At 36.4% G+C, this 123013-nt stretch overlaps 1 protein-coding gene and 1 pseudogene across 1 annotated transcript; one reads left to right on the top strand and one right to left on the bottom strand.

The window, feature by feature from the left end:
• Nucleotides 1-3034: 3034 nt before the first annotated feature.
• On the bottom strand, nucleotides 3035-120553 carry KPNA3 (karyopherin subunit alpha 3). The gene is made up of 17 exons (XM_017679834.3): nucleotides 120329-120553; nucleotides 55445-55489; nucleotides 35782-35871; nucleotides 35569-35598; nucleotides 35430-35482; nucleotides 35200-35295; nucleotides 26143-26228; nucleotides 24993-25079; nucleotides 24461-24630; nucleotides 23241-23285; nucleotides 11414-11545; nucleotides 10361-10489; nucleotides 8554-8658; nucleotides 8385-8456; nucleotides 8066-8228; nucleotides 6115-6209; nucleotides 3035-5543 (listed from the first exon to the last, which is right to left on the bottom strand). The coding sequence occupies exons 1-17, from the start codon at nucleotides 120395-120397 to the stop codon at nucleotides 5445-5447; spliced, it is 1566 nt and encodes a 521-aa protein (XP_017535323.1). The 5' UTR covers nucleotides 120398-120553; the 3' UTR covers nucleotides 3035-5444.
• On the top strand, nucleotides 70278-75725 carry LOC108409332 (nck-associated protein 1 pseudogene; annotated as a pseudogene).
• Nucleotides 120554-123013: the final 2460 nt, after the last annotated feature.

Raw genomic sequence — 123013 nt, 5'->3', positions numbered from 1 at the left:
ATGGGATAGGGGTGCTCAAGAAATATTTGCATGTTTCTAAAGGTTTAGTTAAATTCTTGTTTATAAAAGGCTTCAAAGAAGTGGTAAGGATATAAATAATGGAATCTGATCTTACTATGAGGAAAACACCAGAAATCAATGACATTTATAAATTCTTATATTTAGTTTTGAAAGTGTAAATGCCCAACTCCTGGATCAAAGAGAGCTAGTTGAAGGCAAAGGGAGCTGAGGCTGCTACTTGAACACACATCCAATGACACATCTAAAAACAACTGAAATAATCTCCACAATAATAGAATTAAGTGTCCAGATAATGGAACGCTTCCATTCCACTGCACCCAGAAACTGGTCACATCACATTCTATTCTTGGGGTCTTTAGAATGCATGAAGCTGAAAGGAGCCAGGTCGAGGAGTGATGTTATTATGAGGAAGGCTGAAACGCACAGGCTATTCAGGCTGAGAGAGCTGGTAAGAACTGATCTCTCTCTTCTGCTACCTGGGAATTACAAAAAGTACTCAGAATCAAGAATAGTTTATAAGTTCTTTAAAAGCACTGACTTTTGCTCTGCAGTGAGACCTAGTATCAACTAAAGCTACTGAATAAAGGAGAATAGCTCACTTGGAGTGCTTCATCCTTTGCTTCTCAAACTCTTGTCTCCTACTACTGCAGGAATGTTTCCATAAAATCTGCCTCAAATATCTGATTTTACCTTTAAAACACTATGCAAAATGTGTCCTTTACTCTGTAACTTAGGCATCTATTACCATAAAACTGTTTTACTTACCATCAAGTAAAACTGCTGTCCCATGAAGACGTGCCTTGTTTATCCTGTGGCTTCACACATTGCTTGACATTTTGGCCCCATGTATCTTGCGGTACCATAGCTTGAAATAAGAGAATTACTCAAGAGAATAGATAGCAATTTGTTAGGAATATTGTAGAAGAAATTTCCTGCAGGGGAATATATTCTTTATAGCAGGGCTCAGTCATAGTTCCCCTGCTTTTAATTTTTAATACACTTGTAAGTTTCCTGATGGAACTCTCACAATGTTTCAAAGATGTGTTTTTCAAACTATGCTGTTATTTTCTGGTCCAACCCCAGCTTTCCCAGAGAACTTAAAAGACCTTCCATTAAAAATGTCAAAAAAAACACTGCTACAGTAGGGCAGTGTTGAGATTATGGGCAGTCAACATATTTGATTGTTATACACACCTTGTTTTTTAGCCACAGGATAAACTTTAGAGGGTAACTAGTTACTCCATATTCCTTTCTATCTAAAAAGATAGATCTGGCCATCTATCTTTTTACAATAGATGGGGTTCAGAACTAGCAGGAGTTCACACAGATGGGTGATTTGGGAAATGCTCTTAGGTCTGGCTCTGATTTCTACTAAACTGAGAATAAAGAAAAGGCCTATTTCTGTCTCTTTATCTAAAGCACCTGATGAAAGCAGGGACTGTTTTATACAACAACAAGGCATGATGTAGGCTGTCTCATTTGAGTGAAGTTTTCTACAGGAATTGATTTAGGCCAATGGTTCACACCAGAGGCAATTTTGGATCCCAGAGGACATTTGGCAATGCCTGGAGACGTTTTTGGTTGTCAGGACTAGGGACTTGGGGGGGGGGGTGGAGAGGTGCTTCAGATAGGTAGTGGGTAGAGCCTAAGGGAGCTGCTAAACATCCTACAGTGTGCCAGAAAACACCCGACAACAGAGTCATCTAGTGCACAGTATCAGTAAGAAACTCTAATGTCAGCCCGAGATAGCTGAAGGATTTCACAGCAAATAGAGAAGCTAAGGGTGTGAGGAGGTTGCACTCTCACAATCCCTTTTCTCACACTTTCTCCTGATATAGCACTGTGGCCCACCCCAACCCACACACAGTGGTATGTTTAGATAGAGCTCTACCTATATACAGTACTTTTTGAGATTCATTCTACTGCTGCTCTTCAGTTATCTAATGAAGTACAACACTTAAAGGAAGAGTTCCTTTTAAAGTTTATAGAAAAATGAGTGGTACAGTACAGAGAGCACTCCTTGGGTTATCTGTCTTAAGATCTACAGCTTTATGTTCAGAAACTATACTCCCCTACTCCAAATAACTTTTATTAAAATCCCTCAGATCAACTACAGTTAAAAAAATTCATAACCACTGCTGTAAGACAATGGACATTCATCAATTTTCACTTGCAATAATTTAATAATCCCTTGAAAAGGACAACCCTTCTGAAGGAAATTATGGCAAGATCATATAGCACTATCACATTTATTTACTTATACAGCAACTTTCTTCAAAAAATAATTTGAAGTGGTATTATACAAAAGTAAAAATATTTGTATATTAAAAAGTTTAGCTGTTCTTTTGTTCTTTTAATTAATTGAATATTTCTTTTAGAACCACAACCTCTACCTAGCAGGTTAAAACTCCCAGGTTTACTTCAATTACTATTTTCCATAGTTAATTGTTAAATAGAGTTTTTTTTCCCCATGAATGTCAGAATCACACTATTTTCTCAAATGGCCTTTAAGTAAGTGATGGTATTTAAACCTGAGATGTACAGACAATGTCACGTGATAATGAAGGCAGAGATTGGAGTAATGCAGTTACACGCTGAGGAACACCAAGGATTACCAGGAAGGATCCTCACCTAAGGCCTGCGGAGAGAGCAGGTCCCAGCTATCACCTTGATTAAAAACTTCTAACCTCCAGAACTGTTTAACAGTAAGTTTGTTTTGTTTTAAACCATCTGGTTTGCGGTACTTTGCTATGACAGCTTACGAACCTAAAAAAAGTTCTGGTAGTTATTTATCACAAAATATTCTTTAAAATCTAGCAGTGTTATTTATTGGTCATCCTGGTTGTTTAAAGTGGAAAGGAGGTATTAAAATACCATGAAAGAGTAATTTATGATTCACCTCCACAGTGGCTGATGTTTGAAAAATTATTCCAAATTTAAATTTAACCAAGCAGAAAACAAAACTAGGAAATTAAGATACTTTTAGAAATAAGTTCTTCCATGTTCTATCGTATTTGATAGCAGCTCTTTTTATTGGTTAAAAACCTAAGCCCATATACAAAATTAGGAACACATTTAGATGCCTCTTTTGAGAACGTTTTAGTATTTTTTAAACTGAGTTAAAAAAAAATAAAAACAATGCAATTTTCAACACTGTTTTGAAAACTTAAAAGTGCAGCAATATAGTTTCCTTTATCTATGAAATGGTGCAATCCCAATTCCAAACTGATAAGGTCACAACAAACTGAATCAAGCAAATGCATACGTAATGTCTGCACAACTTGATGCTAACGTTCACTTAATGTTAGTTTGCGCTTAAAACACAAGAGGAAATAGGAAACAGCACAGTAAAGGCCCAATTTAATCTCAGTGTGTGCAGTTTAAAATGTTAACTGGGAGTAAGTATGGAGAGTCCAGAAGAAACTATACTGGAAGGGGTACAATCCACAACATCATGAAGATTTGGACTTTTAAGGGTTCTACAGAAGTTTGTGACCTTAATAGCTTTGACTTTGTTATTCCTACTTTTAATGAACAACACACAGTTTCAAAAATTTAGATTACAGTGTCTAAACAGGATGCAGTTACCATATGAAGCTTTAACTCAAAATTTGGATAAAGAAAAAAGGCACAATGAACTTCAACTCAATTTTATGTGCACAAGAGTTGAAAAATCTGAGCCACCTTAAAGAGAAATTGATTCTAAAATTTATAAAACCTATAAATAATCAGAGGCCAAACCACTGTATTAAAACAGATTCTCTAGCAAGTAAAAATCTTGCAGTTTAAACATACACTTGTATCCACATTAGATACAAGACAAAACTCACTCTTTAAAGTGGCTCCACCTTGGCAGATACATATAGTTGTAATGAATGCACACCTGCTATGTGTCATTTATCAATGAAAACACCGCAGCTGATTCACAAAGCTCTGATGGCATCTGTTTCATCTTCATCACAGTAAATACACCCCCCATCAGTTAACTAAATTAGCTCAGATTTTCTATCCCTTCACATCAATGCATTGGGAAATTATACCCAGTAAACAACAGAAACAAAAACATTTTCGTGACAGCACAAATTATTCAGTTTACAAATGTTCAAATCCATATTCTTTCATTAATAACTGGGTCAACTTACCAAAAGCAATTACTTTATATAGTAATACCAGATTTTGCAGAATTACTTAAAGATCACTGCAAATCAAGTTTATGTCAAATAACTGCAGATTATTCCCCATACAGACCCTTGTCTGAATCTTAATATGTGAACATGCTTTTAGAGTAGGATCTGAACTAGCTTTTCCCAACACCCAACGAATGAAGTTTTATGACACTTAAGTACTTGGTGATTCGTTGCCAACCACATTATCAAAAGCACTGGTTACTAAGTAAAAAATCTTTTAGGACTAAATTACAGTAAACATGAAAGCTCCACAGTCTAAACCCAATATAAATTAACCATATCCAATTAGCAATTTAAAACGAAAAATATTAACTCCTGAAAGCTGAAAGCAAGATTTTTTTTTAAAACATCATGAATGGGTATATTAGGCTTTTGTTTTTTGTGTTTTTCTTTATAGTCAGGGACTCCTGCTTTCAATTTAAACAGAAGTTTAAGTCTGTAGGTTGCAGCTCAGGTAAAATACCATGCACAGCATTTGATTACTTCAAAACAGCAGGAACACACAGGCTGAAGTGAGTGGTCAAATAGGGTTTGCTGTTCTCAAAAATTAGGTATAATAGCGAAAGCATTACCATCCATAGCTAAAGTTCTTCCTTCAATCCTGGCTTCTGAGGCAGATAATAAACACATCAATTACTGGTAGATGAAGTACAGTTTTTTTTTTTTAAACTTATCTGTTTAATCAATAACCAAGTTTCTTTTTTTAATTTTTGGGTGTCAGTTTCACCAGTGAAAATCATTTGGCTTGTTTTAGTATCTATTCTTCCACATAAAGAACATGAAAATATGTTTGTGGAGGACAGTGATGGAGGCTCCGATCATACTGCACCTCTTGAAAGTCTTCCAACGTTGTATATGCATCATACCAAAGTGTCTTGATCCAGAGCACACCATTTTCCAAAGGAATATCGAGTGGGCAGCTGACATGCCCCCACTGTGGAACATTCTACTGGAGACTGCAATTGTCAGCAGGGAATAGGGAAAAATAGGGTAGTCGAGATTGTTAAGGAGAATTCTAAAACAGTTTAGGAAATCATGCATATGCATTTACAGTCCATGTGATAGTGACTTTTGGCAACTGCAAAGTGACTGAGACATGGCTTGCTTTTAGAAGCATCAAAATGAAGAGGCATGTGTATTTTGGAGCCTTTTGTTTTTGTTCTTCTTCTAGTTATTTGGTAGCCATTTGGTGGTACTTCATATTCAAAGTGGGAAAGATGCTGCACTCAACAGAACTTAAAAATTAAATTCTTTTGTTTGAAGGTTAGCTGTTGGGTCAAAATTGTAAGTACCTCCTTGTGTTGCTTCAGGAATGAGGCTAGGATCTTCATCAATCTATAAAAGGTGAGATAAAAGTACTTACTATATTGAGACTATATATTATGCTGAAGTAGAAATTATTTACTTTTTAGGAAAGAATTTCATATGAATATTTTAATCACATTCACATTTTTAAGTAGTAAGTCAATAATAATAATTTTAAAAATTTAACAATTAAAAGTTGAACACAAATTTAAAAACTGCCTTGTTCTAAAGTTCCTCTATCTGTAGATATACTTTACCTATATGAGCATACATAATTTATATAACTACTATTTCTTCCCATTTAACATATTACAAATGCAATAAGAACTGTTTTTACAATTTTACCTTATAATGAAGTTTCAGACATGGTAGTTAAGAAAACTGATCGAGGGAAAATAATCATTAATCTTTTTAAATTCAGGGTTTTAAAAATAACTGGAAAAATGCCACCTCATGGGTATATGATAAAAATAGTGTAAACTTAAATCATATTAATGATAACAGGAAAATTCTTAGCAAACTTACATTGTTTATATATGTATATATACATATACATTATGTAATATACGTGCAGATACACCATACTTTAATATATACTTACATCATCACCAGAGAAATACTGATCTATGATTTCAAATGCTAATTTATATATGTCTTCATTTTCATGTTGCTGTAAAACTTCAATTTTCTCCAAACCTGATATAAATAAAATAATCAAAACAGTTAAATAGATACTACCCACAACTGTGCTCATTTTAATCATGGAAAATCCTAAAAAACTTAGAACACTCCACCCTCCCACTGCTTCCCAAAGATTGATAGTTTGTCTAAAAAACAGATGAAAACTTGAGCTGCTCTAGTTGGAGGACCAGCATCCCACTAATTTTTTTTTCTTGAAGCCCTTGAGGTACTCTGGTCCCTAAGGCCAGCAGTTTAAAAACGACCTAAACACTCCATTTGACAGATGAGAAAGCTGTGGCACAGAGATGTAAAGGGATGTATTTCAGGTTGTGTGGCAAATTAATGACAGGACTAGAACTTAGATCTTCCCAGACTGCTTTAATATAATCATATTGTTTCACATAATAACTTTCATCATTCTGTTATTACTTTTACATAACTGTAAAAATAAGTTTTCAGAAACTTAATGATTAACTGATAAAATAGAAGATAAACCTTTAATTTTGAAGTAATTTCTTTAGAACAATGAATAGGGTGCTCATGTCCTGTTAGCCATAGTAAACTTAGGAAATAATTTTTCAGAACAGTAACTACAGAATCCTTTCATTTATATTCCCAGTATTACTCCATGCATTAGATACACTAGTCTATAAATTTATATCTATTTAGGTAGGTTATTTTTAAATAGTTGCATTTTTTTCTTTATACAGTAATATACAAATGGAAAAAATGTGAAAAATAGGTATCAAAGATAATGGATGTAAAGTGCTTTATAAAACTGAAAAATACTAAATAAATATGTGTCCTAATTGTAAGTATTACTCCCATAGACAGAAGCAACTATATTAAGAGCTTAAGAATAACAAATCTGTATCTTTAACTTTCTACGTTAAATTGTTCTGAACCAGACTATAAAGCTAATCTTAAATTATCTTAACAAGGAAAACATCTTGAAACCAGAATGAGCAGTGAATTAACAGTATGAAGATGTAGATTTTAATTATGCTTCTATCACTAACTAGTTCTATAACCATAGACGAGACTACTTTAACTGCTCTAGGATAATTTCTTGTTATTACAAATGCTTCCATTCTGAATAGCCTATGATGCTACTGTATTTGTTTTCTTTAAGCTGGGTAGTATAATCGTATACATATTAGTTAATAAAATGTATAATACAAATATGACATTAGGATAATTTAAGTTTTGGGTAATTTAGTATATATTGAACAGGACCCATTAAATACAGAATTTTAAAATATATGCTTCACATCATTATCAGTAGAGAAATAATGATATAATATTTCAAATCATAGTTCTCAAAATTTCAAAGTAACTTCTGTAGTAGTAACTTCTGCATGCAGTTCTGGCAATGAAAAGATTGAAACACAGTATCTAGATGATTCCAAAATCATTAACTTTTTCCAGCAATCTGGATTTCACAAAGTAAGAATCCAGAAAGGTCCCAGAATCCCACGATAATAGGTTTAACAAAATAAAAAGTGTTTTACTGTCAAGGAGTTTGAGAAATGTTGAATTAAATAAAACTTATTAGTTTTTCTACTGTAGTGGTTCTCAGAGCTTTTAATTTGCTCTCATACACCATGAATTCAAGAGGAATATTTATATCAACTAAAAAGCCATGTGAATCTCTAGGAAGTTTAGGTTATTAAGTGACCTTCACAACAAGTTTTTCCTAAATAGGGACTAATGTCTTCTGAAAAATCTTGTTATGCTAATAAAGAACAGCAACATGTTCTAACAGTTTTCTTTCCAATTAATTGTCTTTAAAGGAACTAATGTTTCTGAGTTCCTTTCTTCTGACAAGAAAGTGCTCAACTTTATTCTTCCATCAATCAATTCACTCTTACCTCCACATTCCTCTATTATTTCAGCTATTGTGCTTGCTTCATCACCAGCCATTATCAGAATGTTTTTCAGACCATCTAGAACGACCTGTACAACTTGAGAATCTTTTACTGACAGTAAATTACAGAATGGTGGTATTACATTCTGCTGTACAAGGTATTCAACCTAGACAACACAAGAGAAGAAATATTTTTACTTATATAATTCTCTTTTCTCCAGAAAGAACACAGGATGGGGCTCATAAACAATCAGCAACTCTTAAACATAAGAAAGTAGTAGGCTTTCCAATTTTAACAGTCATAACAGTTTTTGCAAACTCACTTGATCTTTCCTGCCACTTATCGTTAAGTTGCTAATTGCCCAAGCGGCTTCTTTTTGTGTTCCAAAGTCCCCCTGAAGGTTAAAAAGGAAATGATAAAACGAACTCTTTATTCCAAAACTCTTGGTTATAATATAGTAATGTACATGATGAACTCATAATATGACTAACCTTGGCAAGCTGATGAATTATCATAGGGATTAATCCAGCATCTATTACAGCTTGGACTTGTTGCTGGTTGCCAGCTGTTATGTTGGAAAGGAACCACACTGCTTCCTATAATTGAACAAAATACAGGGTACCTTTATATGAAAAATTGTATCTTTAACGCTTTTATATTTTTATTTTAATGTAGTTTATATACACAATTAACAAAATCAACTGAGTTGTATTAAGGGGAATGCATCTAAAAAGTGATTGCATTATATAGTATGTCTCATTTTAAATAAATTAAAAGAAAATTTTATCCATAATATTTGGGCCCCATTAACGTAGCACTTATATGTTCAATAAAATATATGCCTTCTATGTGCTAGGCACTATTGTAGACAATGGTGATATTGCAGTGAACAAATTAGACAAAAAATTCTTTACTCGTGGAGCTACATTTTTGGTGCATGAGCTCCCTTTAAAAAATAGAAATAAATAAAAGGCTAAATTTCCTTATACTTTGTTAAAACTCCTTCTAAAAAAGGTGAATTGCTTTATTGTAAATATATTTACTCATGCAGTATATTTAGAAATAGAAATTAGAAATTAAGCATCTAACTAGTCTAGGATGGCTCTATATAACAAACTTTATCATAACCTTAATGGATTTATAAGTCACAAACAAGTTTATTGTAATTTTTGTGTCAAATGTGTCTCTTCTCCTCTTTAAAAGAGTATATTGTAAATTAATTTTGCCATCCAACTGTGGTTAAAATGTTAACAATTAGTGAATTGGTGTTGAGACTATATGGGTGTGTTCATTATACTAGTCTTACAAATTTCTTGTAAGTTTGAAAATTTTCAAACTAAAATGTTGAGCGAATAAAACTTGAGATGCAAACTTCTACCTCCAGGGTCCCATGATGGTCCCCAAATACAAATACCTCAAATGCTCAAGGAAAAAAACTTCTGAAGCAACTAACTGATTGCTAAAGCTGAGTAGTTATCTATATGAACCATTTTTCTTTTCCCCATGATACCTTCATTTAGAGCATATTGGATCACTGGCCAGAACTTCTCCTCACCCATTTCTGTCTGGCCTCCTCATGTCTTAGCCACTTCCAGTTATGTAATACATTTAGCTGTAAAACCACCTATATTATTTAAATTTCTACAGTAAAAACAACTGGCATTAAGTCCAAAAGACTCCTGGCTTCTTTCCCTTCATTGGAACAAATGTATCTACAAAATGTGATTTTTGACAACATACTTATCTGTATGAATTCAATTATTAAATTACAGTCAAGCAACTATATAAATATAGCTGTGACATAGAAGAAATTATTACTTTTGCTAGTTTTGGGGATTTCTGCTGGCATTTCAGGCAGAAAACCTCTTATATACCCAAAGAAAGTTTGTATCTCAAGCTTGAAATCTTAAAAAAAGCAATTTTTATGACCCTTTTATTTAGGCACCATACCTTTAGGTCCACTCTATTTTTGTAGGGAGATTAAATTATGATCTCTCTAACTCATTTATAAAAGATAGCAGCCATCCAGTGAGAGAGTGTGTATGCATGCTCACTTAGTGGCTAATTTACTGATTGTTGTGGCTGCTCAATCGATTTAAATAAAAACATTAGTTAGTATATAAGTAATTTTTATTCTGTGATAATCAGGACAATACTTATAGCAAGCAATTAAGAACTATAACAATTGCAGTAGTTTTTAACAATATCACAATCAAATAGCAAAAGAAACAAGGGACAGTTAAAAATGAGATATACAAAGATGAAGAAATGCAATGATGAGGATATTATAAACCTTACCTTATTTATCTTCTCTTTTGGATGTGATAAGAGATTTGGGAAGTGTGACAGGACATCACAGTTGAGAACAACCTGGGTTTGCTCATCAGTACCCGTCACTATGTTGCCAACTGCTCTGAGTGCTGCTGTCTGGGTGGGGATAAAATGTTTTCTATAAATTTATTTGTTTATGATGACACTGATACTATATTTTCTAAATCCTGAGAAAAATATAAAAATGCAAGGGGTGAATGATTACTGCATTTTACACAAAGCATTACATAGAACTGAGAAGCACTGTTGAATTTTAAACAAGTCTTGTGAAAATGGAACTATATGGATAAATTATGTGGAAAATCATTTGAAAAAATTCAAAACATAAAAGGAAATTGAAATAAAAATGTGAAGGTACATTTTTAACAGTTATTTTTATCTGTTTCTAAGTTGACACCACAGGAAGATGATAATAAAGGCCTGTAATGGGCACACATTTCCACCTAGAGAGTCACTTTGGCAGAAATGGGATGAATAGATCTATCAGTCATCTACCTCTAATTAGAATAAGGAGAAATTGGAGAGAGGGGAGGAAATGCTGTTAGGATGCTACTGCAATTATCTACAGGAAAGAAAATGAGTCTTGAACTAAGTCAGTGGCTCTAAGATATATCAGGAACAGACAAATTTGAAAGCTATATAATAAGAATTGACTGGATTTTGTAATGGAGGGGAAATAAGAGGAGGAAGCAAGGTTTCTAGCTTAGAATATGCGGTCCACTGAAAGGGGATCTAGGAAAAGAAGATTTGTGTGAGATGATACATTTCATTTTTGTCTGTTTGAAATGACAATGGAATGCTTCAAGGAGTTCTTGGGGGACATATACAAGGGCTCAAGGGCAACTGGCTGAGTTAGAAATGCAACAAAGACTCTGGGTGAGATAAAGATTTAGAAATCCTAAAATATCAGGTTCAGTAAAACAGCAGGAGAAATATGGAAGGTATGTGAATATAAAAAGAACTGAAGCTTGGTTGTTCAAATTAATGGGTTACAGCAAACATAATTTTATATATACTTACTTGAACTTTCACTTCCTGATGGCTCAGAAGGGGCACAAGAAATGGCACAACCCCTGAATCAATAACCATCTGTATCTGCTCATTACCTCCATCTGTCAGGTATGACAGAGCCCAAACAGTATCTACAAGAATCTATACAAGTAAAAAACAATTACTAGTTTACGTATTTCAATGCTTAAAATAGATAACACACTTCTGGGATGGTGACATAAAAAGTAATTAAATCTTATGTTTTAGATTGGTGGCAAAATATTTGCTTACCTGATAAATCTATTAAGTAGTAGGTTAACTCTGTTTCTCAATGCCTACCTCAAATCACTCTTCATAAAAATGAGACACAGAACTCTGGGACAACTTTTATCCCAACTTCTGTATTTATGTATCAGACAGATAATTTAAAAAAAACAAGTAGAACACTAATTCTCCTTGATCCCACAAATTAAGTACCTCATAACCATAAGGAAACACTTCATATACAGAATGACACCAATATACCAAACTGCTTCAAATCTAGAAGAGACCAAAAATATCATCTATCTACACTAGTGGTTTTCAAACAGGTTTAGCAATATAATTAATTTTTTCACACTATTGAAGTAAACAGATCAAAGAAATGACTTGGCATTTTAGCTTTTGGAAAAAAATTATTTGAAGCCTTTGAAAGATGTCCCTAATTAAGCACAGAGTATAAACTATGCCCTAAACCCAATTAAGTTGCAAATAATAAAAAAACAAAAACCAGTTTAGGTTTGTTGATTGATTCAAAGTCTAAGAGCTGTACGTGGCTTTCCTTATTGCCTTCATAGAGGAATCTAAGCACAGGTCTTAACTCATATGAAATCCAGAGATGTTTCCTATTAGGGTCCAAATTGAAGACATTCTATTGCTCTAAAATAATAGCAGCCACCTGAATTCAAATCTCTCCACCTACTCTTCAAAGAAGTACACAGATGAATAAGAAGAGTAAATAAAACAACATACAGCCCACAACTCGAGCATTAGTAGGAGTCAGAGAATACTACAAATTTCAAATTACCTGTAGTAAGAGAAAAAATTAATTTTTAGTTTTTGTCTGGATCTCCTGCCCCAAGCCTGTATGAGACTTCAGAGAGGAGAAGAGAGTAAAGGGCTTAAAGGAAATATAACTTATGTAGTACATTTAGCTGTAAAATCTAAATAAAACTATCCCATGTAAGTGAGACAAAGACCATGTGGCCCCAAAAGCCTATAAAATTTAGTATTTGTCATTTAGAGAAAAATTCGCTGACATCTTTACTAGACAAGAGCTGCATTCAGCTGAGAGATGACTGAGGTAATATTTCATTATAGATCAAAGACTAACACAAATGTGGGATAAGAGTGGAAGAATAACTTATAAATGTTATATGTTCTGGGAAAACAGAAATACTGCAACTTCAAAAATGGGGTGGGGGGATAGTCCAACCATTGTGGAACACAGTATGGAGATTCCTCAAAAAACTCAAAATAGAAATACCATTTGACCCAGGAATGCCACTCCTATGAATTTACCCTAAGAATGCAGCAGCCCAGTTTGAAAAAGACATATGCACCCATATGTTTATCACAGCACTATTCACAATAGCCAAGAAATGGAAGCAACCTAAGTGTCCATCAGTAGATGAATGGATAAAGAAGATGTGGTACATTTACACAATGGAATATTATTCAGCCATAAGAAGAAAACAAATCCTACCATTTGGAACAACATGGATGGAGCTAGAGGGTATTATGCTCAGTGAAATAAGCCAGGCGGAGAAAAGGCAAGTATCAAATGATTTCACTCATCTGTGGAGTACAAGAACAAAGCAAGAACTGAAGGAACAAAACAGCAGCAGACTCACAGAACTCAAGAAAGGATTAACAGTTACCAAAGGGAAAGGGATTGGGGAGGATGGGTGGGAAGGGAGGGATAAGGGGGTAAAAGGGCATTATGATTAGCACGTATTATGTAGTGGGGGTGGGTACATGGGGAAGGAACACAGAGAAGTCAAGTAGTGATTCTATAGCATCTTACTATGCTGATGGACAGTGACTGTAATGGGGTATGTGGTGGGGACTTGAAATAGGGGGAGTCTAGTAGCCATAATGTTGTTCATGTAATTGTACATTAATGATGGCAAAATAAAAAAAAAAAAGGGGTGTGGGGATAAGCTATTTCTGGGACCTGAGCCCATCTACCATCCCACCGCAACAGTAAGGCCTCTCGGCTGGAGAGTGTCTACAGATGTGTTGTGCTTGTGAGCAAAGCTTCTCTACTACCCAGTGTGGCAGTAACAGGCAACAAGATTTAAACAGAAATCAGAGTCTCATAATATAACCACCCAACTGTGCAGAGTACAAATGAAAATAACTTGTCATACCGAGAACCAGAAACACCCCAACTCAAAAGGGAAAAGATGGCAACACTAAGATGACACAAATATTGGAATTATCTGACAAAGGTTTTAAAGTAACTATCATAAAAATGCCTCAAGAGAGCAATTATGAATGCCTCTGAAACAAAATATAGGAAGTTCTTGGCAAAGAAATAGAAGACAAAGAAAAACCAAATGGAAAATTTTAATCTGAAAAATTCAGTACCCAAAATCTAACTCACTGAAAGGACTCAACAGGAGAATGGAGAGAAGGAAAAATAGTAAGTGAATTAAAAAATAAATCTATACAAATCATCCAATCTGAATAATAGGAAAAAAAAAACAAAACAAAAAGATTGTAAAGAAATTAACAGTGTTTCAGAGACTTGTCAGACAGTAACAAAAGATCTAACATTTGTGTCATCAGACTCCTGGAAGGAGAGGTGGAGTTGAAAAAATATTTGATAAGTAATAGAAAATTTCCCAAATTCAGGAAATTTTAAATCTATAGATTCAAAGTGGGAGGATGAGGCAAGAGTAAATAGAATAGAATAAACCTATCAACTGTTATATGGGTACTAAATAGGAGTCAAAAAATACCATTTAAAACTGTCAAATCAGACAATAAAAAAGAAAAGGATATTTACAAAAGGTATAAGAATAAAGACAATATAAGAACAAGAACAAACCTTCTTAAATTCCAAAAGAAATTTTAAGAAGCACTCTATGTTGTAAATAAAACACAAAGAAAACACAAAATAATATGATAGAGTTAAAAATATCAAACAATGTGAAGAAACTTGACTCATCTACAAGATTTTCAATTGGCTGGCCAAACAAAACCCAACTATATGATGTATACAAGAGACACACCTAAAACAAAGTAATTCACAAAGGCTAAAAGTAAGGGATGAGTGAAGGTACACCAGCTAAATGGTAGGAAAACAAGAGACCGCAAGCCTGGTAGCAGAACAGTAGAATTCAGGCTACTGTTCTGAAAAGCATTTACAAAGAACTAAGAGGGACTAATTTTATGCAGTAAGATACTCTCTCCTGATGCTGGACAGTGGCACAAGACACAGCTCCTGATCAGCTACATGATTAAATAGCTGATACACTTACAACCATTCTGTTTTTCACTTTCAGTACAGCATTCAATAAATTACATGACATACTCAACACTTTATATAAAGTAGGCTTTGTGTATTAGATGATTTTGCACAACTGTAGGGTAATGTGAGTGTTCTGAGCAAGTTTAAGGTAGGCCAGGCTAAGCTCTGTTATTTGATTGGTGAGGAGCAGTAAATGCATTTTTAACTTTAAATATTTTCAACTTATAATGGGTTTATCAAGACATAACCTCACTGTAAGATGAGGAAGATCTGTATAAGCATAACAGCTTTTCAGTGATGCCTTCTAGCAAATCACTAAACTTGAAGGGGTCTTGGGGAGTCCCAAAACACTTATCACCAAATGTCACTAATAATCAAGTCTCAGCACATAACCAATCTGCGACAACTGATTAATTTCATTTGTACCAGCAGTAAAATAAGCTAGATGTATATCAAATATCTGAGTAACATTCAAAACCGTCTAAGCATTTCAAGCCATGTATGAACAAGTTCAAAAAGGTCAGGAAAACTAAATGCTACAGGATCACTACAACTGCAAATTAACTTTAAGAAGTATAATAACTAGAAAGCAAATGAACATAGTCTGGACCTGTATTAGTCTAGATTTCTTCTCCAGTCTTCAGGGTCATTATTTAAGTTCTCTTCTAATGTCACATAGGTATATTAAAGCACATAAACTACCTTAATTACCTTCATACCCTAACCCAGCTTCTCCAACATTCTCACAAGTCATTAACTCATAAATTAAGGTCATTCCTGTTTTACACCTCTCCCTGCTATTCCTGTTTTCTGTTGTATCCTACACTAAACCCAAATTAGGAAGCTGTGTATCACTCCCCCACTATATGTATGTACATCTTCTTTATCCAATAATCTACTGATGGACATTTAGGTTGCTCCATATTTTGAACATTATAAATAATAATGCAATAATCATAGGAGTGCATATATCTTTTCAAATTAGTTATTTTTTTTTCTTCAGGTAAATTCCCAGAAGTGGATTTGGTAGGTCAGATTTTGTTTTCTGAGAAACCTCCTTACTGCTTCCCACAATTTACAACCCCACAGCAGTCTAAAAGTGTTCCCTCTTCTCCACATCCTCACCGATACTTGTTATTTCTTGTCTTACTGATATGAGCCACTCTGACTGGTGTGAGGTGATATCTCACTGTGGTTTTGATTTGCATTTCCCTGATGATTAGTGATGTTTAGCATCTATTGGTCTTGTTTGGAAAAATATCTATTCAGGTCTTGTGCCTGTATTTTAACCAGATTATTTGTTTTGTGTTTTTTTGGTGTTGAGTTGTATAAGTTCTTTATATACTTTGGATATTAACCCCCTGCTGGATATACCATTTGTAAATATATTCTCTCACACAGTAGGTTGCTTTTCAATTCTGCTGATAGTTTCCTGTGCTGTGCAGAAGCTCTTTTTAAATTTGATGTAGTCCAACTTATTTATTTATCCTTTGTCCCTTGCCTGAGGAAATATATCCAGAAAAAAATTACTAATGCCAACATTCAAGAATGTACTGCTATGTTTTCTTGTAAGAGTTTTATGGTTTCAGGTCTTATATTTAGGCCTTTAATCCATTTCAAGTTTATTTTCATGAGTGGTATAAGACAGTGATCCAGTTTCACTTTTGCATGTAGCTGTCCAGTTTTCCCAGCACCATTTATTGAAGAAAATCATCTTTTCCACAATATATATTCTTGCCTGCTTTATTAATTGATCATATAGCATGGGTTTATTTCTGGGCTCTTTATTCTGTTCCACTGATCTATGTATCTGTATTATACTGTTCTGGCTAGTGTAGCTTTGTGGTATAGCTTGAAATCAGGAAGGATAATATCCCCAGGTTTACTCTTTCTCAAGATTGCTTTGGCTATTTAGGGAGTTTTGTGGTTCTATACAAATTTTAGGGTTATCTGCTCTAGTTCTGTGGAAAATACCATTGGTTATTTTTATAGGGATTGCACTAAAACCATAGATTGCTTTGAATTGAATAGTCACCATTTTAACAATGTTAATTCTTCCTACCCATGAGCATGAAATAGCTTTCCATTTATTTGTGTCATCTTCAGTTTCTTTCATCAATGTCTTATAGTTTTCAGAGTAAAGGTCTTTCACCTCCTTGGTTAAATATATTCCCAAGTATTTTATTCTTCTTGATGCAATTATAAATGGGATTGATTTCTTAATTACTTTGTTAGTTTGTTACTTGTATATAGAAATGCAACTGATTATGTATCCTGTAACTTTACTGAATTTGCTTATTAGTTCTAAAAGCTTTTTGGTGGAATCTCTGGGGTTTGCTATATATAATATTATGTCATCTGCAAATAGTGACAATTTTACTTCTTCCTAATTTAGATGCCTTTTTTTCTTTTTCTCGCCTAACTGCTGTGGCTAGTACTTCCAGTACTATGTTGAACAACAGTGGTGAAAGTGATCATCCCTGCTTTTGTCCTACTCTTAAAGGAAAAGCTTTCAGCTTTTTCACCATTGCCATCTTTCTACTTTTAAAAACTCCTTTGCTGCCACAGATCAAATAGACAATTCCTTATAATTCAATTTTTATTCCTTTTTCTGAATCTTACTCAATGTCCATATTTTCACGAACCCCTTAAACACTGATAAATCTCAAATCTGTACTGCCTTTTCCTTCTTGGAAATATTGCTAAGGAGGAACAACAAGTAAATCAAAATCAATGTGTCTGTCCTACAAGAAACTCATCTTCCTCTATCAGTCTCATTCTTTTGCTTTATTCAGTGTGATAGTTCATGGCATTATTATCCATTCAGATGGTTAAATTAGAAACTAAATAAATTTTTACTTCTCTTTCGCTTTGATACTTTCCTCTCAAAGTTCTATTTACTTTATCTCTTAACTGTCAAATTTTTCCTCTTCTAACCATTACTGCTTCTAGTTATCAACTTCCTTAAACCTACTATGACAGCAAAATAGGCCAACCTAAAGTGAAACTTTCCCTATTCAAAACCCTCCATATCTCTTTTAAGTTATCACAGATGCAAGCATATCACTTCTCTATTTAATCTTCAATGACTCTGCACTAATTACAACATAAAGCCTAAGCTCCTCTGTGTAGGATTCAAAGTCCTGCAATTTAACTTCCAGGCTAATGCACTGGGTTATCAACTACCTGTATTCTCCAAATCCTTTATGTATTCTTTTGAATCCTTAGTATCTTTCCTCACATACCTGAAATAACTTTTTTGACTTGACAAAATGCTACTCAATCTAGTTGCATGACTTCAAACAAATCAGTTAATTATCTACCTTTTTTACCACATTTGTAAGGTGGATAAAAATGATAGTACTTATCATATATGATATTTGTAAGGAATAAATAAGTTAAAATATGAAAAGTGCTTTAAAAAGTAACTAGAGCCTTTTAAAAAAAATTAATGTATCATTGATATAAAGGTTTCATTGATGTGAAAGTTTCACATGAGCAACACTGGGGTTACTAGGATCCCCCACTACCAAGTCCCCCTCACATACCCCATTAGAATCACTGTCCATTAGCATAGTAAGATGCTACAGTCACTACTTGTCTTCTCTGTGCTATACTTCCTTCCCCATGCCCCCCTATATTATGTGTGCTAATCATAAAACACCTTAATCTCCTTCTCTCCCTCCCACCCAACCTCCCAAACCCCTTGCGCTTTGGTAACCACTAGTCCATCCTTCATTTCTATGAGTCTGCTGCTGTTTTCTTCCTTCAGTTACTACTTTGTTGTTATACTTGACATATGAGGTAAATCATTTGGCACTTGTCTTTCTCTGCCTGGCTTATTTCACAGAGTATAATACTGTCTAGCTCCATCCATGTTGTTGCAAATGGTAGGATTTGTTTACTTCTTATGGCTGAATAATATTCCATTGTGTGTATGTACCACCTCTTCTTCACCCATTCATCTACTGATGGACACTAAGGTTGCTTCCATGTCTTGGCTATTGTAAATTGTGCTGCGATAAATATAGGCCTGCATATGTCCCTTTGAATCTGTGACCTTGTTTCCTTAGGGTAAATTCCTAGGGTCAAATGGTATTTCTAGTTTGAGTTTTTGAGGAACCTCCATATTGCTTTCCACAATGACTGAACTAATTACATTCCCACCAGCAGCGTAGGAGGTACTTTCTCTGCATCCTTGCCAGCATTTGTTGTTGCTTGTCTTTTGCATGTTGGCCATCCTAACTGGTGTGAGGTGATATCTCATTGTGGTTTTAATTTGCATTTCCCTGATGATTAGCGACATGGAGCATCTTTTCATGTGCCTATTGACCATCTGAATTTCTTCTTTGGAGGAGTGTCTGTTCAAATCCTCCACCCATTTTTTAATTGGGTTATTTGCTTTTTGGGTGTTGAGGCACACAGGCTCTTTATATATTTTGGATGTTAACCCCTTATTGGGTATGTCATTTATGAATATATTCTCCAATACTGGAGCATACCTTTTTGTTCTACCGATGGTGTCCTTTGTGTATGGAAGCTTTTTAGTTTGATGTAATCCCATTTGCTCATTTTTGCTTTTGTTTCCCTTGCCCAAGGAGATAATGATCATGAAAAAGTTGCTCATGTTTATATTCAAGAGAGGTTTGCCTACGTTTCCCTATAAGAATTTTATGGTTTCATGACTTATATTCAGGTCTTCGATTCATTTTGAGTTTACTTTTGTGCATGGAGTTACACAGTAATCCAGTTTTATTCTTACATATAGCTGTCTGTTTTGCCTACACCAGTTGTTGAAGAGGCTATCATTTCCCCACTGTATATCCATGGCTTCTTTATCATATATTAATTGGCCATATATGTGAGGGTTTACATCTGGACTCTCTATTGTATTCCATTGATCTATGGGTCTTTTCTTGTGTCAGTACCAAGTTGTCTTGATTACTGTGGCTTTGTAGTTGAGCTTGAAGTTGGGACACATAATCCACCCCCCCCCCCCTTTATTCTTCTTCTCAGGATTGCTTTGGCTATTGGGGGTATTTTGTGATTCCATATGAATTTTATAACTATTTGTTCTAGTTCATTGAACAATGCTGTTGGTATTTTGATAGGGATTGCATTGAATCCGTAGATTGCTTTAGGCAGCTTGGCCATTTTGACAATATTAATTTTTCCTCTCCATGGTCATGGGATGTGTTTCCATTTATTGGTATCCTTATTTTCTCTCATGAGTGTTTTGTAGTTCTCAGGTTATAGGTCTTTCACTTCCTTGGTTAGGTTTTTTCCTAGGTATTTTATTCTTTTTGATGCAATTGAGAATGGAATTGTTTTCCTGATTTCTCTTTCTGCTAGTTCATCATTGGCATACAGGAATGCAACAGATTTCTCTGTATTAATTTTGTATCCTGCAACTTTGCTAAATTTAGTTATTAGATTTGGTAGTTTAGGAGTGGAGTCTTTAGGGTTTTTTATGTACAATATTTTATCATCTACAAACAGTGACAGTTTAATTTCTTCCTTGCCAATTTGGATGCCTTTTATTTCTTTGTGTTGTCTGATTGCTGTGGCTACGACCTCCCGTACTATATTGAATAAAAGTGGGGAGAGTGGGCATTCCTGTCTTGTTCCCGATCTTAGAGGAAAAGCTTTCAGCTTTCCACTGTTAAGTACGATGTTGGCTGTGGGTTTGTCATATACAGCCTTTATTATGTTGACGTACTTGCACTCTATACCCATTTTGTTGAGAGCTTTTATCATGAATGGATGTTGAATTTTGTCAAATGTTTTTTCAGCATCTATGGAGATGATCGTGTGATTTTTTTGTCCTTGTTTTGTTAATGTAGTGGATGATGTTGATGGATTTTTTAATATTGTGCCATCCTTGCATTCCTGGAATAAATCTCACTTGATCATGATGTAGGATCTTTTTAATGTATTTTTAATTCAGTTTGCTAATATTTTGTTGAGCATTTTGCTTCTATGTTCATCAGGGATATTGGTCTGTAATTTTCTTTTTCTTATGGTGTCTTTGCCTGGTTTTGGAATTAAAGTGATGCTGGCCTCATAGAGTGAGTTTGGAAGTATTCTGTCCTCTTCTATTTTTTGGAAAACTTTAAGGAGGGTTGGTGTTATGTCTTGTCTAAATGTCAGATAAAATTCAGCGGGAAAGCCATCTGGTCCTTGGGTTTTGTTCTTGGGTAGTTTTTGATTACTTATTCAATTTCATTGCTGGTAATTGGTCTGTTCAGGTTTTCTTTTTATTTCTGGGTCAGTCTTGGAAGTTTGTATTTTTCTAGAAAGTTGCCTATTTCTTTCAGATTACCCAGTCATTCTTTGTATTTCAGTGGTGTCCATAGTGATTTTTCCTTTCTCATTTCTGACTGTTTATGTGTGTAGATTCTTTTTTTTTCTTTGTTAGTCTGGCTAGGAGTTTATCTATTTTGATTATTTTCTCAAAGAACCAGCTCTTGGTTTCATTAATTCTTTTTATTGTTTTATTCTCATTTTTTTCTTCTCTGATCTTTATTATGTCCCTCCTGCTGACTTTGGGCCACCAATTTTAATTGTGAATTTAGATTGTTCATTTGGGATTGTTCTTTCATCTTTGGATAGGCCTGAATTGCTATATACTTTTCTTAGAAATGCCTTACCTGCATCCCACAGAAGTTGGGGCACTGAGCTGCTGTTTTCATTTGTCTCCATATATTGCTTGATCTCTGTTTTAATTTGGTCATTGATTCACTGATTATTTAGGAGCATGTTGTTTTAAGCCCCATGTGTTTATGAGTTTTTTTGTTTTCTTTACACAATTTATGTCTAGTTTCATACTCTTTGTGATCTGAGAAGTTGGTTCACACAATTTCAATCTTTTTTAAATTTACTGATGCTCTTTTTGTGGCCTAGTATGTGATCTAGTCTAGAAAATGTTCCATGTGCACTTAAGAATGTGTATCCTTTTGCTTTTGGGTGGAGTGTTCTGTAGATGTCTGTTAGGCCCATCTTTCTGATGTGTTGTTCAATGCCTTTGTCTCCTTATTTTCTGTATGGTCGATCAGTCCTTTGGAGTGAGTGGAGTGTTGAAGTCTCCTAAAATGAATGCATTGCACTGTATTTCCCCCTTTAATTCTATTAGTATTTGTTGTACAGATTAGGGTACTCCTATGTTGGGTGCATAGATATTTATAATGGTTATATTACCTGGAGCTTTTTAAACCATTACTAAATGCTCGCTCTTGACATAATCATCTGTGTGTCCTCTGTCATTACTTCTACCACCACCTTTCTCCTTGTATATTTATTCCAAATGGTACCTTTTCAGTGATGCTTTCTGGTTGCCAGAAAGAATATGAGCTTTCACAGTCTAGGTTTTTGGTCATTCCTCTTTTTCACCTTTTTTTCACACCATATTCTGTGCTTACCATGGTATGAAAGAGCATAGGCCTTGGCTCTTGTTTCATATCCCAGCTATGGCTCTTATCCATGGTATGATCTTAGTTCGTTTTTTTTCCCACTTTATTTAATTGCAATCTTGTATTTGTAAAATAGGAGCATAGAATTTATCAAGGGTACTGGTAAAAGGAGGTTACAGAATAGATTCAGCATAACAAGTCCCTGCTAGAATCTATTCTAGAGTCACTGAAATTTATCCATTATTTTACTCCATGGAAGAGTAACATTTTGCCTTTATATATTTAGAATTTTTAGATTACCTAATAAAAAAAATTTGCCAGATATACATGTTAAACATCTAACTAAACTTCATATAATGAACATATGATCTAAAAAAGTCTTTTGCCTTTAAAACTATACTTGATATTCTTTAATACTGTACCTCAAAAGGTTGTAGCCTCGGAGGTAGTATGGTTTCATGGAAAGTACACAAGATCTGTCATAACAGTATCTCAGATTTGAATACTGGCTTTGACCTGTACAAGCTCTGCAACTTTGGATAAGTCACTTAATCTTTCTCTGAGGCTCAGTTTCTTATAAAATGGGCACATAGTATCTAGCCTACCTATTTTAAGAATCAAATGAGATTAAAAAATATGGAGAAGCTGTATAAAGTTTTGACCACTTTATAAATTTTAATATTTAAAAACACTACTAATAACGATATAAATAAATTAATTACATACATGATAGTTTCTGTATTAGCATTTTTGCTATCTGTGTAATTTAGGATATAAACTTAACCCTATTTCTGAAAATTACTTATACACTGTGGAAGCTTGACAAGTTAATAGAATATACGGTGACACTCACTAAAAGCTTAAAAGAATAAATAACCCTTCTAGTCCCATTAAGAGCAAGATCCCAAATCTAGGCTTCTACTTTACTTACATTTATGTCCGTATGGTATATGAGGACACATAATGCTGGCAAAATCTGAGGAAAGAAGATAAATAAGTAACACTGGAGTTGACAAATGTGTGTAAAAATGAACAGCTATGATACAAAAAGCAGTATATGCTATTTGCAGGGCAAGAAATTATTTGCTTGAAAGTTAAATTTGTTTGAATCTCTACTAGGAAAATGAAAATCTGATAAATTCAATCTGAAAACCCAAAGACATAAATGAGATGTTCAATTAAAATGTTAAATCTGGCAGAGATTAGTATATCTTAAGGCAAAAACATTTATTTTCAATCACCTTCTTTATCAAGTGGAAAGAATGGAGATACAAATACACAGTATAGCTATTTTAAAACAACTACTCTTAAAATTGCCATTATTGTCTCACTTACCTGCTTAAAATAAAGATAAAAATTATTTTAATAAGCTATTTGAGTCAAATTGAAGTCATTGAACACAGATTTAGTCAAGATTAATATAACCAGTACGAAGTTTGTTTTTTGAATTCAGGCCTTAGAGATCTTTCTTTTTGAATCTGGGAGGGAAGGAGTAGAAGATAGGGGGAATCACATTAAGTACAGCAAAAGGTAGCAGATGCTGGCAAAAGATGTCTATCATATAGATTCACAGTCAACGTTTCTCTAAAGTGAAGTGACTAAATGTTGCACAGGATTTTTAAAAACTTAAAATACTCATCAATTTACAAAATAGATGTAAATAGAAAAGCTTTTACCTTGTTTTAATTAGTAGATTTATAACAAACTGTCCCACACTTAAGAGCACCAATTTTGTCAGAAATAAAGAAATTTCAATTGAACTTAATGCAAATTCACTCAAGATAATTTGCATATAAGTGCACTAGTTTTATCTGCAATAATCCCTTTTTCTTAGTGTTAATGCAATGTAGTAATAAAACTCAGATTTTATTTTCTCCTTTCATATTTTTGTTTCAGTTTTTTATGTATTCTTTCTATGGAGATGGTCATTAGAAAATAAGAATTAGGGTGGACTCACATTCTTTCAGGTGAATTAGATACTCAAATTGCATTTCACAGGGTAAACATAAATATGATACATTACTTAAAAAATCTCATACCTGAAATGAAATCAGTATATGCCTTATTTCAGTCCCTGTGCATGAAAATCTAAATCATAAAGGATAAACATAGGGAAAATATACCATCTTGACTTTGCAATTCTTCATTTACCTCCTGAACTGTCTCCATAGGCGGTGGGGGGTCCTTATTCCTGCAGAGATTGACAATGACCCATGTGACGTTCCGAAGGAAGGTGATGGGAATGGAGGGATTGATGAAGGACAGAAGAGGTTTGACAACTCCCAGTGATATGACATAATCTCTACATTGAGGACCATCACCTACAGAAATGAAAATTGTATTTAAAAAAAAATTACATTCAGGATGAGAAAGTCTGAAATGTATGCAATGGCTCATGTTGGGACACTGATGTTCTATGTTTCCTCACCATTAGTCAAGGGCATCATCAAGTATTGCTGTTTCTCCAGATTTTGATTTGGGAAACACAAATTTAACCTATCAATCCTGATAGAAAACTGCATATCCATTTCAAAGACATACCATCTTAGGTTAGCACTTATGAGTCAAAAATATGGTCAACCCACATTAAAATTAGAGGAAACATAGTGTGTAATGGGAAATGTAGGAAAAAAGTTAATTAAGATCCTTAAGAGGAGTCTTTTCAAACCTAAATGCAACTTACCTATAATGTTTCCCAAAGCCCATACTGCTTGTTCACAAACATTCTGATGTGGTGAATGGAGAAGTCTCAGAAAGAGAGGTACAGCATCTATAATAAAGGAAAACTAAGTTATACTGCAAAGTATTGAAGAATTTATAGATTTCAGCCTAAATAAGTTGATAAAATATAGAGGGTCTGACCACTACAGTTTCCTAATTTGTGTTCACTGAGTGAATAAATGTGGCAAATCCCTTTATCGGAAAGATAATCAACTTTCGTATTTTTCTCTAGTAATAGTCAAGTAACATACAAATGGACAGTTTCTACAAGTTGCTATGACATCATTAACTAAAAGAAAACAGCAACATAAAATTTTTCTATAATACATTAAAAAAAGTAATTTTAGAATATAATACTTAGTCAATATTACTACAACTGTTGATATGGGGTTAACTAAAGAACTGATTATTCTCATATCAGGCCTACCTTATATTTTAAAATAATTTATCATTATCATCCTATTATATCCCTATATAACTCATGTTAACCCAAACTCTAAAACACTGTTGTGATACCCATTCAAGGCAGGAAACTAAACATAAGCTAGATCACTCTTTCTTAAATTTCAGTCAATTATGTACTACCTTACAGGAGTTTTTGCTGCATCTCTGCACTAACTATATGATTTACTTAACAATTAAATTAAAATTGACTCACACTTTTAACAGCTTAATTGAGATATAATTTACATGCAATATAATTTATCTTTTTAAGTGTACAATTCAATGGTTTCAGCAGAGTTGTGTAGTCATCACAATATAATTTAACAATACTGCCCTCTCCCCTAGCCCTAGGAAACCATTTAATATGCTTTCTGTCTCTATAAGCTATTCAGCATCTTGGGGGTATTAGAAACATAAATATGAACTGTTATTAGGAGATGGTCTCTACCCAAAAAGATAAAAATGCTATTCACTTTTTTGTGACCACATTTAAAATTATTTAATGATAGACTGATGATAGCTATGGGAAAGATACCAACCATCAAAAGAAACTTATAAAATTCGCCTGTTTAAATTTTACAAAATAATTCAGTCTTTACAATAAAACTCTATTTTCTTGCCTTCACTGAAAAAAAAAGTCTAGTGAGTAAGAAAATTAATTTACTTACTAGACTGTACAACAGCTTGAGTCTGTGCAGAAGTTCCTGATGCTATGTTAGTTAATGCCCAAGCAGCTTCAAACTGTAATGAAGGGCTGCAAAAACAATAAAGAATCCTTAGACATATAACTACCATGTAAGTTATGACCCACAGATCTGTATGGTTATCCTTTACCCTGTTCCTTGAATTTCACTTTGCTATATTGAACTGCTAACTGGGTAACTCCACCAGAAATGTTTCATTGACTCCTCAAATCAGTCAATATAAACCTATTTCTTGGACTTAGGAACAGAAGATGGCGGTGTGAGAAGTAAGGCAGAAATATCCTCCCAAAACTACATATATTTTGAAAATACAGCAAATACAAGTATTCCTAAAAAAGTGACCAGAAGTTAAGAGTGCACCAGCCAGTCTACATCTGGGAGAAGTGAATATCTCACGGAAATGGGTAAAGTAAAAAGCTGTGACCTGCGGGACCCGAGCACTGCCCTCACCCCAGCTTGCCAGTGGACAGAAGAGAATCAGGGCGGGAAGGGAGTAGAAGCTAAGGATTGCTAAATACCCAGCCCTAGAAATATACTCGGGAGCACAAACCCACATTGCATGGTGCTCTGAACATTAGAGGGTCTGAAAACCAAAGTCAGATTTTAAGACTGAGAACAGGTTCCCACAGCCGCTGCCTTGGGACAAAAGAAAAGCAGGAGCTTTTAAAGATTTTACAACAGTAAGAGGGCTGCTAAAGGGGCAAGGGTTTAGAAGGAACAGGTAGACAAAATCATCCTGGCACACTCAGCCCAGCAGGTTGGTAACTTTCAGTAGCTTCAGGGACTCCATCCCTCTGGTTAGCAACACAGCCCTGAGGACCCCCACTGTGATAAGCAGCCTGCCAATCCTTTCTCCCTGCCAACACTGGAGCGGAAACCTGCTGTCCTGAACACTGGTGCAGACCAGCCAGAGGGTAGCCCCACCTACAATTAATTACACATCTTAATGCAGAGGATTCTCTTGCGCGCAGCTAACCAGCCCCGACAGCGGAGACAGGCATGACAACCAGGAAGCATGAAAGGGCTTTGCCCTGCCAGCAAACACCCATGCTGCAAACCTGTAATCACTGTCATTGCCTACGCCAGCAGGAGGGCAGCTCTGTCCATGGCAGTTTAGGGTATTAACCCAGAGGCCACTCCCTGTGGGCAGCTAATGGACCCCGTTAGTAGAGACCAGCGCTGCAATCAGCAAGCATCAAAGGGCTTTGTCCTCATGGCAGACACCAACACCGTTCACCTGCGACTGCCACCATGGCTCTAGGTCATCCTGAGGGCAGCCCGGCCCATGGCAGTTTAGGGGATTGACCCAGAGGCCACTCCCTATGTGCATGTAACTGGCACAGACAATGCAGACAGGAACTGTGACTGTGAAGCAGGAAATGCCTTTGTCCTCATGGCAGACTCCCATGCCACTCTCCTGTGATGTCCGCCATCGCCTAGGTCATTCTGAGGGCCACCCTGCCCACGGCAGCTGAGGAAATTAACCAAGAGGACTCTCCCTGCATGCAGCTAACAGGCCCAGACAGTGGAGACAGGCACCGCAACTAGGAAACAGAAGGGACTTTGTCCTCCCAACAGACACCTGCACTGCTCGCCTGTAACCACTCCCACCACTCCAGAACTATGAAAAGGCAGAAGAACCTTGCTCAATACAAAATCCTTCAAACACCAGAAAGAGAGCTCCGTGAGAATGAAATCACCAATCATCCTGAAAACTCAAAATAAAAGCCATAAGCATGTTAATGGGCCTACAGAAACATATTCACGAGCTAAGAGATGACTTCAGAATGGAGATACACACATTAAAAAATATAGTAACTGAAATGAAATGAACAATGGAGGCACTAAAAGCAGAACAGATGACATAGCGGAGATGGTAAATGGAATAGAAATTAGAGAACAGGAATACAAAGAAGCTGAGGCACAGAGAGAAAAAATGATCTCTAGGAATGAAAGAATATTGAGAGAAACGTGTGACCAATTTAAATGGAACAATATTCACATAATAGTGGTATCAGAAGAAGAGGAGAGAAAAAGGGATAGAAAGTGTCTTTGAAGAAATAATTGCTGAAAACTCCAATTTGGGGAAGGAAATAGTCTCTCAGGCCATGGAGGTACACAGATCTTCCAATAAAGGAGACCCAAGGAAAACAATACCAAGATACGTAATAATTAAAATGGCAAAGACCAAGGACAAGGACAGAGTATTAAAAGCAGCCAGAGAGAGAAAAAATATGACCTACAAAGGAAAACCCATCAGGCTATCATCAGACCTCTCAGCAAAAACCTTATAGGTCAGAAGGGATTGGCATGATATATTCAATGCAATGAAACAGAAAGGGCTCGAAGAATACTCTACCCAGTAAGATTATCACTTAAATTTGAAGGAGGGATTAAACAATTTTCAGATAAGCAACAGTTGTAGGAATTTACCTCCTACAAATCATCTCTACAGTGTATTTTAAAGAGACTGCTCTAGACGGAAGTGCTCCTAAAGTTAAATATCTGTCATCAGAGAAAATAAAACCACAGCAAAGGAAGTAGAGCAATTAAATACTAACCAAATGTAAAATTAAACCACCTACCCACAAAGTCAATCAACGGTTACACAAAGAGTACAGAATATGACACCTAACATGTGAAGAGAGAAGGAGAAAGAAGAAGGTGGGGGGAAAGAATCTTCAGATAGTGTTTATAATAGCGTAATAAGTGAGTTAAGGTAGACTGCTAGATAGCAAAGAACCTGCTGTTGAACTTCTGATAACCACGAATCCAAAGCCTGCAATGGCAGTAAGTACAGATCTATCGATATCACCCTAAATGCAAATGGACTGAATGCACCAATCAAAAGACAGAGGGTTACAGAATGGATAAAAAAGCAAGACCCATCTATATGCTGCCTACAAGAGACTCACTTCAAAACCCAAAGACATATATAGACTAAAAGTAAAGGGATGGAAAAAGATGTTTCATGCAAACAACAGAGAGAAAAAAGCAGAAGTTGCCATACATGTATCAGATAAAATAGACTTCAAAACGAAGAAACTAACAAGAAACAAAGAAGGACATTATATAATGATAAAGGGGTCAGTCCAAAAAAGAGGATATAACTATAATAAATATCCATGCCCCAAACACAGGAGCACCTACATATGGGAAACAAATACTAACAGAATTAAAGGGGGAAATAGAATGCAATGCATTCATGCTAAGAGATTTCAACACTCCACTCACACCAAAAGACAGATTGACCACACAGAAAATAAGTAAGGAGACAGAGGCACTGAACAACACATTAGAACAGATGGACCTAACAGACATCTACAGAACTCTACACCCCAAAGCAGCAGAATACACATTCTTCTCAAGTGCACATGGAACATTTTCTGGAATAGATTACACATTGTGCCACAAAAAGAGGCTCAGCAAATTCTAAAAGATTGAAATTCTACCAACCAACTTCTCAGATCACAAAGGTATGAAACTAGAAATAAATTGCACAAAAAAACCAAAAAGGCTCATAAACACAAGGAGGATTCACAACATGCTCCTAAATAATCAATGGATCAGTGACCAAATACAAAGAGAGATCAAGCAATATATGGTGCCAAATGAAAACAACAGTTCAGTGCCCCAACTTCTGTGGGATGCAGCTAAGGCAGTTCTAAGAAAACTATATAGCAATTCGGGCCTATCTAAAGAAGGAAGAACAATCCCAAATGAACAGTATAAATTCACAATTAATAAAATTGGTGGCCCTAAGTCAGCAGAAGGAGGGACATAATAAAGATCAGAGAAGAAAAGAATTGAGAAGAATAAAACAATAAAAAGAATTTATTAAACCAAGACCTGGTTCTTTAAGAAAATAATTGAAATAGATAAACACCTAGCCAGACTAACAAAGAAGAGAATCTACACACACACAAGAGTCAGAAATGAGAAAGGAAAAATCACTATGGACACCACAGAAATACAAAGAATGATTTGAGAATAGTATGAAAAATCATATGCTAACAAATTGGATAATCTGAAAGAAATGGACAACTTTCTAGAAAAATACAAACTTCCAAGACTGACCCAGAAAGAAAAAGAAAACCTGAACAGACCAATTACCAGCAATGAAATTGAATAGGTAATCAAAAAACTACCCAAGAACAAAAACCCTGGACCAGATGGCTTTCCCGCTGAATTTTATCTGATATTTAGACAAGATATAACACCAATCCTCCTTAAAGTTTTCCAAAAAATGGAAGAGGAGGGAATACTTCCAAACTCATTCTGTGAGGCCAGCATCACTTTAATTCCAAAACCAGGCAAAGACACCATAAAAAAAGAAAATTACAGACCAATATCCCTGATGAACACAGAAGCAAAATGCTCAACAAAATATTAGCAAACTGAATTAAAAAATACATCAAAAAGATCCTACATCATGATCAAGTGGGATTTATTCCAGGGATGCAAGGATGGTACAATATTCAAAAATCCATCAACATCATCCACTACATCAACAAAAACAAGGACAAAAAAAATCACATGATCATTTCCATAGATGCTGAAAAAACATTTTACAAAATTCAACATTCATTCATGATAAAAACTCTCAACAAAATGGATATATGGGTATAGAGTGCAAGTACGTCAACATAATAAAGGCTGTATATGACAAACCCACAGCCAACATCATACGTAACAGTGAAAAGCTAAAAGCTTTTCCTCTACAATCGGGAACAAGACAGTGATACCCTCGGGCAAGGGAAACAAAATAAAAAATGAACAAATGGGACTACATCATACTGGAAAGCTTCTGCACAGTAAAGAGAACACCATCTGCAGAACAAAAAGGCATCCTACAGTATGAGAGAATATATTTGTAAATGACACATCTGTCAAGGTGTTAACATCCAAAATATATAAATTTTTTCACTTTTATTCAATATAGTATGGGAGGTCATAGCCATGGCAGTAAGACAACACAAATAAATAAAAGGCTTCCAGATCATCAAGGACAAAGTTAAATTGTCACTGTTTGCAGATGAAATAGTATGGTACATAAAAAACCCTAAAGAATCCGCTCCAGAACTACTACATCTAATATATGAATTTAGCAAAGCTGCAGGATACAAAATTAATACACAGAAATCTGGTGCATTCCTATATACTAATGATGAACTAGTAGAAAGAGAAAGCAGGAATATAATTCCATTCACAATTGTGTCAAAAAGAATGAAATACCTGAGAATAAACCTAACCAAGGAAGTGAAAGACCTATACCCCAAAAACTATAAGACACTGAGAGAAACTAAATATACCAATAAATGGAAACACATCCCATGCTCATGGATAGGAAGAATTAATATCGTTAAAATGGCCATTCTGCCTAAAGCAACCTACAGATTCAATGCAATCCCTATCAAAATACTAACAACATTCTTCAATGAACTAGAGCAAATAGTTCTAAAATTCATATGGAACCACAAAAGACCCCGAATAGCCAAACCAATCCTGAGAAGGAAGAATAAAGTGGTGGGAGATTACAGTTTCTGACTTCAAGCTCTACTACAAAGCCACAGTAATCAAGACCATTTGGTACTGGCAAAAGAACAGACCCACAGACCAATGGAACAGACTAGACAGCCCAGATATAAACCCAAACATATAGGGTCAGTTAATATACTACAAAGGAGCCATGGATATACAATGGGGAAATGACAGCCTCTTCAACAACTGTTTATGGCAGCACTTGACAGCTACATGCAAGATAAAGAAACTGGATTATTGTCTAACCCCATACACAAAAGTAAACTCAGAACAGATTAAACACCTGAATGTAAGTCATGAAAGTGTACAACTCTCTGAAGACAACACAGGCAAATATCTCCTGAATATAAATGTGAGCTACGTTTTCCTGAACGCATCTCCTCGCACAAGGGAAACAAAATCAGAAATGAACAAACGGGACTACATCGTGCTGAAAAGCTTCTGCACAATAAAGGACACCATCAGCAGAACAAAAAGGTATCCTACAGTATGAAAGAATATATTTGTAAATGACACATCTGTCAAGGGGTTAACATCCAAAGTATATAAAGAGCTCACACATCTCAACTAAAAAGAAAATAACCATATTAAAAAATGGACAGAGAATATGAACAGACATTTCTCCAAAGAAGAAATTCAGATGGCCAATAGGCACATGAAAAGATGCTCCACATCGCTAATTATCAGGGAAATGCAAATTAAAACCACAATGAGATATCACTACACACCAGTTAGGATGGCTATAATAGAAAAGACTAGGAATAAAAAATGCTGGCAAGGATGTGGAGAAAGAGGAACCCTGGTGGGAATGTAAATTACTTCAACCATTGTGGAATGCAGTATGGAGGTTCCGCAAAGAACTCAAAATAGAAATACTATTTGACCCAGGAATTCCACTCCTAGGTATTTATCCTTAAGAATGCAGCAGCCCAGTTTCAAAAAAACATATGTACCCCTATGTTTATTGCAGCACTGTTTACAATAGCCAAGACATGGAAGCAACCTAAGTGTCCATCAGTAGATGAATAGATAAAGAAGATGTGGTACATATACACAATGGAATATTATTCAGCCATAAGAAAACAAATCCTACCATTTGCAACAAATGGATGGAGCTAGAGGATATTATGCTCAGTGAAATAAGCCAGGCAGAGAAAGACAAGTACCAAATGATTTCACTCATATGAGGAATATAAGAACAAAGCCAAAACTGAAGGAACAAAACAACAGCTGACTCACAGAACCTAAGAATGGACTAACAGTTGCCAAAGTGTAAGGGACTGGGGAGGGTGGGTAGTGAGGGGTACAGGGAATAATGGGCATTACAATTAGCACACATAATGTAAGGTGTGAACACGGGGAAGGCACTATAACAGAGAAGACAAGTAGTGATTCTATAGCATCTTACTACGTGAATGGACAGTGACTGTAATGGGGTATGTGATGGGGACTTGATAATAGGGGGAGTCTAGTAACCACAATGTTTTTCATGAATTATACATTAATGATAGCAAAATAAAAATAAAAATAAAAACAGGAAAGAAAAAAAGACGTATGACAGACCTATCAAAGTTAGGACAGAAAGCTGAAAGTATATAAATTCCTTTAAGTAGGATACCAAGGTGGGAAGGTGTGGTAGTAGTAAGCAAAAAGTGAGAAGAATTAAAGGTTAGGGACTTAGAAGAAAACTCTATAAATATCAAAGAAAGAGAGTGAGGCTGTTAGTACCAAAAGTTTAAAAAGGTCTAAGAAGGAAGAGGTTTTTAAGGAGAATAAATGTAAGTGATAGAGTAAGCAGTGAGGTGAAAAAGATGGAAGAGAAGAGAAAATAGGGGCAGTCGACAAAAATTACATGATGAATTTTGGCAAAAGGCAGGAAATAAGAGGGTATCAGTGTTAGAGAAGTAAAAGGACAATAAGGTAAAATATGATACAAAGTTTATGCTATCCCAGACTGGGAAGAAACAGTTACTAAGCTAGGCTAGGTGATTTGGCAAAAGACTGCAAAGGTGGGCCTTAAGTGAGAAAACAGGAAAAACACAAAAAAATTAAATTATGAAGCCAAAGAAAGTTTTCTAAGACATTTTATTTGAAAAAAGAGAAAGAGGATATAGAATAAATGAGTATAATATGTAAACAATAAATGAACATTACAAGCTTGATACTGTGTAAAGTGTTTTGTAGATATTAATTCCATTTCTCACCACCACCTTATTTTTATTGATGAGGTATCTGAAGCTCAAACTCTACCTGAATTTTGGTCAACAGAAAATCCTGGATTTAATCCAGGGTCTACTTGGCTCCAAAGTGAATGGGCTTTTATATTATAACACAATTTTCCATGACAAATCCATAAAGTCAGATCTAACCACTGACAACTTTCTGTTTTTGCACAGATCTATATTTTAGCACAGACTTCTGTATATATGCTATTTTTTCACAAACACACACAAATGAGTCTATGGCAAAGGCTGGAAGACATAGGGAAAAAAAAGAACAGAGAAGTAGATAAAGAACAAAAAGGTAGGTAGATTTTTTTTTTAAAAGAGCTGAAATAAAATTCATTTTTACTTATAAATCTTATTACAGAAAATATACATGATAATATTTAAAAAGTATTTAGGACTTTTAGAGGGATGGTGTGGCACACAACAAACACTGAAGGAAGTATTCTTAAAAAGTAAAAATCCTTAGTGGCACCATTTATATACCACTATTTTTATGTAGTACACTGAAAATTCCTTAGACAACATTTAGCAAAATATCTCAAGTTTTAGTTTAAATGCTCTTAAATGCAAAACCAGCATTTATTTTAAAGTATTTTGGAGTTCAAACTTACATTCTCCTTCAGTTCATTCAAATTGATAAGGTTTAAGGTACAGCACACCAACACCTTTAAATAGTAATGGAAATGAGGCCATACCTTAAAAGATACCAAGCGGTGTTTCCCCTTTCTATTCTGGAAAGGTATAACCTGAGTCTTATTTTTAATTTACCGCAAATAAAAAGCATGATGTTGGAAAACTAATCATGGTTGGCGTTCTGTTAAAGACTTCTGACAGGGTAGGTGGATCAGCTGGAGTATTTCCAGAGTAAGAAAGATTTACCCAGTTCTAGAAACCATTCATGCTGACTTAGTCACAAGGTTAATCTATACATAGACTCATAAGAAATGACTGACTCAAACAGTATTTGGGTTGTTTGAAAATACTATAAAACAAAACAAGAAAGAGTATCTGAGGTAAGTTAGAATAGGCAATAAATAGGAACTAAAATTTTCCTAGGAAATACAGAAACACTTCATAAACTAAAAAGAGAAGCACTTTACATATGCTGAGAATGATCGCTGAATTACATAAAAATGCATGAAAAATGAAAAATGTAATAAATGCAAAACCAAACCGAACCTACTTGTTAAATAACAATCCTAAATTTGCAGTTAGCTGGAAAAAAGTGAAGAGGGAGTCAGTCCATACTTACTTATCATCCCTTTCTAGACATTTTACTAGAATTGGTAAAATTCCAGATTTTATTAAGTCATCAATTGGTGGATTTCTATCACTGGATAATAGTTTTCTAAAAAAAAGAAATATAAGAAATTGTTATGATTTTCAAACTACAAACAGAAATAGCAATGTACTACTTCAAAAATAGGAGCTAAAACACCCTAGGTATGACATAATTCTCTTTCTAGACAAATTAGTATTTACCTTGCAGCCTGGACAGCACTCAGCTGGACCACTGGGTTATCACTTGTGGCATTCTGCAACACCCAATGTAAATTTCAGAAATTAAAAAAAAATCAATTTCAAAATACTTCAAAATAAGAGTATTAAATTAGTAACATACCTGCAATATAGCTTCTAGTGTTACATTTTGCTTAAAAAGAAAAAAAGATAATTAAGCAAAGAGTATATTAGCAAAATTACATTTATTAAAGTCTGTTTACTTAAGAGTTAATATACCTTAGTTATCATTGTAAAATTGGTCTTTTAAAAGTGAAATTCCCTGTTTATTATAAAAATTAATTAAAAAGCACTTTATAACAACAAGGTAACTTACTGCTTTAAAATCAGCATCAATATCTGAATCTTCTAAACTTTCTTCTTGGGGAACATTTCTTTTTTTGAGTAAATGTTCATCTCTTTTGTTCTGAAAGGAAACCAATAAATACTTAAGAAGTCATGAATGCTAATGTTAATGAAAAGTCTATTAAAATTTCAACTTCACCAGGCAATTGTGAAACAAACACTGAGTTGCTACATAAGTAAGAATGCTATGAATTAAAAGTGTATACTGCCAACCAATGACAGGCTACATTCTGGGTTTGGCAACAAAATTAACTGGTTACAGTCCGGCTTTCACTCACACTCTCACTCTCTCTCACACACAAACACACAATATTAAGCATTGTTTTCACTAATACCATGCCTCCTAATCTTTAGTAAATATTCAAATTGGAGGATGTATTATTATTATAAAAGCCTAGCAAATATATTTCAACTAGTATGCTAGCTTTCATCTACATACTGCCAATAGTTGCCTGAAGAAATTTATTAAGAAGATGGCTTAATGGGAAGGAGTTCAGTGCTTAAATATTAAGGGTTGTATGCTTGTTGGGAGTGTGGGCAATAGGAATTTATTAGCATAAATATCATCTATCTGACATCATCTCAGTTTAAACTCTTGCTATATGGCTTTCACAAACAAGAATTCTCTACTAGCAAATATATTTCCACATTTTTTGTGATTTCAGCTATCTCTTATGGCAACATGAGTCATTTCACATAACTTTGGGTAAATCATTTCCCCTAAGTTTTTAGTTTTTCTATAGAATTAAGTAAAAAAAATTAGATAAAAGACTAAATGGTTTCGGAGATCCTTTTCAACTTCAAGTTACAAAGGGTATACAATCTAGTTTTCAATAAAGTATTTAGAGAGGTTTTCATGATAATAGAGTTACTGAAGAGGTATTAACAGTGATGTTTAAATTCATATCAAATGAAAAGTTAAACTAGAAATATACCTATATCTGAAGTTTATTGGTTTATCTGCATAACATGTACTCTGTGCTATGTATAGGCAAACATGTTTAAACAAACTGATGTGCATATATATATATATATATATATATATATATATATATATATATATATACATACACACACTAATCATTAGATTACTAACTTCCACTAATGTCACAGCATACTTAAGTAATGATTCAAATAACCAGTTCTACATTATTGTTAAATTAATGCATCTCAAAAATATTAAAACCCATGAATTGATATTTTATGGTCTCAAGTAGCTCCCCGCAAAACACTTAATAATTTAAAACAGGAAAACTTGGCAGACAGCATCTTGATTAAGTGACGAGGGCCATCATGATGAGTAAAGGACAAATCAACATTGTGTGCACTCTGGTGTGATGCACTGAGAAAACACCATCTGTGGTATTCCTGATGATAATAATAAGACTAAAAATAATGGAGGACAAGGAGTGGGAAAAGAGGAGCAGGTTGGAGGGAGGAAGAGGAGATACAGAAAAAAATAGCAGTACCATGCCTGTAGTATTCCTGACCAAAATAGTAATCACCACCACCTGGTAAAAGTCAAACACACCTAAATCTGCCATCCTAAAAAATTAATCTGTACATTTTAAAAATGTAGTCATGGAAGATAAAGACTGGGGAACTGTCAAATTGAAAGAGAATAAAGAAACTCAGAGGATTAAAGATTGTGGTGCGAGAGGTGAGACAGAGGCTTCCTCCTAAAACCGCACATAATACAAAAATATTGATACAACTAATCCAGAAAGAGCAACAAGAAAGAGGACTGTACCAAACTGCATACACCTGGAGAAAAGAGCAGACCTCAAGGAACAGGGTGATGTACCAAAGCTGTGGCCCAGAGGAACTCAAGCCCTTCTCCCACCCCAGCTCACCAGTGGGAGAAAGAAAAACGGAGTGGGGATGGAGTGGAGGCTGAATACTTAACTCAGGAGATCTGCTCTGGGAGCACATACCTACATTTCATGCTGCTTGCATGATACTCTGGTGATTTTTAGGGGATTGGAAAGCTAAGACAGGCAGAATTCCTGGAGAGACTGAGATTCCAGCTGCTTGTGGAAAGCAGGGATCCATATCTGGCTGCTCTGGGACAAAAGAAAGCTGGGTAGTCTGAGAGACTTCCTAAGAGGGAAGCCCTTAGCAAGAGGGCTGCTAAAGGGGCAAGGATTGCACAGAGCTTACTGCTCAGGAGAAAGGACAGGTAGATAAAATTGTCCGGGTGCATTCTGCCCAGCAGGTTGGGAGCTTTCATGATCTTCAGGTGCTCCAGCTCCCTGGCTGGATACACAGCTCCAAGGACCCCCTCCGTGATATGCAACCTACTGCACCTTTCTCCCAGCCAGCCTCACCTGGCTCACAAACCGGCAAACCCTATCCTGGTGTTAGGCCAGCCAGAGGGAAGATCTGTCTACAGCAACTACAAACGCAAAGCATAGAGGCTTATGCCTGTGTGCTTGGCCCACTGGTTCAGGTAGTGGAGACAGGCATAATTGCCGGTAAGCAGGAAACTGATCTTTCCTCCCCCCAGGCACCAATACCACTCCCCTGTGACCCCCGACATTGCTTCAGAGGCTGAACAGCTCCAGAGACTGGAGCTTCTGGACACTAGGGGGCGCCATATACAAATATGAAACGCCAAAGGAACCTGGTTCAAAGTAAAATTAATAATACAACTCCTGAGAAAGATTTAAATGACACTGACCTCATGAACCTTCCTGAAAGAGAGTTCAAAATAAAAAGCATTAACATGCTCATGGAGGTACGGAAAGATATGCAAGAACTCAGGAATGAATTCCGGATGGAGATGCAATCATTGAAGAGCACACAATGGAGGGTATTAAAAGCAGACCACATTCACTGGAGGAGACGATAAATGAAATAGAAACTAGAGAAGAGGAATACGAAGAAGCTGAGGCACAAAGAATGAAAGAATATTGAGAAAAAACTGTGTGACCAATCCAAACGGAGCAATATTCGCATTATAGGGGTACCAGAAAAGGAAGAGAGAGAAAAAGGGATAGAAAGTGTCTTTGAGGAGGTAATTGCTGAAAACATTCCCAATATGGGGGAGGAGATAGTCTCTCAGGCCACTGAGATGCACAGATCTCCCAACACAAGGGACCCAAGGAAGACAACACCAAGACATATAGTAATTAAAATGGCAAAGATCAATGATAAGGACAGACTATCAAAAGCAGCCAGAGAGATAAATAAGATCACATACAAAGGAAAACTCATCAGGCTATCATCAGACTTCTCAGGAGAAACCTTACAGGCCAGAAGGGAGTGGTATGATGTATTTAACGCAATGAAACAGAAGGGCCTCGAACCAAGATTACTCTATCCGGCAAGATAATCATTTAAATTTGAAGGAGGGATTGAATAATTTCAAGATAAGCAAAAGCTGAGAGAATTGTACTGCCCACAAACTGTCTCTACAGTGTATTTTGCAGGGACTGCTATAGATGGAAGTGTTCCTAGGGTTTAATAGTTTTCACCAGATATAATAAAACCACAGTAAAGAATGTAGAAAAGCTAATTACTAAGTAAATGCAAAATTACATTAACTATCCCCAAAGTCAATCAAGGGATAGACAAAAGAGTACAGAATATGATCCCTAATATATAAAGAATGGAGGAGGAGGGAAAAGGTGGAGAAAAAAAAAAAGAAGCTTTAGACTGTGTTTGTAATAGCATAGTAAGTGAGTTAAGTTAGACTATTAGATAGTAAGGAAGTTAACATTGAACCTTTGGTAACCACGAATCCAAAGCCTGCAATGGCAATAAGTACATACCTATCGATAATCACCCTAAATGTAAATGGTCTGAATGCACGAATCAAAAGACACAGAGTCACTGAATGGATAAAAAAACAAGACCCATCTGTATACTGCCTACAATACACTCACTTTAAACCCAAAGAGATACACAGACTTAAAGTGAAGGGATGGAAAAAGATATTTCATGGAAATAATATGGAGAAAAAAGCAGGAGTTGCAGTTCTGTTATCAGACAAAATAGACTTCAAAACAAAGAAAGTCACAAGAGACAAAGAAGAACATTACATAATGATAAAGGGGTCAATCCAAAAAGAAGATATAACCATTATAAATATCTATGCGCCCAACACAGGAACACCTACATATGAGAAACAAAGACTAACAGAATTAAAAGAGGAAATAGAATGCAATGCATTCATTCTAGGATACTTCAAAACTCCAATAACTCTGAAGGACAGATCAACCAGACAGAAGATAAGTAAGGACACAGAGGCACTGAACTACACATTAGAAAAGATGGGACTAACAGACACCTACAGAACTCTACACCCCAAAATAGCAGAATATACATTCTTCTCATGTGCACATGGAACATTTTCAAGAATAGATCATATATTATGCCACAAAAAGAACTTCAGTAAATTCAAAAAGACTGAAATTGTACAAACAAAATTCTCAGCCCACAAAGGTATGAAACTAGAAATAAATTACACATAGAAAATGAAAAAACCCCACAAACACATGGAGGCTTCACAACATGCTCCTAAATAACCAATGCATGAATGATGAAATAAAAACAGAGATTAGGCAATAAAAAATGACAACAATCATTGAACACCGTAAAATCTGTGGGACACAGTGAAGGCGATACTAAGAGGAAAGCATACTGCAATATAGGCTTACCTCAGGAAAGAAGAACAATCCCATATGAACAGTCTAACCTCACAATTAACAAAACTAGAAAAAGAAGAACAAATGACTAACAGTTACCAAAGGGAACAGAACTGGGGAAATAGTAAGATTTGTTTTCTTCTTATGGCTGAATAATATTCAAATGTGTATATGTACCTTAATTTAAAAAATTAAAAAATATTAGTATATTACTTAGTTGTATAATAAACCACTCCATGACTGAGTGGCTTAAAAGAGTAGTCATTTTATTGAGATAATTCTGTGGGTTGAAAGAGTGGTTCCTCTGGTTGGAGCTAGTTTCACTGAAATCTGCCACGCTCATTCATTTCTGGTCAGCTGGTATGTTGGTGAAAACATGATCTAAGGTGGTCTCAAACAAGTTCTGTCATCTGGGACAGTGCTTGTCCTCCATGCAGCCTAAGCCTCCAGCAGACTGGCTCAGAGTTGTTCATATGGTAGCTTTACTATTTTATTTATTTTTTGCTACTATTAATGTACAATTACATGAGCAATATTTGGTTACTAGACCTCCCCTATTATCAACTCCCCACCACATACCCCATTACAGTCACTGTCCATCAGCATAGTAAGATGCTATAGAATCACTACTTGTCTCTCTGTGTTATACTGCCTTCCCTGTATCCCTCCCGCTGGTACATTACGTATGCTAATTGTAATACCCCTTTTTCCATCTTCTCCCTCCATTCTCACTCATCCTCCACAGTCCCTTTCCCTTTGGTAACTGTTAAGTCCATTCTTGGGTTCTGTGATTCTGCTGCTGTTTGGTTCCTTCAGTTTTTTCTTTGTTCTCATACTCCACACATGAGTGAAATCATTTTATACTTGTCTTTCTCCGCCTGACTTATTTCACTGAGCATAATACCCTCTAGGTCCATCCATGTTGTTGCAAATGGTAGGATTTCTTTTCTTCTTATGGCTGAATAATATTCCATTCTGTGTATGTACCACATCTTCTTTATCCATTCATCTACTGATGGACACTAAGGTTGCTTCAATTTCTTGGATATTGTAAATAGTGCTGTGATAAACATAAGGGTGCATATATCTTTTTCAAACTGGGCTCCTGCATTCTTAGGGTAAATTCCTAGGAGTGGAATTCCTGGGTCAAATGGTATTTCTGTTTTGAGTTTCCTGAGGAACCTCCATACTGCTTTCAACAATGGTTGAACTAATTTACATTCCCACCAGCAGTGTAGGAGGGTTCCGCTTTCTCCACATTCTCGTCAACATTTGTAGTTGTTTGTCTTTTGGATGGTGGCCATTCTTACTGGTGTGAGGTGATATCTCATTATGGTTTTAATTTGCCTTTCCCTGATATTAGTGATGTGGAGCATCTTTTCATGTGCCTGTTGGCCATCTGAATTTCTTCTTTGGAGAAGTCTCTGTTCAGGTCCTCTGCCCATTAATTTAATTGGCTTATTTGCTTTTTGTTTGTTGAGGTGCATGAGCTCTCTATATAATTTGAATATCAACCCCTTGTCGGATATGTCATTTATGAATATACTTTCCCATACTGGAGAATGTCTTTTTGTTTTGCTGATGGTGTCCTTTGCTGTACAGAAGCTTTTCAGTTTAATATAGTCCTACTTGTTCATTTTTGCTTTTGTTTCCCTTGCCCGGGGAGATATGTACGTGAAGAAGTTGCTTATGTTTATGTCCAGGAGATTTTTGCCTGTTTTTTCCTAAGAGTTTTATGGTTTCATGACTTACATTCAGGTCTTTGATCCATTTTGAGTTTAACCTGTTGGTATTTTGATAAGGCTTGCATTCAATCTGTAGATTGCTTTAGGCAGGATGGTCATTTTGAAAATATTAATTCTTCCTTCCAAAGAGCATGGGAAGTATTTCTATTTATTGATATCTTCAATTTCTCTCATGACTGACTTGCAGTTTTCAGGATATCAGTCTTTCACTTCCTTGTTTAGGGTTATTCCTACATACTTCATTATTTTTGATGCAATTGTGAATGGAATTGTTTTCCCAATTTCTATTTCTGCTAGTTCATTGTTAATGTATAGGAATGCAATGGATTTCTGTGCATTGATTTTGTATCCTGTAACTTTGCTGAATTCAGTTATTAGTTCTAGTAGTTTTGGAGTGGATTCTTAGGATTTTTATGTACAATATTATGTCATCTGCAAACACTGATGGTTTAACTTCTTCCTTGCTGATCTGGATGCCTTTATTTCTTTGTGTTCTCTGATTGATGTGGCTAGGACCTCCAGTACTATACTGAATAAAAGTGGGAAAAGTGAGCATCCTTGTCTTGTTCCTGATCGTTGAGGAAAAGCTTTCAGCTTCTAGCTGTTACGTATGATGTTGGTTGTGGGTTTGTTACATATGGCCTTTATTATGTTGAGGTACTTGCCCTCTATACCTGTTTTGTTGAGAGTTTTTATCATGAATGGATGTTGAATTTTGTCAAATGTCTTTTCAGCATCTATGGAGATGATCATGTGGTTTTTGTCCTTCTTTTTGTTGGTGTGGTGGATGATGTTGATGGATTTTTCAAAGGTTTGTATCATCCTTGCATCCCTGGAATAAATCCTAGTTGATCATGATGGATGACCTTTTTGATGTATTTTTTAATTTGATTAGCTAATATTTTGTTGAGAAGTTTGCATCTATGTCATCAGGGATTTTGTTGTGTAATTTTCTTTTCTTTTTTTGTTCTATCTTTAACTGATTTTAGTTATAGAGTGATGCTGGCCTCATAGAATGAGTTTGCAAGTATTCTCTCATCTTCTACTTTTTGGAAAACTTTAAGGAGGATAGGTATTAGGTCTTCAATAAATGTTTGATAAATTCAGTGGTGAAGCCATCTGTCCCAAGGGTTTTGTTCTTAGGTAGTTTTTTTATTACTAATTCAATTTCATTGCTGTTATTTGGTCTATTCAGATTTTCTGTTTCTTCCTGGGTCAGCCTTGGAAGGTTGTATTTTTCTAGAAAGTTGTCTATTTCTTCTACGTTATCCAGTTTTTAGCATATAATATTTCATAGTATTCTCTCACAATTCTTTGTATTTCTGTGGCGTCTGTAGTGATTTTCCCTTTCTCATTTCTGATTCTGTTTATGTCTGTAGACTTTTTTTCTTGAGATGTCTGCCTAGAGGTTTAATATGTTTATTTTCTCGAAGAACCAGCTCCTGCTTTCATTGATTCTTTCTATTGTTTTATTCTCGATTTTATTTATTTATGTTCTGATCTTTAGTATGTTCCTCACTCTCCTGACTTTGGGCCTCATCCTTTCTTTTTCTAGTTTCGTTAATTCTGAATTCAGACTGTTCACATGGGATTGTTCTTCTTTCCTGGGGTAAGCCTGTATTGCTGTGTACCTCTCTCTTAGCATGGCTTTTGCTGCATCACACAGATTTTGTGGTGTAGAATTGTTGTTATTTGTCTCTATATATTGCTTGACCTGTTTTTATTTGGTCTTTCATCCATTGATTATTTGAGAGCATGTTGTTAATGCTCCATGTGTTTGTGGGCTTTTTTGTTTTTTATGTGTAATTTATTTCTAATTTCATACCTTTGTGGTCTGCAAAGCTGGTTTGTACAATTTCAATCTTTTTGAATTTACTGAGGCATTTTATGGTCTATATATGATCTATACTTGAAAATGTTCCATGTGCACTTGAGAAGAATTTGTATCCTGCTGCTCTGGGGTGGAGTGTTCTGTAGATATGTTAGGTCCATCTATTCTATTGTGTTGTTCAGTGCCTCTGCATCCTTACTTTCTGTCTGGTTGATCTGTCCTTTGGAGTGAGTGGTGTGTTGAAGTCTCATAAAATGAATGCATTGCATTCTTTTTCCCCCTTTAATTCTGTTACTATTTGTTTCCCATGTGTAGGTGCTCCTATGTTCAGTGCATAGATATTAATGATGGTTATATCCTCGTGTTGGAATCACACCTTTATCATTATGTAATATCCATGTCTGATTTTACTTTCTTTGTTTTCAAGTTTATTTTGTCTGATACAAGTACTGCATGCAACTCCTGCTTTTTTCTCCCTATTAGTTGCATGAAATATCTTTTTGAATCCTTTCACTTTTAGTCTGTATGCCTTTGGGTTGGAAGTGAATCTCTTATAAGCAGCATACAGATGGGTCTTGATTTTTATCCATTCAGTGACTCTATGCCTTTTGATTGTTGCATTCACACCATTTACATTTAGTGTGATTATCGATAGGTATGTACTTATTGCCACTGTGGGCTTTAGATTCATGGTTACCAAAGGTTCAGGGTAACTTTCTTACTATCTAACAGTTTATCTTAACTCACTTAGTATGCTAGTGAGGAGGGTTCTTTTTGTTTTTCCCCTCCTTTTTCTTCCTCCTCTGTTCTTTATATATTAGGTATCATATTTTGTACTCTTTCTCTATCCCTTGACTGACTTTGGGGATAGCTGATTTGATTTTCCATGTGCTTAGTAATTAATTTTTCTACTTTTTTTTACTGTAGTTTTATTTCCTCTGGTGACAGCTATTTAGCCTTAGGAGCACTTCCATTTAGAGCGATCCCTCCAAAATACACTGTAGAGATGGTTTGTGGGATGTAAATTCAGCTTTTGCTTATCTGGATATTATTTAATCCGTTCTTCAAATTTAAATGATAATTGTACCAGGTAGAGTATTCTTGGTTTGAGGCCCTTCTGCTTCATTGCATTAAATATACCATGCCATTCCCTTCTGGCCTGTAAGGTTTATGTTGAGAAGTCTGATGATACCCTGATGGGTTTTCCTTTGTATGTGATTTTTTCTCTCTATCTGGCTGTTTTTAATATTCTGTCCTTATTATTGATCTTTGTCATGTTAATTATTATACGTCTTGGTGTTGTCTTCCTTGAGTCCCTTGTGTTGGGAGGTCTGTGCACCTCCATAGCCTAAGAGACTATCTCTTTCCCCAGATTGGGGAAGTTTCAGCAATTACCTCCTCAAAGACACTTTCTACCCCCTTTTCTCTCTTCTTCTTATTCTGGTACCCCTATAAATGCAAATATTGTTCTGTTTGGATTGATCACACAGTTCTCTATTTTCATTCCTAGAGATTCTTTTTTCTCTCTGTGTCTCAGCTTTTTGTGTTCCTTTTATCTAATTTCTATTTCACTTACCATCTTGTCTTCTTCATCTAATCTTTTAAATCCCTCCATTGTATGTTTCATTTCTGATCATGTATTCTTGAATGATTAAATCTCATTCCTGAATTCTTCCCTAAGTTCTTGAATATGTTTTTGTACCTCCATGAGCATATTTATGATTTTTCTTTTGAAATCTCTTTCAGGAAGATTGATGAGTTCAGTTTCATTTGGCCCTATTTCTGGTGTTTGTGGGATTTTGGCTTGAACCAGGGTCCTTTCACATTTCATATTTGTATGTGGAGCTCTCTAGTGTCCAGAAGCTCTACTCTTTGGTGCTGCTCAGACTCTGAAGCAACGTCAGGGGTTGCAGGGGAGCAGTGCTGGTTCCTTGGGGGGCGGGAGGAAGAGCTCTCTCCTGCTTCCCGGCTGCAGTGTTCTGCATTTGGTGTGGGGCCTCGGAGTTGCACAGCCAGTCAGGGGGATGAAGCACCTGAAGCTCCTGAAAGTCCACCTGCTGGGCAGAGTATGCCCAATTTTGTCCACCTGTCCTTTCTCCTGAGCAGTAAGCTCTGTGCAATCCTTGCCCCTTTAGCAGCCCTAGCAGCCCTCTCGCTGTTAGTAAGTCTCTCAGACTGCCCACCTTTCTTTTGTCCCAGAGTGGCTGCATGTGGATCCGTTTTCCACAAGTGCTAAAATCTCAGTCTCTCCAAGTATTCTACCTGTCCTAGCTTTCCAACTCCACTAATCTCTAGAGCACCATGCAATGTAGGTTCATGCTCCCAGAGCACATCTGTAGGTCTGGGTGTTCAGCAGCCCTAGGCTTACATCACCTCCCCGCTCTGCTTCCTTTCCTCTCTCTAGTGAGCTGGGGTGGGGGAAGGGCTTGGGTCCCACCACATCACAGCTTTGGTATGTTACCCTGTTCTGTGAGATCTGTTCTTTTCTCCAGGTATATGCATTTTGGTGCAGCCTTCTTTCCTGTTGCTCTTTCAGGATTAGTTGTATTAACTCCATTTTCATATTATTTGTGGTTTTGGCAGGAGGTTTCTCTCTCACCTCTCATGTGGCCATCTTTAATCTCTCAATATACTAATATTTTTAAACTTGTACGACATATAAATCAACATATCTTTTAAATTCCTATTTGTTCCACCTCTCTACATACTATAAATTTATCTTATGAAGTGCCATTTTAACTGTCTTTCACAGGCTGACATATATTTTCCCTATTGTTCATTTCTAGTTATTCCTAATTGCTGTGATTATTTCCTTGATGCCCAAGGTGTTTAGAGATGCTTTAATTTTTTCGCAATGAAGAGACATTTTTAACTATCTTAAAAAGTTAAATGATTCTAATTTATTTATGTTTTGATCAGGAGACAATCTGTACAGCACTCTGAAATTAGCTGACATTTGCTTTTACCAGAGTTTCCTGAACTTTTTGAGTGCAGAGTGTAAGCCAAAGGAAATACCTCACAGTTTTCTTTATGAAGTAGTTAGGTCCAAACAACTTCATAGTCATTTGTGGGTAAAGAAATATAAATTGAGAGAAAACAATTTTATTTCACTAGACAAAATATGTAATGGAAAGGAATGCAATGTGACCTAATGTTTAAATTATGAATGACCTCAAGTAGTTCTATGATATCTGAAAGATATTAAATGTCACTGTGTTTCTCCCCACCAAGGTGTCTCTTTGAGTACACTAGGGAGTCTCATGGTACTTCAGTGCACAGTTCGAAAAGTATAGCTTTATATTACCACAAAACCAATTTTCAAATATTCATGGGGTTTTATACATGTTTATTAGATGACACTTACAAATTAAGTTATTTAACTTTTCTATCTCTTAGTATGTTTGTTACTGACAAGAAAATCTCTTACAATGATTATGTCATTGGCAAATATATCCTTGTAATTCTGTGAAATTTTGCTTGATATATATTTGGACATATGTTATTAGGCATTTAGAAGTTTAGAGTTATTGTAGCTTCTTAAGTTACAACCCCTGCATTTGACTTTCAAACTTCCTAACATAGGCAAAAATATCCTAGAATATGAAAAACATACTTTATTCTTAAAAAATATATACAAGCCAAGGAAAGCTAATCCCTGGGTAGGTTTCTGGTGATCTGATTAATCAGTAAAGGAGGCTTCATCAAACCCAGTAACTCAAACTGTTCTTTTGCTTGACTGTCTAGACATTTTTACCCTCGTAGAGACTAGACTTGAACAAATTCAGCATGTATAGAAGGTATCACTTTGTTTTGTTAGGTGGGAGGGGAGTTCATAGGATATGGGAACTAGTCAAGTTTCAACACCCACCTTGTTTTCAGATACACACAAACACACAGAAATTAGATCCACTTCTTTGATTCCTTAAAAAATCTATTATTGATGTATTAATACCTTTTTGTATCTTCTATTTCTATCAGATTGACATTACGGAATTTCTACTTTGTAGGTCAAAATCATTACAGATGATTTCTTATGCCTCTACCTAATATATATTTTTTATGTGAGACAGAGAAATACCATATTTCACTTATATGTGGAATCTTAAAAAATAAAGCAAATGAACCAACAATACAGAAATAGACTAATAAATACAATGAATAAACTTGCCATAAGGGCTGAGTGGGCTGGGGGCATGGACAAAATAGGTGAAGGGGATAAAGAGGTACAAACTTCCTTTCAATTATAAAATACGTAAGTCACAGGGATGAAATGTACAGCATAGGGAATAGAGCCAGTAAAATTGTAATTATTCTGTATGGTGACAGATGGTAACTACATTTATTGTGGTGAGCATTTTGTAATGTATAAAAGTGGGCAATCATTATGCTGCACACCTGCAATTAATGCTGTATATCAACCTTTCTTAAGTTAACAAATTCTAGGTTATTAATCTGTATATGAAATTCTTTTTTACTCCCAAATTTCTCTTTCCATCTTGAAAAAGGTGGCTTGCAATTCTATACCTAAATTTGTGGAACAAGTCAATGTTCACTTCTTACACATATCAAAGACTAAATACTTCCCAGCCTCATTTCAAACTTGAAATAACTGAATTTGTTTTTTCAATAATACCTCATTGTCTTAAATACTTTTAGTTCCTGTAAAATTAAAACCTTTAATTTTACAGATGAGTAAATGGGGACAGGAAACCTGGTTCAATTAAATTATATTGCTAGAAAATATCAGTTAAGGTTTGAACCCAGGTTGTGACTACAGAGAGTGTTTCTTAAATATATTCTACTGATGGCTTTCCTTTAGAAGTAACCCAACTCTGATTGCATCGAAATGCTTCTAAATAAGAAAAACAAAATGCTCAGAAGATACACGTCTCCCTTAATATTAACATTTATGAAATGACATGACTGCTGGGTAGTTACATGGCTCTCCACCCATGAGTTTTATATGTTAAATTTACATTTTGGGAACTCAACTCAATTTGTTGTACTTTGATTAAAAATTAAAAAGCAAATGTGCTTAGTTGGTTTTAATCTGTATTTCCCTGATGGCTAATGATGCATTAATCATCATTGTAATGATGATTGCCATCTGTATATACCCTTCAATGAAATGTCTCTTCACAAAACTACTAGTTCATTAATCATGTAAAAATCAGACAAACTCACACAAATTATTTTCCTTTCAGGATCACTTACTAATCTTACCAAATGGCTGCTTTTTTTGTTTTTTTAATTTACTAATTCAGGGCTTTTTTAATTGAATTTTTTATTGAAATAATTATAAATTCATATGCAGTTACAATACAAAAATTCCTTGTATACTTTTCCCAGTTTCCCCAAATTGTAACATTTTGTAAAACTGTAGTATTACATCACAATGACAGTGACATTGATACAATCCACTGATGTTAGATTTCTTGTCTTGCATTCATAGTATGTATTTATGTGTATTAAATTCTATATAATTTTATCACCTGTATAGGTCCACGTATCACCATTATAGTCAAATACTGAACAGAAACAGAAGATACCCTCCTACTGCCCTTTTATCAGCTGACTACCTCCCTCTCATCTCCAATGCCTCCATATCTAACCCCTGGTAACTACTATTTTTGTCCTTCATTTAAAAAATTTTATAATTTCAAAACATTTTATGCAAACAAAATCATATAATATAAAACATTTTTGTGATGAGTTTTGCCCAGCGTAATTCTCTGGCAATTTAGACAAGTTGTTTCTACCAAGTTTGAACCTTTTTATTGCTAAGTGGTATTTCACGGTGTAGACATACCATCATTTAACCATTTACTTGGACACCTAGACTGTTTCCAGAATTTGGCTATTTCAAAATAAAGTTACCAGAAACATTCATGTCCAGTTTTTGTATCAACACCAGTTTTCTTATCTCTGGGATAAAAAATCAGGAGTGTGTTCAAATGTGATCGGTGGGTTGAATGGTAGTTGCATGTTTTCCAGAGTGTCTACCATTTTATATTCCCACCAGCAACATATGACTAATCTGGTTTTTCTGCACCCTCACCAGTATTTTGTGTGACCACTATTTTTTATTTTAGCTGTTCTCAAATATGCTTAGTTGGTTTTAATCTGTATTTCCCTGATGACTAATGATGCATTAATCATCATTGTAATGATGACTGCCATCTGTTTATCCCCTTCAATGAAATGTCTCTTTATATTTTTGCCCATTTTCTAATTGGAATTTTTTTTACTGTTGAGTTTAAGATTTAAGAGTTCATTACAGATGCTGATACTAGTTCTATAGTGGATATGTGGTTTCCTTCCAGTCTCTTGTCTGTATTTTCGTCTTCTTCATATGGGCTTTGATAAAGCAAAAAAATTTAATTTATGAAGGTATAACTTTCCTTTTATCCTCCATGTCTTTCCTAAAAGTTTTATAGTTTTAGGTTTTACATTTAAGTCTAAAGATCCATTTTGTGTTTTTGTAGGTGTCAGATTTGGGCTGAGGGTTTCTCTTGCCTTTAGATGTCCAATTGCTCTAGCATCATTTACTGAAAAGGCTATTCTTCCTCCACTGAATTAGTTTTGCACCTCTGCCAAAAATCAGTGGAGTGTATCTGTGTAGGTTTATTTCTGGGTTCTATCTTCTGTTAAATTGATTTAAGTGTCCATCCTTTCATCAATACCATGAAGTACACATTACTGTAGCTATTCTTTAAGCCTTAATATTGGGTAGAGCAACTGCTCCTATTTTATTCTTTGTCTGGATTATTTTAGCTCTTCCAGTGCCTTTCCATATACACTTTAGAATAAGCTTGTATGTATCTACAAAAAATATTGGTGGCATTTTGATAAGAAATTCATTAAGCCAATAAATTGATTAGAGAATAGGCATGTTTACTATGTTGAATCTTCCAATCTAGGATTAAAGTATGTACCTCTCCAATTACTTAAGTCTTTTTTGATCTTTCATCAGCATTTTATAATATTCAGCATACACATCCTATACATGTTTTGTTAATGTATTCCAAAGTAATTTATTTTCTTTGGAGTGACTATAAATGATACTGCTTTTAATTTTGGTTTCTGTATGTTCACTGTTAGTGTGTATATAAGTGATTGATTCTTCTATGCTGATCTTGTATTCTGTGACCTTGCTGAACTCACTTATTAGTTCTAAGAGCTCTTTTTGTATGGATTCTTTGGGGTTTTCTTTATAGACAAGCATATCTACAAATGGGGACCATTTTATTCTTCCTTTCCAAACTATATACCTTTTCTTTCTTTTTCTTGACTTAACGGCACTGGCTAAACTTCTGGCACTATGTTAAATAAGAGCAGTGAGAATGGACATCTTTGACTTGTTCCCAAATCTAAAGGGGAAAGTCTTTCACCATTAACTATGATGCCGGCTGTGGGTTTTCTGCTGATGCTCTTTATCAAGTTGAGGTAATTCCCCTTTATTTCTCTAATTTTTTGAGAGTTTTATCAGGAATGCATTTGGATATTGTCAAATGTTTTTCCTGCATCAGCTGATATTGATATATGATTTTTCTTCCTTAGCATATTAATAGGGGGAATTTAGGCTATTTTTAGAAAATAGATACTTACTAAAAAGTCAAACAATTAAAATAAGTACTGGATCTTATCAGTCAGGTGGAGCATTTAGGAGGTGTTCTTCTTTATGTAAGAACTTAAACTGCCCCCACCCCCAGATCTAATGACAATAAAGTCCTCTTGCGTATCTGATTGATCAATCATCAAGAGAAGATTATATCAAATTTAATAAAACATGCCAAAGTTAAAAATGCCAGGTTTGGGCCTAATTTTCAACTAATGAGGCATTTCCACTTAACATTTATACTGAGAGGCATTACAGCATAATGGTTAAAATCTCTGCTCTGTCTGTCATTCATCAGCTATGTGATTTTAGGCAAGTTATTCAATTCCTACATAACTCTGTTTACAATATGATATAAAACAGAAGACTTGTATAAGTATTGATGAATAAGGGCCTATTTAAATAGGAAAGTAAGAGATCAATGAGGTAAAAGAAGACAAAGTTTGAGGCCAGAAAAACAGTACATATTAAAAGTAGATCTCACCTTCAATTTGACATATCAGTTATCCGTGTTCAAAGTATGGTCTTTCGCTGAAAGTCCTCAAAATATCTGTTATAACATAAGGAGCCTGTGCAAGAAATCAACTATGAAACTAAACACACCATTTAGTTTAGTTATTTATTTACTTAGGCAGAAAAACTTTCTTGGTAAAGAAAGCAGTGCCTTAATATTTTGACACAAGCTCCTTAACTTGTCACAGATTAGGGCTTTTGAGTAGCACTGCTCTATATCTAAAGTGCTTTTCTTAAAACTTTAATAAATGAAAAAAAATTTAATAAATGATTTAAATATAAGTAAAATTTTAAAACATCATAATTCGATTTAATTTTTAAATATCTGCATTTAATGAATACCATTCAGATGTCCAGAATCTAGTCTCTGGGAGAGAGACTTGGCAATATTTGGGATGGGGGAGGAAAGTGTGTGGGGAACAGTATGGGCTATTACCTTCACTTTAGAAGCTTACAATTTAGTAGAAATGGATAGAGCTCACCTATGAAACTCTGGGGACTAGCTTTCTTTTCTTGTGTTTTGAAGAATCTCAATGTTGATAATAACAATGCTGTGATTTTCTCCTCAATGGAGTTATAGAGATAGCAAGTTTGGAATGAGAGACAGACACTTGGACCATAAGGAGTGGAGGAACCTTCTCTTGAAAGGCTTTCCGCACCTCTGTAGAATCATATCAAAATCAATTAAGCTTTGTCTGAAGTTTAAACTTCACTTCAGAAAGGGGTCATTTTCTGCCGCTTACTCAAGGAATTCTGAAGTGTGAAATAAAGAACTGCTTGAGATGTCTTTAGTTAGTTTCCCTTTTGGTACTCCTACAAGGATTTTCAGGAAATGATCAAAATAATAGGAAAGAAAATAATGTTATCTAGAAAAAAAAAAAAAGATAAGAGGTCTCTAAGGTAACCAAGGTGAATTTTAAAAAAGATGTGCTCTTACAAGCAAGAATTTTTAATTCTCTAAGTTAAATATAGAAGGCAGCAAAACTATACGAGGAGGAACAAATAATCAAATATAAACATAGGTGAATAGCTTAGATTCAACAAATATATTAGAAGGGCTAAAAAGCTTTTTAAAACAAGGGGTGGATTCTGAATAATGCCAGGACCAATAAAAAATTTTTAGAATTATATTTCAAGCATTAAAGGTTAAGAGAAAGCAAAGGGCCACATCAGGGGATAGCTAGTGTAATGTTAACAGATGACAATAAATTACTAATTACTTAATTCCAGTTTTACTCCTATTGTCTCAGTGAAGGAGAATGAGCTTCACATGATGAATGAAAAACCAGCCACAAAAGAACACACACCTCTCTATTTGTATAAATTCACAATATGCAAAATAATCTACAGTATTAGAAATGAGGATAATGGTTACCTTTGGGGGAGACGTAATTGGGAAGGGGCCCTGGAATACAGGTAATGTTCTCTTTCTTGATTCAGGAACTGGTTGCACAGAAGTGTTTACTTTGTGAAAATTTATCTAGCTGCATGCTCAAGATGTTGGCTATATATATATATACGTGTGTGTGTGTGTATATATATATATATGTTATATATGAATAAAAAGTAAAAAGAATAAAAGAAGGAAGCTAAGGAGCAAAACAGAAGCAGACTCACAGAACCCAAGAATGGACTAACAGCTGACTGTAATGGGGTACGTGGTGAGGACTTGATAATGGGGGGAATCTAGTAACCACAATGATGCTCATGTGACTGTACATTAATGATACAAAAACAAAAACAAAAAAACAGAGAGTTGAGAAATAAGATTTGTAACATATTCTCTGGTAATCAGACAATAGCCCAACAGCCTACCTTAAGGCAGGGCAGGCAGTCTTAACCGGTATGTCCCCACTCTTTGAGGATAACCAATCTTGCAGGAAAACAGGATCAATGAAACCCTTGTGTTGGGTTTATTTATCAAGATTATCTGGAGGACTGAATATAAATGAAAGGAGACATGGTGTCTCTCACCAGAGATAAGCATCTTGAGACCACAAATCAAGCCTATGCCCAATAACCTCCCCTCTTCCCTTTGCCCCTTTCTTAAATGCCTTAAAAGACAGAATCCCCAAATTTTCAGTGCACCTCCTCGCTGAGGATGCCCACACTTTCCTTTCTTTAAGTGTGTACTTTCTAAAGCTTTCTCACTTGTCAAAAAAAAAGCAGGAAGCTAAGTCCAAAGTTTTTAGGTTGGTGAGGAGCTCACTTGACTCACTTTATTAAGCTAAGGCTTTGTTCACTTCTCTGGTCCAAATGACCAAAGGATCTGGAAAAACATGAAAATATGATTGCCAAATCACTGCTATTAATCTGTAAGTATCATGAAGGGGTTAAGGAGTTTAAAGAACACTGTGAATTAACAAGTTAATTAACAAATAAATTTATCAAATTTATTTAAAAAGCAGGTACAGGGGAATGGATTTCAGGAACTATATACTATACCAATAAGCACAGCATTGATACCAGGGAAAAAATCATGACACAAAGTGGGTATTAAGTAAGTACTTACTAAGTAAATAAATGCATAGGTCTATTTTAGTTCTAGTGACTCACTGAGAGTATGTATTCTCAAAATCAAGACATTCCTTCTTTTTAAAACTGAGAGGTTTCAAGATGGTAATTTAATACAGGAGTTCCACAAGTGAATTAAATCAAGAAAAGGATCTAAGCCAAAGATTTGGAAGTTTCAAATTTATTTTTTTTAATGCATATATTTAGAAAGAGTTAATTATGTGCATTTTCTTCATTGGCAATTGAAATATTTGCTTCAAATAATATGTGACTGATGAAACCACAATCTGATGAAAACTCTAAAGTCCTCCAAAATTCATGGAAGAGAAACTATAAATTTTAACAGCAGTTGCATTTAACTGGTAAGATAAAAGGTTATTCCATTTTTATTTTTCTACAGTATCTTTAACAAGTATGTACGACTTCTACATGAGGAAGGTAGAGGAATTCTGCCTAGCAAACAGCCCACAGAAAGAGGATATTAAAATACATGAGTGTCTAACTTCAGATGTGAGAATTTCAGTGATGGCACTAAGTACTTCACACAGTTATCTACTGTATCAATAAATGGAAGCTATTATAAATATATACCATTATAAATTACTTAATGATATATTATTATGCAGTATAGTTTATTAGTGGGATGGGCACTAATTTTTCATTATTTTCCTTTTTTTTTCCAGCAGTTTCATTATCGAAATTATATAGAATTTCAACATCAAAAAATATCCAAATTACTTTTCATTAAATGCAATCACTCTTACCTTTCGCAGTTCAACTGTCACTTCATTTCTGTGTCTTCGCATTGTCTAAGAAGAAAAATAAAGATTACTAAGTTATCTGAATACCGATACACTGCTAGTACACAAATTATATTCTCAGGCACCTAAGATTCAAAAACTTTTTAGAAGTAATTTATTCTTAAGGATTGATCAGTTTTAGACTTTAAAATGATAAACTACAGGAGGTTAAAAAGCCAAAACTCCTGTCTATTTTACTGGGTATCTCTTGATTGTGTGAGGAGTGGAAGGGTTGAGCTTGACTGCCTAGAACCCATTCTTCTTTCCCAACTGTACACAGGTTTTTTCAGGAAATTATGTATTCTACATTGTATACAGTCTTGATGGAACTGCCTATTAAAGTATCTCACTCTCTCCTAGTTTACGCAGGGCAGAAGATTCACACTAAGCCAAATGAACTGATTCCCCCATAATTCTGATCCGTGAGCAAAGTGAAAAAAAAAAAAAAAAAAAAGCAGCACATTAGTTTCCAAAGGAAGTATCTGGACAAGATAGTGAAAAATGCCTATATCTTGGAGTTACTCTATTCCCAATTCTCTAGTGTCCCTACTCATTCTATGAACTGCCCCATATTCTTCCAATACTTTATGGTTTTGCTTAGGTCAGCCAGAGCTGGTTTTTGATGCTTGTGACTAGTGAATTTTATTTCAAGTGACTCATCTTTAAAAAAGCAAAATAACTCATTGTGGTCTTAAAACTACATGAAAATAAGTTTGGGATAGATATTTTGAATTAGAAGGTAATGAAAGTTCCTTTTAAGTTTATTAAGAGGCTCTATCAGGTATGTCTTATCCAGGATTACTGAAATGATTAGGTATCCCTCTCCCCTTGATGTACTGATATGATGGATTATTTTATTACATATGTAAGTATAATAAAATCCTTAAATTTTTAAAGGCTACATAAAGGTTACATGGACATGGTACATTATTATTTTTAAACACTGCTAGATACAGTATACTACTATTATTTTATTATATAATTCTTTTGTTGCGGTACCTCTGTCAAGTTTTCTTAAACTGCAGTGATAAATTAATCTTTTTTTCAGGGGGGAAAAAAATCCCATGGAAACACATATATACTTAAATACATATATATATTAAATGCAAACAAAACTCAAAATTCACATTAGTAGCATTCATTTAATGTGATGGAATCATGCACTGATAAAACTATTATCACAGAGTTCAACAGTAGAAAGAGCCTTGAATCTATTTTTATTTTTATGTTCTACTTAATATATTTGTGTTCTGACTTCATTACTATTAATACAGAATGCTTTATGTATAAATTCACCACATAAAATGGTAATAAATGTTGAGAAACCTTCAAGTACCAATATTAATGAAGTATTATTTGATAACATTGTAAGCTGTCATTATTCACTTGAAGTTTAGAACTTCAGCTGCACCATTGTTAAAATCTGCCTGTATCAATACCTAATTCAACTGTTACTAGAACTGAGAAGAAAAGATATTTTCACTGCAGTGACTATTACCCTTAATTGTTTATGAAGTGTTATAAGATGATGGTATATAACAAAAAGAGATCCAGGCAGCATACCCCTTCAAAACATGATCAAGTTACTCCAATACTGTAATTCGCATTAAATTTCTCAGCATTAATAGAGGTGTGAGTTAATTTCTGAAGTTCCCTAAATTAGGAATATACACTTCTGAGGTTAGTTAGTATTAGAAGCACCCATATCAGTAAGTGCTTCAAATATTAACACCTGAACTTAGCAGTTTTTTAAATCGTATGAGACGTTGGAAATAATTTTTTATTGTTGAAATGGAATTGTTCAAGATGTGTGGCTGACTGGGAATATTGCACAGGTGCCTTGAGTCTTAGTCTTACCTGTTTGTGGTTTAGAATCTGGCAAGCCCTGCAGTCTGTCTGTAGAGAAGTTTTTGAGTCTAGGCCTCCCTTTGATCCTGTGTCTCACCTTGGAGGACTTTATCACCTAATTCTAGTCAGACCTTTGGAATTAAAGTTGAAATTTTATTCCAAGGTGGTAGTCTAGAATCTAAAAGGGCTAACCTCTGAACAAGCTGTGTGACTTTCTGTGACTGCTTGCTAATACATGTTTGTATAAATAGTAGAATTCTGTCTAAGGCTTGTTTCATTAGAACTCACTAATAGTAAAATTTTTATAGAAAAAACAGCTATTACCCTCACCTATCTCTAATAGTTAAAGGCCCCTATTCATCCAAAAGAACCATCTGAGTAAATGCTGAAATCAATTAGCAACAGATATTAACTACTACATATGATACAAGTACCTCTGAGTCTCTCGTGACAATCTGCTCTGTTTGAGTTACAATAAAAGGCCTCTCCTCCCTTACATTCTTCCCAAATCTCATCTACTCTCATGTCTTCAATTACTGTTTGATGCCACTCCCAAATATCTTTAGTTCAGCTCACTTGACAAAGCTCCAAATATTCTAAGTACAATATTCACTCATTCAACAAAAATTTACTGAACTCATCTAATTTGCACCAGGCAATATGCCTGTAACTAGAAGACAAGTGAGAATTTAGTCCAGTCTAGTACAATGGTCAGCAAACTGCAGCCTGAGGGCCAGATCTCAAGGGATGTTTTTGTAGGGCCCAACAGAACAGTTTTTACATTTTTTAAGTGGTTACATTACAAACGACATTAAATGTCTATGTAATATCCTTACTCTTGTCTCTTGGCTCCCAAAGCCTAAAATATTTACTATTGTCCTTTAAGAAAAGTTTGCCAACAGCTGGTCTAGCAGAAAAGACAGTAATCATAAGCAGTAATACAAACGCAGTAAATGTTAACATACGGAAGTTAATAATCTAGTTCTACACTGGAAGGAGACATGATCAGAGGATGAGGGAAAACAATTCCCAGAAGGATTAAAATATGTGTAAATGTGTGGAGGTAAAGGATAGACTGTTACAAGGCTTCAAAGAGCAATGCTGACAAATATATACCTGACCCCTTTCTACCCCCTTCTCCTAAAAATACCACACCTACTCTGAAACAAATATTCCCAACATTAGGATATAGTACAAACATCCAAACTGTTGCAAGAACTCCAATTACGGGAGATCATCCATGTCTATTCACTCTCTCATTCTTTTACATCCAGTGAGTTACCAAAACAGGATTCAAACCTAGCTCCACTGCCACTATCCTAGACTAAGCCACTATCATTTCATCTGGTTCACTACAATAGCCTTCTCTAACTGTTCTCCTTCTATGCACTGAACCAATTTTTCCACAATATAGCCAAAGCATTCTTTTTTTTTCCAAAGCACTTTTTAAAATGCAAACCTATGCTATTATTCTCTTGAATAAAACTTCTCAGTGAATTTTTTAATTTCCTGGAATCTCCCACAGCATTAAAAATAAAACAAAGTCACCAGGACAGCCAAACCAAAACCCCAAGGACAAAATTTACCAGGTTGGGTGATGAATTCTCAGATACAAGCAGGATCTGGTTAATTCGTCAACTATAGGACTCACATGGTATCAGCATTTATGCAGAAGGAAACAGAAGGGCAGAGGTGATACAACTGAAGTATCTGAGAACAGAATCCAAAGTCATGAATCACTAGAGTTTAGAAAGGCAATATGAGAACAGCTGCAAATGGAAGGGATCTTTTGCACATGACAATGTTTTAAGACTCAGCAACTAGAGGCTGAAGTCCCTCTTTCTGGACAAAGCCCTACAGTGAAAATAAATTTCTGGGAGAAGAATCCCAAGTGAGCCAGACTGTGACAAGGGAAACAGAAGGTCCAGATAAAAGTGAGTTAGTAAAAGAGTCAGATCTTAGAAAATAGGAAGCCATAAGTTTTTTAAGTCACTTTGTAAAACACAACAGAAGAAGGGATTTAGAATGGTAATGCTAGAAAAGCTACAGTGACCCATTCCCAGCTCTGAGAGGTTCAGGAAAACCTGTTTTAACATGAACAACAGAAAAGGATTGGGGTCAAATCTCATACCATAAGAAATGGAAGAATAAGGAGCAGAATGTTGATGTTAAAAGCCTGCCAAGGAGAGAAGCTCAAGATGGCAGCGTGAGTAAGGCAGCGGAAATCTCCTCCCGAAACCATATATATTTTTGAAAATACAACAAATACAACTATGCCTAAAGGAGAGACAAGAAGATACAGTCCAACAGCCAGGCTACATCTACATCTGCAAGAACTCAGCATCTCATGCAACAGGTAAGATACAAAGCCACGACCCAGCGGGACCTGAGCACTCCCCCAACCCCAGCTCACTGGCAGGAGGAAAAGAATCAGAGTGGGGAGGGAGAGGGAGCCCAGGACTGCTAAATAACCAGCCCTAGTAATCTGCACAGGGAGCAGAGACACACATTGCAGTGTATAGGATATTAGAGAAATGGAAAAGCAAAATCCGAGATGGAGACTGCAAGCAGGTCCCCACAGCCAGCTCCCCTGGGACAAAAGAAAAGCGGGTGCTTTTTGAAAGTCTTAAAGGAATAGGGGCTTAACAGCTGGATAGAATCGTCCCGGCACACTCAGTCCAGCTGGCTGGGAATCCTAAGGAAATTCAGTTGCCCCAACCCCCTGGCAGGTAACCCAGTCCTGAAGCCCCTCACGGCGACAAGCAGCCTGCCATACATCCCCCCCGCCGGTGCTGCCAGCAAACCGGCAGACCCACCAGAGTGGCAGAGCAGCCGGAGACTGACCCCAGCCCACAGCAACCACACAGAGGCTCCTCCCAGGGCACAGCTAACCAGGACGGACCCAGAGGCTGCTGCTGGTGTGTAGCTGCCAGGCATAGAGGAAGCCAGAGCAAGGCACAAAGGGGCACCATTCTTGCAGGAGAACACACCCAGCACTCCTGCCACTCCCTGCAGGGCTCTGGGCTCTCCTGAGGGCTGCCCTGCACGTGGAAACTCAGGGAATTAACCCAGAGATTGCTCCCTGTGTGCGGGTAACTGACACAGACAGCGGAGAAGGGTAAGGTGACCAGCAAGCAGGAAGGGACTTTGTTCTCCTAGCTGACATACACACTATCTGCCTATGACCACCTCTGTTGCCATGAAAAGGGAGAAAAATCTGGTCCAGTCAAGAATCACTCAGACAACCCCAGAGAGAAGACCTGGGGAGATAGATACTACCAATCTTCCTGACAAAGAATTCAAAATAAAGGTCATAACCATGCTGATGGACCTGCAGAGAAATATGCAAGAGCTAAAGGATCAAGTTAGGAGGGAGAAAAAAGAAATAAAACAATCTCTGGAAGGACTTAAGAGCAGACTGGATGAGGAGCAAGAGACCGTTAATGGAATAGAAATCAGAGAACAGGAATACAGAGAAGCTGAGGCAGAGAGAGATAAAAGGATCTCCAGGAATGAAAGAATATTAAGAGAACTGTGTAACCAATCCAAATGGAACAATATTCACATTATAGGGGTACCACAAGAAGAATAGAGAGAAAAAGGGATAGAATGTGTCTTTGAAAAAATAATTGCTGAAAACTTTCCCAAACTGGGGGAGGAAATAGTCTCTCAGACCATGAAAGCCCACAGGTCTCCAACACAAGGGGACCCAAGAACGACAACACCAAGACGTATAATAATTAAAATGTGAAAGATCAAAGACAAGGACAGAGTATTAAAGGCAGCCAGAGAGAGAAAAAAGATCACATACAAAGGAAAACCATCAGGCTATCATCACACTTCTCAACAGAAACCTTACAGGCCAGCAGAGAATGGCATGATATATTTAATGCAATGATACAGAAGGGCTTTGAACCAAAAATACTGTATCCAGCACGAATATCATTTAAATATGAAGGAGGGATTAAACAATTTCCAGACAAGCATAAGTTGAGGGAATTTGCCTCCCAAAAACCACCTCTACAGAATATTTTCTAGGAAATGCTCTAGATGGAAGCACTCCTAGGTTAAAGAGATGTTACCAGAGAAAATAAAATTATAGCAAAGAAAGCAGACTAACCAAATACTAACTAAAGGTAAAAAATAAAATCAACTATTCACAAAAGCAGTCAGAGGAAACACAAAAGAGTACAGAATAAAGCACCTAACATATAACAAATGGAGGAGGAAAAGTAAAAAGGGAGAGAAAAAAAGAATCATCACACTATGTTTATAATAGCTAAATAAGAGTTAAGTTAGACAGTTAGATAGTAAAGAAGCTACCTTTGAACCATTGGTAAGCATGAATCCAAACTTGCAATGGCAATAAGTACATATCTTTCGCTAATCACCCTAAATGTAAGTGGACTGAATGCATCAATCAAAAGACACAAAGTAATAGAATGGATAACCCATTTATATGCTGCTTACCAGAGACTCACCTCAAACACAAAGAAATGCATACACAGACTAAAAGTGAAGGGATGGAAAAAGATATTTCATGCAAAACATAGGGAGAAAAAAGGAGGTGTTGCAGTACTTATATTGGACAAAATAGACTTCAAAACAAAAAGAGTAACAAGAGATAAAGAAGGACACTACATAATGATAAAGGAGGCAGTCCAACAAGAGGATATAACCATTATAAATATCTATGCACCCAATACAGGAGCACCAACATATGTGAAACATTGTGGTAATACATTCATTTTGGGAGACTTCAACACACCACTCACTCCAAAGGACAGATCAAACAGACAGAAAATAAGGAATGACACAGAGGCACTGAACAATACACTAGAGCAGATGGACCTAACAGACATCAAAAGAACACAAAAGTAGCAGGATACACATTCTCCTCAGGCACACATGGAACATTTTCCAGAATAGACCACACACTAAGCCACAGAAATAGCCTCAGTAAATTAAAAAAGATTGAAATTCTACCAACCAACTTCTCAGAACACAAAGGTATAAAACTAGAAATAAATTGTACAAAGAAAGCAAAAAAGGCTCACAAACACATGGAGGCTTAACAACATGCTCCTAAATAATCAATGGATCAATGACCAAATTAAAACAGAGATCAAGCAATATATGGAGACAAATGACAACAGCACAAAGCCCCAACTTCTGTGGGACGCAGTGAAGGCAGTTCTAAGACGAAGGTATATAGCAATCCAGGCCTATTTAAAGAAGGAAAAACAATCTCAAATGAATAATCTAAAGTCACAATTATTGAAACTGGAAAAAGAAGAAGAAATGAGGCCTAAGGTTAGCAGAAGGAGGGACATAATAAAGATCAGAGAAGAAATAAATAAAATTGAGAAGAATAAAACAATAGAAAAATATCAGTGAAACCAAGAGCTGGTTGTTTTAGAAAATAAACAAAACAGATAAGCCTCTAGACAGACTTATTAAGAGAAAAGGAGAATCCACACACATATACAGAACCAGAAATGAGAAAGGAAAAATCACAACAGACTCCAGAGAAATACAAAGTTATTAGAGAATGCTATGAAAATCTATATCCTAACAAGTTAGAAAACCTAGAAGAAATGGACAACTTCCTAGAAAAATACAACCTTCCAAGACTGACCAAGGAAGAAACAGAAAATCTAAACAGATCAGTTACCAGCAAGGAAACTGAATCAGTAATCAAAAAACTATGGAATAACAACCCCCCCGGGCCAGATGGATTCACCACTGAATTGTATCAGACATTTAGAGAAGACATAATACGCATTTCTCCTTAAAGTTTTCCAAAAATAGAAGAAGAGGGCATACTTCCAAACTCATTCTATGAAGCCAGCATCACTCTAATACCAAAAGCAGGAAAAGACACCGCAAGAAAAGAAAATTACAGACCAATATGCCTGATGAACATAGATGCAAAAATACTCAACAAAATATTAGCAAACCCAAATTCAAAAGGACATCAAGAGGATCATAAACTATGATCAAGTGGGATTCATCACAGGGATGCAAGGATGGTACAACATTTGAAAATCCATCATCATCCACCACATCAACAAAAAGAAGGACAAAAACCACATGATCATCTCCATAGATGCAGAAAAAGCATTTGACAAAATTTAACTCCCATTCATGATAAAAACTCTCAAGAATATGGGCACAGAGGGCAAGTACCTCAACATAATAAAGGCCATATATGACAAACCCACAGCCAATATCATACTTAAGAGCGAGAAGCTGAAAGCTTTTCACCTAAGATCAGGAGCAAGACAGAGATGCCCACTCTCCACTTTTATTCAACATAGTTCTGGAGGTCCTAGCCACAGCAATCAGACAAGACAAAGAAATACCATGCATCCAGATTGGTAAAGAAGAAGTCAAACTGTCACTACTTGCAGATGACATGACATTGTATATAAAAAATCCTAAAGAAGCCACTCCAAAACTACTAGATCTAATATCTGAATTCAGCAAAGTTGCGTGATACACAATTAATACACGGAAATCTGTTGCATTCCTATACAGTAACAATGAACTAGCAAAAAGGGAAATCAGGAAAACAATTACATTCACAATTGCATCCAAAAGAATAAAATACTTAGGAATAAACCTAACCAAGGAAGTGAAAGACCTATACCCAGAAACCTACAAGACACTCCTACGAGAAATTAAAGATGATACTAATAAATGGAAATTCATCCCATGCTCTTGGGTAAGAAGAATTAATATTGCCAAAATGGCCATCCTGCCGAAAGCAATCTACAAATTCAATGCAATCCCTATCAAAATACCAACAGCATTCTTCAGAGAACTGGAACAAATAGTTCTAAAATTCTATGGAACCACAAAAGACGCTGAACAGCCAAAGCAAACCTGAGAAGGAAGAATGAAGTTGGGGGTGGATCTTGCCTCCCAACTTCAAGCTCTACTACAAAGCCACAGTAATCAAGACAATGTGGTACTGGCACAAGAAGAGACCCATAGAGCAGTGGAACAGAAAAGAAAGTCCAATATCAAACCAAACATATATGATCAATTAATAAACGATAAAGGAGCCATGGATATACAATGGGGAAATGACAGCCTCTTCAACAGCTGGTGTTGGCAAAACTGGACAGCTACATGTAAGAAAATGAAACTAGATCACTGTCTAACCCCATACACAAAAGTAAACTTGAAACGGATCAAAGACCTGAATGTAAGTCATCAAATCATAAAACTCTTAGAAAAAATCATAGGCAAAAATTTCTTGGACATAAATATGAGCAACTTCTTCATGAATTATCTCCCTGTACAAGGCAAAGAAAAGCAAAAATGAACAAGTGGGACTATATCAATCTAAAAAGCTTCTGTACAGCAAAGGACACCACCAGCAGAACACAAAGGCATTCTACAGTATGGCAGAATATATTCATAAATGACAGATCCAATAAAGGGTTGACATCCAAAATATACAAAGAGGTCATGCACCTCAAATAGGAAGCAAATAATCCAATTAAAAAATGGGCAGAGCAGAACAGACACTTCTCCAAAGAAGAAATTCAGATGGCCAACAGGCACATGAAAAGACGCTCCACATGGCTAGTCATCAGATAAATGCAAATTAAAACCACAATGAGATATCACCTCTCACCAGTTAGGATGGCCAACATCCAACAGACAAACAACAACAAATGTTGGTGAGGATGTGGAGAAAGAGGAACCCTCCTATACTGCTGGTGGGAATGTAAATTAGTTCAACCATTGTTGAAAGCAGTATGGAGGTTCCTCAAAAACTCAAAATAGAAATACTATTTGACCCAGGAATTCCACACCTAGGAACTTGCCCTAAGAATGCAGAAGCCCGGTTTGAAAAAGACATAAGCAGCCCTACATTTATCACAGTGCTATTTACAATAGTCAAGAAATGGAAGCAACCTAAGTGTCCATCAGTAGCTGAATGAATAATAAAGATAAGAACATGTGGTACATATACACAGTGGAATATTATTCAGCCGTAAGAAGAAAACAAATCCTCCCATTTGCAACAACATGGATGGAGCTAGAGGGTATTATGCTCAGTGAAATTAAGACAGGCAAAGAAAGACAAGTATCAAATGATTTCACTCATCTGTGGAGTATAAGAACAATGAAAAAACTGAAGGAATAAAACAGCAGCAGACTCCAGAACCCAAGAATGGACTAACAGTTACCAAAGAGAAAGGCACTGGGGAGGATGGCAGGGAAGGGAGGGATGAGGGGGAAAAGGGGAATTACAATTAGCACACACAATGTAGGGGGGTGGCAAGGGGAAGGCAGTACAACAGAGAGAAGACAAGTAGTGATTCTATAGCATCCTACTATGCTGATGGACAGTGACTGTAATGGGGTATGTGGTGGGGACCTGAGAATGGGGGGAGTCGAGTAGCCATAACGTTGCTCATGTAATTGTACATTAATGATACTAAAATGAAAAAAATGAAAATCATTTCAGGAAGGGAACCTACCAAAGAACAATCATAAGACCCAACACACAAGAGCAAAATTCCAAGAGGTACAGAATGTGCAAAGAAATAAATTTTCAATGAAAAACAAATGAAGGTGACAATAAAGAGGAGCAAAGATCCCAAGCACGTCCTCAAAGAAGAAACCAAAGTCCTCAGAGTAGAAACCAAAGCAATGAAATACAGCACATATTAAGATATATTAATTCAAAACAAAGAAGTTGCAAGATATGAAATGAAATAATGAAAGAATAAACTGAGTACCTAGAAAATCAACCCAGAAAAACCAATACCGACTTATATTAGTAAAACTAATGGATTTCCAAAAAGAAAAATGTCTTTGGGTATCAGGCAAAAAGTCTAATGATGTATAAGGTGTATCTAATCAGTGAATTCAACAAGGTCACAAGATACAAAATAAAATTACAAAAACTTATTTTATGTCTATGTACAAGCAACGAATATACAGGCACCAAAACTAAAAATACCAATGTCATTTATAATCTCTCAAAAACAAAAACTTAGCTGTGAATCTAACAATACATGTATAGTACCTATATGTGAAAACTACACAACAATGCTGAAGTATTCAAAGACCTAAACAATGGAGAACTTAATGTGTTCATGGATTGGTAGACTCACCTTGGCAAAGATGCCATTCTCCCCACAATGATACACAGGTTAAACATACTTCATCTCAAAATCCCAGCAATATTTTTTGTAGATACAGAAAAGATTATTCTAAAATTTATATAAAAAGGCAAAATAATTAGATGAGCTAAAATAATTTTGAAAAAGAAAAAAGTAGGAAGAAACAATCCAATTTTAAGATTTATTATATGGCTACAATAATAAACACTGTGATATTGGAGGAGGGATATATACATCTGCCAATGGAATGGAACAGAGAACCCAAAACAGACCTGCACAAATATGCTCAATTGATTACTGACAAAGGTATTAAAGCAACTTAATGGAGGAAAGATACACTTTTCAATAAATGGTGCAGGAACAGGTAGACATGATAGACAAATGTATGAACCTCAACTTAAGCCTCACATATTACACAAAAATTAACACAAAATGGATCACTTACATGTGAAATTTTTAGAAAAATATCATTAAAAAAACCTCTGAGATCTGGAGCTAGGTCAAGAGTTCCCTCAGACTTTACTCCAAAAGCACAACCCAGAAGAGGAATAATTGGTAAACGGGACCTCATAAAAAATAAAATAAAATAAAATAAAATTTTTTTTGCTCTGAGAAAGTACCCATGTGAAGAATAAAAGACAAGCTAGAGACTTGGCAGAAAAAGCATCTGCAAACCCAATGTCCTAAACCCCATGTCCAGGAAAGGGCTAGTATCTAGAATGTTGTGGGTAAAATTTCAATATTTCCAGAATCTCTCACCTGGCCTTAGTGCATCTCCATATCAATAGGTAAATACAAGGGCAAGCAAGGGCATATCTGCACCCAAGAGGTTGGGTGGAATTCCTTCTTCTGCAGCCAGGTTGCAAGAGACAGAGGAGAGCAAACAACTCTTTGACAGCAATAAAGGATTTCTCCCACTTTATTTCTCCCTTTGACTGATTTCGGTTTCAAAGGTATTTTGCCCTGGGATTCCCCCCCAGAGTTACAAATATCTAGAGAACTTAGAAAGCTAAAAGCTCAATAGAATAAGCAATCAATTCAGTATATAATGGGCAAAAGAAATGAAGAGACCTTTCAAAAAAAGGATATACAGATAGCAAATATGCACATAAAAATGTTCATTATTGGCCACTGGGGAAATTCAAATTAAAATCACAATGAGATATTACCAGACTATCAGAACAGCTAAATTAAATAATTGTGATAACCCCAAATGCTGATAAGGATGTGGAGAAATTCATGCATTGCTGGTGGAAGTATAAAATGTATAGTCATCTGGAAAATGTTCTTAAAAAACTAAACACAGAGAAGACAAGTAAAGACTCAATAGCATCTTACTACACTGATGGACAGTGACTGTAATTGGGTATGTGCTGGGGACTTGATAATGGGGGAATCTAGTAACCACAATGTTACCCATGCGATTTTATATTAATGATATAATAAATAAATACATACATATATAAATAAAGCAAGCAAGCAGGCAAATACCACAGTACTCAGCAACTGCACTTCTGGATGTTTATCCTAGAGAAACGATAACTTACATTCACACAAAACTGTACACAAATATTCACAGGAGCTTCATATATACAGCCCAAACCTGGAAACAACCCAGGTATCCATCACAGCTTACACAATCTGTTATATTCATGCTGTGGAATACTATCCAACAATAAAAAGGAATTAACTATTGATATAAGTAACAACTAGGATGAATCTCTAGGGAATTATGCTGAGGGGAAAAAAAAAATCCCAAAAGGCTACATATCATATGATTCCATTTATATAACATTCTTGAAATAACAAAATTATAGAAATTGAAAAGAGATTAGAGGTTGCCAGAGGCTGAGGAGGGTAAAGCTAGAAGTGAGCAAGGATGCAAGGGCAATATAAGAAAGCCTTGTGATGATGGAAATGTTTTACATCTTAACTGTATAAATATTAATATTTTACTATAGTGGTGCAATAAGTTATCATTTCTCTAGGATAAACATCCAGAAGTACAGTTGCTGAGTACTGTGGTATTTGCCTGTTTAGTTTTATTTATTAATAAAGGTTTTTAATTATTTCCTTTACTGGGTAAAGGGCACATAGGTTCTTTCTGCATTATTTTTTGTAACTACATATGGATCTACAATGATCTCAAAATAAAGCAGAATTTTAAAAAACCTTTTAAAAAAGGATATGCTTTGGAGATTCAAGATGGTGGAATGAGGGGAGAGACAGAGAATTCCTCCCAAAACCACACACAGTGTGAAAATAGTTAATATAACTAGACCTAAAATAGCAACAGGAAAGAAGGCTGTACCAGACTGCATACAGACCTCAAAAACACAGCAGACCTCACGAAACAGGGTAATGTATGAAACCTAGATCCGGCAGGACCCAAGCCCTTCCCCCAGCTCAGCTCACCTGCAGGAGGAAGAGAAATGGAGCGGGGAGGGGGTGGAAGCCTAAGACTGCTGAATAACCAGCCCTGGAGGTCTGTTTTGGAGCACAACCTTACATTGTGTGGTGCTCTGGAGGTTGCTGGGGTTGGGGAGCTGGGACAAGTGAAGTGCTTGAGAGACTGGGATGCTGGCCATTTGTGGAGGACAAGGATCCACATCTGATCGCTCAGGGACAAAGGAAAGGCAGGCAGTTTGACAGACTTCCTAGCAGCGAGAGGGCTGCTGAAGGGGTGGGGTTTGCATGGAGCTTGCTATGCAGGAGAAGGGATAGATGGACAAGGTTGTCTGGGCGCACTCTGCCCGGCAGGTTGGGACCTTTCAGGAAGTTCAGGTGCTCCATCCCCCTGCTGCCTGCTCAGCTCCAAGGCCCCCCACTGTGATACCCAGCCTGCTGCGCTGTGCCTTTCTCCTGGCCTGCTGGCACCTGCTCGCAAACTAGCAGTTACTGCGCTGCCGTCAGGCCAGCCAGAGGGAGGGCCCACCTACAGCAGTCAGAGATGCCAAGCACAGAGGCTTACACCTGTGTACTTGGCCCAATGGCACTGATACTGGAGACAGGCACTGCAGCCAAAAAGCAGAATACAGCTCTAAGCTCCCTCCAGGCACCAGTGCCACTCCCCTACGACCCCCTACCTGAGCAGCTCCAGAGACTAGAGCTTCTGGGGACTAGAGGGGACCACATAGAATTATGAAACGTCGAAGGAACCTGGTTCAGAAGAAAATCTCACATACCCCAGAAAAAGGCCCAAATGAAGTTGAACTCACCAATCTTCCTGAAAGAGTTTAAAATAAAAATCATAAACATGCTGATGGAGGTACAGAATTATATTCAAGAACTCAGGAATGAATTTAAGACAGAGATTCAATCATTAAGAAATTCCATATGGAAAATGAAACATACAATGGAGGGATTTAAAAGCAGATGGGATGTAGTAGAAGAGATAGTAAATGGAACAGAAATTAGAGAAGAGTAATACAAAGAAGCTGAGGAACAGAGAGAAAAAAGAATCTCTAAGAATGAAAGAATATTGAGAGAACTGTGTGACCAAACCTAATGAAGGAATATCTGCATTATAGGGGTACCAGAAGAAGAAGAGAGAGAAAAAGGGATAGAAAGTGTTATTGAGGGGGTAATTCCTGAAAACTTCCCCAATATGGGGAAACAGATAGTCTTTCAAGCCATGGAGGTGCACAGATCTCCCAACACGTGCCAAAGGAAGACAACATAAAGATGTATAATAATTAAAATGGCAAAGATCAAGGATAAAGACAGACTTTTAAAAGCAGCTAGAGAGAAGCAGCCTCATTCTCAGCTGCCGGAGACGCCGCCGCCGCTGCCACACCTAGTGGAGGAGCTTGGGAAGGCGGCTCGATGGGGGCTGGGGTGGAGAGCGCTGGGGGTGGGGACGGAAGGGCGGCGGGAGGAAGGCAGGAGGCTGCTGGGCCGCGGGCTGCCGCTGGGGAAGGGACCCCAAGGTGTCCGCCACGGCTCATCTGTCACCCGCGCGGACTGGGGAACCAGGACCATGGGCCCGCTCCCCTGAGGCGGAGGTCGCAGGCAGGAGGGTAGGAGGCCCGCGAGAGGCTGCTGCGGAAGCCGCGGGCCCATGACTGGGTGCCAGGCAGCCGGCGGCGGCAGTGGCACCACCACCACCACCAACCACCATGTCGTGCTCGGTACTGCAGCCCAGTCAGCAGAAGCTGGTGGAGAAGCTCACCATCCTCAATGACCGGGGCATCGGCATGCTCACCCGCCTCTACACCATCAAGAAGGCATGTGGAGACCCCAAGGCAAAACCATCCTACCTTATTGACAAAAACCTGGAATGTGCTGTGAAGTTCACAGAAAGTTCCCTGCTGTAGAAACCCGCAACAACAATCAACAGCTTCCACAACTTCAGAAAGAAAAAGCTGAGATTCTGAAAAATTTGGCATTATACTACTTCACATTTGTAGATGTTATGGAATTTAAGGACCATGTTTGTGAATTGCTGAATACTATTGATGTTTGCCAAGTCTTCTTTGATATTACTGTAAACTTTAACAAAAAACTACTTAGATTTGATCATAACCTATACAACACTAATGATCCTGCCGTTTCGAATTGAAGAAAGGAAGGCAATCATTGGATTATACAACTATGCGCATGAAATGACCCACAGAGCAAGTGACCGAGAATACCCACATCTTGGGCAGATGATCGTGGATTATGAAAAACCTTTAAAGAAGATGATGGAAGAATTTGTACCCCATAGCAAGTCTCTTTCAGATGAACTAATTTCTCTTCAGATGGTGTATCCTCGAAGGAATCTGTCAGCTGACCAGTGGAGAAATGCCCAATTACTGAGTCTCATCAGTGCACCCAGTACAATGCTCAGTCCTGCACAGTCTGACACTATGCCTTGTGAATACCTCTCTTTGGATGCAATGGAAAAGTGGATTATATTTGGCTTTATTTTATGTCATGGGATCCTAAATACTGATGCGACAGCACTGAACCTTTGGAAGCTAGTTCTTCAAAGTAGCTCTTTGCCTTTCACTCTTTCGAGATGAAGTTTTCCATATTCATAAAGCTGCAGAAGACTTATTTGTAAACATAAGAGGCTATAATAAGCGCATTAATGACATAAGAGAATGCAAAGAGGCAGCCGTGTCACATGCTGGTTCAATGCACAGAGAAAGACGCAAGTTTTTAAGTCTGCACTGAAAGAGTTGGCTACTGTCCTTTCTGATCAACCTGGCTTGCTGGGTCCCAAGGCACTTTTTGTTTTTATGGCATTATCCTTTGCCCGTGATGAAATTATCTGGCTACTTCGTCATGCAGATAACATGTCAAAGAAGAGTGTAGATAACTTTATAGATAAGCACATTGCTGAATTAATATTTTACATGGAAGAGCTCAGAGCACATGTAAGAAAATATGGACCTGTAATGCAGAGGTATTATGTACAGTACCTTTCTGGTTTTGATGCTGTTGTTCTCAATTAACTTGTAAAGAATCTTTCTGTTTGCCCTGAAGATGAATCAATTATCATGTCCTCTTTTGCTAATACTATGACTTCCCTAAGTGTAAAACAAGTTGAAGATGGGGAAGTATTTGATTTCAGAAGAATGAGATTAGATTGGTTTAGATTACAGGCATATACTAGTGTCTCTAAGGCTTCACTTAGCCTTGCAGATCACAGAGAACTTGGAAAGATGATGAATACGCTAATTTTTCATACAAAAATGGTAGACTCCTTGGTGGAAATGTTGGTGGAAACATCAGATCTCTCCATATTTTGTTTTTATAGTCGTGCTTTTGAGAAGATGTTTCAACAATGTTTGGAGTTACCCTCTCAGTCAAGATACTCAATTGCATTTCCATTGCTTTGCACTCATTTTATGAGTTGCACACATGAACTGTGTCCAGAAGAGCAACATCATATTGGAGATCGCAGTCTTTCCTTATGTAATATGTTCCTGGATGAAATGTCTAAACAAGCTCGAAATCTCATCACTGATATTTGCATAGAACAGTGTACTCTTAGTGATCAGTTGCTGCCCAAGCATTGTGCCAAAACCATTAGTCAAGCAGTGAATAAGAAGTCAAAAAAACAGACTGGTAAGAAAGGGGAACCTGAAAGGGAAAAACCAGGAGTTGAGAGCATGAAGAAAAACAGACTGGTAGTGACCAACCTTGACAAATTGCACACTGCACTTTCTGAGTTGTGTTTCTCTATAAATTATGTACCAAACATGGTGGTTTGGGAACATACCTTTACCCCCAGAGAATATTTAACTTCTCATCTGGAAATCCGCTTTACTAAGTCAATTGTTGGAATGACTATGTATAACCAAGCCACACAGGAAATTGCAAAACTATCAGAGCTTCTAACAAGTGTAAGAGCTTACATGACTGTACTCCAGTCCATAGAAAACTATGTGCAAATTGACATTACAAGAGTATTTAATAATGTTCTTTTTCAACAAACACAACACTTAGACAGTCATGGAGAGCCAACTATTACAAGTCTATACAAAAATTGGTACTTGGAAACTTTGTTAAGACAAGTCAGCAATGGTCATATAGCTTATTTCCCTGTGATGAAAGCATTTGTGAACTTACCTACAGAAAATGAATTAACATTCAACGCAGAGGAATATTCTGACATATCAGAAATGAGGTCATTATCAGAACTGCTAGGCCCATATGGTATGAAGTTCCTAAGTGAAAGCCTTATGTGGCATATTTCTTCACAAGTTGCTGAACTTAAACTTGTGGTGGAGAATGTTGATGTGCTCACACAAATGAGGACCAGCTTTGACAAACCAGACCAGATAGCTGCACTCTTTAAAAGATTATCATCTGTTGACAGTGTCTTGAAGAGGATGACAATAATTGGTGTAATTTTATCCTTCAGATCATTGGCACAAGAAGTGCTTAGAGATGTCTTATCCTACCACATTCCTTTTCTTGTAAGTTCAACTGAAGATTTCAAGGATCACATTCCAAGGGAAATGGATATGAAGGTTGCAATGAATGTGTATGAATTATCTTCAGCTGCTGGATTACCTTGTGAGATTGATCCTGCCTTGGTGGTAGCTCTCTCGTCACAGAAATCAGAAAACATAAGTCCAGAAGAAGAATATAAGATTGCCTGCCTCCTCATGGTCGTTGTGGCAGTTTCTTTGCCAACACTGGCCAGTAATGTCATGTCTCAGTATAGCCCTGCTATAGAAGGGCACTACAACAACATACATTGCTTGGTCAAAGCCATCAACCAGATCGCTGCAGCTTTGTTTACAATCCACAAAGGAAGCATTGAAGACCATCTTAAAGAATTTCTAGCGCTTGCATCCTCCAGTCTACTGAAAATTGGCCGGAGACAGATAAAACAACAAGAAATACAGAATCTGTTTATTTACTGCTAGATATGATTGTGCAAGAATCCCCGTTTCTGACAATGGATCTTTTGTAATCTTGTTTTCCTTACGTCTTGCTGAGAAATGCATACCATGCTGTCTACAAGCAAAGTGTTACATCTTCTGCATAAAGTATCTCCTTATTGAAGACAAGCACGCATTTTTGTCATCTAGGTTTTAACTGTAAACTGTGGATCTCTTTTACCTTAAGGCCTGAAAAAGTTTTTTGTGGATTATAAATTTCTTTCATACAGTTGTATTTTCTGATCATTGGTTTCATAATATGGTTGTATTACAATACTTGATTGATTTAGGTTACACATTCACTGAATTCACTGAAATTATTTCTATAATTTTAGAGTTTCATTTGTTTGGAAAATGTTATCTCTATGTTTTTGATATTTGATAATGAAAAAAATTCTTTGCTTATTTCTGAAAAAAATTTTATTTAGTGATTATTTTAGATAGTGGTATTACAGCATTCATCTGTGTGTAAATTATTTCATATAGGGAAGAGTTCTGATCTGTACCTATGGTTCTTATTGAAAACAAAAGCTGGATGTGCATTTCTGTGATGTTATGAATACATTTCTACTTTATTTTGAAACATTTGCCAAACTAAATACTATAACACTGTATAACATTAAAAATGTTAAAGGACTGCTTAGCATTAGAAGCAGACTGTGTTCCAAAATTCTGAAACAGCAGCATATGTTGTTGCTTGTATAAAGCCTAGTGATAATCTTTAGACTAACTTCCATGGTGCCCTATTGGCATTAGCACTACCATTGTACCCTGCTGTATAATAAACAATCTTAGACATTTATCAACTGTTGATACAAATGTTAGTCCTTAACCACTTTTTATGTTTTAAATTTTTGAAATTCAAGTGTATCTGCCATAACATAAAATAAACACTAGACTGAATCACAAAAAAAAAAAACAAAAAAAGCAGCTAGAGAGAGAAAACATACAAAGAAAAACCCATCAGACTATCATCAGATTTCTCAATTGAAACCTTACAGGCCAGAAGGGAGTGGCATGATATATTTAATGCAATGAAGCAGAAGCACCTTGAACCAAGAACACTATCCCTGGCAAGGTTATCATTTAAATTTGAAGGAGGGATTAAACAATTTTCAGATAGGCAAAAGCTGAGAGAGTTTACCTCCCACAAAACACCTCTACAGTGCATTTTGGAGGGACTGCTATAGATGGAAGTATTCCTAAGGCTAAATAGATGTCACCAGGGGGAAAAAAACCACAGCAAAGTAGAACAATTAATTACTAAGCAGATGCAAAATCAAATCAACTACCCCAAAGTCAATCAAGGGATAGACATAGAGTACAGAATATGATGCCTAACATATAAAAAAGGGAGGAGGAAGAAAAAGGAGGAAAAAAGAGAACCTTTAGGTTGTGTTTGTAATAGCATACAAAGTGAGTTAAATTAGACTGTTAGTTAGTAAGGGAATTACCCTTGAACCTTTGGTAACTATGAATATAAAGCCTGCAATGGAAATAAGTACATACCTATTGATAATCACCCTAAATGAATATGGTCTGAACGTACCAACCACAAGACACAGAATCATTGAATGGATAAAAAAACAAGACCCATCTACATGCTGCCTACAAGACACTCACTTCAAACCCAAAGACATACAAAGACTGAAAGTAAAGAAATGTAAAAAGATATTTCATGCAACTAATAGGGAGAAAAAAGCAGGAGTTGCAGCACTTGCGTAAGACAAAATAAACTTTAAAACAAAGAAAGTCACAAGAGACAAAGAAGGACATTACATAATGATAAAGCAGTCAGTGCAACAAGAGGATATAACTATTTTTAATATCTATGCACTCAACACAGGATCACCTACATATGTGAAACAAGTACTAACAGAATTAAAGGGGGAAATAGAATGCAATGCATTCATTTTAGGAGACTTCAACACACCACTTACTCCAAAGGACAGATCAACCAGACAAAAAACAAGAGACAGAGGCACTGAACAACATACTAGAACAGATGGACCTGACAGACATCGACAGAACACTCCATCCGAAAGCAACACGATACACATTCTTCTCAAGTGCACATGGAACATTTTCAAGAATAGATCATATACTAGGATACAAAAAGAGCCTCAGTAAATTAAACAAGATTGAAATTGTACCAACCAGCTTTTCATAGTTTTCAAAGGTATGAAACTAGAAATAAATCACACATAGAAAATGAAAAAGTCCACAAACACATGAAGGCTTAATAATATGCTCCCAAATAATCAATGGATCAATGACCAAATAAAAACAGATCAAGAAATACATGGAGACAAATGACAACAATAATTCAACACTGCAAAACGTGTGAGATGCAGCAAAGGCCATGCTAAGAGGGAACTATATTGCAATACAGGCCTACCTCAGGAAAGAAGAACAATCCCATATGAACTGTCTAAACTCACAATTAACGAAACTAGAAAAAGAAGAACAAATGAGACCCAAAGTCAGTAGAAGAGGGGACATAATAAAGATTAGAGCAGAAATAAATAAAATTGAGAATAAAATAATAGAAAGAATCAATGAAAGCAGGAGGTGGTTCCTTGAGAAAATGAACAAAACAGATAAACCGTTAGCCAGACTTATCAAGAAAAAAAGAAGAGTCTATACACATATACACAATCAGAAATGAGAAAGGAAAAACCACTATGGACACCACAGAAATACAAAGAATTATTAGAGAATACTGTGAAAAATTATATGGTAACAAACTGGATAACCTACAAGAAATGGACAACTTTCTAGAAAAAATACAACCTTCCAAAGATGACCCAGGAAGAAACAGAAATCTGAGTAGACCAATTACCAGCAAGGAAATTGAACTGGTAATCAAAAAACTACCTAAGAACAAAATACCTGCCCCAGACGGTTTCACTGTCGAATTTATCAAACATTGGCTGAAGAAGTAATACCCATCCTTAAAGTTTTCCAAAAAGTAGAAGCAGAGGGAATACTTCCAAACTCACTCTACAAGGCCAATATCACGCTAATACCAAAACCAGACAAAGACACCACAAAAAAAGAAAATTACCGACCAATATCCCTGATAAACATAGATGCAAAAATACTCCACAAAATATTAGGAAACCAAATTCAAAAATACATCAAAAAGATTATCCATCATGATAGAGTGGGATTCCTCACAGGGATGCAAGGATGGTACAACATTCGAAAATCCATCAACATCATCCATGACATCAATAAAATGAAGGACAAAAACCACACGATCTTTTCCATAGATGCTGAAAAAGCTTTTGACAAAATTCAACATCCATTCATGATAAAAATGCTCAATAAAATGGGTATAGAGGGCAAGTACCTCAACATAATAAAGGCCATATATGACAAACCCACACTCAACATTATACTAAACAGCGAGAGGCTGAAACCTTTTCCTCTAAGATTGGGAAGAAGACAAGGATGCCCACTTTCCCCACTTTTTATTCAACATAGTTCTGGAGATCCCAGCCACGCAATGAGACAACACAAAGAAATAAAAGGCATCCATGTTGGTAAGGAAGAAGTCAAACTGTCCCTGCTTGCAGATGACATGATATTGTATATAAAAAACCCTAACATATCCATTCCAACGCTACTAGATCTAATATCTGAATTCAGCAAAGTTGTGGGATACAAAATTAATAGATGGAAATCTGTTGCATTCCTATACACTAACAATGAACTAGCAGAAAGAGAAATCAGGAAAACAATTCCATTCACAATTGCATCAAAAAGAATAAAATACCTAGGAATAAACATAACCAAGGAAGTGAAAGACTTATACTCTGAAAACTAAAGACACTCATGAGAGGAATTAAAGAGTATACCAATAAATGGAAACACATCTCGCACTCATGGATAGGAAGAATTTAATATTGTCAAAATGGACATCCAGCCTAAAGCAAAATACAGATTCAATGCAAAATACCAACAGCATTCTTCAACAAACTAGAGAAAATAGTCCTAAAATTCATATGGAACTACAAAAGACCTCGAACAGTCAAAGCAATCCTGAGAAGGAAGAATAAAGTAGGGGGCATTAAGCTCCCTGACTTCAAGCTCTACTACAAAGCCACAGTAATCAAGACTATTTGGTACTGGCACAAGAACAGACCCACAGACCAATGGAATAGACTAGAGAGCCCAGATATAAACCCAAGCATATAAGGTCAATTCATATATGATAAAGGAGCCATGGATATATACAATGGGGAAACAACAGCCTCTTCACCACCTGGTGTTGGCAAAACTGGACAGCTACATGCAAGAGAATGAAACTGGAATACTGTCTAATACCATACACAAAAGTAAACATGAAATGGATCAAAGATCTGAATGTAAGTCATGAAACCATAAAACTCTTTGAAAAAAACATAGGCAAAAATCTCTTGGACATAAACATAAGTGACTTCTTCATGAACATATCTCCCCAAGCAAGGTAAACTAAAGCAAGACTGAATCAATCTAAAAAGCTTCTGTACAGCAAAGGACAACATCAGTAGAACAAAAAGATATCCTACAGTATCGGAGAATATATTCGTAAATGACATATCCGATAAGGGTTGACATCCATATTATATAAAGAACTCATTCACCTCAACAAACAAAAAACATATAAGCTGATTAAAAAAGGGCAGAGGAGCTGAACAGACACTTTATCAAAAGAGAAATTCAGATGGCCAACAGGCACATGAAAAGATGCCTGACCTTCCTAATCATCAGAGAAATGCAAATTAAAACCACAATGACGTATCACCCACACCAGTTAGGATGGCCAACATCCAACAGACAAACAACAACAAATGTTGGCGATGATGTGGAGAAAGGGGAACCCTCCTACACTGCTGGTGGGAATGTAAAATAGTTCAACCATTGTGGAAAGCAGTATGGAGGTTCCTCAAAAAACTCAAAATACAAATACAATTTGACCCAGGAATTCCACTTCTAGAAATTTACCCTAAGAATGCAGGAGCCCAGTTTGAAAAAGACATATGCACCCCTATGTTTATTGCAGCACTATTTACAGTAGCCAAGAAATGGAAGCAACCTAAGTGTCCATCAGTAGATGAATGGATAAAGATGATGTGGTACATACACAGAACAGAATTCAGCCATAAGAAGAAAACAAATCCCACCATTTGCAACAACATGGATGGAGCAAGAGGGTATTATGCTCAATGAAATAAGCCAGGCATAGAAAGACAAGTATCAAATGATTTCACTCATCTGTGAAGTATAAGAACAAAGAAAAAACTGAAGGAACAAAATAGCAGCAGATTCACAGAACCTAAGAATGGACTAACAGTCACCAAAGGGAAAGGGACTGGGGATGATGGGTGGGAAGGGAGGGATAAAGGGAAAAAGGCACATTACGATTAGCACGTATAATGTGCGGTGGGGGACACGGGGAACACAGTTTAACACAGAGAAGACAAGTAATGATACTGTCACATCTTGCTCCGCTGACGGACAGTGACTGTAATGGGGTATGCGGTGGGGACTTGGTAATACGGGGAGTCTAGTAACCATAATGTTGTTCATGTAATTGTACATTAATGATAGCAAATCAAAATAAATAAATAAATAAATGTTTTTTAATAAGGATATACTTCACATCAGATGCTGAGGAGGAGATGAGGTTACAACCAATATCATATATGCACATAACAGGGAATCAATAGTAGCTTAGATAGTAACTAAAAGATAAGGGATTCAATAAAGCTAACCACTGTAATAAAAATACAAATCTTCCAAAACACCAAACATATACTAAGAGAATAAATAGATCACACAGAACTTGGTCACACACAAATATATAGGAATAGGGAAGAAATATGGTAAGGAGCTGAAGGAAACAAGGCTAAATTGGAGTTTAGTACCATATGAAATGAATCACGTACATGCATGATAAAAGTAGTTTAATAAAAGACAAGCAATCCCTAAAAGAAAAATAATAACCTATGTGTGCATAAAGTTGACGATATAGTCACACTATCCCACTTAACTTTTGAACAGTGTAACTTGTGTATTCCCAGTAAACCCAATAGAGAAGGGAAGTACAAAGAAAATTCTAAACTGTTTTTAGTAATCCCATTACTGGCTGTAGTGCTGAGATTATTATTCTGAGACTGTTGTATGTCTATTTAGAACAGGAAATGTTCTAATTTCATCATTTCTGGTATTAGAGAGAACCAAGAATTTCAGCCTAGGACAAAAGAGGTATAGATGTATAAGAGAAGAGGCTTAGTAAAACCCTGTAGTCCTGAATTTAAATAGGAAATATTAATATATGCATAATACCTCTTTTTAAAAAAAATTCATAGATCTATCTACTTACAGTTGCCAGATCTGTCAAAAATACTCAGGAGCCAACTTAAAGGGGCTCCAACTGGTCAAGGATGGTATAGAGTATTAATAACAATAATAACTATATGAACTGAAACATATATATGACTCAATCCATGAATTCAAGATATGGAAAAAATTAATTGGTCATCATTAGAAGGTGCTAATGAACCATCTCATTGTTTTGAAAGGTGATAAATAGAATCAAACACACATTCTGGCTCTACCTAAATACATTTTATTATGGGGTAACCTAAGTAATTATAAAGGAAGAAAGTTTCTCCTTAAAATGGTATTCTAGCTAATAAAGAAGGAAAAGATATCAGCACTTCACAGTTCATAGTGAATAACAGATTTAGGCAATGTTCCTCAATGGCTGTCAACATTACAGAGAGACGAGATCCTATGTGCCTTCTGATGGAAGAGAAAACCATCAGATACAATGCACTCTTATGCTCTCTACCTCAAGTAAGCTGAATCTGTAAAAGTCCAGATTTAACTATGAATTTACAGGAAACACAGAGAACAGGTAAACAAGTTAAATGACCTAAGTGGCAAAATCCAGACTATGAGAGACTTTATGAACCTACCTTTAATTAAAAAAATATGGAAAAAAAAGATATGGGATTATACATTTAAAAAGACACTTCAAACTCAATCTCTATCACAATAGGATAAAGACCTTTATCTGGATATTGATCCAAACTTAAAAAATATAATATATGAACTACTTGGAAATTTGAACAATGACTTGGATACATTGGTCATTTTAAAGGAGTTACTGTTAGGGTTGAGTTTGTGTATATGCTGGGGGAAGGGAAAGTGAAAATGGTATTGTGTGAATTTTTTTTTAAGTCCTTATATTTTAAAGATCATACCTCTTTCTTAACAAAAACAGTGTACGTCACTTCTGGAAGACCTCAGAGATTTCCGCTGTTTCATTTAAACTAGATCTTAGCTATAACAAAAAAGATAACTTTCAATCCATTGCTAAACTCATTTACATAGTAAGAAGTGGAGGAGCCAGTAAAGATAAACCTAACGGGAAAGTCAAAAAGGTAAATGTGTGACAAGGAAGTATGAAGATAATAATCTATTTCACACAGGGAATAGAAGAAATTAAGTTCTGGACTCTGATGAAGGGCCAGAAAACTAAACCTTAAGGCTTCTCATTTAGATAGAAACCTCAAGAGGCCAAAATGGACTGATTCTCAGAACTTCTCTGCAGAAAAGCAGTTCCATTTGGCTCTCAGGATTAAGTAAAAGTCACCAATGTACAAGAAAATAGACCACACTACAAAGTACATTGGTAACAAGTAAGAAGAACGCAGGCCCACCCACCCTTGGAATTAGAATACTAGCATTATATCATAAAATATAAAACAACTATAGCAAATATTTAAGGAATAGGAAAATGGACTTAAAAATACCTGCAAGCTGGAAGAAAGTATTAGAAATGACCAAATTTGGGGTGGAGGGGGGGTAGGAAGGAACAAACAGAACTTTGAAATCTGAAAAATAATTGTTGAAATACTGTACTATAACCCAAATTAATAACTTTATAGTAGATTTGATGTATAGTATCCATGGGGGATACAGTCCAAGGCCCCTAACAGATGTCTGAAACTTAAACTGCATATAGTATTGAACCTTATATATTATATACTATGCTTTTTCCTATACATACATGCCTATGATAAAACTTAATTTAGAAATTAGAGTATGGGACTAATAACTAGTAATAAAATAGAATTATAATAGACTGTAAGAAAGTTATGTGAATGTGGTCTTCTCAAAATATTGAATCATACTTACCCTTATGATAATGATGATTTTACATAAATAAAATGCCTCTGTGATGAGATGAACTAAGGTGAATGACATCGGCACTGTGACATAGTTTTAGACTACTACCGACCAGACAGTATGTCAGAAGGAGAATCATCTACCTGCTTCCAGACCACAGTTGACTGTGAGCAACTGAAACCACAGAAACTGAAACTGTGGATAAGAGCAGACTACTGTAGTGTAAGAAAGATTCAATGAATTGCAAGGCAGGCCAGAAAAAAATATCAATTTTGAAATATAGAAAGTGCAAAGATTATAAATACAGATAAATACAGAAAGGTAAGAAATGTAAGAGGACACAGTAACAAGTTACAAAATAGTGTTTATTTGGGTTCCAGAAAGGTAACAGAGGCATTGCACAAAAGCAACACTTGAGGAGAAAGTAGCTGAGAATTTTCCAGAACTGGTGAAAAACAATGAACCACAGATTCAAGAAGCCCAAAAAACTCCAGTGGGAGAATTAAAAGGTATCACAGTAAAACTGCAGAGCAGCAAAGGAAAAAAGTAAATATTAAAGACACCCAGAGAAAAGCAATTATCTTTAAAAAGCAAGACTGAAAACTGACTTTAAGAAATTTCTATAGGTAGGCCTTATGAATTATTCTATTTTATAGGCCTATAGCTTTATGAACATATTATACTGTTTTAATTTTTATTTTTTTAAACAGCACCTTCCCACATTCTTTCTTTCGTAAAGCTTTTCAATCATAGTAAGAATTTAGATTCCCTTCAGTAAGATATACTCAGTGGTTCTGATTTTGACTGATTTGTATAATTGACAATTAACTAAAATTTTGCCTTTTGAAGACACAGGCCTTACAGAACACGTGTTGTTGACAATTTGGTTCTAGAGTCATCAAAAGCCTCTGTCAACCCCAGGTTAACAATCTGTATAATAAAAATAAACAATTTCAGAGTAGGACAGAATTTGGGGTGACTGATAGAAGTATTGTAAAACTGGACTGAGGTGATGGGTTCACAACTGCAAAAACTAAAAATCAAAAAGTTTACACTAACAATTAATGAATTGTATGGTATATAAACTATACCTCAATAAGCCTGTTAAAAAAAAACCCTCTGCCACAGATTTTTATATACTTCTTCCTTGGCTACTGTTTTTCTAAGTATACAAACTGAAGTAAATGTATAAATTTTATTTGGGGAGAAGGAGGTAGGAGACTAAGGATACAATACTGCTCTCTCAGGTAGTGATAAAGCTATAAAACTGTAACTGGAACAAAAAAACACTTAGCTGTATTGTGTTGATACTCAAGATTGCTACCAACTGGATATCCATGTTTTAAGGTATTCATGACAAAGTTGATTTCTGAAACTCAATGGAAGTCACAGGCAGTGAAATTATATATATATATATATAGAGGATGATTTTGGAAGTTATTATTTTCTTTTTTCCTTTTTTTTCTGGCTTTATTGATATATAATTGACAGCACTGTATAAGTTAAAGGTAAACAGTATGATGACTTGACTTAGATACATTATGAAATGATCCAGTGGTGTGAAATGATATTTTCAATGTGCTTAAAGAACATCAACTTTGAACTCAGAATTCTAGTAAAGAAGAAATAATAGAAATCAAATACCACCACTTTACAACAGTTAATAAATTAGTGATGTAGGCAATGATTATCATTGGTTGCATGTACATACACAGAAAGAGATAGCCTGACATTATATACCACCTTAATAGAAATATATAATACCCAAAGAAAGTAAAAAGCCAACCCACAGAATGGGACAAAATATCTGCAAATCATATACCTGATAAGGAACTTGCAGCTAGGATGTACAATGGATTCTTAAAATTCAATAAGAAGCAGACAATTTTTAAATAGGCAAAGGATCTGAATAGACAGTTCTCTAAAGAAAATAGAAAATGGTTAATAAATCCATGAAAAGATGCTCAACATAATTAGCTATCAGAGAAATGCAAATCAAAAGCACAATGAGACATACTCTAGGATGGATAAAATTAAAAAGATAAGTACTGATAAGGCTGTGGAGGAACTGGAACTCTCATATACTGCCAGTGGGACTGTAAAATGGTACAGCCACTTTGGACAACAGCCTGGCAGTTCCTCAGAAGTTAACATTTGAGTTACCATATGATCCAGCAATTCTACTCCTAGGCATATACCCAATATATATGAAAGCACATATGCAGGTTCATAGTGACACTACCCACAATAGCCAAAAAGTGGAAACAACCTAATGTCCATCAACTGATGAATGGATGTGGTATATCCATACAATGGAATATCATTGAGCAAGAACTGAAATACTGACGCATACTAATAACATGCAAGAACCTTGAAAATACACTAAGTGAAAGAAACCAGTCACAAAAAGCCATATACTAAATGATTACATTTATATGAATGCTCTGAACAGGTAAACCTACATATAGAAAGTAGGTAAGTTGTTGCTTAGATCTGGAGGAGAAGGATGTATGAGGACGATGGAGGAATGGAGAATGACTACTAAAGGGGAAAATGTTTTTCATTTTTGTGGTGATGAAAATAATCCTAAAATTAACTGGGGTGATAGTTGCACAACTCTATCAATATACTAGAAAGCACTGAGTACACTTTAAATGAATAAATTGTATGGTATGTGAATTATACCTCAATAAAATTAAAAGAAGTAAGTATATAAACCACCTATAAATCAGTCTTGGCAAATTAATAAGTAATAAATCATTATCAAGCCTCTATATCTGATTTAACGGAAAGACAGAGATAGAAGGACATACTAAACACTATGGGATTGCAACCAGGAAAATCCAGAATAAACCTATTTCTCTAATGTTAAACAACAAGCAACATGCAAAAAAAAGAGGAGAGGAATGGCTTGGTAGAGTAGGAGGCTATAGAAAAAGAGATTTAAGGGACATCATCACAATAAATGGACTTTATTGAGATAGTGAGCTAAACAAACTAAATGTATTTTATACACATGCACACGTGTGTGACATATAAGACAATTGGGGAAATCTGAACACTGTAGGTACTACTAGTGATGGACAAGAGATGACAGTTGTTGACAAGGATGTGTGTGTATGTGGGGGGGGGTGCTCTCATCTACTGTTGGGGGAAATGCAGGGTAGTGTGGCCAGTGTGAAGGTTCCTCAGGGAATTGAAAGTGCAGCTACCATGCCAGCCAGAAATTCCACTCTGGGTTTCTGTCCAAGAACAGGAGCACTAATTTTGGGGGATGTGTGTACCTCTAAGTTCACTGCAGAATTGTTTGTAATGGCAGGGATATGGAGGCAGCCTGGGCAACCATCAACAGATGAATGAATAAGAAAAATGTGATATATATCACATCTTGTGTAAAAACACACACACACACACACACACAGAGGAATATTACTCAGCCACAAATAATGAAATATTGCCATTTGTGACAGCATGGATGGACCTAGAGGATACAGTGCTGGATGAGATGGGTCAGAGAAGGAAGGGCAGGTGCTCTGTAGTTTCACTTTATATGTGGAATCTAGGTGACAGGACAAATGAACAAAACACAGGACAGAAGCAAAGAGCAATCATGTGGTTGCCAGAGGAAAGTGGGTGGGGGGCTGGAGGGCTCCGCAGATGGCTAAAATTGGAGAAGGGGATTAAAAGTTACAAACTTTCAGTTATAAAGGAAAGAAACAAGGATATGCAAGCTCAGCATATGGAATATGATTAATAATATTGTTAACAACTTTGTATGGTGGCCAGTGGTAACTAAATATATGATAACTTCATAATGTGGATTACTGTTGAACGATATCATATCGCAACTACACACTAAGAAAAAAGGCTGAGTGAAGAAGAGAAGAGACCACACAGAGAAAGGTACAGTGGGAAAGCCTCCATTGATCAGGACCCCAGCTCTCACCCAATCCCAGCCCATAAGCAAGAGTGAGAGGAAAAGAGCTGGGAAGGGGTAAGTGTGCAGGAATCTTGCATAACTGGCCCTGGTAATTGAGTCTGAGAATACAAGTGGGCTGGATACTGCATTGGGCTTTGGTGATTAATGGGGCTGGTCACCATGGAGAGTTGGAGCACTCTGGGAGACTGAGACTACTGTCACCAGGGGAGGGCAGGGATGCTCCATAGGTCCTACTGCGATCCAACACAGAGGAGACAGTCTGAAACATTTACCAGCAGTGGGAAGGGTGCCAGAGGGGAGGGGGTTGGATAGAACTCTCTCCACAGGACAAAGGGCAGGTGGTCAATGGGCAATGATTCCTCAGCCATCCTCTGCCCAACTGGCAGACACTCACAGCAGCCAGCCCCAAACACTATAGCCACTCCCTGGCAGCTCAGCCTCAAGGAGCTCCTCTGTGCACCCACCCTACTCACCCCATCAGCCCAGCAGTGCCACCATTGCTGTCACCGGACAAAGAGTGGCCCCACCAAAACATTCCCCACGGAAATATCTTGGTGTGGCTCACAAGGTGCCTGATAAGGTGAGTGGTCAGCCACAGCAGACTGAGACCTGCCACTGTTGGCAGACAGGCAAAAAGGGAGCCCAGCCCACAGCCTACCAAGAGCAACTGTGGCTCCATGGCAAAGGAGATCCAGGCACTGATGAACAAAGAGTCTTGAACTTCTGGGCACCATAGGATGCCTTCTTCATATAGCCATTATTCTTTAGACAAGGAGGCATGGCTGATCTATCTAATAAAAGGAAGAAACACAGAAACCTTGACAAAATGAGGCAGAGGAATATACTCCAAACAAAGGAACAGGATAAGACACCACTGAGAGTGCTAAATGAAACAGAGATCATCAATCTTCTTGCTAAAGACTTCAAAGTAACAATCATAAATATGCTCAGTGACCTGTGGAAAAGAATTGATTTTCTTAGTGAGAACTTTAATAGAAGATTTTAAAAAGAGCCACTCAGAGCTGAAAAATACAGTAACTGAAATGAAAAATACAATGGAGGGAATGAACAATAGATTGCTGCAAGTAGAGGAGAAAGTCCATGAGATGGAAACTAGAGAATAGGAAAACAGCCAAGCTGAGGAACAGAGAAAAAAGAATTTCTAGAAATGACAGCATGCTAAGAGAGCTGTGTGACAACTCTAAATGAAACAATATTTGCATAATAAGGGTACCAGAAGGGGAACAGAGAGACAAAGAGGTAGAAAGTCCCTTTGAAGAAATAATTGATGAATACTTGTCCAATCAGGGCAAAGAAACAGGTCCTGGAATTGCAGAAAGCCCCTAACAAAAGGAATCCCAAGAAGACAAACCAAGGCACATAATAATTAAAATGACAAAGTTTAAGGATAAGGAGATGGTACTGAAAGAACAGAAAAAAAATTACTTACAAGGGCAAACTCATCAGGCTATCAGACTTCTCAGCAGAAACCTTCAGGCCAGAAAGGAGTGGTCTGAAATATTTAATGTATTGAATCAGAAGGACTTTCAACCAAGAATCCTCTACCTAGCAAGGTTATCACTCAGAATTGAATGAATTGAATAAGAGATTAAAAGTTTCCCAGATAAACAAAAGTTGAAATAATTCACCACCTCCAAATCACCTTATAGAGTATTTTAAAGGACTTCTAAAAGAGGAGATGGAAATGTTCTTAAGCCTAAACAATTTTCATCCAAAATAAGCACACAACTGACAAAAGACCCCAAATAGCCAAAGCATTCCTGAGAAGGAAGAATAAAGCAGGCGGAATTACGTTCCCTGACTTAAAGCTCTACTACAAAGACACAGTAATCAAGACTACTTAGTACTGGCACAAGAACAGACCCATAGGCCAGTGGAACAGAATAGAGAGTCCAGATATAAACCCAAGCATATATGGTCAATTAATATACGATAAGGGAGCCATGGATAAACAATGGGGAAATGACAGCCTCTTCAACAGCTGGTGTTGGCAAAACTGGACACCTACATGTAAGAGAATGAAACTGGATTATTGTCTAACCCCATACCAAAAGTAAACTCAAAATGGATCAAAGACCTGAATGTAAGTCATGAAACCATAAAACTCTTAGAAAATAATATAGGCAAAAATCTCTTGAACATAAACATGAGCAACTTCTTCATGAACATGTCTCCCAAGGCAAGGAAAACAAAAGCAAAAATGAACAAGTGGAACTATATCAAACTAAAAAGTTTCTGTACAGCAAAGGATACCATCAGTAGAACAAAAAGACATCCTCCACTACAGGAGAATATATTCATAAATGGCATATCGAACAAAGGGTTGACATCCAAATTATATAAAGAGCTCATGCACCTCAACAAACAAAATGCAAAGAAGCCAATTAAAAAATGGTTGAAGAGCTGAACAGACACAGGTTGAAGAGCTGAATCTCCAAAGAAGAAATTCAGATGGCTAACAGACACATGAAAAGATGCTCTACATTCCTAATCATCAGAGAAATGCAAATTAAAACCACAAGGAGATATCACCTCACACCAGTTAGGATGGCCAACATTCAATAGACAAACAACAACAAATGCTGGCGATGATGTGGAGAAAGGGGAACTCTCCTACACTGCTGGTGGGAATGTAAAATAGTTCAACCATTGTGGAAAGCAATACGGAGGTTCCTCAAAATACAAATACCATTTGGCCCAGGAATTCCACTGCTAGGAATTTACCCTAAGAATGCAAGAGCCCAGTTTGAAAAGGACATATGCACTCTTATGCTTACCGCAGCACTATATACAATAGCCAAGAAATGGAAGCGACCTAAGTGTCCATCAGTAGATGAATGGATAAAGAAGATGTGGTACATATATGCAATGGAATATTATTCAGCCATAGGAAGAAAACAGATCCCACCATTTGCAACAACATGGATGGTGCTAGAGGGTATTATGCTCAATGAAATAAGCCAGGTGGAGAAAGACAAGTATCAAATGATTTCACTCATCTGTGGAGTATAAGAACAAAGAAAAAACTGAAGGAACCAAACAGCAGCTGACTCACAGAACCCAAGAAAGGACTAACAGTCACCAAAGGGAAAGGGGCTGGGGAGGATGGAAGAGAGGGATAAGAGGGAAAACGGGGCATTACGATTAGCACACATAATGTAACGGGGGTGGAGGATATGGGAAAGGCAGTATATACAGAGAAGACAAGTAATGATTCTATAGCATCTTACTATGCTGATGGACAGTGACTGTAATGGGGTATGTGGTGGGGACTTGAAATAGGGGGGAGCCTAGTAACCATAACGTTGTGCAAGGAATTGTACATTAATGATATCAAAATAAAAATAAAATAAATTAGCCCACAGTAGACAGCAGACCAATTATTTACTAAGCAAGTATGAAGTTAAAACAAAACAAAAAAACCAAAGCCGTAAAATAAACTATATTCAAAATCAATTGAGGGATACACAAAAAATGCAGATTATGACATCTCATACATAAAGTGTGGAAGAGGAAAAAAAAATTACTTTTAGACTGTGTTTGAAACAGAGCAGCCATCAACTTAATATAGCCTGTTACATATTTAGGAAACTAGCTATGAACCTTATGGCAACCACAAACCTAGAGCCTATAACAGATACACAAAAATTTTTAAAAAGAATTTCAATCACAACACCAAAGATCATTATGTAACAACAGAAGAGTGTAAGAGAGAAAGAAGGGAACAGAGAGGAACTACACAATCAAAAAAACAATAAAATGGCAATAAGTACTCACCTAGCAATAACTACCTTAAATGTAAATAGACTGAAAGCACCAATTAAAACACACAGGGTAGCAGAATGAAGAATCAAGACCAATCTATATGCTGCCTATAAGAGACTCATTTCACCTAAAGACACATATAAACTGAAAGTGAAAGAATAAAAAGATATTTCATGCAAATCACAGGAAGAAAAAAGCAGGAGTAGCAGTACTTGTATCAGATAAAATTGACTTTAGAACAAAGAAAGTAACAAGTGACAAAGAAGGACATTACATAGTGATAAAGGGATTGGTCCAACATGGGGATATAACCATTATAAATATCTATGCACCCAGCACAGAAGCACCTAAATATGTAAAACAAATACTAACAGACTTAATGGAGAAACAGACTGCAACTCAATCATATTAGGAGATTAACATTCTGCTTACATATATGGACAGATCAACCAGACAGAAAGTAAATAAGGAAATAGAGGCACTGGACCACACAATAGGTTAAGATACTTAACAGATATCTACAGAACACTCCACCCTAAAAGCATACATTTTTCTCAAGTCCACATGGAATGCTCTCCAGAGATCACATATTAGGACACAAAAAGAGCCTCAGTAAATTTAAAAAGATTGAAATTGTATCAAGGATCTTTTCAGATCACAATGTCGTGAAACTAGAAATAAATTACACATATGCACAAAAATACCCAGAAAAATCCAGAAACACATCAAGGCTAAACAACATGCTTCTAAATAATCAATGACCAACATACAAATCAAAGAAGAAATCCAGAAATACATGGACACAAATGAAAACAAATGTACAACAGTTCAAAATTTGTGGGGCACCAGAAAACGTTCTAGGAGGAAAGTACACAGCAGTACAGCTTACCTCAAGAAAGAAGAACAATCCCAAATAAATAGTCCAAACTCACACCTAAAGAAACTAAACAAAGAACAAATGAATCCCAACATTAGTAGAAGGAGGGACATAATAAAGATCAGAGCAGAAATAAAGATGAGAAGATAAAACAATAGAAAAAAAAAATCAATGACGCCAAGAGCTGGTTCTTTGAGAAAATAAAAAAGACAATCCTACATTCAGATTTATCAAGAAAAAAAGAGGACACAAAATCTGAAACAAAAATGGAATAGTTAAATATTGACACCATAGAAATACAAATAATTATTAAAGAATTCTATGAAAAATTATATGCCAATAAATGTCACAACTTAGAAGAAATTGACAAATTGATAGAAAAGTACAATCTTCCAAGACAGACCCAGGAAGAAACAGAATCTGAACAGACCAATTACCAATAATGATATTGAACTGGTAATCAAAAAAACTCCCAATAAACAAAAGTCCAGGGAGCAGATGGCTTCACAGCTGAATACTACCAAACATTTAAAGAATAATCCCACCCTTCTTAAAATATTTTGAAAAGTAGAAGAGGGAATACTTCCACTCATCATCACTCTAAAACCAAAGTCAGACAAAGACACTTCAAAAAAAGAAAATTACAGATGAACAACCCTGATGAACATAGATGCAAAAATCCTTGATAAAATGTTAGCAAACCGAATTAAAAAACTGCATCAAGGAATCATCCATCACCACCAAGTAGGATTTATTCCAGGGTTGCAAGAATGGTACAATAGTCACAAATCAATCAGTGTGATATACTACATTAACAAAAAGTATAAAAACTGCATGATCATATCAACAGATGCTGAAAAAGCACTTGACAAAATTCAACATCCATTCATGGTCAACACTCTCAACAAAATGGGTACAGAGACTATGTATCTATCTCAGCATAATAAAGGCCATATATGACAAACCCACCATTAACATTATACTCAATGCAAAAAAGCTAAAAGCTTTTCCTCTACAATCAGGAGCAAGACAAGGATGTACACTCTCACCACTTTTATTCATCATAGTATTGGAAGTCCTAGCCACAGCAATCAACAAGAATAAAGAGATAAAAGGCATCCAAATTGGTAAGGAAGAAGTAAAACCCTATCTGCAGAAGCCATGATATTATATTTAGAGAACTCTAAAGACTCCACCAAAAAACTATTACAACTAATAACTGGATTCAGAAAAGTTGCAGGAAAGAAAATATACAGAAATCTGTTGCATTCTGATATACGAACAATGAACTAGCAGAAATATGTCAGGAAAATAACTCCATTCACAATTACATTAAAAAGAACAAATTACCCAGGAAGAAATCTAACCAAGGAGGGGAAAGATTTGTACTCTGAAAACAATAAGACACTGATGAGAGAAATTAATGGGAACACAAATAAATGGAAATTTATCCCATGGTCATGGATAGGAATAATTAATATTGTCAAAATTGCCATCCTGCACAAAGCAATTTACAGATTCAAAGCAATGCCTACCAAAATATCATTGGCATTTTTCAATCAACTACAGCAAATAATCCTAAAATTTGTAAGGAATCACTAAAGACCATGAATAGCCAAAGCAATCCTGAGAAAGAAGAATGAAGCTGGGGGTATTAAGCTCCCTGACTTCAAGTTATACTACAAAGCTATGGCAATCAAAATAATTTGGTACTGAAACAAGAACAGTTCCATAGATCACTGGAACAGAATAGAGCCCAGATATAAACCCATGCACATATAAACCCATGCAATTAATATATGATAAAGGAGCCATGAATATACAATGGGGATAAGACAGTCTCTTCCATAAAGTGTGTTTGGAACTGGAGACACACACAAGAGAATGAAACTGGATTAATGTGTTACCTCATACATAAAAGTAAACTCAAAATATATTAAAGAAATAAATATAAGACATGAAATCATAAATCTCTTAGAAGAAACATAGGCAAAAATCTCTTGAACATAACCATGAGCGGTTTTTTTCCTGGACACATCTCCTCAGGCAAGTGAAACAAAATAAAAAAGGAAAAAGTGGGACTACATAAAACTAAGAAGCTTCTGTTAAGCAAAGAACACCATCAGCAGAACAAAAAGGCAACCTACAGTATGGGAGAATATATTTGTAAATGATTTATCTGATAAGGAATTATTGTCCAAAATAGACAAAGAACTCATATACCTCTACACCAAAGAAACAACCTGATTAACAAATGGGAGGAAGATCTGAACAGACATTTTTCCAAATAAGAAATACAGATGGTCAATAGGTACATGAAAAGATGTTCCACATTGCTAATCATCAGGGAAATGCAAACTGAAATCACAATGAGTTATCACCTCACACCAGTTAGAATGGCCCACTATCTAAAAGACAAGAATAACAAGTGTTGGTGGGAGCATAAATTGGTGCAGCAACTGCTGAAGGCAGTCTGGAAGTTCCTCAAAGAACCAAAAACAAATACAATATGACCCAGTAATTCCACTTGTAGGGATTTATCTAAGAAAACAAAATTCCTGATTCAAAAAGATATATAGACCCCTATGTTTACTGCCACACTATTTATAACAGCCAAGATATGGAAGCAACCAGTGTCCATCAACAGATGAATGAATAAAGAAGATATGGTACATATACAAAATTCAGCCTTAAAAAAAAAAAGAAATCTAAAGACTCCATTCCAAAACTACTAGAATATTTGAATTCAGCAAAGTTGCAGGATACAAAATTAATACATAGAAATCTGTTGCTTTCCTATACACTAATGATGAACTAACAGAAAGAGAAATCAGGAAAACAATTCCATTCACAATTGCATGAAAAAGAATACCTAGGAATAAACCTAACCAAGGAAGTGAAAGACCTATACCCTGAAAACAACAAGACACTCTTAAGAGAAATTAAAGAGGACACTAACAAATGGAAACTCATTCCATGCTCTTGGCTAAGAAGAATTAATATCATCAAAATGGACATCCTGCCTAAAGCAATCTACAGATTCAATGCAATGCCTATCAAAATGCCAACAACATTCTTCAATGAACTGGAACAAATCGTTTTAAAATTCATATGGAACCACAAAAGATTCCCAAATAGCCAAAGCAATCCTGAGAAGGAAGAAAAAAGCAGGGGGCATCTCACTTCCCAACTTCAAGCTCTACTACAAAACCACAGTAATCAAGACAATTTGGTACTGGCACAAGAACAGAGCCACAGACCAGTGTAACAAAATAGAGTCTCCAGACATTAACCCAAACATATATGGTCAATTAATATATGATAAAGGAGCCATGGACATACAATGGGGAAATGACAGCCTCTTCAACAGCTGGTGTTGGCAAAACTGGACAGTTACATGTAAGAGAATGAAACTGGATCATTGTCTAACCCCATATACAAAAGTAAATTTGAAATGGATCAAAGACCTGAATGTAACTCATGAAACCATAACACTCTTAGAAAAAAACATAAGCAAAAATCTCTTGGACATAAACATGTCCCCGGGCAAGGGAAACAAAAGCAAAAATGAACAAGTGGGACTATGTCAAGCTGAAAAGCTTCTGTACAGCAAAGGACACCACCAATAGAACAAAAAGGCATCCTCCAGTATGGGAGAATATATTCATAAATGACAGATCCAATAAAGGGTTGACATCCAAAATATATAAAGAGCTCACGCACCTCAACAAACAAAAAGCAAATAATCCAATTAAAAAATGGGCAAAGGAGCTGAACAGACCAAAAAATGGCCAAAGAAGAAATTCAGATGGCCAACAGACACATGAAAAGATGCTCCACATGGTTAGTCATCAGAGAAATGCAAATTAAAACCACAATGAGATATCACCTCAAACCAGTAAGGATCGCCACCATCCAAAAGACAAACAACAACAAATGTTGGTGATGATGTGGAGAAAGGGGGAACCCTTCTGCACTGCTGGTGGGAATGTAAACTAGTTCAACCATTGTGAAAAGCAGTATGGAGGTTCCTCAAAAAGCTCAAAATAGAAATACCATTTGACCCAGGAATTCCACTTCTAGGAATTTACCCTAAAGAATGCAGCAACTCAGTTTGAAAAAGACATGCGCACTCCTATGTTTATTGCAGCATTCCAGCAGAATCACAGAACCCAAGAATGGACTAACAGTTAACAAAGGGAAAGGGACTGGGGAGGATAGGTGGGAAGGGGGAAAGGGAGGGATAAGGGGGTGGGGGAGAAAGGGGACATTACGATTAGCATGTATAATGTGTGTGGGGGCACACAGGGAGGGCTGTGCGATACAAAGAAGACAAGTAGTGACTCTACAGCATTTACTATACTGATGGGACAGTGGCTATAATGGGGTTTGTGGAGGGGACTTGGTGATGGGGGGAGTCTAGTAAACATAATGTTCCTCATGTAATTGTAGATTAATGATACCAAAAAAAAAGAAAGAAAAGAAAGAAGTCCTGCCATTTACAACACACGGATGGACCTAGAGGGTATTACACTAAACAAAATAAGCCAGGTGGAGAAAGACAAAGACCATATGACTTCACTTATTTGTGGACTCTAAAAACAAAACAAAACAAAATGAGCAAAACAGCAATAGACACTGAGATGTGACTGGTGGTTACCATGGTGGAGGGTTTGGGGTGTGCAGGTAGGGAGGTGAGAGGGATAAAGGGGCACATAAGTCTCAATCATATTGGATGTTGGTTACACAAATGGTATAGTACAGCATGGGAGAATATAGCTAATGGTTCTGTAACTTCTATGTTGACAGTAACTGCATTAGTTGGGGTGAGGATTTGTAATGTGTATAGCTGTTGAACCACTGTGATGTATACTTGAAACCAATACTGAGTATAGTTGTATAGCAACTATATTCAATAAAAAAAACAAACTAAAGACAATTTGGGAAATTGGAGCACTATGTATGAATAGTTACTACCACTAGTTACTAAACATGTTTAGCTGTAATTTTAAAAAATCAGTAAGTTTTGAAGATATAAGATAAAGTATATATAGATTGAAGCACATAGTAAATTTATTAAAGAGAGCCTCAAATAAACCCAAATATATATGCAAACTTGATATGATAGAGATGTTATTGCAGACCACTGGGAAAAAGACCATTCAATAAATGGTGCTGGGTCAAATAATTATCCATGTGGGAGAAAAAATGAAACTGGATATCTACTATGTCATCATACAGAAAAGTCAATTTCAGATGGTTTGAAAACTAATAAAGTGAACAGTTTAAATCTTTAAAGAAAAATACCTTTATGATCCCTGAGCAGAGTAAGATTTGTTTAGAAAGACATAAAAAATGCTAAAACAAAAAGAGTAACTCCACTAAAATTTAGAATTTTTGTTCTTTCAAAGATGCCACACAGAAAGTGAAAATCCAAACTGGAAGGATACTTAAAACATAAAGAGTGAATAATACACAGAATAGCTGAAGTACTCACATATCAGTAAGGAAAGGCAATAGATAAAAAGTAGGATAAAGACAAGAAGGGCATTCCATAGAAGATAAAACAGTAATAGCTAACATGGAAAGGGAGTCGACCTCATTAATCAGGAAAATGAAAATTAAGGCCACAATGAGACATCACTTGACACTCGAGATTGCTAAACATTATTATAAAACATCACCAAGTGTTCATGAAGATATAAAGCAACTGATAGAAGATCTGTTGGTATAACTTTGGCAAAACCTGGTAAAGTTGAAAAACACCCAAAGACACAGCAATTCTACTCCAAGGTGTAAATTCTACAGAAATGCTTACATCTACATGCCACAAGACATATGTAAGTGGTTTCTGGCATCATTGGTTTGTAATAGCAAACAATACAACAAAAACAAATACTGAAAGCAACTCAAATCTTCATTCAAAGGAGAATAAATGAATTGTGAGATACAATAATTATCAATGAGGATGAATTATACAGCTACATGAATGTACAGAAATGGAACATTATATGAATAAAGAAAGTTTAAAAAAAGACTTTATTTTTTCATATGAGTATTTTGTATTATTTGTATAGAACAGGCAAGCAAACCTAAATAATATGTATTATTTCAGGAAACATGTAAATCTAGAAAAGCAAAGTAATAATTTGCACACATATGTGACAGTGGATCACTTTTCGTAGGAAGCTAGGGACAGGATCGGAGCAGAAAACATAGGCAGCTTTTGTCATAGTTCTTAGACTGGATTTATAGATATTTATTTTATTATCCCTTCCAAACTTGTAAGTGTTACCTATTTTTGATATCAAATAGTACATAATTTAAGCATATTCAATTAGAATAATACTGATGTACCACCATGCATTTTGAGTTGTCAATAGTTGTGATTCACCAATATTTTGTCTATCTCACTTGCGCCCAGGAGCATCAACATACCAAAATACATCTGTGCAAAATATATACCAATGCTAACAATTCCCCATCAGATTTCAATTCACAGGCTGTGATAAAAAAAAACAATGACAATCTCAATATGTGTCTAATTCAAACTCTCATACACCCACTCATACTATACTTTGTTTAGCAGATCTCAAACTTCAGCTGGCATAAGAAAAATGTGGCTTTGTTATGCTGAGGGGCTTCTTTCCTAGACTTTCTCAAATATGGGTTAAGAATTTGTTTCAAACAAGATCTCAGTTGATGCTTCAAGTCCAGAAAGAATACTTTTAAAAACCACTGCTCTCAGGTAATACATAAAATACATAATAGCACAATCGTCACCAAATTAGAAAGTATCAGGAAATCCTATTGAACAGTTTTCATCTAAGGTACTTATAAACAATGTAAATTATTCAACACACACTGAATACACATATATTGAACAAATTACATTAGTGTTCATGGCACAACATAGTGGTAGAAATATCTGTTCCAGAGTCATCAGTCTAGGTTTAAATCCTGGCTCCCCCACCTGCAAACTCTATGGCATTTTGGGAATGTTACCTCTCTCTACCTCAGCTTCTTTATCTGTAAAATGAAGGTAACAATGCCTCATAGGGGTACTGAGACAAATGAATTAAATTCACACTAAGCATTTATAACAGGGGCAGTGCCTCTGGCATAGAAAGCCCTCAATAAATGTTAGTTATTATCATTGTTAATGATGCTCCCATGTTCTACATGTGTTAGAGTCAGTCTCTTCTATCTCTTTATCACTTCAAGACAACTGCTTCTACTCAGTTATGGAAAAGGCTTATACCATCTAACCGTATCACCTTGTGTCCATTCTCATTTCTGTCACCATTTCCTTTATATTCACTGAAGACTGGCAGCTGGCTCAGTTTTCCTCTCCAAACTGCATCCTGACATCACTGGCAACTTCAATAATCCTTCAAACTACCCAGTTTAAGAGGCTGATCAAGCACAGACTGAGACTCTTTTTTCACCATGACTCAATATGCTACAGTTCTTTCATCAAGAACCAGCCACAGATCTGCCAGTCCAAGTAGTAAAAAATCTTTGATGTTTCACATTTCACACAAAAATCCTGAAATGTTTAACATTCTAATATGAAATAGGTAGACTTTCCCTTTAATACCATTTACAGTGTTCTCTAATTTGAGGAATCTCTGACCCTATCAAGAAATTCTCCCTAGATCCAATTAATGCATTAAACAATTTTCATTGGACAGACTGACCTAGAGCCACAAAGAATAATTCCTCAACTCCTTGATTTTCTCCTAGTTTATCAACCCTTCTCTGTTTTTGCTTTCTTCTAACATAGTCCTCATACTTCAACAACTCTGGCAAAAAGGTAACCTTGGGTCACTTCAATTCATATTCCAAAAACTGAGCTGCTAAGTGCTGCAAAAGAAAAAAACAACGCATCAACCTCTATTATGGGCATTATCAATTCTGGGTGTCTAATCTCAACTAAGCTCTCAAAGCAGGCTATTTGGAAATCTTTCCCTGACTAATTTTGTAAAAAAAAAAAAAAAAAAAAAAAGCAAATGCTCTCAAGCTCCCTTCTCTCTTTCTTCCTCTCAGCAGAAGGCCAGGCTTCTTATTTATTAAGGAAACAAACTATAAGGTAAGTAGCTATTCCCTTGAGTTCCTATCATGCACATTCAAATCTTCTCTCCAGTCCTACACCCAATAACCTGCATCCTCAGACATCCTTTTCTCCTTTCATCCTATCACAATGACAATGAAGTAGCAGTCTTTGCTATCATCTCCTCAGGGGTCTTGCTTCATCAATCATTCCCTCTCCCATTTTTCAACCTATTTCCCATTATCATGAGAAACCTTAAGTCTCTTTTATCTTAATTTTTTTTTGAAAAAGTTCTTCCTCAACCCACATATTCTTCTGACTACTGTCCTCCTTAGCCAAACCTCTTGAAAGAATGGTCTATACTGTCTTTACTTCCATCTACTTAGCCCACTCCCACACAAGACTGACATTGCTTTTGACAAGATCATCAGCAACTTTCTGTTCATGGAGCACAATCCTTATGTGGCATTTCTGAGGGAAACACCATTAACCACTCATTCTCAAGTCCTTGACTCCATAATTGCATCCTCGTCAGCCTTTTTTCTTTACCTGTCCATCTATGTTGTTCTTCCCTATGTTTTGTCTACAGCCCTGTAGGCTTACTCATCTACTCACTCTCTAAATCCTTTCTAGCATATTATATAAGTCTTAAAGGCTTCAATTACTCATCACTTAGCATGTTTTCAAGGTTCATTCATGTCAGCATCCATCAGTACACCATTCGTTTTTATTGCTGAATAATACTCCACTGTAAGGACGTACCACATTTTATTTATACATTCATCAGTTGATAAGACATCTGGGTTGTTTCTACTTTCAACTATTATGAATAATGCTGCTATGAATAAGTTTTTGTGTGGATATATTTTTTTTCTTTGGGGTATACAACTAGGAATGGAATTACTGCGTCATATGGTAACTCAATGCTTAGCTTTCTGAGGCTGCCAAACACTTTTCCCAAATAATAGCTGTCCCTTTTAACAATCCCACCAGTGATGAGGGTTTCAATTTTACCACATCCTCATTAATGCTTATTATGTTTTTATTATTTTAGCTATCCTAGTGAGTTTCATGAAATGGCATCTCATGTGGTTTTGATTTTGATTCCCCAATGACCAACAATGTTTAGCATCTTTCCATGTGCTTCTTGGCCATTTGTGCATCTTCTTTAGAGAAATATCTATTCAAGCCCGCTGCCCATTTTCAATTGGGTTGTCTCTTTATTAGAGTTTTAGGTGTCCTACATATATTCTAGAAACAAGTCCCTTATCAGGTATAATTTGCAAATACTTTCTTCCATTCTGTGGTTTTCTTTTCCCTTTCTTGATCATCTGAAGCACATTTTAATTTTAATGAGGTCCAATTTATCTATTTTATGTAGTTGCTTGTGCTTTTGATGTTGTCACTAAGAAACTATTGCCTAATCCAAGGTCACAAACAGTAGCTATATTTTTTCCTCCTATTTTTATATGTTAGCACTTACTTTTAGGTCTTTGATCAACTTTTGAGTTCATTTTTGTATATGGTGAGAGGCAGAGATCCAATATTGTTTTATATGTGGATATCCAGTTATCTCAGCATCATTTATTGAAAAGACTACCCTTTCCCTGTTACACTATTTTGGTAACCTTATTGAAAAATCAACTGATCTACTAAAGAAATAACAACTAAATATGAGAGTTTATTTCTGGACTCCCAAGTTTATTCCACTGGTCTATATGTCTTTTCTCATGCCACTACTGCGCAATCTTGATTATTGTAGGTTTATAGTAACTTTTTAAACTGCTAAGTGTCTTTTTAAACTGCTAAGTATGAGTCCTCCAATGTTGTTCTTTTGAATTTCAGAATCAACTTTCACTATCTGTAAAAAAAGAAAAAAGAAAACAAAAAAAGCAAGGCAGCTTGATTCCAATAGGAATTGCACTGAATCTGTAGATCATTTGAGGGGTATAACAGTTTAACAATACTAACTCTTCCAATCTATAAACATGAAATGTCTTCCCATTTATTTGTATCTTCTACAATTTATTTTGATCAAGTTGTAGTTTTCAGTGTATTAGTTTTAAACTTGTTAAATTTATTCCTAAGTAATTCATTCTTTGTGATACTATTGTAAATGGAATGATTTTTATAATTTCATTTTCAGACTATCTGTTGATAGTATTGAAATACAACTGATTTTTATGTACTGATTTTATATACTGCAACCTTACTGAACTTACATATTAGCTCTAATAGTTTTTCAGTGGATTCCTTAGGATTTTCTACATACAAGATCATGTCATCTTCCAATATTTTCAGTCTTACTTCCAATATGGATACCTTTTATTTCTTTTTCTTGCCTAATCACCCTGGCTAGAACTCCAGCACAATGTTGAATAGGAAGAACAACGAACATCTCTGTCTTGTTCATGAACTTTTAGGGGGAACACTTTCTATCTTTCACCATTAATATACTAACTGTGGATGTTTTATAGATGCCCTTTATCAGTTTGAGGAGGCTCCATTCCTATTTTGAAAAGTTTATCATGAAAGTGTGTTGGATTTTTTCAAATGCTATTCTTGCATCTACTGAGGTGATCATGTGGGTTTTGTCCTTTATTTTGTTAATATGGTACATTATACTGACTGATTTCCATATGTTGAAACCGTTTTACATTCCAGGAATAAATCTCACTTGGTCATGATGTGTAGTCTCTTTCACATGTTGCTGAACTCAGTGTGTTGAGGATGTGTGCATCTCTACTCGTAAGGGATATTAGTCCATAGTTTTCTTGAGACACATTTGTCTGGTTTTGGTACAAACCAGTATTGTCCTCATAGAATGAGTTGGAAACTATTCCCTCCTCCTTCTGGTCTTGGGCTTTTCTTTGTGGGAAATTTTATGATTAAGGATTCAATCTCCTTTTCTGGTATAGGTCTATTTGGATTTTTTATTTCCTGAGTCAGTTTTGGTACTTTGTGTCTTTCTATGAATTTTTCCATTTTATCTAGGTGATATAATTTGCTGGCATATAATTGTTCATAGTATTCCCTGATTATCTGTTTTATTTTTGTAAGGTAATTTGAGGTTTTTCATCATCAGTGTAGCTTAATTAAAGGTCTGTCAATTTTGTTGATACTTTCAAAGAACCAGTTTTTTTATTTCATTGATTTTCACTTTTGTTTTCTATTCTGTATTTATGTCCTCTCTAATCTTTTTCATTTTCTCCCTTCTGTTTGCTGTAAGTTTAGTTACTAGTCTTCAATATAGACATTTAGAGCTACAAATTTTCCTGAGCACTGCTTCAGCTTCATCCAGTAAGTTTTAATATACTGTTTTTATTTTCATTCATTTCAAAGTGCTTTCTAATTTCCCTGACTCATTCATTATTTAATTTCCACATTATTTGTGAATTTCCCAAATTTCTTTCTGTTACTGACTTCTAATTTTATTCCACTGTGGTGAAAGAACACATTTAGTGTGATGTTAGTATTTTTTAATTTATTGAGACTTCTTTTATAGACTAACATATGATTTATCCTGTCAAATGTTCCACGTGAACTTGAGAAGGTATATTTTGCTGTTGTTGGGTGGAATGCTCTACAGATGTCTGTTATGTAGCTAAAACAATCCTGAAAAGGAGGAACAACGTTAGAAGATTAAATAAGCAGAGTTCATTACTCTTACTATGGAGCTAAAGCAATAGACACTGAGGTAATGGCATAAGGATAGATACACAGTCAATAAACTGAATATAGAGTTCAGAAAGAAACCCATACATATATGATCAACTGATTTTCAGCAAAAGTACCAGTACATGCTGGAAGAACATCAACCCTTACCTCATAGTATACACAAATATTAACTCAAAAAGAATCATAAACTTAAATGTTAAAGATGAAACTAACAAATTCCAGAAGTAAACAGGAGAAACATCTTTGCGTAAGAAAAACTTTGGGGTAAATAAATGTTTCACTAACACATGAACCATAAAAGAAAACTGATAAATTGGATTTTGAAAGTTTAAAACTTTTGCTCTTCAAGACATTGCTAAGGAAATGAAAAGGCAAACAGTAGACTGAGAGAAAATATTCACAATACATAGGATTTCTTTCTGTACCTGATAAAGAACTTGTATCGAGATTATAATCATACAACTCAACTCAGCAATTAGAAGAAATCAACCCAACTTTTAAAATAAGCAAGAGTTAAACAGATACTGCAGAAAGACATGACTAGCCCATAGAAAGCTAAAAAAAAAAAAAAAGACACCAGTCAGAAAAATTCAAGTTAAAAACATAATGATATACCACTGCATACTCACTAACACGACACAGATTTAAAATGCTGCCAAATACAAAGCACTGGTGAAGATGTGAAGCAACTGGAACTCACACACTGTTGGTGGGAATATAAAACACTGTAACCACTTTGGAAAAGAGTTTCAAAATTTTTGTAAAATTAAATACATACTTACCATATAACCCAACCATTGTATTTCTATCCAAGAGAAAAAATATACACATACAGACTTGTAAACAAATTTATTCATAATTGCCAAAAACTGCAAAGAACCCAAATATGTCCAATAGCAGGTGAACAGATAAACTGTGAAATTTTCATATAATGGAGTATGTGTCAGCAATTTAAAATGTGAACAAAACAATATTAACGCTGTTTACCAAAAAAGCTAGACATACAAAGGCACACATGCGATTACCTTTACGTGAAATTGTAGAAAGGCAAACTAATCTATAATGACAGAAAACAGGTAAGTACTTTTACTTGGCACTAGGGGAAAAGGACTGCAAATAGACATGGTAGACCTTTTTGGAGAGACAGAAATATTCTACATCTTGATTATGACAGGGTTGCAAGAGAGTGATCATTTGTCAAAACTCATCAAGCTAAACACTAAAAATGGATAAATATACTTCAATAAAATTTATTAAAAGCAGTTGCTACTTGCATAGAGAGGTAGCAAGTGTCACATTTCACTTTTTCTTTTGAATTTATCTTACCAATTACATGTATTCTCTCTGTAATTTAAAACATGTTATTATACCGAGAAACACTCAAATTATTTAAAACTTCCTAAATTAATTTGCTTCAAAGATTAATTTCTCTATAACATTATTAATAACATTTTAACTTTTCCCTCCATTAATACTGTATTGTGCACTAGATCTGTGTTATCACCACTGTGGCAGTTAATAAATACTATCTGTAATTTAAAAAATTTGTAAGCAGTAAATAATCAACCCTCAACAGTATTATAAATAAATAAAACTTGCAATAATGTTTACATGACAATTTAATGCTATTCTTGTTTATATTACGTAAAAGTGATTTTATTTACAGTACTGTTATATAGTTCAACCAACATTACTAAAGTCTACTAGGAATATGCTGAATCTTTTCTGAAGATTTCTAGAACACCCACCCCCTAGACACCCAGGTATCTTCTACTTCACTACAAAAAATTAAAGGAAAAGAAAAAGAACCATATATTCTGAAAGTCTGTAGCACCAAAACTATACTTTTCCCTGAGTCATCTTAGTCACTTTCAGCATGTGTGTGTGTGTGGTCGGGGTTGGGGCGCGAGGAAGCTGGGGGTGGATTTCAAACCAAACTAGCTCTGAGAATCTACAGTTAAATCCTCAATTCAACACTTGGCAGCAGTCACAACTAGGGCACTCCTGTAAACACCTAGGCCTGGGTGTCCAGCTGCCTGTTTTCTTCTGGGTTGTGAATTCAGGACTTTAAGTTTCTCTTCTGCTTCATTCTTCCTTTTCTGCCCCTTAGTGGAAAGGAAATTCAGACATCCTCTCAAGCTGTCCCTATTCTAAGCAGATTTGCCCAACCTCCCTCCCCCTGAAGTACCTTTCCTACTATGAAGAACATGCAGTTTTCTCAATGCTTACAATGTTTACCAAGGGAAAAGCATGTGGAGGGCTATTTTGGCTACATTATATTTAAAATTTAGCCATGGCCATAAACATATCATATCCTCACTTAATGCCACCATGTTCACATACACAAAAACTTACAGTCAAAGTAAAAAACCTAATGGCTCCCCTAATTTATGCCTGGAGCTAATGTCTAATATACCAGAAGATTCAGCACTGGTAGCTAACACAACTTACTTAGAATAGCATGTCATTATTTTGAAAATATTCTAGCTATTTTTGACAAAAGCTGAAGAATATACTAAAGTACTTATTACCATGAGTGAAGTATTAAATAATCTAAAATTGTGTTTCTCAACCTCTTTCACATCATGGCACACACAGAAAATATTTCTACAGCACACTGAGATTAAGGGACACGATTACATGGTTTACAACACCCAGGTCCCAAGCTGGCCACCCCTAGGGCAGCACACTAGATGGGCAAAACTGAATCAGAAATGAGAAAGTAAAAATCACTACAGACACCACAGAAATACAAAGAATTATGAGAGAATACTATGAAAAATTCTATGGTAAGAAACTGGATAAACTAGAAGAAATTGACAACTTTCTAGAAAAATACAAACATCCAAGGCTGACCCAGGAAGAAACAGAAAATCTGAATAGACCAATTACGAGCAAGAAAATTGAATTGGTAATCAAAAAACTACCTAAGAACAAAACACCTGTACTAGATGGTTTCACAGCTGAATTTTATCAAACATTTAGTGAACACCTAATACCCACCCTCCTTAAAGTTTTCCAAAACGTAGAAGAGGAGGGAATGCTCCCAAACTCATTCTATGAGGCCAACATCACCCTAATACCAAAACCAGGCAAAGACACCACAAAAAAAGAATATTACAGACCAATATCCCTGATGAACATAGATGCGAAAATACTCAACAAAATACTAGCAAACCGAATTCAAAAATACATCAAAAAGATCATCCATCATACACAAGTGGGATTCATCCCAGGGATGCAAGGATGGTACAACATTTGAAAATCCATCAACACCATCCACGACATCAACAAAATGAAGGACAAAAACAATATGATCATCCATAGATGCTGAAAAGGCATTTGAAAAAATTCAACATCCATTCATGATAAAAACTGTCAACAAAATGGGTACAGAGGGCAAGTAACTCAACATAATAAAGACTGTATATGACAAACCCACAGCGAACATTATACTTAACAGCAAGAAGATGAAAGCTTTTCGTTTAGGATCAAGAACAAGACAAGGATGCCCACTCTCCCCACTTTCATTCAACACAGTTCTGGAGGTCCTAGCCACAGCAATCAGACAACACAAATAAATAAAAGGCATCCAGACTGGTAAAGAAGAAGTCAAACTGTCACTATTTGCAGATGACATGATATTGTACAAAAAAAAAAACCTAAAGAATCCACTCCAAAACTACTAGATCTAATATCTGAATTCAGCAAAGTTGCAGGATACAAAATTAATACACAGAAATCTGTTACATTCCTATACACTAATGATGAACTAGCAGAAAGACAAATCAGGAAAACAATTCCATTCACAGTTTCATCAAAAAGAATAAAATACCTAGGAATAAACCTAACCAAGGAAGTGAAAGAAAGAACTATACTCTGAAAACTACAAGACACTCATGAGAGAAATTAAAGAAGATACCAATAAAAGGAAACACATCCCGTGCTCACAGATAGGAAGAATTGTCAAAATGGCCATCCTGCCTAAAGCAATCCACAGTTTCAATGCAATCCCTATCTAAACACCAACAGCATTCTTCAATGAACTAGAGCAAATAGTTCTAAAATTCATATGGAACCACAAAAGATTCCCAAATAGCCAAAGCAATCCTGAGAAGGAAGAAAAAAGCAGGGGGCATCTCACTTCCCAACTTCAAGCTCTACTACAAAACCACAGTAAACAAGACAATTTGGTACTGGCACAAGAACAGAGCCACAGACCAGTGTAACAAAATAGAGTCTCCAGACATTAACCCAAACATATATGGTCAATTAATATATGATAAAGGAGCCATGGACATACAATGGGGAAATGACAGCCTCTTCAACAGCTGGTGTTGGCAAACCTGGACAGTTACATGTAAGAGAATGAAACTGGATCATTGTCTAACCCCATATACAAAAGTAAATTTGAAATGGATCAAAGACCTGAATGTAACTCATGAAACCATAACACTCTTAGAAAAAAACATAGGCAAAAATCTCTTGGACATAAACATGAGCGACTTCTTCATGAACATATCTCCCCCGGCAAGGGAAACAAAAGCAAAAATGAACAAGTGGGACTATATCAAACTAAAAAGCTTCTGTACAGCAAAGGACACCATCAGTAGAACAAAAAGATATCCTACAGTATGGGAGAATATATTCATAAATGACAGATCTGATAAGGGGTTGACATCCAAATTACATAAAGAGCTCACGCACCTCAACAAACAAAAAGCAAATAAGCCAATTAAAAAATGGTTGAAGAGCTGAACAGACACTTCTTCAAAGAAGAAATTCAGAGGACCAACAGGCACATGAAAAGATGCTCCACATCACTAATCATCAGAGAAATGCAAATTAAAACCACAATGAGGTATCACCTCACACCAGTTAGGATGGCCATCATAGAAAAGACAAAGAACAAAAGTTGGTGAGGATGTGGAGATAGGGGAACCTTCCTACACTGCTGGTGGGAATATAAATTAGTTCAACCATTGTGGAAAGCAGTATGGGGGTTCCTCAAAAAGCTCAAAATAGATATACCATTTGACCCAGGAATTCCACTCCTAGGAATTTACCCTAAGAATGCAGGAGCCCAGTTTGCAACAACATGGATGGAGCTAGAGGGTATTATGCTCAGTGAAATAAGCCAGGTGTAGAAAGACAAGTATCAAATGATTTCACTCATCTGTGGAGTGTAAGAACAAAGAAAAAAATGAAGGAACAAAACAGCAGTAGGCTCACAGAACCCAAGAATGGACTAACAGTTGCCAAAGGGGAAGGGATCGGGGAGGGTGGGTGGAAAGGGAGGGAGAAGGGGAAAAGGGGGCATTATGATTAGCACACATAATGTAGGGTAGGGGGACATGGGGAAGGCAGTACAACACAGAGAAGACAAGCAGTGATTCCATAGCATCTTACTTCGCTGATGGACAGTGACTGTAATGGGGTATGTGGTGGGGACTTGAGAATGGGGGGAGTCTAGTAACCATAATGGTGCTCATGTAATTGTACATTAATAATACAAAACTATAAATTGTAAACAAGTGTTCACTGTTTTAGTTTTGTACGTTTGAAGGTTTTCTAAAACATACCTGTTATCTTTAGGTATGTTGTGTTAAATAACAGAAGTACTGGAATCAAAAAACCTAGTTACCAACTAGATGAGTAGCCAACTTTCATTATTTCTCTTATACCCTCAGCTCCTACATCTGTGTAAAAAAGGGATTGGACTCAAATTCCAACATTCCTGCTAGTTCAATGTTTTTATAATTTAACTTAATATGATGTCTGCACTTTGAATTTGGCTTAACAATTGTAGCTATAATCTAGAATGCATTTATAGCTAAATCTGATCATCACCTTAATTGTTCACAACTGTTACCAAAATAGTATCAGTCTTACCTTAGCTGGGCCCTCATTCCTAGATAGTTTGCATTTCCCAATACCCTGCATTTCCCAGAACATCTTTTCTTCAAGCATTATCTCTCTGTAGAGATAATTTTGTCAAAGAAAATAGAGGCCATCAGGCATAAGCTATTCTAGTTTCCCTGCCCTCCTTCAGCCCATCTTCACTTCTGTCTGTATCTCCAAGTCTTGTCCATCTGAGGCCCCTTTATAACCTAACCATAACTTAAATCCCTTACTTTACCTCTGTAATAGCTCCCCACTTAGCCTAGGCTCAATCATTTTCTCCCTGATCCTTAAATTTCTTTTGGTTTGGCTTCTTCAATTTGGCCTATAAACAGTAGTCAATTCCACATTTCTGAACAAATAAGAAACAACAAAAAGCCTTTTTTTAACCCTACTACCTCCTCAGGCTAGCTTGTTGGTTCCCTCCTTCTCATGGCTACCATATTTTTAAATTCAGTTTCTACTGACTGGTTGTATCACCTCAACTCCAACTCACTCTTTGCCCCATCACAGTCTACACCCAAGTCTCCACCACTCTGGGTTTTTCACTTCTCACTGCCACATACAATGATGAGCCTGTTTCAGGTCCTCATCATACCTCTCCTCTCTGCCAGTATTTCATGTCACAACTATGGACCCTCCTTCAGGAAACTCTCCTCCCCTGAGTTCTGATACACCACTTTGCCATAAGCTTCCTACAAACTCATCCTTCAGTGGCATTTTCACTAGTCCACTAAAATGATGCTTTTCTTGGGTTCTTTCTCCACAATCCTCTTTTCTTCCTAGAACAGGGGTAGGCAAACCATAGCCTGTTAGCCAAATCCAGCCTGCAAACCAGACGTAGCCCTTCACCTAATTTTGTCAATAACGCTTTATTGGAAGTCACAACCATTTGTTTGCCTACTTTCTGTGGCTAACTCACAGCAGAGTCGAGTAGTTGTGACATCAACAGTATGGCCCTTTAAGCCTAAAATATTTAGAAAAATATTATGGCCCTTTACAGAAAAACTTTGCAAATCTCTGTTGTAGAAGGTAAAATATACCAAATAAATAGTCCTAATAACTTTTCCTGCCTTGGGATCTCCAATGCCGGCACAATTAGGCCATCCATCTCTGAGACCCTAGAGAACTTCCTAACTGTTCCTCCCAAGTTCTCTTACCATCTTCATCAATCTATCTCCTATAGTGCAACCAAAGCTAATAGCTCTAAAACTCACTTCCCTATTTAAAATTTTCCTCACAGGAGAGCTTTTTCACAACATGGCCCTGCCTGTTCTATTCAACTTTCCAATTACTCACCTATAAGAAATACTGAATTACTTAAGTTCTCCAGAACATATCATGCTGTCTCTCACTTCTAGGCCCACCAAAGATTTACTACCAAATGTGTAGGTAACACATTTTTCTAGTTTTACCTTATACACAATCATCTACGTGAAGCCTTTCCTGAGTATTCCACAGAGTCCACCCCCATGTGCCCACTGTACTTTCTACATACTTCCATTCTAATAAGTATTTATTTGCTTTTGTATCACTCTCTACTAGTCTACATGCTCCCTGAGGCAGAGTAGGAGAATGGTTATTAAAGGCACAGGGTTTTAAAGTATGAAACTAGGGCCAAATGCCAGTCCTGCCTCTTCCTAGTTAGTTGTATGTTCTTAAGCAAATTACTTCACTCATTTTCTTCATCTCTATAATGGCAATTTTGTGAGAATCATTTAAGATTATTCTTATAAGCGGAGTGCCTTGAACATAGTAAGTGCTCAACAATGACTGGTTATCATTATTTCCATTGTTTTATCTCTCACACAGTTCAAAATTTAAGTAACTGCTGAGTGAAATGACTCAAGCAAGCTAGTTATGCACACATTATTTTCAGCTGCATAATGGATATTTTCACCTTAACATTTCATTCCCAAAACTTACTACATTTACTCCCAAACTGTTTCAACTATAGAGTGACCAACTTGTTAAGGTTTGCCTAGGACTTTCCTGGCTTGAACACTGAGTGTCTTGTGTCCTAAGTACTCCCTCAGTTCAGAACAAACCAGGACAGTCGATCTCCTTAAATTAGAGCTATGTTGCAAACAAAAACAGACTTGAGTTACTTTAAGAAACAAACATGGGGAGGGCAGGAGAATTTTTTGGAAGAATATAGAGCAATTCACAGAACCAAAGGAAAAGCTGAAGAATCAGATCTATGAAAAACTCTGGATGAAAGCAAATCCACAGATGGGGGTGGCAGAATTAATGGAAGATTTCTTCGCAGTACTTTTGCCCAGATGGATCACTTAGGTCCCAGTCTCAGCTCACTCAAGATTTAAATGTCAGAAACAGCATTTGATCGGCCTAATCTGCATTATCCAGAAATGCTGAGGCACCTTAATTAACCAAAGGAAGACAGAAGTATTTACATTAAAAATCCCATTAAGAGCTATCCTATGGTAGAATAGTAGCTTCCAAAAGCCAAATCAGAATGCTGTTTCCAAAAGCAAGGGGAACAGAAATTAAAGTCACCATATCAACTGTTGCTAGAATGTGTCGCGCCATGACATAGGCACCATTACTCATGTTATTTTTCTTTCTGTCTTGGCAAACTCCTATTCATCCTTCAAGATGTATTAGCTCAAGTGTGATCTTTTGTGTAACTTTATCCAATTTCCCCAGGTATATAGTTAGCTGCTTCCTTTCTCCATGTTCTCATCAGTACTTTGCAAATTATGTACCTGTATCACAGAGCTTATGCTGTACACTAATATATGCTTAGTATCAGTCTCTCCCACTAAACTGAACTTCCCTAAAGTTCCAAGGACAATATTATTCATATTTATAATCTTTGGCATTAATAATACCTGCCTGGCACATAGCAAATGCTGAGTAAGTGTTTAATAAATGTTATCCAAATCACTAGGACATATGAAGGATCAAATTAAAAGGGAAGAGAGGAGCTGTTATAAGTAAACATGCTGACAGTATCAAGGAGAAAGCAGACAAAGGGAAAGACAGGCTAGAAAAAAATTATGAACAGCAAAAATTTCACAAGCACAGAAATTAAGGACAAAATTCTGACAATTCTGAGAACTTGAAAGCATCACTTAAAACAAAAGCAAGAAACATTATCAATATGCATAATGGTAATTCTCAAAATCAAGAAAATAACTAAATAATATTCTATTTAAGAAGGCAAAGAAATGGACATTTCAGAAACACTGGCATTTCAAAACAAAAGAAAATTTGATCTCTAAACAAACTTATAACCCAGTAAACTCAATGACTCAGATTGTTTTATCCAAGTATATACACTCATGATGTATTTTACCATATTTTAATTGTTAATAAAGGTAATTTGGGCTGTGACAAAATTTTTCTTAATAGCAAAACTGCTAAGAGTATAAATCACTCCCCTTGCATTTTAAACATTGCTTTAGCTTCAAAGTAAACAATAGAGATTTGTAAATGAGAACACAGCCAAACCTTACACTAGGAAAACAAAAAATCAATTCAGGAGTATTCTAAGTCATGGAAAGAGAATGCCACTGACTTTGTGAAGTTAGAATTTCTAAATATATTTTCTAACTCCTTTACTGAATACCAAGAAGTCAGGTTACTCTTTTTTACTTCAAATGTTATCCAGTCTATATCACATTTCACCCTAATAATTAAACTTTATTTCACCAAATGTAGTAACTGTGACAACATTAAACTCTTTTCTATCATCTGAACCCTCTGATTAATCTTAGCATCACTAGTGGGATATATTCTGAAGCACACAGCACCATCAACTGAAGTTGGTGTTTTTTTTTTTTAATAAAAAATGCTTAAACTGAAGATAATCAAGTCTTTAAAACTAACCTCCAATTTACTGAAAACCTAGAAGGTGATTAAGAAATAGAAGGAACAAGTTAAGCAACACCACAAAGAAACAGATAAATCTAGGAATTGGGACATCCTATTAGGTTGAAATATATGGACTTGCCAATACTTGTGTTTTGAATCTCAAAAATGGCAATTTCGTGTGGTTCAATGTAATATAAGAAAGCTGGCCTTATTTCTTCAACAAATTTAAATGCATCTAAAAAATGGTGGGGGAAAAATAGCTAAAAGGTGGAAGCAACCCAACTAGCCATCAGTGGATGAATGAATAAACAAAATGTGCTATATATGCAATGGAGTATTATTCAGCCATACAAAGGAGATTCTGACACATGCTAAAACATGGCCAACCTTGAAGACATTATGCCATGTAAAATAAGCCAGTCACAAAGGACAAATGCTGTATGATTCCACTTATATGAGGTTCCTAGAGTAGTCAATTAGTAAAGACAAAAAGTAGAAGGAAGGTTGCCAGGAGCTGGGGAGAGGGAATGAAGAGTTGTTTAATGGGGACAGAGTTTCAGTTGAGGAAGATGAAAAAATTCTGGATATCGATAGTAGTGATGATTACACAACAATGAGTGTACTAACGTTGCAGATCTGTATACCTGAAATGTTTAAAATGGCAAATATTATGTATATTTTACACAATTAAAAAATGGTGGAAGGAACTTGTACAAGATTAAAGTAGACCTAAGAAACATAACCAAATATGATCAGATCTTGTTTAATCATAGCTCTAAAAACCAAATGTTTTACAAAAACTTTTAAGGGACAACTGGGGAAATTTAAATGTGGACTGCATTAGATTAGTGAATTATTCATTGTGTCAGGGTGATGTGGTATTTACATAAGAACACATTCTTATTTTTTAGAGAAGCAGTCTTAAGACTTTAAGAATAAAATGTCATGATGTCAGCTACATACAGATGAACAAAAGATGAAGCAATAACAGTAAATTATAACTTTTTAAATCTAAGTGATGTCCATATGGGATTAAATATACTATTCTCTCTACTTTTCTATATGTTGGAACATTTTTATGATTAAAAAAAAGATTTTAAAATAATTTCACTTTTCATGTGTCCTAATCTCCCAACACTTTACCTATCATAATAATAAGTCGGGACTTGATTTGGGAAGCAGTAGGAAAAGGCACTAAAAGATCAAAAGTTTCAGTTCAAAAATACACTTTAGGAAAAGTAATGTGCTAGTGGTACCTATGGGGTACTCACTCAAAAAATATTTTAGTGCTTATTTGGTTCCAGCCACTGTACTAAGTAGGCAATGGTATATATATAATTTGTGCCCTCAAAACGATCACAATCTAGTAGGAGAAACAGATAAAACATAATGAAAATACATTATCATAACTACAACGAGAAAGATACACTCAGAGCTCTTCAGGAGCAAAGAAGGATACCTAATTCAACCTAGGAGAATATGGGGGACTCAGAATGATTTCCCAGAAGAGCTAAGTCCAGAGTTGATCATTTAAGAGAGGTAGGAATTAGCCAGGCAACAGGAGGCAGGGAAGGATATTCCAGTCAGCAGGATGGCCCTGAGAACAGAAATAGCACTGGCAAGCAGGGGAGGGCAGGATTCCAGATTATGTATAAGCATGTAAGAAGTTCAGTGTTGCTAGAGCTTAAAGGGAGGAGGCAGGAGAGGAGTGGCAGACTGATCCTGGAGAAATAATCAGTTATTACACTAACTGAAAAATCTCACAAACCCGAGGAAGAACACCACTCTGGAAGCAACTTGTAAACCGCCAGGCAATAAATAATAAAGCTGCACGTAGGCTGGAGGCAGGGCCAAAATCCAGAGATGGCACAGATTCAAGCTACATGACTGACATCTGACTGCATGTGAAAAATGAGGAAGGAGTCTAAGGAGCCATTCAAGTTTCACGTTCAGATTGCAATGAAAGTAATGATGCCATGAAAAAGGAAGAAAAGGCACAACAGCTTCAAACACTTGGAGCTTGAGGAGCTGATGTGATGCTGATGTGATTCCATTTCCAGCAGATGTTTAAAACAGATTAAGTCCCTCACACTGAAATGATGGTTAAAACTAAGGAAGCTGCTAATGCAGGCAAGAACAACAGTCTACAGAGAAGAGAATCACAGACAGAACCTCAAAAAGTGCCTACACTCAAAGAGAAGGAAGAAGAGCTGGCAAAGCCAACCACAAAAGAGTAATTACTGAGTTAGAATGCCCTGTTAAGTGAATTCAAGAAAAGATAATTATAGTGTACCTGCTGTATGACACAGAGATTCCCGAAAAACTTCATATTCTGTAAAAGTAGGAAGAAAGAGGAAAATACACCAACATGGTTAGGATAATAAGCACTTTAATTAAAACAGAACATACAGGTGAATGGGCAACATGCAACTCCTGAGCTTGTTGTGCTCAACTGTGTTTCTGTGTTTAAAATTGTGTTCAGTTGTTAAGGAGTGCTAAACATAAAACTGAATATGAACCAACAGGAATTTTATATTAACATAATTTCTCTTCACCACTCAAGTATGAATTAGTTCATGTTACAGAAATAGATTATAGCAGAACAGACTGTCAAAGAAAGGCTAGACAACAGTATCAGTGCTATGTAGTCATCAAAAGAAATTATTAGTATCTTAGACTATTGTACCTTTCACTCCCAAAAGTAGAGTTTTCAAGTACATTATCTAGTCTCTCTTCTCAAAGAGTACTTATTAACTTTTTATACTAGTCAGTAAATGGCCAGTCATTTGCCCAAGGCCACTACCTTTAGCAGGCTTCTTGACAGAGCCCACATACTTCAAAAGCCATACTTACATAGAATTTGTTATACATCACAGGAATTTATCCCAAAGAAGCAAAGGAAAATTCACATAGGAAAGCATTAGACAGAAGGAAAAGACTAGGGACTCAGAGTACTACATATGTTATTAGTCAGTCAGGAAAGCCCTCTGGAGAACTTCTGAAGGTTTTTTTTTTTTTTTAACTAAAATGACATGGTGTGGCAGAATTCTAATCTTGATGTTCCAGAGATACATGAAGGAGTGAGTGAAGAGTTTGCCAAGGTGAGCTTCATTAAACAGAGAGCAAAAGAAGGTATATAGAAGAATAGTATATACAAAGCCTTCGAGAGAAAATCATACTGGTTACTCCACTAACTCAGGTTCTTTGTCACATGCCTGGCACAAAGGAGATAGAAGGAAAAGTGGCAGGGTGAGGGAGAAAAAATAGAGCCTTTTATGGAATTATATATGGCATGCTAAGGACTTTTAATTTTATCTTGAAGGCAGCAGGAATGATCATACTCAGAAAGTAATTCTGAAAGATCAATCCACAAGATACACTGGGAGGGAAGATACTGGAGACAGAGAAACGAGGTAACTTGTACAGGTCAGAATGATAGGGGCCTAAACTTGGACTGCAGTAGTTAAGGATGGTAAAAATGGTAAAATTTGAGAGCCCTTCAGATGACTAATACAGGAAAGTTGAAGGAAGGGAAGAGAAGAGAGTCCAGGATATAGCTTTAGGCTTGAACAATTAGGTAGTACCACTTACCAACAGAGATTTCAGAGAGAGAAGCAAGTATGGAACTGCTAGTTGAATTTGCACAACTAGAAAATGTATACAGCTGCGGGGGTGTACATGAACACCTTCGGGGGTGAGGACACTGACTCCTGTGCAATCGAAAATTTGCGTAGAACTTGTGATCCCCAAAAACCTTACTAATAAACTATTTACCAGAAGCCTTACTTACCAGAAAGTTGATCAACACATATTTTGTATGTTGCATGTATTACATACTGTATTCTTACAATAAAGCTAGAGAAAAAATAAAATGTTTCTTCAAATTGTTGCAAATCTCCAAAATATTTTCCAATATATTTATTGAAAAATATCTGCATATAAATGGACCTATGCAGTTTAAACCCATGTTGTTCAAGTGTCAACTGTATTATCCTTAGTATTAGACATTAAAGCATCAGGTTTTAAGTATTACGCCCAATGATAAGAGTTTTTGTTTGTGGTGAAAGCAACTAACGGCTCCTTTCTAATAAGGTAACTTTATAAGAATAAAAGGGAAAAAAGGCAAATCAAAAGTTAGATAAGCTGTCAAAGATTTTTAGTAGCAAGGTTTTAAAATACCAAAGTAGTAATTTCTGTATATAGTCCAGATTTTTAGATATTTTTCCCATGGACTTTCAAGATCTGCTTCATACTAGTCAAGTCTTAGGCTCCACTCTGTGGAGAGACAGTAAAGCAGTGAGCAGGAGTTCTGGATTTAACGTCATGCTGCTCCACTATAAGTTTAGGCTTTATCACTTACCACCCTATGACTTAGGGCTAGTTGCTTAAGTATTGTAGGTCTCAAGTTTCCTCTGCAGTAAGTGTGGATGATAAAAGTACATACTTCATAGGATTGTTGTGAAGACCAAGTAAGTAATCAATATAAAGTACTTGATACAGGTACATTTTAAACACCATAAATGTTAAGATTTTTAAAATAATTATTATTAGTTATTGATATGATGAATGTTACATCCCTTAGGTATACAGAAACAAGAATAAAAGCTGACCTGGATGGCAGTTACCTGAGTGTTCAATTTGTAAGTACTTCCTAAACTGGAGTATTTCTATTTTGTGCACTTTTCTGTATTTGTTAAGTTCAAAAAAAATTTTTTTTAAAGGAAAATAATCTAAGAACCAATGCATACATGAAAGGTCTGGTACTAAAACCACACACATAAAAGACCAAATAAAAGTAATTAAGAGGTTCCCTCTACTGTGCATTTCCTAGTTTTAGCTGCAAAATCCATTCCCCCTACCCAAGCTCCAAACTGCTACCATAATTACTCCTTCCCTACCTCCATCTATAAACCTCAAGAAAATCTCTATCCCCTTTCTCTTCTGTGAGCTAGAGAAAGAGAAAGAAGAAGGGAAGGAGGAGGTTCAAATTCTCATTCCATGTTAAAAATCCCCAGTTTTGATTTTTTGGAAAATTTCTCTTTCCATAAGGGGTAATAGCACAATTTCTCCAGAATTAGTTCTCGATATGACTTCTAGTCACCTTACATCTTCTAACTCTACTCTGGCATAAATTACTTTAGCTCTCCCTATCAGTAAGTTTTCCTTGCCACAGACACATTCTCAGACCACAACAGGCCACCTGGAAGTCTCATCTCTTCACTCCCTAAAGTAATTTCTCTTATTCACCCCAATCTTTATTCACTTATTTTTCAAGTGCCTTATTTAAGTTTAGAACATATTTCCTATAAAACTCAGCAAGTTTGCCTCTGTGAAGCCATTCCTGATGACTGATTATGAAATTACTTTCTTCCTCAACTCTCTTCCCACTCACAATTACCCAATATAACTCTGTACTTTTATTTTCTTTAGAAAATATATATTTTACTTTTGCACCTAACATTTTATTTGTTTATCAGCTGGCTGTATAATTTATGTTTTATATTTTCTCTACATTTGAAAAGGTAGAAATAATAGCACATCAAAGTAAATCTTACCGTTTTGAAAGAGCCTGATAATACAACTACTCAGTCCCAGAGCTAAGTTGTACTATAAGTTTCTAATGTTACACAGTTGCTGATGTTTATGACTAAATTAGACTTAGTTACACCTAAATCCACAATAAAGGCACTTGATCAGATTTCACCCTAGTTTACTCTGTAGTCACATTACTAGTACCCCCTTCTCTCTCAGCAGTCCTACTACATCCTCTCAGGACTCTTCAATTACTGCTCCCTCATGTCTGGAATGTCTCTTCCTTGCCCTCTTCCTTTTCATTCCCTTTGCTAAGCCATCTTTGTTTCTTCCTTCAGCTCACTCCCACTCATCCAATAGGAATCAACCAGAAAATCTCCTTTGACTGTTCAGATCCAAGTTAGGATCTTCTCATGCATTCTCAGAATACACTTACTGAGGTATTGCATTGTAAATATAAGTTGATTTTTCTATTGCTCCCACTGAACTGTAAACTCCTTGAGGTACAGACTGAATTTTACTCCTTTTTGCATCCCCAAGACCTAACACTGTTAGACACCCAACAATTAGTGAAGGCTCATACCCACTTGGTGACCTTGTGCAGCTACATAAGCACTCTTGAGTTTCCTCATCTAAAGTACTTTCCTCCTGTAAAGTGGAGATAATGCTGTACTATAGCATTATACATATACATATACATATACTTAGCTCATAATGTTGCTGTAAAGATTAAATGAAGTATCGTGAAGCTCTTAGTATAGTGTCTGCCACATAGAACTACAGTTTGAATGTCTGCTATTGCATGCCTTTGCATTATCAATAATGTATACATTACTCTAATGTATCCTGGAAAATGTAATGTTGTAACCAATATTCTCAGGCTTGAAGACTTAGCAACCTATGCATCTTTTTCATGGATCTATAGATCACTGGTTATGTCACTGGATCATCAGCAAATAGTTACTGTGTACCTATAACATGCAGAAATTCTTCCTAGGTATTATTGAGCTCCCAGAACACAATAATAGAGACAAATAATAAAACAAAAACCTGTACCAATATCCACGAGAATAAAAAATGTTATTAGTTCTTCTGTACAAGCAATATGGGTATTTTTCAAACTAAGTTTTCCTTTATAAATAGGTTAAGCTTCAAGAACAATTGCTGATGGAGGAAGTTCAAAACCAACCTCTACCATCAAGTGGACCATAACAGGAGGTAGTTCCAAAATTTCTTGTTGCTATTCCTAAAGTTTCACTTTTGCTTAGAAGTACTTCTCACAAAAGACAGTGAACCATGACCAGGACAGAGATAGACAACCTTTATATGTCTCATTCAAATGGAAATTCCACAGTAGTTAGCTAGGTTTTTTTCCTATTAGTATTTAATTTCGTAGCTCTGAAAAATGGCCTGAGTTTTTTGTCTGTTATTCTACAAAACAGAATGCTGAATGGTATATTTTACCCACCACTTTCTCTCTTTAACATAGAATGAAATGCACTTCTTAGTCACACTGGCCCCTTAGCAAAAACTACAAAACTGCAAATCACGTCAACTGGTATTAGAAAAGGAGGCGGTGCTTTAAACCACTTTCCCCTTAACAAACCCAGAGGTCAGAGTCCCAAGTGAAGTTTGTGCATTATACTACATTGCTTTTGGCAGCTGCAGAGACCTCTAGCGCTGCCTCAGTAAGCCGAGTTTGCTAATATTACCTGCTAATGTCACCTTAATGAGACAATGGTAACATGCTGACTAGCAACGAACTGAGTGACCATGATGAATGTTTACAGTTTGCAACAACCACTCGGAAATTCTACTAAGTTGGAGCAAAAGGTATATACAAGGCCGTATGAACCTATGTATTCCATTTATTTTAATAAAACAGGTCCAATAAATTATTATCCTATGCATACCCCAACTACAAGAAAGGCTGAGAAAACACGGACAGCGTGTCTTTCAAAGCCTCAAGACAATAGATGGTAAACTACTGTCCACTTTCACCTCGCTCCGAACGCCAGCAGTAACAGGAGTATGAGCTGGAACAGCTTAACATGACTGGTCCAAAGGACAGCACTTAGAATATAAGAAAATGGTCCTGGCGCATCCTACCCTCCCCCATCCACCACCCTCAAACAAGTCAGTTACCCGTCTGGTCCCCACCCCCCTCTGCGGGCCGCCACCGCCCGCAAGGGCCCGGCTCGCAGAACAGAGGCGCTGGGACCCGCAGAGCCGAAGCTCCATGTGCGGCAGCGCGGGAGGCACTGAGGGGGCTGCGCGGGGCGGAAGGCTGCGCAGGTAGAGGTCGAGCCAGGCCGCCCCCTAGGCGGTACGGTGGACTGACTGGGGCATCAGCATCCCCGGCCCCCGATGCTTCGGCCCGCGGACCCCGCCTCGGCTCCACATCCCTTCCGCGCCGATAGCAGGCCGCGCCCGCGTGACGGAGCCAAAAACCCTGGCATTCCCTGGTCCTCACGAGCGCAGCTACGGCGGGAGGCTGCATTCCCTCGCCCGCTCTGCCCAGCCCTGAGCCGCGGGGACCGAGGCGGTGGCCAATTCTGACCCACCTCGAGCCGGCAAGAACCAGAGTGGCGCCAGCCCCCAGCCCCTCCCCGCCACCGCGGGGCTGGCGCGGGCAGACGGGTGAGCCCGGAGGGCCCAGACCGCGGAAGCACACTCACTTCTACATCCCGACCCTTGTTCTTAAAGCTCTTGATTCGGTGGTTCTCCAAGCCGGGGTTCTCGGCCATGGCTGCGCGCGGCTCCGGCGGCGGGTACTCCGGCGGCGGCAGCGAGTCTCGGCGCAGGAGGGGATGGAAGGGGGAGGAAGGGAGAGGGCGGGAGGCGAAGAGGGCACCGGGAGGAGAGAGCACGTTCCGTGACGCCTCCGAGCGCGAGGTGGCAGCAGCGCCACGGGAGGTACAGGCCCGCTGCCTGCCTGGGCGGGGCGGGAATGGCGCTGAGGAGTGGCGCGCGCCCGCGGGAGGTTGATGTCACATGACCGGGGGCGGCCACCGTTCTGGACTCTCACCGACAGTTCTCGGGAGGACCCCCGCACCCCCAGCAAGGCTTCCCTGTCAACCCCTCGGGGCTGCAAGTCATGTGCCGGCAATGGAGCCCTACTAAGCGGCTTTTACTGCCCCTAGAAGCGGAGCTGAGGGCGGAAACTACAGTTCCCAGCATGCCAAATTCCGGCGGGGGTAATTCTCCGGGCCTTGACAAAGCGAGGAGAATGCCGGGAACCCAACGCGCGCGGCTGTCCCCTCTACGCTCTCCGAGAGCCTGCGGCGCGAAGCTCCGCCCCCATGGACGCCTCTGGGCGGGGAGGTGGGTATGGCTTCCCCCGAGACGGCACCTTGTTCCCTCTGGGGGGCCGGGCTTCCTGGGAGGTTCCCCTCTCTCTGCCTATAACCTAGGAAATTAGAAACGGATCTACGGTAGGTGCTTTGTTCTCTTGCTTCTTTGAAATCACCTCCAAAGAACAGCAGCTCCCTTCCTTAGCTGTTCTCTTGCTTTGCTTTGGTTTTGTAAATATTTTTTTCACCTGATTTGTACATATGTATGTATGTGATATGTGTGTTTGCGTGTGTGCTACCTGGCGTTCCGCACTGGAATTAAGCTCAGTGAGAGTTGGGACCTCGATTGGTTTACTGCTGAATGCCTCACGTCAAAACGGCGCCGAGCATGTCGGAATTACTTGGTAAATACTTGAATTAGCTCCCTAGCGTCTCTGTTTCGTCGTCGTCCTCCTAAGGCTGGGTCTCCAGCTTTCACTCTGGTGGTTCTGCATTTCCTTGTCCCCAGCACCTCTTGCTCCACCACCAGGCACAGTCTCTCTCCTCAGCCTTCAGGAAGCTGTCAGCCCTGGCTGTAGGCTCTCCTGTTAAGTATCTCCCCTTAAGGTCAGCAGAGGAATGATCAAGAGAAATTTAAACTGATATCACTAATAGTGAGTTGATTTCTGCAGCAGGTGGGTTTTTTAAATTTTATATGAAAAAATTCATTTTCAGAATCCATGTTAGATATAAGCAGGTATGTGATGTTACAGTACAATTCCAATTGTGAGGTCATTCAAAAGTTAGTAGAAATACAACCACTAATAGATTAGTAAAGACATTCTTTCAAAGCAAAAAGGCTTTAAGGAGCCTGAGGTCGAGGTGTCATGAATTTAGAAGCCTTTGGTGGCCAGACTACGTGAGTGGTGGGATGTGATTTGTTCATTAACACATGCCCATTCAAAGGCTTCAGACTACTGTTTGGGTATTGAACTGTGGGCCAGTCTTGCCAAAGATCTAGTTTTTCCAGGGAAACCAAAAAGCTGGGTCTTTTTTCTTCATTTGTAAATGTCATTTCACAATTTTCTAATACACTTCAGTGAATCAGTCACTTAAGAACTGCAGACCCTCACTTGGGTCTGATTCTTGTCCAACCACTCATTTGAAGGGATAAAACAAACAAAAAACCTAAAGTTTAGAATGAATAGAATACTTCAACTCTAGTTCTTAAGGTGATAGAAGTTAAGTGTTTGCCATTCTCCCTCACTGACTGGAAAAAAACTCCAGACTATTGTTCAATCTCTGTTATAACTTAACAAGGCACTCTCTTTTCAGGTTACTTCACTTCCTTCTACCGCTTCTCTTCACTGTACTTGCTGTCATCAAATGTGTAAGTCTTTCATTATTTTAGAGTTTTAGACATATTTAGTGAGTTTTTGCATGTGTCTTGTCATTGCACTAACATTAGGCTATATTAAATAACTTATGGTTTCTGCCTGCACATGGTTTTGTGTCTATCAGAGAAGAAAGATAACAAAACAAGTTAACACCCAAAAAGTATGTTGGGCGTCAAAAATGGGGAAGAAAGCTCAAAACTCACAGCATGGGGAACTTTATAACCTGCTGATTTCTAAGACATATGAGGCAAAATTGCAAATGGAGGTCTACATATCACATACCTAAATATTTAAATGTTATTAATCAAGCTTACAAACTTAACATATATTCTAACCTTTGACATTGACAAATACACTTCCTTTACAACCTGGAAATCTAGTATGAATTTGAGTTTTCTGACTTCTTGGACTTCTGCTTCAGAATGTGGCAGTGCAAAGAGGGAATGGAAGCTAGCCGCCAGCCTGCTTTTTGTTCTCCTTCTCTCCATGTCCTGGCTCCATCCCAAGATTAGACCTTAACATTCGTGCATACCCCACTAGGTTCAAGTCCTGCCACTTACCCCCAGAACTCTATTACATCCCCCTATCTACCTCAAGAGACGCCCCTTGGCCATTGCTCAGGCCCGGAATATGCAAAGCTGTGGCATAAGCCCTCAAGAGGACAGAGCCAGGGAAGAGGCCTGGGAAAACCCTG

This window comes from Manis javanica, chromosome 9 (assembly GCF_040802235.1).
Source record: "Manis javanica isolate MJ-LG chromosome 9, MJ_LKY, whole genome shotgun sequence".
Classification (NCBI taxonomy): domain Eukaryota; kingdom Metazoa; phylum Chordata; class Mammalia; order Pholidota; family Manidae; genus Manis; species Manis javanica.
The sequence above is the reverse complement of the archived record's forward strand: the minus strand, read 5'-3'. Positions and strand labels throughout refer to the sequence as shown.

Bases quoted from the DNA above. Each gene is read 5' to 3' on its own strand.
- KPNA3 (XM_017679834.3), bottom strand. From the start codon at position 120,397: ATGGCCGAGAACCCCGGCTTGGAGAACCACCGAATCAAGAGCTTTAAG. The intron at 35,599-35,781 runs GTAAGTTACCTT...TTTCTTTTTAAG, and splicing joins TTGATGCTGATTTTAAAGCA to CAAAATGTAACACTAGAAGC. The intron at 10,490-11,413 runs GTAAGTATATAT...ATCCCCACCCAG, and splicing joins ATCAGGAAGTGAAAGTTCAA to ACAGCAGCACTCAGAGCAGT.